This window comes from Canis lupus, chromosome 1, assembly GCF_048164855.1.
Source record: "Canis lupus baileyi chromosome 1, mCanLup2.hap1, whole genome shotgun sequence".
Lineage (NCBI taxonomy): Eukaryota > Metazoa > Chordata > Mammalia > Carnivora > Canidae > Canis > Canis lupus.
The window spans coordinates 40,997,683-41,131,786 of NC_132838.1; the positions used below are offsets into that span (position 1 = coordinate 40,997,683).

Below are 134,104 nucleotides of genomic sequence, written 5' to 3' on the forward strand. Positions count from 1 at the left end.
ACCACCCTGAATGCACTCAATCTTATCTAGTCTCTGAAGTTAAGCAATGATGGATCTTGTTAGTACTTGGATGGGAAACCTTATGATTTTTAATAACTTTGTGTATTAGAGATAGTAACATTACCCTATAGAGACTGTAAACTCTGTGAGGGTCAAGACTATCTTCTTCAGTACCATACAGCCAGCCTTTAGTGTGATGCCTGACACAGAGCAGACACTGCCCATCATATACATTGAAAGTAAATTCTCCCAGTTTATGTTTCTTTTCATACTCTCTTAAAAATTTTTTTCTATCCAAAGTCTTTAAGCTTCCAATAGTAAAAATCTATTGATATATTCCCTTATGGTAGATGAATATTTGAGTCATATAGTTCCCATATGACAATTATAAAAATAACAACAAACATTTATATACACACTGCAAGTGCCAAGAACTGCTGCAAACACTTTACATATGCTCATTCATTTAATCCTTGGAACAAGTCTTTTGTCTAGTAGAGTATGTCCCAATCTGCCCCTGCCTAATTACTTGTCTTTTTAAAACATTTTGTAGCTATTCTTCTCAATCTCCTTAATTTTAATAAGCAATGATTTCATATTTTCTAAATCAGAAGGAGGAGGAGGGATAAAAGGAGATTTCTTACTCTCTCCCCTTTACCTCGGTTGCCCTCACTGCCCTCCCCAATGCATGTGTGCAATTTTCCCTTTACACAAATTATAGAATGATATACATATTCTGCATCCTGGTTATTTGATTCGCTTAATAAAATATCCAAATGCTCTTTAAAATCACTTTATTAGGGTGCCTTATTGGCTAAGTTGGAAGAACATGCAACTCTTGATTTCGGTGTCGTGAGTTCAAGCCCCATTCAAGAATATGTTATTTCTGTGTTTTTCTGACTTTCTTTTGTGTCCTTCTGTAGTTTTTAGTTTTCTCCTTATAAATCCTGTATATTTCTTAACTTTATTTCTGAATGGTTGGTCTTTTTAATCTTTCTCTATCTGATAGGCTGGAAGAAAATATCTCCCTTTTTTTTTTTTTAACTTGCATTTACCTTATTACCAATGAGGTAATACATTTTCATACATTTTTTGGTCATTATAGTCTTTGTAAGTTGAACTTCTCATCCTTATACACTTAAAAGGTAGAGAAGGCTTGAGAGGGTCCCCAAGACAACTAAAATCATTGTTCCACACATGAAAAATTTAATTCATCATTCCCACAAAAGCAATTTGTCCACCTTACTTCTCTGTTTCTGTTAATAGGATCACAATTCCCTGTTATTCAGGCTCAGAATCATATAATCTTCTTTGATAACTTTGTTCCCCTTCACCCCTTATTTTATCTCATTGGCCTAATTTTTTAAAATCTACTATTGCAATTTCCCTTGCTTCTGTCTCTTCCCTTTCATTGCCACAGGTTTGTTCAGGTTCTCTAACTCTTTGCCCAGAAATAGTGGCTTTCTGGTCTCCTCCCCTCCCTTCTCTTCCTTCTGCACCTGAGAAAGAAGAGATGAAGTCCAGACCCAATTATATTCCATTGTTAATCAAACTTGAATGGTATACCAGTGCCTCCTAAATTTGTCTCCCACCACTATTCTACTTTTTTTCTGCCGTTCAGCAAAACCAAACTACCTAATATTCCCAAACTATTCTCTATGATTTTCTGACTATACCTTTTCTTCTGCCATCACATGCACCTGGAATGTTCTTTTTTTTTTTCTTTTGCAAATCCATCATTTCCTCAAGGCTCATCTGAAACATCATCTCCAAGAAACCTTTCCTGTGATCTCCAACTCTTCTGAACTCCCAGAGTAACTATGTTTCTCTTAAACTACTTACCCTATTATTATCACCACTATAAATTGTTTAAGCAAAGAGAGTATGACCTATATGATGGTATGATGAAAAATCCTGGCATATGTGGTCAGAGGATCTGTTGAAATCCCCACTGTTCACTTACTAATTGCTTTAGATTGGGTACGTCATTTAGCCTCTTACCTTAAGATCTTTAGTTGTGAATTGGTGGTGGTAGTAATCATGTCTGTAACAAAAGAAGTTGTAAAGAACAAAGAATATAATGATGTGAAGAAAAAAACCTGTAAATTGTAAAACACTGTAAAATAAATAATGGCTTAGAATTGACACTTTTAGTGTGCCTTGAGTGCCTATTTGCATATCATGCCAATGTATCAAGGTGCCATATTCCACATAAGACAGTAGCAATAATTTTTAATAAGATTTTGCATCACAGTCTAACCTCAAAAATGGAAAGTGTTATTATTAGTTGGTTGAGAAAGAACAGACTTTTTAAACACTGGTTTTATTAAAGGTAAAAAAAAAAGCCTTAAAAATACTGGACACCTATGCCCATGTTAAAAATGTGACATTGTTACAGATTGTAAACAATTGCTAATCATGCTGACAGAAATTTTTCTGAATGAAACATATTTTTATTAAAGAATCTATGATACACACACAAAAAAAGAATCTATGATACATGGTGACAGAGGGAGATAAAAATGAGATTAGCCATTCTAACTCCTGTTTTCAGGTCTAGTCCTGAGGCAAAGGGTAGCTGAGTAAACAAAGAAGACTGTTGATTTCCCGTGAACTTCATTGTTATCGTTCTCCTAAAATAAGTTTTTAAATTATTCATAGTAACAATGTCTGGTGCTTCTCCCCACAGTGGCATCACACAACACATACACACCATATTTCGTACACATAAGAGTATATGTACATATACCACCTTATCTATCCTAAAAGAGATAAGACAAAAATGGATGAGTGACTCTTTCTTCATATCACTGTCTTCTTTCCATGAATTTGCAATCTCTCATCCAACACTCTTACTCTGAGCAATAGACCTTGCTTTCTGATATCTGAAAGTTTAGAGGGCCCATAACATGTCTACCATCCTTCTCTTTCTTTTCTTTTCTTTTTTTAAAAGATTTATTTATTTATTTGAGAGAGATAGAGTGCACAAGCAATAATAGAGGGAGAAGGAGAGAGAATCTGAAGCCAACTTCACATTGAGCACACAGCCCAGTGCAGAGCCCCATCTCACAACCCTGAGAGCACAACCTGAGCAGAAACCAAGGGTTGGACATTTAACTGGTTGCGCCACCTAGGTAGCCCCTATCCCTCTCTTTCTAACCTTAAATTTTCTACATTGTCATTCATATTTCTTCATTTTTATAAAATTTTTATTGAAGTAAAAAAAATATTTAGTAAAGTGCCGAACTCACGCTTAATCTTAATGTATAGCTCAATAGGTTTTTGCAGATGTTTGAATCCAAACAACCACCACTCAGATCAAGTTGTGAAACATTTCTTGTACCCCAGTAGACTTCTTCATAACTCCCCATAATCAAACTCCTTACCCAGTACCCTCTAGAGGTAACCACTATTCTGACTTAAATCACTATCAATTAGTTTTGCCTGTTCTTCACATGTACGGAATCATACAGTGTGTATTCTTTTGTGTCTAGCTGCTTTCTCTTCCCAGAATATCTATGATATTCATCTATTTTGTTCATCAGTAATTCATTCTTTTTACATATGTAACAGCTGTATTAAATATAATTCATATGCCATTACATTCACCCTTTCAAATTACAAAATTTTGTGGGTTTTGGTATATTCAGTTATGAAACCATCACAATACAAAATTTTAGGACATTTTTATCATCCCCAAAAGAAACCTTATACCTATTAAGCTACTCCAAATTCCTCCCATTTCTCCACCACCTGGCAACCACTAATCTACTTTCTGTCTATGGATTTGCCTATTGTGGACCATTTGTATAAATGGGAACAAAGAGTATGCAGTGTTTTGAGTGTGGTTTTTGTCAATTAACATATTTAAAGTTAATCCATGTAGTAGCATGTATCAGTGCCTCATTCCTTTTTATTGCCAAATACTATTCCACTGATAGAAATACCACATTTTGTTTGTTCATTTAAGGGCTTTGGAGTTGTTTCTACTTTTTGATTCTCATGAAAAATGCTGCTATAAATATTTATGTACACATTTTTGTGTGGACACATGTTCTCATTTCTCTCGAATATATATTTTAGTTTCCAATTTTGATGAAGCCCAGTTTACCTATTTTTTAGAAGTGACAAAAGAAATAATAGTGAATGGAGGCTGTCAAGTTCAAAATCTAGCGGATGAGCTGGTAGGTTGAAGGCCTAGGAAGAGCCAATGCCACAGTTTCAGTTCAAAAGCCAGTAGGGTGGAGAACCTGAAAGAACTGATATTCTAGTTCAAGTCAGAAAGCCATCTGCTGGAGAATTTCCCCTAGGTGGGGGAAGATTGGTCATTTATTCTATCAAGTGTTTATAATGATTGGAAGAGGCCCATCCACATTATAGAGGCAATCTGCTTCACTTAGAGTCTACCAATTTAAATGATAATCTCATAGAAAAACACCCTCACAGAAACACTCAGAATAATGTTTGGCCCAGCCAAGTTGACACATAAAATAAACCAACACAGTTGGGTCATAGAGTGGGCATATGTTTAGCTTTAGTAGATACTGCCAAAGAGTTTTCCAACGTGGATGAACCAATTTATACTCCCATCTGTAGTGCATGAAAGTTCAGGTTGCTCTCTGTCTTTCTCTGTCAACGCTTGGCACTGTTGGTCTTTTAAATTTAAGCCATTCTCGTAGGTAAGTAGTGAGTGATATGTCATTGTGTTTGTAATTTGCATTTCCCCAATAAGAAAGCATTTCCCCAATAAGAAAATATGTTAAACACTTTCCTAGGAACCTACTGGCCATTTGGAAGTCATCTTTGTAGAATACTTCTTCAAGAGTTTTTCCTCATTTAAAAATTGCATTCTTTGGTTTTACTTACTGATTTATAGAAAGGTTTTTTTTTTAAAGGTTTTTTTAAATGTATTCTGAATATGAGTCCATTGTCAATGTATGTACTGAAATACATTCTCTCTTCCTTACCACTCTCTTGATAGTGTCCTTTGATTAATAGAAGCTTTTTTTGTTTTTAATTTCCCATTTAGGTCTATGATTCATCTTGAATTAATTTTTATATATGGTGTGAGGTAGGAATGAAGTATCTTCTTTTTCCGTATGAGTAGCCAATTGCTCCAGCTCCATTTGTTGAAAATATTATCCTTTCCTCACTGAATTGCTGCAGTGCCTTTGTCATAAATCACGTTCTATTTCTGGATTCTCTATTATGTTCCTTTGGTATATTCATGTATCCTTGTGCCAATACCACACTGTCTTAATTACGGAGTCTTATAATAAGAATTTAAATTTGGTAGTATAAGTCTTTTAACTTTGTTCTTCTTTTAAATTTATCTTGGATATTCTAGGCCCTTACATTTTCACATAAATATTAGAATCAACTTGCAGTTTGCATGCACATGCACGTGTGTGCTCACACACACACACACATTTGGGGACATTGTCTTCCTTTCTTACTTATTTTTGTCTCAGAAAATATCCCTTCCCCTAAAAAGTTCAGATTCTCCTTTTGTGCCCCTTAATTGTCTAGGTTTCTCTTGCACAGTCAAGCATCATCACCTCATTCCTGCACCTTCAATCTTTCACTGTCCTTTGAATTGTTCCCCTCAGCAGATAAAAGCTGCTAAATGTCTCTTATTTCCTGCCAAAGCAAAACAAACAAGCAAAAACAAATGTTTCTCTCTCTCTTTTTTAAGATTTTATTTATTTATTCACAAGAGACACAGAGAGAGAGAGGCAGAGACATAGGCAGAGGGAGAAGCAGGCTCCCTGTGGGGAGCCTGATGCAGGACTCAATCCCAGGACCCTGGGATCATGACCAGAGCCAAAGGCAGATGTTCAACCACTGAGCCACACAGGCGCCTGACAAATGTTTTTCAACCTTACATTTCCCCCAGTTTCTATGCTCTGTCTTTGTCATCTAATATTTTTAAATATATGCATATGCATTTTAATTTAAAAATTGCTGTAACATTACACAAAATGTGAAACACTCATTGCTCAACCGCTCCAAGACAGTTGTGATTATTTCATAGTATCTTTGTACACACATGCATGTATACTCTTTGGTGTTGTAATCTATGTGTGTTTTTGAGAAGTTTCCTATCTTCTTCTTTCACTTAATATTGTAAAAATTTTTCCATACTGCTCCATAATCTTAATAATTACTTTAAATGACACAATTAATTACACAATAGTATATTCATAAATTTTTGTTTCTTCCAATTTTTAGTCGTGTAAGTAAATATTCCTATAAACATGCTCATTCATGTAGCTCTCCCTTTCATGACTACCAAACCTTTTGAAAGAATAATCTGTACTTCATACTTCTACCTACCTATCTGCTCATTCTTTAACTCCTGAAATCCACCTGCTCCTACACTACTATTAAAAAAAAAAAAAAAAAAAAAAAACCTCTCTTAAAGGTCACAATGATCTTCTCTAGTCGGCAACCCAATGCTTCTAAGTCTACATCATCCTGAATCTCTTCATAGCACTAAACAACACTGTGATCTTTTTGAAACTCCATCCATTCTCCTTCATTTCTGTACTATATATAGCCCAATTTTGCCTACTTCTCTTGCTTTCTCTGCTTCTACTTCATCCTCCAGGGGTGTGTTGTAGACCCTCTCCCCTCCTCCTCTCCTTTGGCAATCTCATAGCTTCATTTATTTTCTCTTTGTTGATGACATCCCCAAGTTTGATCTTCTTTCTGAGCTCCAGTCCCATGTTTTTAGATGCTGATCATCTCCATCTAGATAGATCTTTGGCATCTCAAATTAGAAGAACTATCACAAAGATCATCATCTTTCCTTCTACAACTTCTCTTCCTACATACTACAGTCATTTAGGCTTAAACCCTGAGTTATCTTTGACTCTCATCTCTTTGTCTTTGACTCCTCAATATTTGTTTCATCATATAAACCAGGAACTGTTTCATGAATGGGCATGTGATTTAATTTTGGCCTAGGAGATGGGGTGAGGAAGTGGCTCTGAAAAATATTTTCCCTCTTAAGAAGATCTCTCTTATTCCTCTGGACATTATGACTTTGAGATATGATCATTTGAACTGCCGTTATCATCTTGCCATTAGCCAGATAATGATGTCAACACCCAACACATCAGAGCAGAGATGGAAAGAACTTGGTCTTTGATGATATTATCAAACTTCTGGATCTTTTAAACCTGAAGTCTACTCTAGTTTATAATATCCAAATTTATGAGATCCAAATTTCCTTATTGTGTAATCCATTTTAAACTGAGATTTGTTACATGCCAGTGAGAACATCCTTACTGATAGACCACTTTACATCAATTCTTCATTATCTCTCATTTGGGCTATTGCAATGCTATGTGATCTTTACACATTCAAGTCTAATCTATTTCATATACCTACTGCTAGATTATCCTTCCTACTGAAATATTTCATCATGTCTTTGGTCTCGTCCAAAGACCTTTTGTAACTTCCTATTGCCTAGAGAATAGTTCAGACTCATCAGCTCAGCATTTGTGGTTTTATGTTTTACATACATCATATTATAGACACACAGAATTAAGCGTTATTCTTCAAATATGCCTCTCCCCTTCCTGCTTTCTTCATGTTTTCTTTCCCTGGAATACTCTTGTTCCACCTACTCCTTTCCATATGTAATTTTTTTCTTGAAACTCTCCCTTCCCTACTTCCATCTCCGGCAAAGTAATCTCTCCTTCCCCTAAACTACTACGGTCTTTATTACTGTCTACCTTGAATTGGCATTATTTATATAGCATAATCTCTTCTACTACCAGTGCTGTCCCATGGAATCTTCTGTGAAGATGGTTAATGAGCATTTAAAATGCAACTGGTGGCCTGGATTTTTCATTTTGTTTCAATTAATTAATTTGAATGTAAATAGCTATAGGTAGGTAGTGGCCACTGTATTAGACAGCATAATCTTAGACTAAAAGGCTCTTGAATGTAGCACACGGATTATATCTTATCTCTGTAATAACCACAGAGAGTACCGGAAAGGCACAGTATGTTTTATTCTCTCTTATTTTCTCCACAGAGCCTTGTGGCTAATAGACACTGAATATCTACTGGCTCATTACATTTGGAAAACACATTTACCAAATGTAGTATATAAGAAGGGTTCCTAACTATTTTTATTCCAAATTCAAGTAGATTAAATAGGGGAGAAGGGTAAGCTGAACGGACAAAACTCTCACCTATTACTGGGAAACAATGGCTAGCTAGCCCAATGTAAAAGGACCTATTTCTATTGACCTGTTCACCTTTCAACTTTACTCTCTTAATCAAGCAGAGGAACTCTGCAGTTGAAAGCTCTTTGTTTTTTAAAACCTTTAATTTCGCAATATATTTCAAATTCAGTGAGAAACTGCAAGAACAGCGCAGAAATTTCCATATTCACCAGGTTTTAAAAATATTTATAAACATTTCTTAGAATTTAAAAATAATCCTGTAGTTGCCAAAATTTGGGGGAAGGGAGAGAGAATCTTTAGTGGGTATAGAGTTTCAATGTTGCAAGATGAAAAAGTTTTATAGCTCTGTTGTACAATAATGTGAATATACTTAACACTATTGAACTGCACACTTAAAAATGGTTCGGATGGTTAAGTTTTACGTTACATGGTTTATTTGTTTACCACACACACACAAAATACACACCACTTTCAAGCACAGGAACAGTTAAACCATCTTTGAAAAATAAGTTATAATTCTGGTATAGACTCCAAAAAATAAAACTTCCCTTATCCTCTGAATTGTTCTTCCAGAAGTCAAACTGTTTTTGTATTTTCAAAGCCTCACTTTTTAAAAGTCCTTCCCTATGGCTCATTTTGAACCCCTCGTTTTACAAGGGAACCCCTTTTTCATCATATTCCAACCTCAGTAGAAATAAAACTCTTTAATAAAAATAACCTAGATACAATAATTTCTAAATTTTATCAATGTATAGGTGTATGGGACACATGAGAAATGTGTATGTGTGCACGTGTGTGTTTGTGCATGTGTGATTTATTTTTTCTGAACCATTTGGGAGAATAGTCCATAATAATGTCCATTTACCTTTGATATTTCACTGTGTTTTCTTATGAATAAGGATATTCTTCGACATATACTCAGGAAATTTAACATTGATACAGTAGTTTTATCTATTCTGCAGTCCATATTCCAACTGCACCAATTATCCCCAATAATGTCCTCTTCTTTTCTTAAAAAAGATTTTATTTATTCATGAGAGACACAGAGAGAAGGCAGAGACATAGGGTGAGGGAGAAGCAGGCTCCTCACAGGGTGCGGGATGCAGGGACCCAATCCCGGAACCCCGGATCACACCCTGAGCTAAAGGCAGACGCTCAACCCCTCAGCCACCTCCCAATAATGTCCTTTATTGCAATTTTCTCCTCCGGGAAAGGATCCAGTTCAGGGTCACATTTTGCATTTAATTGTCGTGCTTCTCTAGTTTCATTTATTCTGCAGCTTTTTTTTTTTTTCATGACATTGACAGTGTTTTAAGAAAACAGGCCAGTTATTTTATAAGAATTTCTTCTTTATGGGTTTGTCTGATGCTCCCTCATAAGTAGGTCGAAGTTAAAGCACTTCAATGTATGTTTGCACCTATCATACTCCTAAGTTTATAAAGCATTGTTTCTATTAAAATATTTGTCTCATTAAATAAGTCTCTAAAATATCTTTGTATAAAATTCACAATTATACCATTTCAAAACCAATTGTTGGTTGTGCTTTTTTACTGATTTCAAAGACGAGGGGGAAATTTACTTAATAATAGATCCAATTTCTCCAAATGCATTGATTCAATTATTATAACATTGGGTATGGAAATAATTCTTCAGGCAAGGACTACTCAAAGTATCAAGGTTTGGTGATTTCTTATTACTCACCAGAGAATAAAACTATATCATATCCATTTTTTTTAACCCTATTTCTACATCTCTTAATGATATCAATGGGAGAGAAAATATTTAAATTGATATTGTAACAAGTACTTTCTTGGCTCTTACAATGAAGGTTTTTTGAAATGGTCCTTTATTCGAAGATTACAGGTATTTTTAAATGATGAATGAGGAAAAAGGAACTGAGAAAAGCTCTTTAACTGTATAGAAACCTGTACTTCTTAAAAGATATTTAAAAAAAAAAAAGTCATTATAGCTATAGCGCTCATTCTGGAAACAAAAATAAAATGGTCCTTCAGGATTTTTCTGGGGAATAAGTAAGAATCGTTTCAAGGAAGAAACTGGCAGGGATATGGACATCTTGGACAGGGACAGAAAAATGCCGTAGTGTTTTGGACACCATGAAAGCACTAGAATCTTTAAATAAATATTTTACATTGTGAGAAATGTCTGAGTGTTAAACACGTTGTCTTTTTTTTTTTTTCTCCTAGGGAAAATTAAACAAATATTTCTTTAAGAAGATAGAAACAAGTCTCCCCTTCTCCCCCCAAGTTGAAGTGTCTTTGGCTCTGCTTCTAGGACTTTCTAGGAACGTGCAATTAAAATAAAATCGAAACGACAAAACCCTTGCAGCATCTAGAGTTTTCTTCCGAGCGTTCTAACCCCAACCTCAGGAGTCCGAGGCTTCTCAGGTCTGCAAGGTGGGAGCGCCGGGGCTGCCGGGGCTGCCGGGGCTGCCGGGGCTCCCGCCGCACGCGCTGCGGGCGCTGCGGGCCGCGGCCGGGTCACGCCGTCAGCCGGCGGCCTCCGAGGGGGTGTGTCGCGGGCCCTCCGCCGCCTCCGCCGCCTCCGCCGCGGGCCCACCTGCTGCCCCCGGCTTCCCCCCCCCCCCCCCGCCCCCGCGCGGGCGCCGCCGACCCCGGGCCGGTCCCGCTGCCCGCTTCCGGACGGGCCGCGCAGGCGGAGCGGCAGTTCTCGCCTCTCGGCCGCGGCGGGGCGGAGGACTTGCACTTTCTCCGCACGCGCGGACGCACGAACACGCACACGCACACGCACACGCACACGCGCCGCTCTGCAAAGTACGGGAGGTCGGCATTTAAACATGTAGGCTCGCGGGCTCTCCCCGCCTCCCTGCGACCGCGGCCCCTCTCGCACTGCCCCGGCGGCGGCCCGCGCCCGGCCGCGTCGCCGAGCAGCCTCCCGCTCCGGCCTTCGCGAGGCGGGCGTGGAGTCTGCGAGCGTCGGGGGAGGGGTGCAGGGCGGGGAAAGAGCATCCCCGCGCCGCCGCCGCCGCCGCCGGCCGGCTGGGGGAGGCCTCGTCACAGCCGCCGCCTCAGCAGCGGCCGCAGATCTCGCGGTGTTTGCCGGCGCCGCGCCGCCATATTGTGTGGCAGTATTTTGATTTGCACTGGGCTGGCGGAGCCGCGGCGAGAGCGAGCGAGAGCTGGGGGGGTGGGGGGAGGGCAGGCGAGCGCGAGGGGGGTGGGGGCAGAGGGAGGTAGGGAGGCCGAGCGAGCCGGAGTCGAGGAGCGGGGAGCGGGGAGCGGCGACGCCACCCAGCCCGCGGTTTTGATCTGCAGCGGCCGCCGGCGGGGCGACCCAGCCCGACCCCCTCTCCTCCCCTCCCCCTCAGCCACGAGCGGCGGCGGCGGCGGCGGCGGCCGGAGGGAGTTGGCGGCGGCGGCCGATCGGAGGGGCTGAGCGGGGAGGGAGGGAGGGCTGAGGTGTCCCCCCTGCCGGGTGGAATCGGCGGCGGCGGCGGCGCTGGCGGCGGCCGTGGTGGCGGAGGCGGCGGCGGCGGCGACGGTGGAGACGGCTGCCCTAGTGGGAGAGGCGGCGGCGGCGGCGGCCGAGGAGGAGGAGGGGGAAGCGGCGGCGGCGAAGGGTAAACGGACAGCTCTGCCGGGCCTCGGCGGGGTCCCCGGTCCCGGCTCTCCCCCCAGCTCCCCGCACCCCCCTTCGTCTGGAAGGGGCTCTGCCGACTCGCAGGGCCCTAGCGGGGCGCCCGCGTCTTGCTCTCAGCCTTCCTCCCTCCGCCTCCTTCCTCCCCCAGTGGCGAGGCGGAGTGGGAGGCCCCCCAAGTCCTCCCGACCGGGTGGGGGTGGGGAGCCTCGGGCCGGGCCTGGGCTCCGGGGAGTTAGTGGGGAGGGGGAGGGGGAGGGGGCATTCATTGGAGTCGGGAGCCGGGGAGAGCCCCGGGTAGGGGAGGGTGCCGGGGGGTGGGGAGGGCCCCTGCCTGCACCGGCGCCCCCGGCCCGCCCCTCCGGCGTGTGTGAGATGGGGGTGGGGGAAGCAAAACTCCTTTTTGGGGAGCCTTGGTTCGGATAAAGATGACTTAGCGAGGGTGTTGGGGAAGAGACTGAACGAGTTGTGCGGGGATCCGGGGAGAGCTGAGCTCGGTTCTCTTTGCAGCGCTGGTTTTCTGCAGCCTTCGGGAACTGGGGGAGCAAGCCCCGCTGTGACTGTGTGGCCCCGTGGTTTCACTGGGTCATCCCCGTGTTGTGCCCGCTCGACCTCCAGCCCCGAGATTGTGGTTGCAGCAGGGAGGCTGAGAAAGGGTGCGGGTGTTGCCGAACAGGTGACAGGTGTATCTTTCTGCTGCTGATGCTGTCGGATTGCTGGGGCAGAGCTGTATACCAAAGTTTCCGAGACCGTGCGAGTTTGTATTTATGTGTTTGGCCACGTTTCATTCCATATATAGTATATTTGAGATGTTAGGTTTCCATTCTTCGAGTCCGCTTAATTGTTGTGGAGAAATTCTTCAAATGCTTCTGATAAGAGGAGTTTCCAGGAGAGCGGCAGCTTCATGGGGGGGGGGGGGGGGTTCTCAGTAGTTCATGAAATTCAGGTCCCCACTGCGAGGCTGTTTTCCAGGGCCTTTTATTCACTGGAAAGTTCTTGAACGCTAAGGTCGTTTTGGAGGCAACAGTGAGGCGGTATAATTTTGCATCCATTTTGTCTGTTTTAGGTAAGTTTGCAAAGTGTCAGATTTTAGGGGCAGGTTGATTCACTTTTTATAAAAGGAACTGGTCTGTGCTTTAGCTCACTCAAGAAAATGTTGCTCATTATGCAATATCAGATTTGGCTGGGAGTTTTTGGTGGGCATGGAACAGAATTTTTGCTTTCAGTTTTTACACTCTTAACTGGTTGCCACACTTTTCTTCGTACAGTAGCAGAGTACTGGCACCTTGTGTCTGTGTGTGTGACAGTGAAATTGTGATTGGTTTTAATAAACCCTGCAGTTTGAAACTTTAGTTTTGAAACCATTGCATTTTCTAATAAAGGAAGACATGCTTTTCATCTTATTGTATGTTTTGGCTGAGCACTTAAATTAGAAAGAATGGAAGGAATTGTCAGTTAAATGAGCTACAAATTAAAGTAGGGCCAAGTTGGTTTAAAAGGGATCCTGAAACATTTAAAAATGTGTATGGAACAAATATATTGAATGATGGTACTCTCAGTGTGTTAACAGGAAATAGAGCAAAAATTCCAGTGATTCAGAACTTCTGTTGGGTTTTTTTTTTCTTTTTTTCCTTTTAAACTAATCAGTTTCTAATATAGGGTCTTATGATTTAAATATTTAAAGGATCAACTGAAAGTTGAATGCGTTAATTAAATGAGTAAGTCACTCACTGAATATACTCCATTATTTCATTTTTTTCTCTTGGGTGCATGGAATAACTTTCTGAGTTAGAAGGTATTCTCAAAGGATACTGGTGAACTGCCACCATTCACCCCTCTTTAATGAACTGTCCAATAGTAGAGCCTGTGTTTTTGTAACTCATTAAGAAGTGAGTAAATGATAGGAGTCTCATCTGATAACTGGTTTCCTGAAAAATATATTTTGACCTAAAGCAATCCTGTTTGATTGAAGTAACATCTATATTTGGTCCTCTTTTTAGTAGAAAGGAATACTTGCCTTCAACTACGCATTGTTTTAAGATTTGCATACAATTATTACATCGATGAGGTTCTTAAACTCTGCAGATTAAGTAGACACCACCCAGATCCCCAATTATGTTAATGAGTATTTCCTCATTAGTATTAGTAACATGGATAACTATCTTAACATGATTAGTCTGTTTCTTGACAAATAAAAACTTATTCTGTCATTTTCTCTGTAAGGAAAATTCTTTTTTCAAAATACCATTCAGGATGAAATGTACACATTATGTCTCTGAACATACTGCATTTTGAAAAATAGGTGTAATACAGACCATTCACATGAAACTACAGTTTATGCTAAAAATTCCTTGAGGGATGTCTGAATTTTCTAAACATTTTTTAAGATACATAAACCAATTAAGACTAAAAGTTTATTTATTTTTAACAATCATCAACATACTTTGAGAGAATTTTGGTCTTTTATAGATCTTTTGGGAAAAAGTGTCTGATAATCTTTCCAATATGTAAAATTCATAAGTTAAACTGTAATTCAGAAAGGCTTCAATTCTATTATGTCTCTACCTGGCCAGGCTCCCATGACCCAGAGGAGAATAGTAGTAGCACTTTCCTTTGTTTTACTTATGTCATCTTTATTTGATCCATCTGAGATTGGGACTGTCTGTAATAGAAGAGTTACAAGGTAATTACAGAGGCAAATTGGAGATTGGGGCAAAATAGTAATAAGGAGAAGAAGGTAAGGGATTATTAGATGAACAATTTTAAGTAGCTGGAAATAACGTAGATGTGTATAGTGGTGGCTAGGAAAATGATCATGTTGAACTGTACCAAGGAGATTTGCTCTGAATTTTTTGATAGACTCTGACCATATGTATGTCATCTTATTTTAAACCCTCTGTATCAAAATGGTAAGGATTTGGGAGACATTGAAATTAAGTGAAATTTAAATGTATATACGTTCATATTATTTACCCCTGGCTCCTATTGAGAAAACACTTAGAGTAGTTTAACATTTCATTTCTTATGATTCTGGTCCTATAAAATCAAGGACACTAGCTTAATCAGAAAGCTAAAAAACCCAAGGAAGTACTTCAAGGGATAGGTAGCTACTATTGTACTTCCACCAACCTGTGATCTTGATAAGAGTCATAGGTTAAGAATGGCTTTCTTTTTCTTTGTTTTCTAAATATTTCCATCCCTCAAAACACAATGTTTAGTACCAAGTAATACCACTGGCCTTCTGGCATTAAAGTGAAGCATTTCATTTAGACTTTCACTCTGATTTTTTATTGACTCATTTTACCAAATATGCTTAGTTTCTAATTTCTTAATCCTCAGAAAAGGAATGAGCACATTCATACTGTTCAAAGCACAGTAAAAAAGTGTCAGCTGGTAAGTTGTTACTTCAGGAGATCCAAGTCAGAATTGCCACAAACTAAAATCATCGATACTAATATCAATAAAACATACCTATGAAAATCAATTAAAGTTTAGGCACTTAAAAGTGTATTTGTTCAAAATATAATTTATATATATATCCCCTATCTCTTGATGTTTGATAAATTGCTGAATGTCTTTTTGATTTGCTTAACATTTTTAGGTAAAACTTTAATAAATTTATTACATTTCTTATCATCTGTTCCAATTCAAAATTTGATTATCAAGGGAACAAAGAAATTTTTTTTTACTTTTAATAACAATATCTTTTTAGTGTTTCTTTCATAGTAAAGGAAAAAAAAAAAAACCCTGATATTTACTAAATGCCTACTGGATGCCAAGCTTTCATTCACCTCACAAATATTTATTGAGCACTTACTATGTGCCAGGGACCTTTGAGGTGTTGGAGATGGCAGCAGTGACTGACAGACAAAATTTCTGTCCTTATATAGTTTACATTTTAGTAGTGAAAGACAAATGAGTAAAATGTATGTCTGGGATGAAAAAGTACTGTGGAGAAAAATAGGAAAGTTGGTTGGAGAATAGACATTGTTTACTTGCTGTTTTCAGAACTGTATTATCAATATTATCCTTGATTTCAAAAACAAGTTACATTATACATAAATTTTTTCTTGAATATACTTTATAACTTGCGAACACAATTACGTTTGTACTTTCGAGTTACAGTTTCCATTGATGGCAGTTTCCTTTTGTTAGTACTTGAGAAAACTGCTCAGTAGAAAATCTGGAGACTGCTATTCTGATTTTGCCACTGACTAGCTCTGTGATTTGGAGAGGATTACAATTATAAATTACACATTTTGTGTCAATTATCTGATATGTAGAAGGAGTTCAGTAAATTGTAACATTTTTGTTTACACAGTATGTGTCAATTATCTGATATGTAGAAGGAGTTGAGTAAGTTGTAACATTTTTGTTTACTGTTTATTGGAAAGTTCTGTCAAACAGTTGAAATCAGTGACCCTTCCAAGAAGCTTTCATAACACTGTGGGGCATTGTTTAGTATATATTTCATTTGAACCAAATCTTTCTTGTCTGATAGCATAAGGTTAATTAAAATGCATCTGTAACTTATAGTACTATCTGGGAAATTGGTACAGTTGTCTAGTCAGTGTGATATTGGGTGTAAACCTACAGTGTTTTTCTGGTGACAGAACATTGTGACAGTCCTTATCACTTAGGTTGATGAGCTGGATCTGAGCATTTTGACAAATACAAATACTGTGGAAGATTTCAACTTACACAAATACCTAATGAAACAGTACAGCCTGGCATATTTTAAGTATTTGGTAAATGTTCACCTTTTTCATGATTTATGACTCCTTTATTGTGTGAAGAGGTAATCCAAAGAATTCACAAAGTATTAAGGAAAACTTTTATAAAGATAAGAGTGCAGATTTGGTGTTTTTTGTTTGTTTGTTTGTTTTTTGAGGGAAAAGTGGAATAGCCAATCAAATTGCAGGGTTTTGGGTTTTGTTTTGTTTTTTTTTTTTTCCGTTTTCTTTTTTATTCTGGAAGGTCACTAACTGAGCTTCTCAGGGACAGACTGAGCTTATTTTCATTTCAGTCTTGACTTCACCATATCATCAGTGGCTGGCCTCTGCTTAAGAGCTCAAGAAATACTGTGTGTTAAATGTTGAATGGTTCGTAGTTTTCCTGTGTATCACAACTCATTTTGGTGGTAAGCCACTTCTGAGTTTGAAAAGTGACTACTGGACTTAAGTCTTTGAATCTCTAGTTTAAGTATAGACTAAGATGTTAGGCAAAGTCTTCCAAATGCTATTTTTTTAAATCTAGCCAACAATTTGGAAAAATATAGAAACTGAAAGGAAGAAATCAATTCTTTGCAGCTAGATTGGCACTTACTAGCCTATTCCTATGAAGTTGTTGACAGTCAAGTGAAAAAGTAAATAGCAGTGTTTATAAGAAGAATAGAAAAAATAATTTATGCATAATTATAAATTCATAAAATTAAAAGACAAGTTTATCTTTCTCTTTAAGGCACTTTCAGTGAAACTGTAGATTTATACTGGCTTTAAATTAAATGGCACAGTCACGTTTTTACATTCTTATGATGTGGGGAATATTGGTGTTTTCACAGAAGAAACATCCCACTCCACCCTACTTTAACAGTAATCATTTTTCATATGTTTACGTCTTAATATCAACTTTTTCCTGTTTTGTGGCAAGTTATCCTCTGCCTAATGAATAGTAATTTTAGCTTTCTTAAAACCTAAGATTTCCTCAAGTTCTGAGGCATTTAGTCATTTATACAAAGTATTTCTTGGCTTTAAAAAAATGTTCTTCAAAGGTATATAGGAGCAAATTGCTTTATTCAAATATGGTATGTTACAATACTGTTTTAGAAATGAGATAGAAATATATACAATTGAGTATTTCTATATTCTTGTGGGGTTTTGTTTGCTTGTTTTGAACTGTAACCTACCACTAAAAAGGGATACTCCTACACAGTGTCAGTTTGAGTGGTTTCAGAAAGCAAGTCTCAATTTATCCACAAACATGTAGAACATAGATGAGGGCATTGTAAGAATCTGTAGTATTTTGACTGTGTTCTTAAAGAAAATGGCATTCTTGTTTCCCTTAAAAAAACAAAAACCGTCTGACCTACTATAAGTCACAGAAGCCAAATAATAGAGGTTGGGAACGTTCTACAGAGAGAGAAATAAGAGTAATGTAGAATTTAACAAAGATTTTGGTGGAAATATGTGAATACTGGTTGTTACTAATAAATTATTCAAAAGAATTAATCCATCAAAGTCTGTGATGCACTCCCCCCCCACTCAGTCTTGCCAAAACAGTAAGTCAAAGCAATGCCACATTCCTAGATACATTACAGAGATTAGTGCTACCGTCAGTAGTCTTGAACATTTCTAGAGGGTAATTCTGACTATTTAACTTGCTTTTTTGGCTGGTGCAGAAGATAGGTTCTGGGAGAATGACAGCAAATTATTGCCCTTTCCCCCAAAAAATGTGTGGAAGAGTCCTTTTGATTACCAAATTCTACCTATCCCCTGGTACTTCTAATCTGAATTATTAAATAATAGTTACTTTTTTAGCTTAAAGTTTTTCTCAACATTTATATTAAGGGGAAAAAAATTTTGGCCCTTTTTGGTGTCAGCAAAACTGAGCACATCACAGATTTGCTTCTTGTCATTTTGCCAGCTGGGCAGGCCAAAGATACTGCCTGTTTGATCAATATAGAGCCAATGGCGATTCACTGGGATGATTTTCCATTCCCTATCAATGAGAGAAAATACCTGCCAATACAAAAGAAAACTTGAAATTGGTAACTTGACCTTGCAGAACATGGTTCTCACACCAGGCAAGTTTTGCTTAGTCAGACAAATCAACAAAAACAGTAATTCTGTTATGAACTAGAGAGAGAGGAGTTGAGGGGAGTTTACCTAGTTTTAATTGTCAGCAACTGAAGAAAGTATTACTTTGATTTTGAGTTGGTCTCTCTTAACTTGTCACCTTGTCAGACAAAGTAATTTTAGTTACTTCAATAATATACTCTTCTGTAACTAAATATCTTAATTTTACCATGGTGAGGTTCAGTGAGGTCTAATAAAAGACCTGCGCTTTAAAGTCAGATGAGGGGATCCCTGGGTGGCGCAGCGGTTTGGCGCCTGCCTTTGGCCCAGGGCACGATCCTGGAGACCCGGGATCGAATCCCACATCGGGCTCCCGGTGCATGAAGCCTGCTTCTCCCTCTGCCTGTGTCTCTGCCTCTCTTTCTCTCTGTGACTATCATAAATAAATAAAAATTAAAAAAAATAAATAAATAAAGTCAGATGAGCCCCTAGTCAACCTCTGGGTTGTATGTATAAACATATATCTGTAAGTATGTGCCCTTGTATGAATGGCTCAAACTCTTTGAGCCTAGCACTTACTTTAGACAAATATGTATCTAATAGCTATCTTGAATGGTAGTTTTAACTACATTATCTGTATTTTTTGTTACTTAGTACTGTACCAACATGGAACCTGGTGTAAGCATAAATAAACGGTCAAAATGCAAAATATATTCTATGTAATCCTGTACTTTTCAAGGCAGCTTTTCTTCTCTAACTTTCTCATGTCAACTTCATATTGAATACCTTCTATTTAGTTAAGTTTAATTTTTTAAAGTATTAATCTTTCAAATAGAACAAGGCAAATTCTTGTAGTCACATTAGACATATAGCTTGAATCGTTAGAAGTAGTTTTGCATTCAGAATTTTGCTTTGTTAGATTTTTTCTTTCAGAGTACTTATTCACTTTATTTTTCCTCAACAAATAGAGTGAAAAGGAAGTAATTTACCTACTGTTTAATTTATTGTTACTCTTTAGAACAAGGATGAAATAAACAGAACATCACCGTTATTTTTTAATCACAAAATAAATGTCTAACTTCTTTGTATTTTCCTTACCCTTTCCTGTGAAGAACCTTACATTTTCAATTTGAAAGTAGTCCACACTCATTATTAAGTTCTTTCTAATGAAAAGCATTAGAAAATTGGCATGGATCATATTTGAAAACACCTTAAATATGAGGTTAGATATAATACCATTAAACTTGTGCTAATTTATATAAAATGATCTTTGTATCTTTTCTGTTTTTTTTTTTTTTTTTTTAATTTTTATTTATTTATGATAGTCACAGAGAGAGAGAGAGAGACAGAGACATAGGCAGAGGGAGAAGCAGGCTCCATGCACCGGGAGCCTGATGTGGGATTCGATCCTGGGTCTCCAGGATCGCGCCCTGGGCCAAAGGCAGGCGCCAAACCGCTGCGCCACCCAGGGATCCCTATCTTTTCTGTTTTAAATTCCTAGTTAATTTTTTTTAGTTACTTCAATAATACTCTTCTGTGTCTGTAGGGATATAGTGCTAAGTTTCTTGATGTTTATTACTGGATTAACTGTGAATTTTTGTTTTGATTTTTTTTCCTAAAAGTTTTTTTATTTTAATCTATTGAGTGAACTAATGTGATTGTTGTATTTTGCTCTGCCAATTAGTATTAAGTGCTATCTGCATAAATAATATCTTAACCATATTAATAAATACCATCTGTTTATTGATTGCCCAGTAAGTAAACTTCAGAAGTATCCTTGGTATTCTAAGTAATACAAATAACTTATTACTAAAATATAATTGTAGTTACTGTTTAAACAGAATGAATGAATGAATGAATGCATAAATAAATAAATGCCTGCACTTTAACAAGTATGTTTAGAACGTTTTGTAGTATGTATATGAAATCTCTAATCCTAGAGGTAGTAGATACACTTTCGTCTTACGCACGTGCAGTTTTTGTGCAGTCTGTAAAATAAAGCCAGAAATACAAAGAATGGAAATCTAGCCATTAATCATTAGTAACATTATTGCAGAAAGGATTGTGAAGTATATATTTTTTTCAGTATTGTTTCTATACCTAAATAATTTTTCTTTCAGCAAGTCCGAATGTAGTGTATAGGATTATTTATATACACACAAGTTCCATTTTTGTTTTCCTCAAATACCATTATTTGGAAAACTTAACATGTTTTTAGAACTTTTCAGATGGGTCACTTGATGCCAGTAATTAGGTCAGCAGATTAATTTTGCTTTTTTGCCCTTTGCAAGAGAGCTAATCTTCTATGTAGCAAATCAGTAATCAGTTGCATAAGAATTTAAATTGAAGAATCTTCCCTTTAAACATTCATTACATTCACATTTGTGGTATAAAGATAGATACGTGGGCTGTCCTGTCCTGTCTTTTATGCTAGCATTTCCTGATCATAGGTTTTTATTGGTGCTAAGTCATCCCTAGAAAATAGTTATAGAGAAGATAGCAGTTAGGCCAAAAAAAACACTTGCTTTTTGAAGGGAATTCAGAGCACAGTGCATGTTCCATTTTAATCCATTGAGCATATTGTACAGCTACTTGGCTAACTTTTAAAAGGCAATTAGTGACCTGATAAACATGGATGTTTTACTCTTTGGAACTGAAGCAGATGTATGTAGGCATCACAGTTAAGTAGTTGGTAGAATTGAAGAGAAAAGGTACCCAAGGAGATAATCTAAGATACCATTGTCAAACAAAAGTTGGTGGAAATACGAGTACTGTGTATTTGCATTGAGAGTAACTTGCTCTTTTCCTTGGAACTAGCATTTATCTGAATGGTACTTGACTAAGGTACTGTTTGCCACTTTATGATGATTTTCTAAGGAAATGGAAAAATAAGCTTCCATTTCCACATGGAGGATTCTGCTTTTTTACATAGGAAAATGTATTGACATGAAGGGTTGAGCTTGCTGACTTGTCTTTCTTTCATTTTTGAGGTTGTTTTGTTTTTCAGGGTTTTTGTAGGTGAAGTGATTGGTTGGCCCAAGTAAGACACCCTCATTCTCTTCAGGAGATTTTCCCCTCATGACCAATGGCATGAAATTATAGGATCAGTGTTCAAAGCCATTCCTGTATGTCTGCAAGCAGAACAAGAAGTACTCTTTTGGGGAAGGTAGTTGGTTCATGGGAAAATTGAATGGATGATCTTAGCCAAACCAAGCTATAGGATTAGTACCTCAACTTTTATAGTCAGGCAATCAAAAGAATAGAAAGAAACTCCACAGAGTTTGTTTCAGATGCCTTCTATGATATACTTGTGGAAAACACTGGCTAACCCAAGGACTCATTCTTCCACAGTATCTCATCACTGCATTATTTATTAGTCAACCTAATTCATTTATCCAGTAGTTTTGAGTTAGTTTTGAGTTTCTGCCATGTGTTAGGTACTTTGCTAGGTGAAATGGAAAGATTAATAAGATACAGTTCTTGCCTTCAACAGACGTGTATACAAACTAGTATGCTATTCTGTAACAAATGCAGCAATAGTGTTAAACGTAAAACCCTTAAGGAATCTATAGGAGGGAGTGTCTGACTCAGTGAGGGATAAAGGGATACAGAGGGAAATCTTCATGTGAAAGGTGATATTTAATCTGAGGGTATGTCAGATTAGGAGTACAAGCTGGGAGAAGAGAGGCTCTTTCTGCCAGAGAAAACAACATGTGTGAAGGATGGAGGGAGGGAAGTGCACACACCTTCAGCAACTAAGTAGTTTCACCATGCATGAGCACTAATGAGTTAGTAAGAAATGAGGTGGAAAATTAGAAGACAAAATGAAAACACCTGTGTGTTCTGTAAGGTAGATTTGCCTTCAATCTACAAATGATGGAAGGCTGGTGCTTAAATTAACATTCTAAAAAGATATTTCTGGATGCAGTTTACAGAATATTTAGAAAAGAGCCAGGCTTAGAAGGGAGGGACAGGCCTTATAACCATATATTTGGATAAGGAACTGGATTAGTGAATTAAGGCAATGATTAAAGAAAAGAGTAGGTAATGAATTTGAGAAGAGAATACGGAGTGTGAAATAAAACAAGGTAATGATCACACATGCCCTGGCTTGAGTACCTGAGTGCATGGTGTAGTGCCTGCCATTTACAAATGTAAGAACATACCAAAGCAACAGCAGGTGAGGAATTTGAGTTCTTTTTGTTGGTTTCAAGGTTCCTAATAGAAAAGAGCAGTGAGATACCACTTTATTGGGGAGAGACAGGGAAGTCTTCTCTGATTAGACATTTGAGTAGATACCTGATGAAATGACAAGGGAAAGAACTTCCAAATAGAGGCAGTAGCAAGCACAGAGGCCTTTAAGTGGGGGCATGCTTGCCATATTCCAAGAGCAGGAAAGCCACCACACTTGGAGCTGAGAGAAAATGGTAGATGAGATCCAAGTATTCATTTCAAGTAGTGTCTTTAGATAGTAGTAAAGAACTTAGATTTTTTTGAGGATGTGATAAGAAACAGTGAAGGGTTTTAAGACATGATCTGTTTGCCTTTTCTCCTCATTTTATAGAACATATGTTTGCATTGTGTATATATGGCTTTTGTTAAGTCTGGGAACTCATTGCTTAACCTGCAATCCCAAATTTTCTTCTGTTTTCTTCTAAAAGTTTTCTAAAAACTTTACATTTTGGATGCACTTAGCACTCTGTGACCCACTTTGACTTAATTTTTATTGAAGATGTGAAATTTTGATTCAGGTTCATTTTTGTCTATGGATGTCCAGATTGTTCCAACACTGTTTTTTGAAAAATTATATCCTCCTTCCATTGAATTTCTTTTGTACATTGAATTTTTTGTCAAAAATCAGATGATAGTGCTTCTAAGGGTCTATTTCTGGATTCTCTGTTCCACTGATCTTTGTGTCTGTCCCTCCACTAGTAACTATCAGTTGTAGCTATAAATAATAAGAATTAAAATCAGATGGTGAAATTCCTCCAGTTTAATTCTCCTTTTTTCAGATTTTTTCTTAGCTACTTCAGTTCCTTTCCATGTAAAAGTTATAAAATTTTGCAGAAGTCCTGGGATTTTGATAGGAACTCCATTAAATCTATAGATCAATCTGAAGAAAATTTGCATTTTTATTTTGTTGAGTGTCTCAGTCCATGAACATGGTATATCTTTCCTTCCAACTAGGTGGTCTTTGATTTCTTTCATCAGCATTGTGTTTTTGCCAACACACAAACCTTGTACATGTTTTGTTAGACTGCTACCTATGTACATTTTTTGGAGCAATTATAAATGATACTGTGTTTTTAATTTTGGTTTCTAGTTGTTGCTAGTTTATAGCAGTATGATTAATTTCTGTTAGTTGACCTTCTATCCTTAGACCTTGGTAAACTAAACAATTTTAGAAGTTCTTTTGTGGATTCCATGGATTTTCTAATGTGTCTGTTTTATTTCTTCTTTGCAATCTGTATGCCTTTTATTTGCTTTTCTTGCCTTACTGCTCTGGCTAGTACTTCCACTGTTGTGTGGAATAGGAATGATGAGATCAGAAAGGCTTATATTGTGCCTGATCTTAGGGGTAATGCATTCAGTTTTTCACTATTAAGAATATGTTCTGGGATCCCTGGGTGGCGCAGCGGTTTGGTGCCTGCCTTTGGCCCAGGGCGCGATCCTGGAGACCCGGGATCGAATCCCACGTCGGGCTCCCGGTGCATGGGGCCTGCTTCTCCTTCTGCCTGTGTCTCTGCCCCTCTCTCTCTCTCTCTCTCTCTCTCTGTGACTATCATAAATAAATAAAAAATTAAAAAAATATATGTTCTGTAGGTTTTTTGCAGATGCTGTTTATCAGATTGAGAAAGTTCTCTTTCAAGTTTAAGAATTTTTATCATGACTGGGTATTGAATTTTATCAAGTGCTCGTCCTACATTAATTAATAGAATCAAATTTTTCTTCGTTAAACTCTTAAGTGCTGGTAACTTTTTAAAGATTCACTGAGGCTGCTGTGTAGAATAAACTATGCGGGTGGGGCAAAGATATAAGCAGGGAAACCATATTGGAGATTATTGCAGTAGTCCAAGTGAAAGACGATAATGGCTACTTGTGTGGGCAGGAATTGCTGATGAATTGTATCTGAGGTATAAAAGAGAAGTCAAGGATGACTCCTAAGATTTTTGGCCCAAGCAATTGGAACTATAGAGTAGCTGTTTACTGAGTTGAAGAAGACAGTGTGGTAGCAAGTAGATGATTGCCTGGGCTGGGCAACCAGGAGTTTTGTTTTTGAGTATGTTAACTTTGAAAGGCCTATTAGACTTATAAATATCAAGTAGGTGATATGATATACAAACTAGAATTCCAGCAAGAGATTTACATTAGAAATAGAAATTTGGGAGTTATCAATTGAGTTGATATGTGAGAAATTATAGTGATATTTATTAAAAACGGTATTATAATATTTTTCTTTTTATTATATTTATTATATTTGTATATATTTATTATATTTATATATACCATATTTTATTCTAGCATTTTTCTTTATGGCTTATTAGCAAAAATGCTGTATTTTCTGCCACATGAAGAACTTTGTTTCAATTTGGATTGGTTCTGTTTATCAGCAGACTGTGTATCTGACATTAAGTGCACCAGAAATTATGAGATTAGGGGATATATATTTCCTGTAATAATGTATTTAACTGCTTATTTGGTGAGAAGATGACTATAATAGTAGTATAGGCACATGTGTCTTACTTATTTTCAGAAATTGGTCCTAAACCTTTATAAAAGAAAGTATTTCCATGTGTATTGTGAAAAAGCTTTGACACTATTATTTAAATGCCTTATAGGCTTTCTGTGGCAATATTTCTCTTGGGGGTAAAAACAGGACAGCCAGAGAGACAGATCAAAAACAAATACTAAAAACAGGGATGCAAAATATCTAGCAAGGAAGAGACTGTGTCTATTTAGACCCAAATATAAATCAGTAAAGGGAGAGGCTGAGCCTCAATTTAGATAATTGGTAAAAAGACAGATCTTCTGAATTCCATTCAGGTATATTTACTTCATATAAACGTATTTCAGAAAGTATTTTTTAAATGCCACAGTCTTTTCTGTTGTAAATGATTAATATTTTCTTATTGATAATTTTTCTATCTCTAGCACTTTTAGTTCCTCTATAGTAGGATTTACCACATTGTGTTATAATATTCTGTTTACTTTCCAGTGTCTCCCACCAAATGTAAGTTTTTACAGCAGTAGTACAATGCCTTAGCACTTAAGCTCTCTGTATTTGTGAATAAATGAGTGAACTCACACACTCAGCTAAAATTTAGAGCTAGTAACCTTGCTTGGTTTTGAAAGTTAATGAGTTTTTGAGATTCCAGAGTATGAGTTAAGGTCATATGTCACTTCCGAGTACCTCATTTTGAGCTGATGCTTTCAAATGAACATTTTATTCTACAGAATGCACATAGCAACAGTACTAAACCAAAGTTAGTGAGGTACATATTTGCTTTTTGTTATCTGTTCTTTTTTTTCCTTGTGGTAATGGATTTATACAAAATCATCTCAACTTTGGCCCAGACATCTTGTGCTAAGTGGGCACACATTGCAAATAGTAGGCTGGGCTTAGAGTTTAGCCCGTAGTAGTATGTCTCATAGAAAATTCCCTGTGCACATTTTAAAAATCTTTTACCTAGTCCTCCCCATTTCCAGGTAGATGGTAGAGTTACAGGCCAAGCTTCTCGTCAGTAATAATTATACTTTATAATTTATTCCTTTCAGCTTTACAAGACAAACATACCCTGAGCCTTTATTGTTCCAATGCAGATTTAAGTACCCTGAGAACATTTATTTTTGCAGCCATGGTATTTTATTTCTAGATCCATAGTGTGTACATGTATGTGAATATATATGTGTGTGTGTGTGTATGTATCTATATATATGTATATGTCACATTAGTCCATAACAGATTAATAAAGTTTATAGAAGAAGCTGTCTCTGATATTGTTGATGCAATAATAAATGCTTATAAATGTTAGCTGTTTATAGAAAATATTTTATATTATAAATTAGCTATAAAATTATTACCAAAATAATGAACTTAAAGCTCTAATCATTATTGTTATGCTTATTTTCACTTGGCTTTCTTGACCCCACTCTTTCCTGAATTTTATCTAACTCTTCTGATTCTTCTGTTGTTAAGTTCTTGGTCTTCAAGTCTCTTTTCCTGCTTATACCGTTTCTGTAATTCCCTAGGTCATTGCCCCCACCTTCTACTGAAACTCATTACTGTATGATTCTACAAATCCTGTTAACCTCTCTCAGGGAGAAATGTGAGTGATTTAGCTGTTTTAAGAGCTGGAGAATTTGTTATCACTATGAAATAACAGCTTAGGAAGGTCTAAGAGTAGAATAAGCCACCAGATAAGAGACTGTTGTGTTACTGTGATTGTCCAGGTATCAGATACCTGAACAAGGGCACTCTGGGTATAGAGAAGAGGATGAACACAAGAAATATTTGTGGGAGTAATCAGTGGAACTTGGCTATTGATTGTATATAGCAAGGAAAACAATTGAAAACCCTGAAATTGCCAGCTTCAGAATCATACTTTATTATTAATAATTGACATCGAGGTCCATTATTGGTTGGGAGGCAGTGAGATAAGTTTTGGACAGGATAACTTTGGGTTCCTAGCTTGGCATTGTCAGGCTGTTAGTTTTACTTGTTCCAGTCTGTCTACACCCAGCCCTTGCTAGCCTTCCCCCTCACTCACTCTGAATGTTATTGCTATTGATCTAAGAACTTCCCTATAGGAAAAGTAGCTTCTTTTTGGTTACAATCAATAGTAGAAATTGTAATGTGTGGAACATAATTCCTTGTTTCCTACCCACATTGCCATTCTCTTCTTTTAACCCTTCCCTCTAGAGAAAAAGATTATTTAGAATAGTATTTACCACCATCACTACTACAACCTCACCTGACACCCATCCAACCTCTGGGATATTGGTACATAAGTCTGTATATTTTTTAAAATAAATGAATCAACTTAGTAGAGATCTTTGAAGAAAAACTTTGTGAAGTATTCATGATTAAAACAATCAATGAGTAGAGTAACACTCATTCATCTGGTTTCATTAGGTAATAAATATGGTATATAAGATAACTGAAACTTATCCCAAAATGTTTTTTAGTAGATTTTGTGAACAGAGATTTTTATATTATATATACACTATGTAGGTTTTACACACATATATATACATGTATGTGTGTGTATACATTAAATAGCTCCAAATATGTTTCTTTATAATGTTTTACATGAGATTTACTACATTCTGAAATAGGGACATTCGCCTTGCTCCACACTTAACCTGTTGTGAAAGATAGAAATAGCTTTTTGTTTCAGAGCTTCAGAATGAAAGTCAGGAGCCCTAAGTTCTAGTCCAAAGTCTAACAGTAAATTCCTGTGTGAGATATTTTGGTTTTTTTTACCATTGAATTGGTGGAAAGTGGAATAGTGCCTGGCATGTAGTAGGTGCTTAGCAAATATTTTTGAAACAAATCATTGTCTTATGTCTACTTCACTCCTTTTCTGATTTATCACTTGGGACTTCTTTACTACCTAGTAAATAAGCTTCTGAGTTTTTAATATAATAGGAGTATCTAGGTTTTGATTGAAGTGAACTATTAAACTTAATTTATATCGTCTTTTAGCTGTTTAGTGGAATTTTTGGCCTTTTTGATGTGTTTTCTTGTATACTTAAAAGTTGTCAAACAAATGATTTCTAATACTTGATTTATTGAGAATACTTTCCTTAATATAATCTGCATGCCTTTATAATATGTAAGCAGTGTCTTATTTACAAGGATATAACCCATGTCCCCAGGGGTCTTTTAATACAGATGAAGAGACATACAAGTGGAACTGTATGAGAATAATTAAATATTAGATGATGAAGAATTAATCCACAGGTATAGATGGGAGTTCTAGGAATAGAGAGAGCCACGTGGGCTGAAGCAGTAACAAAAGAATTCAAGAAGTAGATGAGACTTGAATTGGTTTTGGAGAGTAGTTAAGACTTTGATAAGCATCAAGATGGAGAAATGACGTTCTAAGCCAGGGCAGTAGCTTAATCAGGAAAGAAAACTGGATTAAACATGTTCAGACAAGCCTGACTGGATTCCTATGGGTGTGAGGACTAGTTGGAAATAAAAGTTAAGTGGACTTAGTATGAGTTTTACTCTAGACTTCATGAAACTGCAGGGGTCAGAGGATAGAATTTAGAGAAATCCTGCGTTTAGATGAGAAAAAAAAAAATACCTCACATCTTTATGTTTTCACTAACAGGAACCTGTAACTGAAATTTAACATTTCCTTGTATTGACAGTCCCCTATTTACAGTGGTTTGGCTTACAATTTTTCGACTTTCTGATGGTGCAAATGAGATACGCATTCAATAAAGATCATACTTTACATGTTGAATTTAGATCTTTTCCTTGGCTACTAATAGGCAGTGCCAGACTCTTTTGTATGTTGGGCCATGGCAGCAAGCCACAGCAAGCCTTCCCCCTATCCCTCTCCCACCCCCCCCCACCTCCTTTAGCCACAAAATCATGACTGTAAACAACCAATGCACTTATAACCATTCTGCACCCAAACAGCCATTCTGTTTTTCACTTTCAGTGCATATTCAATAAATTAAATGAGATATTCAACAATTTATTATAAAATAGACTTTTTGTTAGGTGATTTTGCCCTCATGTAAATGTTCTGAGCACATTCAAGGTAGGCTAAGCTAACCTGTGATGGTATGTTAGGTGTATTCAATGTATTTTTGACTTACAATGCTTTCAGTTTACAATGCGTTGGGAAGTAACCTCATGGTAACTCAAGGAAGATCTGTATTATGATTTTAAGCAGTAAAGCACAGTAGAATTAGCAGTGCCTGTGACTTTATTACTAATAGTAAAGCACAGATATTTTCATATTACTTTATAATTGTTGATATTTCTGAATATAATTTATGTAGATTACTACTTCAAAATTATGATTATTAGACTTTTAGATTTTATTTTGTTGAGTGTTAATAAAGAAGTATATATATTAACATTGCAAATACAGATTTTAAAAGAAACTTGGTAACTTTCAGTATAATTGGTTTTGTTTGTAATCATTTATGCATTTAATACCATATTTTTAAAAGATAATTAGATTTTTAGTAAAAGTGACTTTCTTTGTAATCCTGTGTACTGCATTTAATGCATTTAGAACTATTCTGAGAGAATATCTGTAGCCAAAGAGGTCAGTGATACCAGATCTAGTAAAACCAGATGGGAAAAGGCTTTAAAAACCATACCAAAGAATTTTAGTTGGAATGATAAGTAGAGGAGGAGGCTAATAAGTTTTTTAATTTGTTTAATTACAGAATGAATACGAGTTAACTTAGAAAATTAAAAAAAAATTTTTTGTTTTAATTTCATTAAGCTTAAAAAAGGATTTATTTCACAGATATAGATAAAGTTTACAAGGTAACAAAAACATGTCAGTAATCTCACACTCATTATTCTTATCTTCTTTTCATGTGTCTGTTCCAGTTTATTAAGTTCTTATGCAGAGGAGTGAAGTATTAAAGTGATTATATAGGAGTATTTTTAATCTTCTGTACTATACTTGATAGGTCAAGTGGAATGACGGTGGTGGTGGGGAGTTAAGCTTTGGGTCTGGTCATTTAGATGTGGGATGATTTGGGTAGTGTGGTGGTGGTAGGGGTAGAATAGAATTGGTGATTCTAAGAGGTATTAAGAAAGAAAGGGCTTGGTGGTAAATATGGGGACTGAAATGCATGGAGTGGTTTAAGGGAAAGTAACAAAGTTAAGGACAGAATGCCTAATTTAGGATAGAAATAATAATAACTGTACAGGTTCACAATACTTTATCTGTAACCCAAGGCCAGCTGTGTTTTGGAATTCAGAATTTTTTAAATTTTAGAAAGGCAAGATGGTATTTATATTGTGTATTACGTAACACCTCCAGCAAGGCCTGAGACATCACCCAATAATTAAACACTAATATTTCTGCAGTGAAACATAGAAATAGTCACAGTAAGCAGGTTAACTAACGCCTATAAATAGCCTCAAGTCAGTTCAAAACAGCTTTTGCCACTACCAGATGAAGTGTTTTATTTATTTATGTATTTATTTATTTTATAGATTTTAAGTAATCTCTAGACCCAATGTAGGGCTGCAACTTACAACCTTGAAATCAAGAGCCACATGTTCCACCGATGCCAGGCACCCTGTCCAGATGAGTTTTGACATGAAGCTTCGTGAAAAAAATCTCTTATGAACTTTTTAGATTTCAGAACTATGGAAGTTCTTGTAGACTAGTGACTATGACATCCAACGAGGAGAGTCTTAAGAGTTGTGTTTTGAGGAATGTTGATGATGAAATGGATTAGATTTGAAAGAAAGAGGGGGAAAGAAAGGCAAGAGAAGAGTTTAGGTTACTTCAGTTTTCAGGCTAAAAAGAAAATTACTATTGATATAAATGGGAAGTTGAGGAGGAAAGCTATTTTGGTAAGGAATTTAAACTTCTCTTTTATTTTTCCAAGTATTCCATATTGGTAGAATGAGCTTAAAAGTTTACAAATGGAGTGTAAAACTTCTTTTAAAATGAACTCTTAATTTTCAGAACCCATGATTCTGACTTTGAGACATGGAAGTATTTCACGGTTGAGACATGGAAGTATTTCAAGGTTGAGAGTCATTGAAGAGGTGTTCCTAGATAATTACGGATTGTGGTCCTACTCACCAAAACAAAACCTGGAAATAGACCGAAGGAAGTAGAGTGAGATACTTGTACCCTAATAGGATTCTTTTCCACGTGGTTGAATCTGATACGGCCATAATAATTTATAATGATGTGAACACACACAGAAGTAGTAACTGTTGCAGCGGCAGTGGTAGCTGACATGTTCTGTTTGCTTTCTACATGCCAGGCAGTGTTCTGAATGTTTACAGCAAACCTAGTGGGGTCATGAAGGCAACTAGGCAGGAAGCATTAACATAGGTAGTATTATTTTGATTCCCAGTTCACTTTAAAAATCTGGAATATAGATAATTCATGAATATATAGAATTGAGTAGGTTTTTTTTTTTTTTTTTTTGATGGAGTAGGTTTTAACTCAATTGCCATTCTGTGATTTCTTTAAAAATCTACTTCAATAAGTGGACTCCTACATTAATACTGTCATATAAATAAAATCTCTTAGAAATAGGAACAGACAAGTCTTTAACAAAAATGAAATCAAGTTCAGTAGTTACTCTTAAAATTAGTTTAATTACTTTATATCTACTGTATATAAATGTATTCATTTACTTTATGATTCATAGTTTAAAAAGGCAAATTTTGTCTTAAGCCTTTATTCAGATTCTGCTACTGACTTGTATAATTCAAACTTCATATTTTTATTAAATAAGGACGTTGGTCTAGATAATACATAAGGTTCCTTTCAACATCAGTCTCTACGATTCTGAATGTTTAGGTTTCATCAAGTAGAAGAGAAAGATTGAACTACAACTTAAAGGAGATTCTCCTTTGATTTTGCTGTAAGTGCAGATGAGATGCCTGAGGAAGACAAGCGAGGATGTGTCCTACTGCACCTGCATCCTTTTGACAAATGTTAAGAAGCATAGAAATAACGAGAAGAATGTGTACGCTCTTGACCAGAACAATTTTCAAGGAAAGAATGATCAGTAATCATTCAAGTTAGTAGTCAATCAATCAAGTTAATACAACATAGAGGAAGGCACTGTGGACCTGTAGTTAGAAAGACACAAACACATTTCTGGCCCTCACTCTCTCACTGATTGAAGTTTGGTAATTAGTAGATTACTTAATTTTCTGAAGCTTGCAAAATGGAGAGTAATAACTACCTAGCCTGCTCAGTGGTTTTTCATGAGGATCAAATGATATGATGAATTAGAAAGTACCCAATAAAATTTAAAATATTCTATGGAGTTATGTTATTGCAAAATGGTGGATGAGAATCCTGAAAGGGTTATTTATTGTATTTGATCCGAATAAAACGATTATCAAGGAGGAAACTTAGAGGCAGATTAAAATTGAAGCCATAGTAATGACTAAGTAGAGAAATTTGGCAAGAGGTGAATGGTAAAGACAGATGGCCTAGCATAGCATGTTCAGTCCTTACATTGCTATTGCAGTTTTTTGTATGTGTATGTTTGTGTTTCTCACTTGAGGAGGAAGAGGGTAGGAAGTACACTCATTCTCTTTCCTCAGTGCATTGAATAAAGTAGCAATTTTAAGAAATAGTTTTGTGAATACTTTCTGGACAAGACTTAACTGGTAAGGAAATACTTTGTGGTATGAGTATATACATCGATGTATGTTTTAAATGGTTAAGACTTAAATATGTTCATAGATTGAAGGGCGAGATCGAAAAGGTGGTTGGTTTCCTCAAGGAGATGTGGCCAAAGGAGATAGCATTGGGAGCTATAGATGAAAATGCTGGTCTTACTAGTAAGAGACTATTCCCTGTAAAAAGCACCAGACCCAGTAGATTTTACCATTGAATTCTTAAAACTTCAAGCCCTAGATAACTATTTCAGAGTGTAGAGGAAGAAGGGAAGCTTCCCAGTTCTTTTTACAAAGCCAACATAACATGATAAAATATGAGTGTAAAAGATTATACACCAGTCTCAAAAAAGTCGGTGCAAAAAATGTTTAATAAAACTGTCAAATGGAAATTGTCGTTATGTTAACAGAATAATACTGTAATGAAGTAGTATTCACTCTAGAAGGTGTAATGATAAATTTATTCATATGTTAGTAGGTGAGAGGGGGTTATAAATATCTTAAGGGATACCAAAAACAGGGAGATCAACATTTATTTCTAATAATCCTTCATGAAACAGTTATAAATGAATAGATCTAAGATTCTACATATCTCAGACCAGAAGTCTGCATTTTGTTATTAGAAATATTAGTATTTAGTGAAATATTAAACTTTTTAAAAGTCATTAATCAAGAAAAGTCTGGCCAGTATTAACTATTCTATAGTATTGTCTTTGGAATACTGTCCAAAGTAATTAGACCAAAAAACAAAATAATTATTGAAAGGGAAGAGGCAGATTTATTAGTTGTAGATGACATTGTATATATGGAAAGATAAATCTATTTACACATTACTGTGAGTAATGAGATTTCATTATAGCTAGTTAAAAATTGTTTAAGATTTTTCTTGATGGTCTGTAAACTAAAAGCCCATTGATATGGATTAATGAATGGGAATCCTCATTCTTAAATACTTTTTTTTTTTTCTTTGCCTTCTAGGGAATACAGACTGAATTTAATCCTGTCATCTCCAAGTAAATTGCAGTGTGTTTTGAATGAGACACTTTCCATGTTAACTTTTAAAAACTATTTTGAAATAACATTGTAGCAGTGAATACAGTGACTTTAAGGAAATCTTTTTTTTTTTTTTTTTTTAATTCCTTGTTACTTTTGATACTTGCTGTATTGCTTGGTAATGCTAGGGAAGGTGTAATCTGATCTTTGAGCCATATTTGGTAAATAATAATTTTGTATGGAACCCACAGTTCTATCAGTAAGAGGAAAATTATTGCCCAAATGTAAGGCTTTTCTTTGCCCTTACAGCATTTCCTGACTTAAAGACCAAGTTATATCATGCATGGAATTGTTTTTGTTTTGTTTTGTTTTTAATGTATGGCATATACCAGGGCAAGGTATTTTTTAACAGGAGTGTGTGGACAAAGGTATTTTCTACTTGTAGGGAGAAGAATTACTTGTCTCCTTGTTTACCACTGATTCTGTTTTTATTCTGAAAGTTAATTGTTACATTTTTATTCATTGTCAGCTCTTGACTTGAGCTCTTACACATTTCCTTTGTAGAAACGACTGCAGAGTTTTAGTTCAAGGCCATCCTGAAACCAGATTTGAACCTAGATCTGTCTCTCCCAGAATATTTTCATCAACAACATGCCATCACACAAGATGGGACATTTACATTTTTCTTAAGAACTACTTAAATTCTGTTTCACTGTGTTGTGTTCCTAGTCACTAGAAATGCAGGGAGTTAAGTTCTTTGAATCCTCGTCTTCACTATTTTTTTTCCTGTTAGAGTTCTCAGTCTGCCATCATTTTGACAGTAGCAGAGCATTCAATTTATTTTGACTGCTCTGACATTTGTTTCTTAGAGAAATTCCTATGGGTGCCAGTTCAGCTCACCAAGCATAAAGACATTGTTTCCCGGCCCTCATACAACAGTCTGCCAATTTTAATACCCCTCCATTTCTGTAACCTTTGTAGTTACTGGGTTTTTTTTTTTTTTTTTTTTTCTAATATGGACCTAACAAATTTACACACACACAAAAATTTGAATCTATTTTGGTAATGGAAAAAAAGAATTTCCAGTGTGGTTATGAACCACATCTTATGAGCTGTTCTTTGCCTCCCACTTTTAGAATTACCAAGTATTTTTAAAAATTGGAACCTGAAATTCAGTTCATTGCTTGGACTCATTTCTTAAGAAATGTCTGAGAATTGATTGTAGGAAATTAGGGGAGCAGTTAGAAGATGATTGGAAATAAGATAGCAAAAGGAGCAAAATGACCTGAAAATGAGGACTTTACACTTTTACCCGTGAAAATGGATTTGTTGTATTTCTTCTATATACTCTGTAGTCCCATATTGGACATTCTGTTGCCAAAAAGTACCGCAGATAACAAACACATAAGCCACTGTTTCAGTATCTGGAACTGGGAGTCTAGAGTAGAATTGGGTAAAGTAAGACAATGACTTTAACTCACGTAAATAGCATTTTCTGGTAGCTTGTAACTTAAGAGATCCTTTTTCTACCTCAGAATATTTTATGTGAGACACACTGGGAACTACCTCTCTGCTATTAGATCTCATAATGTTATCTGGTCACGTTTCTTATTCTGCCTACCTCTAGTTTACTCTAGTTTCTCTTCTGCTTTCAAGGCTCCAGACCCAGTTCCTGGACCTGCCCTGGAAAAGAAGTATCCAGTAGAGATGAGCTCACTGCAGTTACTTAATTAAAAATTTGTAAGCTGCAAAAATGGCAATGGGCCAACCAAGAACAGCTACAATTTGAATTTTTCTATTTCCAGGTATGCTAAAGTCCATGGCACCAGTCAAGCTTAGCCTGCGTAACTGCCTTACTATGACATCTATAATAACCAAAACTTTACTTTCAAAATCTGTGGTCCTCTTGCTTTCAAGTACAGTAACATTCCTAACATCTAGGTAACATGCAGCTACTCTTGACTTTAACATACCTTTTGCCTGAATATTTCTAATTTAACTTGTTTGCTAGTAGTAGCAAACTAATGCAAAAACAATTTAAGAAAAATAGATTTGAAATGCTATTGAGTTAGGCCCTATATATGTACAAAAAATACTCCAGTCTTCATTGAAAAGTAGATCTTAATGACAACAAAACTGTCTTCCTTTAAGAGGTTCACATACAGTACAAGTATTACTGGGAGTTAAATAAATGACCCTAGTTCTCTCAACTGTTCTACACTACTAGTAGCCTTTACATAGAGTTAATGTATTCTTCAGTAATTGGAAATCATAAGATTTCTAATGGAACCAGATACTGTATTATGTAGTACTTTTTACCTGAAGAATTTTAAATGTAAGTATATAACTATTATTTGCTGTATTTTTACTTGGTTCAAAATAAATCAGGTGAGAAAGTCATAGTACTTGGAATTGTCCTGGAAAATAACAAAACCAAAAACTGAGGTTTCCTGTTGCCTTAGATTTTAACGGAATCAAAACTGTTTATGGATAGCTAGAGGGCAGAGGGCAGTTAGCTTTTAGGGACTTTTATTGCTTTTACCCACTTTTATAGATTTAGAAACAAGATTAATTCATAAAAGGTGACTTTTATTTACTAAACTGACAGCCATACAAATCTTTGTTTTTATTTTTTCTAAAGATTTATTTGAGAAAGAGTGGGAGGGGGTCTAGCAGAAGTAGAGAATCCCCAAGCAAACTCCTTGCCAAGTGTGGAGTCCAGCATAGGGCTCAGTCCCACGGCCTGTGAGATCATGCATGACCTAGCCGAAGCCAAGAGTTGGATGCTTAATTGACTGAGCCACTCCCCATATCTTTTGTTTTTCAAGTTCAATTCAGAGGAATTGAACAGAGGAATTTTATATCCTAAGTGTGAATTTAAAAGATGATTCTAATATCCTAGCTTGTACTTTAAAAACTCTCTCCTTTATGTTAACATATATTGAATTTAATGTCAGTCAGTGTAGTAAGCATTGGGTCACTGATTATGTCCCACATGATTTGTTTGGTACTGAAAGGATTGTATCTTATGAAGTGTTGAATTAGGACTGGAAAGGGTTACTATAGGATCATTAGGGAATTAGAGGGGAAATTCAAGAGACAACTGCATTTGAATTTCAAGTCTTAACTAGTTATCACTGTGACTAGTAATGGTGAAACTTTTCTACATTACTGAATGTGAATTTTGTATAAAATACCATACTAGACACAGAAGGGATGTGGAAATGAATAAACCTTGCTTTCAGTGATCTTACAGACAAGTAATACTAAAAAAGTACCAGAATAGGAGTGTGAACAGTGTACTGGAGAATACCGGAGAGAAGCAACTTTGTGGGGAAGGTAACACTTCTACCAAGCCTTGAAAGATAGAAAAAATTCTTTTGAGAGAATGGCAAGAATATTTCCAAGTTATGGTATTGAAAAGTGTGTAACATGTTTTAGAAATTGTAAGCAATCCATTGTGCATAGAGAATAAGTATACAGGATATGTTAGAAGATCTATATCATGCATGCTCTCAAATAGGTGAATAAGTTGGGACTTAAGTAGTAGGTAATGAGAATCTGTTGAAGATTTCTTAGCATCGATGCACTTAAGTAAGTGAGTCTTTTTGAAAAGCTGACTGTGGTAGAGTAAGGGTTGACTTGATGAAGTCAGAAATTAGACAGTTATAATACCTAATTAAGGATATCATTTATTGGTCTATGTGCCAGAGTTCTCTGTGTGTGAAGAGTTTTACCTACAAATTTCTCATTTAATCCTTATTACAGGAATGTGAGAAGCAACTGAAAATTACTTATTGCTAGGCATTTAGCACAGGACCTGGGCAACAGTAATAGTAAACTTAGTAATGCTACATTGTGATTATACTATAAACTCAGAAAAGTATTGTCCACTTTTATGTGTGATAACTTTCTATAAGATACTGTGTTTATTGAGGGACTCATAGTAACAATAAACCTCCTTTTTCTACTACCACCTGCCTTTTTCTTTTAAACAGTTAAACCATCCCATTGGTGGATGAGTACTTTCTCAGTTTGAAAGCTGCACATTAGTTACATTGAGTTAGCCTTGGTTGAAAAAAAAGGGGGGGAGGAGGACCGGGCTTTTTTGTTTCAACAGGACTGAACCTAAACTTACAGCCCATACATAACATTTAAATCAAAATGTAACTATAGATCTCATCTGTCAGATATCTGGAAAAGACAGAATTGTTGCAGCTGTTAACTGAAACAGTAACAGTTTCAGCATTGATAACCATAGGTTCTATTTGGAAGTATATATAGTTGGCTAAGTACAGGTACTTTGAAATTATTCTACTCTTATTCTCCTGCCTATATATCAGAATACAAAGAATGATGGATCGTCTACCATCCACGTGTCCCTTTACCTTGCCCTCTCCAAAATAGTGTGTTCTTTCAGAACTTTTCCTGTGTATTCATATAACAGCTTTTTAAAATCTATTTTTTGTATCCCCCCTCTTTTTTTTCCCTAACCACAAAGGATATCCTTACACATGAATTCTGCATCTTTTTTCTTTCATTAAAGTCGTAAAAGGTCTTTCCATTTAATTGTTTGGATATCTTAGTCCACTTTAAAAAAAAAAAAAAAACAGCTGCATGGTATTCCTTCATATTGCTATACAATAATGTACTTATTCATGCCTCGATAGAGGTTGTTTTTAGTAATACACATTGAAATTAAACGTGTTTGTCTCAAGATTAGATTCTTTTATCGATAAAGGAGACCTCCAGTACTTTAGTATTTGTAACAGATTTCATTCAGCCCACCTCACAGCTGATTGCAGTAGCAGTGGGTTAGGGACACCACAGTTATGAACTGATGGTTTAGAATTCTGATCCACAACTCACTTAGTGGGAGCTGTGTATATATCTCCTAATGTGTCTACATATGATTCTCTTCCGTTAAAAGGAATGGTGTAACAGTTGTCTCTGCTTCACATGTGGGGAAGATAAAGTGAGATAATAGATACATATGTTTATAGGAAGTCCAGTATAAATCTGAATTCTAAATTATAATCTTTTCAAAAGCAAGGATTCTATTTTATTCATCTTTGCTGATTTAGAGCACACTGCATGGGATAGAGTGGGCAGTGTTTATAGAATGGTCCCCAGAAATAAAGGTGGCCAAAAAGTAGTTCAGGCCAGTGGAATTTTTTTTAGATGTATTTTCTGCATTATCAGGAATCTGTACAGTTTTCACTGAAGATTACACACCTTTTCAACCTTATTTCTCTGCTCCACTCAGCCATAATTCTTCAAATTTATCATGTTCTTTCATGGCCTTTGCCCCAATAACCAACAGTTGTCAGAGATAACCTGTAAGACCTTTATTATTCCTGACTAAACTCAAGCACAGCATTCTTTGTGATGTTTCCCCTGCCTTTCCTTAGTAAGTTTTAGGCACTTCTTCCTCTTAAGCTTCATTGTAGCTCATATACCTGCAAATGGCATAGAGTACCTGTTGCTGGCTGAAGACATGCCCGCCACTGGGGCATGGTGGTGGGTTTTGGTGGCAGGGCCTGGAACTTCAGAGATAAATCACATGAATCGAGAAAGTGAGAGGCATATTGTTTGTGCTGACTTGTGGGAGGCAGCATGTATGATGCAGAGAAGGGCCATTAAAATCTTGTGTGATATGCCCATCCTTACCTCACTTCTACAGCCTCCTCTTGCATCACACTGTCTCCCTGTGAATCTCACTCCCTGCACTTCAACATTAGCCAACTACTTAGGGCTTCCTGAACTTCCATGCCATTTCACTCCTTTAAATCTTCCCTCAGCAACTGCCTGTGCCTGAAATATTCTTTCCCTCTCACCTGTCTACCTAGTGAACACATTTTATCTTCCAAGACCCTGCTTAGGTGTGCCCTGGTATAATGAATCCTTTCCTTAAGTCCTCCCCTTCCCTCAAAATAGACTGGCCCTTCGTTTCCCCTTTTCTGCACATTTTATCTGTAACAACTTCTTATTACATTTATTTATTGAATGTTTTGTCTTCCCCTACTAAAATGTAAATTTCTTGAACATATGCAACTGTGCCTTTATTTTATTCTCTCAGCACCCACTGTAGTGTAGAATAAGTAGCAGGCACTCAACAAAGCTTGAGTAAGCAGTGCATATAGTACATATTGAAAAATATAAAAATGATAAATAAGAAAATAGGTTCATAAATAAAAATGTTAAGTAGATTGTCACCTTTATGTATATTTTACAGTTCAAATTTCCTATTAGGAAACTCCAGATTTATGGGTGTTTGTAGGATGGGATTTCTGGTTCTTTATTCAGTTATATTATACAATTAAAAATATTAAATCAAAATTCTTTAAGGGTATCTAAATTGAATTATGAAATAGATTTAAATATATGTATATTATATATATATATAATAAATTTGCTAATAAAAGTTTCTGTATAGATCTGAGATTACTCTTGACCATCTAATAAAAAATTCATTCACCGGAACTATAACAAGACTAATAGCCAACTACATAGAACAGTTTCACAGTGTAAGATTTCAAAGATAGACACATGCAAAACAAAATGAGATTGCATTGTGTTGTGTTTTATTTTATTTTATTTTTTATTTATTTATTTTTTGCATTGTGTTGTGTTTTAGAGATTTGGTTCAATTTAATAATTTTACCAATTTTACCTTTGTTCATTTGAATTCTCTGTAATTTCTTTTTAAAGTTCTGAATACTGTTATAGTAATGAAGTATTTTATTTAATTGTTCTTTACAGATAAATTTTTATATATTTTCTCCATTAGCAGGCTTGGTAGTCTCCATTCACCACAGTCATATTACCAAGCAGGTTTATACGTATAATTTCAAAATTGCCAATTTAAAATACCTATCTATTTACACTATGTCTAATTCATGAACATAATTGACACATGCCCAATGCGGTAGCACAACACATATCTAGTACCTGACCAGAAGTCCACTCTGGGGAGAAGTCTGTTGAGGGCCATGACATTAGAAGGAAGATGGATAAAGTTATAGGAGATGTACCAAAAAAAACATGGGGCCCAGTAAATTTTTTTTTTAAAGATTTTTATTTATTTATTCATGAGAGACATAGAGAGAGAGAGGCAGAGACACAGGCAGAGGGAGAAGCAGGCTCCATGCAGGGAACCCGACATGGGACTCCCATCCCGGGTCTCCAGGATCCCTGGGCTGAAGGCGGTGCTAAACCGCTGAGCCACCCAGGCTGCCCCCCAGTAAGTATTTAGAACTGCATGGGGATCAGTTGATGAAACTTCTCGTAGGTTTCTCTCACTCTTCATATTAAGATGCCATTTTAGATTATATTTTAACTAGCTTATTAGAATCTTCACATGCCATTGAGTTCGTTGATTCATTACAGATGTTTATGGTTGATATAAGATGCAAACCAGTCCTTCCAAGTACTTTTATCTTCCTTTATCCTCTCTTTTTCCCTCTTATCCATAATAGGAACTTATTGTCATCATTTATTTATATTATATTTTCTTTTAAAGATATTATGCACAGGATGGATTATCCAAAAATTACAGTAGAAAGGAGACACTGAAAAATAATTTTGTCTCCCATCTTAAAGCCCTAATGTATTGGAAAAAAGTAATGAGATATGAATTGGAAAATACACACAAGGTAGTTAGTTATATAATATGTTTTGATGAATTATAACCATTCTGTCTTAGATTTATTGCACTTTTCTTGATCTTTAGAAAATGGTAGCACTCACCACAAAACCACAATACATAAATTGCCAAGTGTGGCTGACTTGCACATTCTTTTAGAAGAACTTATAACTAGTAGACCTTTTAACCATAAGAAATTCATGGACTTGAGGCAATGTATTAAAAGAAATTGGAACATTTTCTTTTTAAGAGGAGATAGTGTATAGATCATTATGTACTTCAACCTTTGATGTTTGTTTTTTCCTTTACAAAGTAAATTATTGCAGGATTTTAAAGTTGAGAAATCAATTTTCTGCTAACATAATCCTTTGCTCCTTTCAGGCTTTTAAATAACACAAAAGCCGAACATGATAGCTAAATTTAAAGTAAGTAGCATTTAGATGACTGAGATGGTATGTTTCTGTTACTTTATTTTTATGCAAATAACTGCCTATGTAAAGTGGTTCAATATTACAACTGTTTCATGCTAAAGTTTATGTTAAATGTGGGTTATAATTATCTTGCTCTTAGGCTTAAATAGTGATAGTATTTGAATTTTAGATTTTAATTGCATAGCTATAGTTGCATTTTAACTCTTGAAAATAACAATATTGTAGATTTGGTGGAGGTGGGGTTTGCTTTGCCTTAGTAAAGTGGTAACATAATGCTCCAAGAAATATAATTCTAATAATTTGCTCTTAAAACTTTGTTGAAATTTTTCACGTTCAATTAATGACATTTGTAAATTCTTTTGAGATTAATCGGATGTGAAGTGCATCAACTATTACCTAACTAGAGCATTTGATGACATGCTTAGATAAGGTATCAGTAGAGTAAAAAGTAATTAAAATAGTGTATGTAATTAGAAAATATATATTTTTAAGGTTTAATTCTGAAATCATATTAAGCCTAGAAGGTTTCAAAATTTGCTTTAACCTTAATTTTTTAAATGATAGCATCATTCAACTATTCTTACTGCATTACCAATGCTTCTTTCTCTGATGAAGATACTCTTTAAGAATAGCTCATCCACAGTCTGATAATGTCAGCCAATCCACAGAAGACACACAAACTGTCATAGTTATGAAAAACTATTAACATCATTTTGACAATAAATAGAGAAGTTGAAACATTCTGCCTCGCAGTAGGCATCTTGGAGAAGTTCACAGTCGTTGAGGTCAGAAGGGCTTTGCAGTACATAGTTCTGTTAAAATTTAACATACGTGTTTCTAAAAATCACTGTGCTATGTAAATCATGAAGAAAAAAGCCACAGGGCTTATGGAAAAAGTGGAATTCAGGATACAACACTCAATGACTATCAGAGAACATTAAAAAAAGATAGGAACCTTAGAAAATGACAGTATAGTTTTAAACATGTTAAATGATTAAGAAATATGTACTCATACACAATATACAAAAGATATTGTACTTTGATAAAGTCTTGAAGTTTGCTTGTGGAAGTGAGCATAGATGTGGCAGCTTGTTATTGGAAGTGGTTGAAGAAGTGTTTCCTAAAATCAGGAGGAAAGTTGTAACACAAGATGTGGATAGGTGGGACCATATGAAGACATGGTGAACTGAGATGGCAGGTATTTGAGGTGTGTTCATAGTTACATTTTGTGTATTTACAAGCAGCTTGTTTCAGCTAAGTGTGGTTTTTCTGTATTCACCTAGTGTTTCTTGCTGGTGAAATCATAGCAAAATTCACTTAATGCTGAAATTGTTCCCTACTATATCAATTGCATAAGAACAAATTTGCAGTTCCAAAACAAGTAACTATAGCAGCATTGACTTACAGCTGAGGGTAATGGATAGATACATGCCACTTTTTATAGTCGTCTTCAAAATCTAGACATTATCTGATGCATGGAGATTTATTGCAGCAAGTATTTACTGAGCATCTATTATTTGGTGTATACTTTCTAAGTATTTAGGATACAGCAGTGGACAATGTAGTCTTTCCATTTTGGGACTAACAGTACTTGTATAAAGAATTTTGTTTGTTGTCAAGGATTGGTTTTAAGAAATAAAATTAGATGGAAGAGGAAGTCTAACAAAGTCTACTGGGCAACAGGCTTTTCTCTAAAGTTTTATATAAAATATTAAAACTTTAATGTTCTTGTATCTCAATGAAGGTCTTCTATAATAAAGGCCTTTCTCATCTTCTGTAACCACTTTCCACCCCTTCTGTCCCTCCTTTCTTCTAGCCAAGCAGATGACTGGTTCACTATCTCCAGAATCTGCCTCCTATTTAGTTGTCTTCATACTTTAACCTTTAAAAAAAAAAAAAGTTAGTTTCCAGGGCACCTGGGTGGCTCAGTCAGTTAAGCATCTGCTTCCCAGGGTCCTGGGATTGAGCCCCACGTTCGGGGCTCCCTGCTCAATGGGGAGCCTGCTTCTCCCTCTCCCTCTGTCTGCTGCTCCCCCTACTTGTGCTTTCACTCTGTCAAATAAATAAAATCCTTTTCTAATGTTAATTTCAATTTAGTTAGCATATAGTTCTATTAGTTTCAAGTGTACAGTATATGAACTCACCAGTTCTGTACATAATAAGTATACTCTTAATCCCCTTCACCTGTTTCATTCATCCCCCTACCCACTGCCCCTCTGGTAACTACCACTTTGTTCTGTATAGTTAAGAATCTGTTTTTGGTTTCTCTCTTTTTTTTGTTTTATTTCTTAATGCACACATAGAGTGAAATCATGTGGTGTTTGTTTGGTCTTTCTTTGACTTATTTCACTCAGTATTATACACCTTTAGATCCATCCGTGTTGTTGCAAATGGCCAGATTTCATTCTTTTTTATATTCTTAAACTTCCTAAGTACCCATGATTATAGATCCCTACCCCCCCACCCCCACCTTCCTTCAGCCCAGAGAGTCCTTTAAACACATATAACACAATTTATACCACTTCTCTGGCACTTGTGTACAGCCTAGTACTGTTTGGTTTTTCAGGGAGCTTTGCCTGAGTTTCCTAGTTACATGAGTTATTTGTCCATATACTTGGAAGAGGAAGGCTTCAAAGGTTCAGTCAACTTTTTCAGTATTCTACAGCCAGGTTAGCATGCAGTCCTGTTTGCTAAGGTTTTGTTCCTTTGTACTTTGTAGGAATTCATGGTATTTAGCATAAATAATTATTACTACCAATGTGTATTTTTTTTGCTACAGGCCAGGCAAGTGCATTGCAATTTACTTTTACTGTGTTACCACTAATCCTTGAAATTCCTTGAGCTCTTTTCTCCTTTTACAAAGAAGAAATGATAGTATTAGTGACTAGTACTTGCATAAGCTATTTTATTTACTTGTTTGCTTACTCTCGCTATTTAAAAATTATTTTATATGTATTATTTAATTTCATAATATGAGGTAGCTACTCTATCATCGCCACTTTATAGATGAGGAGACTGAGGCACAGAGAAGTTAAATGATTTGCCCAAGAAGATACTGCAAGTGGCAGATTCAGTTTCCTAAGTAAGTAACCACAAATTACAGAATCCTAAATTTATATTTAAGCAGCCACCACTATGTGTCCAATACTGTGCATTTTATATACATTATCTCATTTGTCTCATTAAATGAAACAGTGCCCACTAATACAGAATTGAGGTTGAAATATGTAGCAATGTTTCTCTGCTTTTAACCATTAGCATAGCATGTTCTTTCACCAGAGAATTTTAGAAAAGGATGGCTAAAATAGAATACTGTTTCTTGAAATTCTATTCTTTGGGAAAATTTTAAGTCTATCTCAGAGTAACATTTAATTTATTCACTGATTTCTTTTTTTGATAAGATCTTACACTAGCAAAAGTCAGTACTTTGTCAGGTTTAAATTTTGTAGATCTAAGTAGTTTATACAAGGTACATTATCAATTACTCCTTTTATTTTTAAAGTTGGATCTCATCATTTGTTCTTTTCATTTTAATAAAACTTTACTTTGTATGTATGGCACCTCCTGAACAGGAGCAGTCAACTTTAATCTTTGATACACTTTTACTATGTCCATAGTCACTGTCAAGGCAGTTTGCTAGAAAGCAGTGTATCTCATCTGAATCTGTAACTTCAGTAGAATAGTAGTGATTCCTCTTAACCTCACCTCACCCTATCTTACCCCCTTTTTCTCATTTCCCATGGGATGAGAACTGTAAAAGCTTTGTTGTTTATTGTACTTGATGGAAAACTAATTTTTGGCCACATGTGATTAATATTCTATATTTTTTCATTAAGAACACTCACACTTTTCTTCCCAAATGCCAGTATGAGAAAGTACCTTGGAGATGGAGCTCATCCCCTATAGTAGACCAACTGGCTAGGCTAACAGTATTTACCCAAGAAAAAGTAATATAAACTCTGAATATGGATTTAAGCAAAAATTGTGAAATAAGTAATTGGGCAGATAGGCATAGGAGTCGAGAAGCATGGTGGTGTGTATATATGGGAACTGAGTTGCAAAGCTAAATCTTCATTATCTACAGTAGGAAATCCATAGATAATGTGTAAAATCCATAGATAATGTGTAAAAACCAAGAAATAACCTTATGATCGTCTTATGTAGGAATATGGAGAAACAGCCCAGTGTTGATAGGGTTTACTCTATAGAACAGAATAAGAGTAGGAAGGCATGAGGTCTTAGAAGTTGATGGTTTCCTGATAAATTTTATAGTACTATTTGACTTGTAAACTGTGTACATGTTTTTGTCTTTACAGTTTTATTTAAATTTTTCATTATAGAATATGTCCTGTTAAAATATTTTCTAGATAAATAAGGTCTTTTAATTTTTTTTTTTTTTTTTTTTTTTTTTGGTATATACTGTTTAGTTGTTTAGACTGAAAGGAATGTTGACCTTTAGGGAAGAATTAATAATGACTGTATAATGTTTTATATATAATATAACCAAGAATATTTTTCTTTAGGTGTTCTTAAATTATATAGTAGGATTATTTACAGCACTCAGGTTTTAATTAATGCCAGCACCAGAGATGCTTCTCAGATGTTTATCTGCAGCCCAGACCTACTCTCTGAGCCCTGGACCCATCAATCTCTATTCCTTCTGTGATAACATCTTTTTGGGTGTTTTAAAGGTGCCTGAGACTCAGTGTGTTCAAAACCACACCAAGTAATCTGCTCTTTTGTTTCCTTGGTCCTATTCTATCAGTCATTATCCGAAACCAACCTTGTCACCTACTTCTTCACCCCAATATTTAATCCAACAAATTGCATTAATTTTTACTTCCTAAATATCCCTTCAGGTTTTCCTTCTGCTCAGCCTCCACTGCTGTTTCTGCAGACACAAGCTATTAGCATTTCCCAGCTAGCCTCCAGCAGTGGTTTTCTAACAGGGCTTCTCATATATTTTGCCCTTTTCTGCATACGGTAGCCATTTGTCATGCATACATGATTTCTTGATAGGGTCCCCTTCCCTGACTCTGAGCTTAAATCTTCAGTGGTCGTCCATTACTCTGAAGACAAAACTTCCAAATTGTAATAGCCTCGAAGGTACCTCATGACTTGGGCCCTTTTTCTTGCTCTCTGCTCTCCACAGTTTTTCCTCATGTACCATACTCTCTGTCTCTGAATATGAACAAATATGATAGCCACAAGCTAGACTAAGCTGGCAGCAGGAAGCAGACAGAAGATAAAATAGTGTGCAAGTTCCAATAAGCTATCTGAATTAGAAACTTGTGTCGATGTGCCTCTGATACAGGAGTTTCTGTGACTGGAGAGCAAGGACATGGAGTATACTTTATCTTTGGCACAGTATCTGCTGCATTTTAGGCACTCTTTGAATGTATGGGTTGTGGATAATTAGAGGAGGATTATTCCAGTTTTTGTATCTAGTTGCCTCATAAATGAATCAGACCTAGAAGTCCTGTTGCTTTTCTCTTTGTTGTTTTTTTCATCGAGGACCATGGTCTCTCTTCTTGTGGGTACAGTTTAAAAAATTAGCTGTGTTACATACTTACAGTCCTGGAAAAAATCACTATGACAAATGATGGTGAACATGAAGACTTGCTAACTATCATAGCTTAAGGTGTCGGTGAGCTGTTTTACTGTACTTAGTACTCTGCACCGACACGATAATTGTTGAGAGGTCAAAAACAAATTGTTTACATAATCTTTAAGAAAGGAAAAAATAAGGCACATTTTTATAAGGCTTTCCAGTATATTTACTGTTAGATTCTGTAGTATTGTATCTATTCTACTATTTAGAAACCTTAAGAAATTAATTCTCTCAGATCACTTGAGGTGGTGACAGTTCATGTGCCAACACTTTGTACCAAATGCTAGAAACATTTCTAGAAAGTATGATTATTTTCTCCAAAGATCAGTCATGCTGCATCTCAGTTATAGAAAATATGTTTCCATTTATTATTAGAAATAATTTTCCAGATTAAGTTATATTGCATGGTTTTCCTTTTGAAATTAAATCCCACCTATTGTTTGTTTCAATAATGAATTTAGTTGTAAAATTTATTTACTCACCACAAAGGCTACATTAAAAACACTTATCTTGCCTTGTCCTTAGAGACTACTCTCACTTCTTGGGATGCCTGGGTGGCTTAGCGGTTAAGCATTTGCCTTCTGCCCAGGAAGTGATCCTGGAGTCCCCAGATCGAGTCCCATATCGGGCTTTCTGCATGGAGCCTGTTTCTCTCTCTGCCTGTCTCTCATGAATAAATAAATAAAAATAAAGAAAGCATTAAAAAAAAAAAGTTTACTCTTGCTGGATATAGAATGTGAGTTGATGTTTTTTCTTTCAGCACATACATAATGTCATTTGACTGTCTTTTGACCTCCATAATTTCTGATGACAAGTCGACATCATTGGAATTGTTTCCCTCTGTCATTTCTTTTGCTGCTTTCAACATTTTCTTTGCTTTTCAGCAGTTGGACAGTTAGGCCTATGTGTGGTTTTTCTGGGCTTTTCCTCTTGAGGGCTTGAGCCTAACCTGTTTAGGCTTTGATATTCTTGAGTAAGATCTTTTTATTTGTTTTTGTGTTGTTGTTGTTGAAAACAAGCTCTGGCTGGTTTTATTAAGCATTTTGCTTTTTACCAGTGTGTTCTAATGTACTTCTAGTGATATTAGAATCCCCTGGATCAGTGATAGTCAGTATATATATACTCTGCAGAGTTTTCCACATGCCGAGCCCCAATTCAGTAGTATCGCCACCATAGTGACGGACACCATTTTTGGCCCTTGGGGTGTAATACTGTTTCAGATTTCCTCAAGGCTGGGCAGTTGTTAGTGAGGGTGACTGGTTCTGATCATCTTTAGCATTGGCTCCTGCCCTAGCAAGGACTTTCACTTTTCATGAGGAGTTTGAGCCTTGAGTTGATCTGGAGAGCCTAGAGTTGATTGATTCTAGCAACTGTTTTGTCATCTTTGCAGCCACCATCTTCTGCCTTATGTGTGGGATGACCCCCAACCAGTGGCAGCCACCAGAGTGTCCGGGGAGGTAATCAAGATCTTCATGATCTGTAAATTTATCTTTTACTAACTTGAAGAAATTTTTAGCCACTGTTTCTTCAAATAGTTATTTTCTATCTCACTGTCCCCTATCCTTCTGGCTCTCCAGTTTTAAGTACCTTAGACTTTGTGATATTTTCCCACAGGTCCCTGACATTCTCTTCCTCCCCACCCTCAGTCATTAATTTTTCCTCCATGGAAAAATTTCTGATTGGAATAATTTCTATGGCTTTATCTTCAAGTTCACTAACTATTCTGGTATTTCCAACATATGGTTAAATCTACCTAGTAAATTTTTTATCTCAGGCATTTTATTTTTCATTTTTTGAACTTGTATTTGGTTCTCCTCTCTTTTTTAACAAGTTTTTTGTTTTTTGTTTTTTTCTTTTTCTTTTTAACTGAGATTCAAGCATATTTGCCCTCACATCTTTCAGCATAAAGTAGCTGCTTTAGAATCCTTATGTGCTAGTAATTCTAGCCTCTGGGTCATCTTGGTCTCTCTTGGTTGCCTTCTCTCTTGAGTATGGGTCAGTTTTTCCTATTTTTTACATGTTTCTTTTGAATGACATGTAGAGACTCTGGATTCTATTTTGTTCCTCCAGTAGTGAGTATTAATGTTTGGTTGGTTTCCTTGCTTGCTTGCTTGTTTGCTTGCTTGCCTGCTTACATTAGTAGGCAGTTAACTTGGCTGAACTTCTAGCTACAAACTCTGAAATCTGTTATTTTAGCTTTGGCCAGGTTGCTTGGAATCTCACATATGTGTAATTTGGGATCAGAGATGTGTGCAGAATTTATACATAGGATTTGGTGCTCCTTTCTTTCTTTCTGTGATTTACTTACTAGGCTTTCAGCTGTTGCGATTATGCCAAAGTCTAACCTTTGGCTAATTAAGTGAGTAAGGCTGTAGGTTCTCTGTCTAGGTTTCAGCTACCCAAACCATCTGGGGCCTACTCTTTGGCTAAACGCCATTTAAAAAAAAAAAAGGAAAATCACTCCATGCTGTTTGTTACCTTCTAAGTACTGACTCCCCCCGACTTCTCCTGCCTATCATCCTTCTATTGCTGTTTATGCCTTCTGCCTTCAAGTAGTTGCTTTTATGCTTTGTCTGGTGTTTAAAGTTGTTTATGAGTTGATCTAGTAGGAGCTACTCAGCCATTATGGGAAATATAATCCCTAAAATACAGTTGTATGTTTGAACAATCTTCTTGTTTGTGTACTTGATGATCTTTGTAAGGAAAGCAAGTGTGATAAGAGTTTTTCAAAAAATCTTGGAAATTTGTGTTTTAATAATGGAAATAAGTCTGAATTTATATTCATGATTCATTATCCTCTAATAAATGTCCTCAATTATACCGAAAATGTATTTGCCTGTCTCTCAAAGGGTGTAAAAATTTCCAGATCTAGATCATTTGAAATGTGTTTTAGAAGCAAAGTAACATGAAGAAACCATGCAATAAAACCTTCATTTCATCCAACAAATGTTACATCTTTGACCTAGGTCCTGGGGTATGGCAGTGAACTTCAAAGTTCTTGATCCTGTGGAGTTAATGTTTTGGGAATAGATAGATAAGTAATAAATAAATACATATCAGGTACTGACTTGCTATGAAGAAAAGCAAGGTATGAGGATGTGATGGGCATTATTTTAGAGAGATTGGTCGAAGAAACTTTCTGAGAAAGTGACATTTGATCAGAGATCTTAATGAAGTAAGAGCGGAGGCCACGCATGTATCTGAGGGTATAAAATGTTTTAGGCAGAAGGAGCAGCAAATGCAAAAACCCTACAGGAGGAAGAGTGGCTTTTTTAGAACCAACTAGAGCTTAGACAACCTGGAGAGTGGTAGAAGTGAAGTCCAAAGGGGTGGCATTTAGCCAGGGGCCTTGTATTGTAAGATCTTTAGCAGGGGATTTTGCCCAAATTTACTTTACACAAAGATCACTAAACTCAGTAGAGTAAGGGGCAGGTGTGGAACAGAAAGTGAAGGCAAGGAGGAAAGCAGTTGAGAGACCTTTGCAGCGGCACTCTAGGTAAATTACAGCGATAGCTCAGATGAGAACAATAACAGAGGTGGGAGAAAGTGATCAGATTCTAAATATTGTTTATAGATACAGCCAATGAGACTTGATGCTGGATTCGAAATGGGATATGAAAGAAAGATCAACTGGATAAATGATGGCACCATTTACTGGGATGAAAAAAGACTACGGAAGCATTGGTTTGGATGGCGGAGGGAATTAAGAGTTTAATTTTGGACATACTAAGTTTGAAGTGAGTTTTAGTTGTCCAAAAGGAGCTGTCAGGCAGGTAACTGGCTATATTAGTGTGCAACTCAAGGAAGAATGCTCCCTTGGCCTTGCAGATAGAAATTTGTAAAGCCTGTGTGTAAGGCAGTATATTGGGATGGAATTACCTGCAGAGGAATGTAGGTGTAGTTGAAAAGAAACTAGTTCTGAACTCCATTGTCTACCAACATTTAGATGTCCAGAAAAGGAAGAAGGTCTAACAAAACTGAGAGGGAGCTGCCAGCGGTAGGAGAAACACCAGAAGAGTATAAATCTCAGAAGCCAAGTGAAGCACTTGTTTAAAAAGGGATTGGCTGACTGGGTCCTAAGCTGTGGTTGGACAGGCACTGAGGACTGCTCTCTTTAGGTCTGACAACCTGAAGTTTTCTGACAGCTTTAATAAGTATAGTTTTAGTGGAGAAAAACTGTGAAAGCCTGATTGGGTTTAAGAGAGATTAGTAGGGAGGAAAGGAAGACACTTAAGTATAAACATCCCTGTCAAGTAGTTTTAGCCCAGAGGAGGGAAGGGGCAGAGAAATGAGCCCATCACTGAAATGAAGTCAAGGGTAGCTTTCTCAAGTTGAGCAGTGCTGTAGCTCGTTCACATCTTTAGTAATTTTTAAGTATCCTTTACTAATTTTCAGTACTTCTTTTTTCTTCTATACCCCATTGTCACTTTTACCTCTGAGATGTAACTAAGCCAAAGTCACAAAGACAAAAGAATTAAGGAGTTTAATTAAATAATGATAAACTAAAAGGCTTTATTTACTGTGAATGGTATCTAAATGAACTTCTATTCTGTTGAGGACTCAGGATTCTACCATAACTGAATTTAATAAAAAATATTTTAATATCCACTGCTCCACTGAACACTGCCTACACAGTGCTAGTTACACAAAAAGGGACAAAGAGATCTAATTCCTATATTCATGGTGTTTACAAATTTGGTCTTTTTTAAGCTTATGTTAGCAAAATTAAAAGAAATACTACAGATAAGTCTGTCTTAAAAAGATTGTCTCATTGTTAAATTTATCATAAACTGAAATGATTAAGCAAGTAGCATGATATTTAAATATTATAATATGTTATTTAGGTTTAATATACTTACATACTATTTATATCCCAAAGAGGCTTTCGATACTAAACATGGTTTACATTAAGAACAAAAACTAGGTAGATAGTTCTCCACTTTGGCCACACATGAGAATTACTTGGGGAAGTTTTAAAAATCTGTGTACCCAGGCTGCTCTCCCGCCAACTAAATCAGGACCTTTGAGGTTGAGGCTCTAACATTAGTATTTTTTAAATGCTGATTTTATAACAACAATAACATCAGGAAGTAAATTGCTACTAATTCCCTGAGGATGAATTCATTGCACATTTAAGAATTGATATATCTGAAAATTAAGATATCAAGTGCATTGGGTTATAGGTCATTTTTAGACAAAGCATGCAAAGTCATTTGTAGAGCCAGACTTTATCAGGATCCAAACTTTAAAAAATTTTAAGTAGAGTAAATAAGATTACTCATCTAGGGCTGTCCTATGATTATTAAGAAAAATGTCAATAAAGTTATTCATTTTCCCCTTTTAGAAGAATGAGGGAAGACATCCTTGACGATAATTTCTTAAATGCCTTTTGGAACAGCCATCCTAAATCATACAAATAGGAATTCGACAGTCTAAAAGTTTGCCAGTAAGAGTTATAATTGAAAATTATTGTATGGAGAGCATTATAGGACTAAATAATATTTTGATAACTTATATGAAATGTTAGGTACTAGGGACTCCTGGGTGGCTCAGTGGTTGAGCGTCTGCCTTTGGCTCAGGTTGTGATCCCGGAGTCCCGGGATCGAGTCCCACATTGGGCTCTCTGCATGGAGCCTGCTTCTCCCTCTTCTTATGTCTCTGCCTCTCTCTCTGTGTCTTTCATGAATAAATAAATAAATTCTTAAAAAAAAATAAATGTTAGGTACTAAAGCAAGTACCCTATGTATTGAAATTTTTAAACCCACAACAATATTCATTCTCTAATCAGTTGTCATTAAAATTTTTTTTCTTTCTTTCACAGAAAATGCTTGGACAGAAGAGATGAGTACTATTTCCACTAAGGCCTAGAATTGCCTACTGTACAAATAGTCCTGATCAGGCAATATACGAATGGCCCAAGGAAGCCACCAAATTGATTTTCAGGTTTTACATGACCTGCGACAAAAATTCCCTGAAGTACCTGAAGTTGTTGTATCCAGGTGCATGTTACAGGTCAGTGTGCAATGATTTCTGAACTCATTCATACAAACCTGGGTTGCTGTTTTTTTTTTTTTGTTTTTTTTGTTTTTTTTTTTTAACATCGGAAGAAAACTTTTATCTTCTTGTTGGCATTAGTGTGCTATGATGAAAAGAAATGAACTCTGGTATCTGATAGTCTGGTGGCCTTTCACAAGGTATTTCAGCTCTCTGGCATACAGACCATACCTACCTTGTAAAGGAGGGTTGAGGACTACATGGGTGCCCAATAGAAAGCTTTGGTACGTGGTCCATGCTTACTATGAGCTTGCTTCACTTTTCCCCCACCTGTTTGCCAGAACATTTTTCAATTCCATCTTCATATGAAAGTGAGAAAACCATTAAATAAAGAGTCAGGAAACATGGATTCTAATCCCAAATGAGCACTCCAAGCAGATTTGACAAGTAATATGTCTCCTTTATACTCTAGTTTGCTTTGTCTGTAAAACAAAGGAATTTGACTTAAATGATGCCTCAGGTCCCAATTCAAAAGAAAAAAGTGTTTTTTTTTTTATTTTTCAATTTAATCTTGTAGGTTTTCCAATTAATATTGCTAACCATCTAATAAATTTTTACATCTTTCTTGTATGTACAATTTTAGAAATCCATAATTCCAAATATTTAGTGAGAGTTGTACCCTCTCATTTGATTAAATTAGAAGTCTTTCTATCACAAACTATCTTTCAGCTTGTAAAAAAATAGAGATATAAAAAAGTAATTTGGGCTCATATATTTACTCGACAAATTATTTTTAAAGTTTGAAATTGTATGAAATTTTTAAAGGCTCAAGTACATCTGTACTTGACACCAAGTGACTACATTTTGTTCATGCCCTTATCACCTTTTATATGTACATTTTAGTGCTCCGCCTGCCCTTAGTCTTGTCCAGTTTTGTTCTCCAATCTATCATCACTTCTGCCAAAGTGTCTTTCTAAATGCAGATATTGTCATGTATTTGCCTGCATAAAAACCTCATGATTGTTTTCCATACCCTTGAGTAAAGTTCATGTATTGTGACTAGGGCATACTAGGTCTGTGATCTGGAATCCTGCCTCCTTCTGCAGCTTCGTCTCTTGCCTCATCCTTCCTCCTCACATTCTGTGCTGCAGACATCGTCAACTAATTGGAATTCTCTGAACATCCCTGGCTTTTTCTAGAGTATAGTGTTTAAGAGCATATGTTTTGAGTTAATGGTACCATACTGTGTACTTGAAATTTGCAAAGAGTGGATCTTAAATGTTCTCACCACCACTAAAAACATACAGAGATGAGGGATGGGTACTGTGAAGTGGTAGATGACTGATTAACCTGGTTGTGATAATCATTTCACAATGTATAAATATATTAAATCATAACATTGTATATACCTTTTAAAAATCACATTGTACAGCCTAATATTATACAATTTTTGTTAATCATACCTTAGTCAAATTGGAGGGAAATAGGGCAGCCCAGGTGGCTCAGTGGTTTAGCACCGCCTTCAGCCCAGGGCATGATCCTGGAGACCCGGGATTGTGTCCCACATCAGGCTCCCTGCATGGAGCCTGCTTCTCCTTCTGCCTGTGTCTCTGCCTCTCTCTGTGTGTCTCATGAATAAATAAATAATATCTTTTAAAAAAATGGGGGGGGAATAAGTAACAAGTAGCATAGGTTTTATTGATAAACAGACTTGAGTTCAAGCTTTAACAGTTACTAGCAGTAATTTAATTAACCTCTCTGACCCTCATTTTCCTCATCTCTATAGTGGGAATAAAAAACTTCACAGTGAATTAAATATAGGTAAATGCAGGTAAAATAACTGGCAGGATACTTGATTCATGATGAGTGCTCAATAAATGTTAGCAGTCATTACTAATAACAGTAATAATAGTAGTAGACCTATAATAAATATTTGGTGAATTAATCAGTCCACATTAGTTGATACAGTATGTAAAATAAAAAATGAAAAGTAAAAAAAAAAAAGAGTGGGGTCAGAAGTTAAAGTATGGGGAGGAACAGAGATAGTGAGAGGGAAGGTGTTTCCCCCTAGAACACAGGTACTTCTTTCTAACTTTTCAAGTAGACTTTTATAATAAATTAATACTATATTGAGAGAGTTTAGTGAGTAACTGAAAAATAGAAAAATAATATAGGTCCTTCAATAAAATGTTATAAGGCTTAATATGAAGGAACTATCCAGAATACTCTCCCATAGCACAGCTGTAGAGATTTTAAAGAACCTTAACTGAGAGTAATAGAGCATTTTGTAGAATTTAAAATATTTTCAGAAAAAAATAGTGCTGCAGTATGGTTTTTCCGTGTATTTAAAACAAAACGCAGGATAGTATGTATAAGTGAGGATGAGGGGCATCTGGATGGCTCGGTCGGTTATGTGTCTGCCTTCAGCTCAGGTCCTGGGATCAAGCCCCGCAGCAACAGGGGCTCCCTGCTCAGCAGGGAGTCTGCTTCTCCCTTTCCCTCTGCCCCTCCCTCACTCTCTTGAGCACACTCTCTGTCAAATAAATAAAATCTTTTAAAAATAAATGAGGATGGGAGAATAAATATAAGTGTGTATATCTGCCTCTATTTGCATAAAGAAATACCAGAAAGATTAAAGACAAAATTAATAAAAATAGCCACCCATAGTGAGCAAGAGGGAACAGGCCAGATAGGGATGGAGGCAGAAGTGAGACACCTCAACATTAATCTTTCCCTATTGTTTTGATCTATATAAATTATCTATTTTTTTAAATTAATAAGCATGTGTTCAATTTTACTAAAAAAAAAACAAATGATTTTGAATTTCTTTTGGGCTCCTGGTAATAACACCTTCATAGTGTTTATCTGGTTTTACAAAGATAAACCGCCCTGAGGCATGCCTCCCAACATCTAATGATAACTAAAATGAAATCCATTTTGCTTGCAAATTACCTGTGAGACCACATTATTTTAAATTGAATTGATAATCATTCTGGGCATTCAAGTAATGTGGGTTTTAGCTGCTATAACAAGAAATGTTCAAAGAAAGGAATGGGAATGCTCCTCTGGGAACACATCTTCCAAAACCTGGGGAAATATTTTTAAACTGTAAAGGTAAATTTAGCTACCTCTGAATGTACTTGTAAACATCTTTTATTTGGTGACAGCCTTTTCTTTTGGGAGCTGCTCTCCCTTTCTCGGTTGGGTAGGCTTCTCTTCTTTCTCTGGAGAGAGCTTCCCTATAAAATACTCCTTCAGAACTTTTCTAGGTGAAAAAAGCATGGCATAGGAAATAGAAGAAATTAGTCGTCAAAGAATGCTATGCTGCCCTTTGTGTATATGCTCTTAAACATCTTGCTTCTTAAAAGAAGAATGGAGGTATCTATCCTCTGCTTGCTGCTTTATTTACTGCTCAGATTCCTCTTTTTGGAACTACTCCTATCCATTCTATTTGATAATTAAATCTTAGAATACTGTAAAAATATTGCATAGTTGACACTGATTTTTTTCCTTTTTTAACTGAATTTTTCAATTCTCTTAAAATGACAATTGAATCTACAAGTTAAAAATTTGCTATTTCTTTTCAAAGTAATGCATTAATAGTGTTTACTCAGTATTTCTAAGACTTAGTATTTAAGTCCTGTAACCTTAGTTGAAGGCTTTTCAGATGACCTCCACCAATAGTCCATATCCATATTCTTATTAAAACAACTGTCATGGGGATCCCTGGGTGGCTCAGTAGTTTGGCGCCTGCCTTCGGCCCAGGGCGTGATCCCACGCCAGACTCCTTGCATGAAGTCTGCTTCTCCCTCTGCCTGTCTCTCTCTCTCTGTCTCTCTCTCTCTCTCTCTTTCTCTCTCTGTCTCTCATGAATAAATGAATAAAATCTTTTAAAAATAAAATAAAAAACACCTGTCATTCTGTATTATATTATTTGTGAATATATTAATGTCCTCTACTAGACTAGGAGATCCTTTGCAGCAGTTGTATTCCTTTCTGCTTGCCTAATGGAAGCTCAGTAAATTGAAGAAGCAAATGAATCAGAGTTAGAAAAATGATCGTAGGGGATATTTTGATCCTATCTGTAATCTCCATGTCTGTGCAAGAAGCTTGGGGAAAAATTAAAGAACTGGAAATAATGAGTCAGACCTTTTGTAACTTTGAAGAGAATGCAGATTTGCATATATACAAAAAAAGCAATGATTTTCAACCTTTTAGAAACTCATCCCACACCTTTTGTTACACTTAAAGGAAGTCTCACTAAAAATAACCAGAGTGTCTTTGAGAAATAGGTGATTCCAGGTCTAGGATAGGAAGTGTTCAAAGATGATTTTGGACTTGTTATATCAGAAAACAAGCTGTGAAAGACTCCTAGGTTCATGTCATGTATACATGAGCCAACTTGAAGTCATTCCCACTAGCCTAAAGATAGGATATAATGATCATAATCAATTGATACACATCAAAATGTTAAAGATACTGAAAAAAATTTTAGGTTGGTAGGGACACCAATTCATTGTTCTAAAAACCAGTAGAGAGGGAATTTATTTATTTATCTTGTTTCTTCTGTGCAAAGAGTACTAAGTAGTTGAAGAGAGCAAGTTCTTTGAAGATGGATTGCAGCTAGTACATGAAGAAGGAATCTTATAATTGAGATATCACCAATATCATCATTTTGCAACCCCTAATGAAATAAAGATTCTAAACGTGATTATCAGTAACTGCTAGAAATCAAGCTGGATCAGGCTGATAACATCAGAATCTGCCAGTCAGCTTTAAGATCACAAAAGGCCAGGCAGACATTATTGTGTCTCCTTGTGTGACTCAGTAAGAAACAGACCCTATTAAAGAGACTTGCCAAAAATTCACACGTGAACCTGCTTACACATAGAGTTACAACTACTAGTTCCCAATGAAATACAGCGTATGTTGACCCCACGGAGTGCATCCATCCGGTCTAGATGGGAAATTCAACTGCACAAGTTATCAAGTTTTCAACAAACAAATGGCTCAAAAATTTTTAGGAGGAGGAGGATTGATATTAGAAATAATAATAAAAGGCATATCAGCCAAATTAAATATGTGGACCTTCCTTAGATCCTCATTCAGACTAACTAAAAAGACATTTATGACACAAATGGAATTTCGACACTGTTTAGATATTAGATGTACTAAATATTGAATATTTTAAGTGTGACTTAAGTCCCTTTTTTAAGAGAAACATACTAAAGTATTTACAGATGAAAACGAAATGTCAGAGACTTGATCTAGCTTGGTGAGGGGAGTAGTTGGGGCACATACATTAGATGAGAAAAGATTTGCCATATATTAATATTGTTAAAGATCGGTGATGAATAGAGGTGAGTTTGTCATATTTACTCTTTATTTTTGAATATGTTTAAATTTTTTTTTAATAAAAAGTACATTTTCTTTTATCCTATTGTGGCTTTATAAAAATCCCTGTAAGTACTTATCAGTGTTTTGCTGATAAAGTGATATCTGTAGAGGGTGAATAACCTAAGGACATGTGAGTTACTGGCATAGCTGGGACTAGAATATATTAAATCATCAGATTTTATAAAGAATTGAAGGGATTTTTGAGAGCTCGAGAGAATTAAGGAGGAAAACTTTATAAAAAGGAGTATCCACTTTTAAAAAGGAAGCGTGAGATTGGGTTTAGCAGACAATACACATTTTAATTTGAGGATGTTGGCAGAGGAGATGAGAAGAACGGGATCTTTGTGAGCTTTGGTTTAGTAGATGGAATTTACTAAGAATATCAATAAAGTTTGTTTGAAGCAAAAAGCAAAAAGGTTTGGCAAAAGATAAGATCTAACTAATAAGAAGTAACTGATAAAGATTGTGGTGAATTTTTAAATTTTATTTGAAAAACTAATAATCAATTCAGAATTACGAATAGGGTAAAATTTTTATAGCATGAGAAATTTGAACTGTTAGTTTGGGAGGGAAAAAAGTCAAACCTTGCTCACTAACTTTGTTTTGCATTACCCGTTCAAACTGTGAAATAGTTTGAACAATACTTCAAGATGCATTTGGAAGTTCAGTTTCCTTTAATAAGATTTTATCTCCTATCAAACCACCTGTAGACATTTTAACTTGATTATTCATTTTTTATGTCCAAACCTGACCTTTTTCTGTCAAGCTCCTAATCTTCCAACCCTCTTTGAAGTCTCTTTCTCTCTTTTCTTTTTTTTAAAGATTTTATTTATTTATTCATGAGAGAGACAGAGAGAGAGAGAGAGAGAGAGGCAGAGACATAGGCAGAGGGAGAAGTAGGCTCCCGGCAAGGAGCCCAATGCGAGACTTGATCCATGGGATCAAGGACCTGAGGCAAAGACAGACGTTCAACTGCTGAGCCATCCAGGCATCCCAAAATCTCTCTTATAGCCAAATTGTATTGATATTTCTTTGTAGTCTTTCATAATTTGTGTCCACTATCAACAGTCATTATTTTCGTGTCTTCCAATGATAGTCTTGTCAAGAGGTTTTCCTTTTCCTATTCATCTTGAGTATCAACAGACTACTTTCCCAAAATAACCCTTTGTCTTTACTTCTCAGTTCATTCATGTTCGTTCAGTGGTTCTCCCTGTTGCCTATCTCAGAGTCCAGACTTTAGTGTGACTCATTTTTCAAAATCCTCAATTATAGGCATACCTTGGAAATATTGTGGGTTTGGTTCCAAACCACCACAATAAAGTGAATATCATAACAAAGCAAGTCAAGTGAATTTTTTGTTTTCCCAGTGCATATAAAAATGTATACTATTTTGTCTGTTGATAGTGCAATAGCATTATATCTAAAAAGACAATGAACATACCTTAATTTAAAAATGCTTTAGTGGGGTTCCTTCATGATTCAGTTGGTTAAGTGGCTGCCTTTGGCTCAGGTCATAATCTCATGATCCTGGGATCTAGCCCCTCGTAGAGATCCTGCTCAGCGGGGGGTCTGTGCCCCTCTCCCCACTGGTGCTTTATCTTTCTCCCTTTCAAATGAGTAAATAAAAACCTTAAAAAATACTTCATTGCTAAAAAATGCACCATTATCTGAGCTTTCATTGAGCTATAATTTTTTACTGCAAGGGTCTTGCCTCCATGTTGTTGATGGCTGGTGACTGATAGGGTGGTGGTTGCTGAAGGTTGGGGTGGGTGTGGCAGTTTCTTAAATTAAGACAACAGTGAAGTTTGCCACATCAGCTGACTCTTGCACAAATGATTTCTCTGTAGCATCCAAGGCTATTTGATGGCATTTTACCCACAGGAGAACTTCTTTCTAAATGGAAATCAGTCAGATCCTGCCGCTGCTTTCTCAACTAAGTTTATGTAATATTCTAAATCCTTTATTGTCATTTCAACAATCTTCCCAGCATGATCACCAGCAGTAGATTATATCTCAAAAAGACCACTTTTTCTCTTCCATTCATGAGAAGGAACTCCTAGTTTGTTAAAGTTTTATCATGAGATTACACAAATCAGTCATATCTTCAGGCTCTGCTTCTAGTTCTCTTGCTGTTTCCACCATATCTGCAGTTACTTCCTCCTCTGAAGTCTTGAACCCTTCAAAGTCATTCATGAGTGTTAGAATCAGCTTCTTCCTCACTTCTCTTAATGTTGCTATTTTGACCTCTTCCTGTGAATCAAATGTTCTCATGGTTTTCAATTTACTTTGCCTGGATCTATCAGAGGAATCACTGACTATGGCAGCTATACCCTTACAAAATATATTTCTTAAATAAAAAGACTTGAAAGTCTAAATCACTCCTTGATCCATGGGCTGTAGAATGGATATTATGTTAGCAGACATGAAAACAAGATAACTCTCTATACATCTCCATCGAGCTCTTGGGTGACCAGGTGAATTGTCAGTAAGCAGTAACATTTTCAAAGGAATCTTTTCTGTTCAGTAGGTCTCAACAATGGACTTAAAATATTCAGCAATCATGTTGTAAACAGATGTGCTGTTATCCAACCTTTGTTGTTCCCTTTATAGAGCAAAAACAGATTTACCATAATTGTTAAAGGCCCTATGGTTTTCAGACTCATAAACGAGCATTGGCTTCAACTTAAAGTCTTCAGCTGCATTAGCCTCTAACAACAGAGTCAGCCTGTCCTTTGAAGCTCTGAAGCCAGGCATTGGCTTTTCCTCTATAGTTATGAAAGTCCTAGATGGAATCTTCTTCCAATATAAGGCTGTTTCATCTACACTGAAAATTTGTTGTTTAGTGTAGCCACTTTTATTAATTATCTTAGCTAGATAACTTGCTGCAGCTTCTACATCAGCACTCATTGCTTCACCTTGTACTCGATATTATAGAGATGGCTTCTTTCCTTAAACCTCATACACCAACCTCTGCTAGCTTTAGACTTTTCTTCAGCTTCCTCACCTCTCTCAGCCTTCACAGAATTGAAGAGAGATTAGAGCCTTGCTCTGGATTACACTTTGCCTCAAGGGAATGGTGAAACTGGTTTGATCTCCTATCCGGACCACTAAAACTTTCTTATATCAGCAATAAGACAGTTTTGCTTTCTTATCATTACTGTGTTCACTGGAGTAGCACTTTTAATTTCCTTCAAGAACTTTTCCTTTGCATTTACAACCTGGCTCTTTGGCACAAGAGACCTAGCTTCTGACCTCCCTGGCTTTTGACATGCCTCACTAATCAGTTGTAGCTTTTGAAAGTTGAGATACGTGCAGCTCTTCCTTTCACTTGAACACTTAGAAGCCATTGTAGGGTTATTATTATTCATTAGCATAATTTCAGTATTGTTGTCAAAGAGAATAGGGAAGTCTAAGGAGAGGGAAGGAGATGGGGAAACAGCCAGCAGTCAGAATAGTCAGAACACACGCATTTATCAGTGAAGTTCACTGTCTTATATGGGTGTGGATCATAGCACCCCAAAACAATTAGAGTAATAACATCAAAGATCCCTGGATTGGATGCCTAGTAGCTCAGTCAGTTGAGCATCTGACTCTCGGTCTCAGCTCAGCTTGTGATACGGGGTTCATGGGATCAAGCCTCAGGTCAGGCTCTGGGCTCAGCACAGAGACTGCTTGAGATTGTCTCTCTCTCTCTCCCTCTGCGGCCCCACCCTCACCACCCCCACCCCCACCCCCGCGCTCATGCACATGTTCTCTCTTTCTCTGTGATATAAATAAGTAAATCTTAAAAAAAAAAATCACTGGATCATGGATTGCCATAAGAAATATAATAGTAATGAAAAGGTTTGAAATATTCTAATGTGACACAGACTTGAAGTGAGCAAATGCTATTAGAAATACGGTGCCAATAAATTCACTTAATGCCAGGTTGCCACAAACTTTCAATTTGTGAAAAAACACAGTATCTGCAAAGTGCAATAAAATGAGGTATGCCTGTATTTAATCCCAATCTACTTTTCTTAAAATTTGTTCCACAAAATCTCCTATACAAACCTTTAACTCCAACTAAGTCTATTCCAGTTAGCTTGTTTAGAATATGCTTTTACTTATTATCACATTTATGTCTGTCTTTACTCATCCCATTCCCTTTACCAGGAATTCTTTTTTTCCTAGCCAAGTCCTGCATATACTACTATATATGAATATGAAGCCCATCAGACTATGCCTTTGTATAGTAGTCTACAGTACTAACTCTGTTGAACTTAAAAACCATTTATTATTTGGCACATCATGTTTTAATAATGTTACCTTTTCATAAATCCATGGTTTGTCTCTAAATTGAGTTGCAGAATTCTTCTAGGGAAAATTTTGGTTTTATATGTCATTGAGTCTTCCACAATCTCAGAGTACAGTGCATATTTTAGGTGTCCAGTAAATATTTTTATGGATGATTTATGAGTAGTGATCAGTCTCTTGAGGATTATTTAGAAATAATCTGTTGCTGTTTTTTGTTTTCATTTCTGTGGAATAGATTTATATGGTGCTGTTTAAGGAAGAGAGATGAGCTCAGTTGTTCTAGGTGCTACCTTGAGTCTATATTTCATATATATATATATATATATGTGGGAGGTTTTTTTTACACAAATTAAGAGGAAGCATATACAGAATTGAAATGACTTTGTTGTGTATTTTAGGGCTTTTTATATTTAAATACTATATATATAATTTTTTAAGATTTTATTTATTTACAGAGTGCGAGCATGAGCAAGGATGGGAGAGAGAATCCTTAGCAGATGCCATGCTGAGCATGGAGCCCAACACAGGGCCTAGTCTCACAATCCTGAGATTATGATCTAAGTGGAAATCAAGAGTCAGATGCTTAACCGACTGAGCCACCCAGGCACCACCTAACATATATAATTTTTTAAAAGGTCATAAGTTTAAAACAATTCATATAGCACTTGAATGTGCAGAATATTTAATTATATGGTATTATATGCTAAGGAATATATTACTTGAATGGTTATGTTTTGTTCATTATTCAAATCATGTTTTTAATTAGGTTATCATTTTACTATATTTGCATGAATCCATTTTACTGTAAAATAGCTCCTAAAACAGAACAGTGATTTGGTTTGCTGTCAGCTATTGCTTTTTATTTTATTTTATTTTATTTTTTAATTTTTATTTATTTATGATAGTCACAGAGAGAGAGAGAGAGAGGCGCAGAGACACAGGCAGAGGGAGAAGCAGGCTCCATGCACCGGGAGCCCGATGTGGGATTCGATCCCGGGTCTCCAGGATCGCGCCCTGGGCCAAAGGCAGGCGCCAAACCACTGCGCCACCCAGGGATCCCCAGCTATTGCTTTTTAGAAAGCTTTTCCATTACATTTGTAGTGAGGATTTGTAATTCAAGTATTTGCACAAGAAATACCTTCTTCTTCTCAAAAAGATTCAAATATGTCTGTTAGAATTGTATTAACTAATCACTTGTTAATCATGTAATATTTTAGTAGTGATGAGAATATAAGCGTTACCTTCTGGTGATTAACATCAAGCTATTTTTATTTTGTTTTATAGAATAATAATAACCTGGATGCCTGCTGTGCTGTTCTCTCTCAGGAGAGTACAAGGTATCTTTATGGTGAAGGAGACTTGAATTTCTCGGATGACTCTGGAATTTCTGGCTTACGAAATCACATGACTTCTCTCAACTTGGACTTGCAGTCACAGAATGTTTACCACCATGGAAGAGAAGGAAATAGAATGAATGGAAGCAGGACTCTAACGCACAGCATTAGTGATGGACAACTTCAAGGTGGTCAGTCCAATAATGAACTCTTTCAGCAAGAGCCACAGACAGCACCAGCTCAAGTTCCTCAAGGCTTTAATGTTTTTGGAATGTCTAGTACATCTGGTGCTTCAAATTCAGCACCACATCTTGGATTTTACTTAGGCAGCAAAGGAACATCTAACCTTTCTCAACAAACTCCCAGATTTAATCCCATTATGGTAACTTTAGCCCCAAATATCCAGACTGGTCGTAATACTCCTACTTCTTTGCACATACATGGTGTACCTCCACCTGTACTTAACAGTCCACAGGGAAATTCTATCTATATTAGGCCTTACATTACAACTCCTAGTGGTACAACTCGACAGGCACAGCAGCATTCTGGCTGGGTATCTCAGTTTAATCCTCTGAACCCTCAACAAGTTTATCAACCTTCACAACCTGGTCCCTGGACTCCTTATCCTGCATCTAGTCCTATGTCACATACCTCAGCCCAGCAGCCAAATCAGCAAGGCCACCAGACCTCTCATGTCTACATGCCCATCAGTTCACCTACTACTCCACAACCACCAACAATTCATTCATCTGGTAGCTCACAATCTTCTGCCCATAGCCAATATAACATTCAAAATATTTCAACAGGACCTCGAAAAAACCAGATTGAAATCAAACTTGAACCCCCACAAAGAAACAGCTCTTCAAAATTGCGTTCTTCTGGACCTCGAACCTCCAGCAGTTCCTCTTCAGTCAACAGCCAGACCTTAAATAGAAATCAACCCACTGTTTACATAGCTGCCAGCCCCCCAAATACTGACGAGGTGATGTCCCGTAGTCAACCCAAGGTCTATATTTCAGCTAATACTGCCCCAGGAGATGAACAGATCATGCGGAATCAGCCCACCCTCTTCATATCCACAAACTCTGGAGCATCTTCTGCCTCCAGGAATATGTCTGGGCAAGTGAGCATGGGCCCTGCCTTTATTCATCACCACCCTCCCAAAAGTCGAGCAATAGGCAATAACTCTGCAACTTCTCCTCGAGTGGTCGTCACTCAACCCAATACAAAATATACTTTCAAAATTACAGTTTCTCCTAATAAACCCCCTGCAGTTTCTCCAGGGGTGGTATCCCCTACCTTTGAACTTACAAATCTTCTAAACCATCCTGATCATTATGTAGAAACAGAGAACATTCAGCACCTCACGGACCCTACTTTAGCACATGTGGATAGAATAAGTGAAGCACGGAAGTTGAGTATGGGATCTGATGATGCTGCCTACACTCAAGGTAATAATACTGAAGGTGGGGTCACGTTCCATGCCGGGCTTTTTGGTGTACGTTTGGTTTCACTGTAGAAATGGCTATCCCCATTATTATTTCATCTTTTAAGTGTTGCCCCAAATCATACTATTTTTAAAACCTCTTGAGAATATGCAGATAAATTTTGAATTTTAATTTTACTATCCTATAACTTAAAGTTTGGAGTATAGGTTTATTACATCTTCAGAATAATCCACTCTGGTTTGTCTACTTTCTTAATGTTTTAACACTTTCTTTTCAGTTAACTCTCTTCTTGGTGGTGATATTGACTTGCCCTTTCAAATTTCTGCAAATAAAAATTCATAAAAACACATCTTAGTAAGAGATTAGTGGCCTTGTTTAACCAGGCAAATTCTCTATTTAGCTATTTTCATTTTTCTGATATGACATTGTTAGTCTTATTTAATATCAAAATCTAACTTCCTACAAATCCTAGAATAATTACATCTAAGAGAGTTTTTAATTCCGTTCTTGATAATTAGTTCTTTCATCCTCCCTCAAACATCAGTTAATTCAGCCTTTCTTTTTATTTGGAATTGTGGATAAAAACATGAATCTATCTGACTTGATTATCCCTTTCTGAAATAGACTAGTTGATATTGGCATAATACTAAGTTATATCTGCACTAATTCAGGTAGTGATCATTTCTGTCATATATTTTACTTGGTCACTAAGTTACTTAATCTTCAGGAGGAAATCATTAAACTCATTCAGATAAGAAAGTAGAGGTTAAGTGTTTGTTTTCTTGAGTTTTGATGCAGGCTTGTAGATTAGCTGGGAGTCCTTTAGAGCAACAACATATTGTAGTCATCTTTGCATATCCAGTGAGTTGTTGCAAGTATGTAGGTGGAAAATACTAAATTATCACCCCCTTGCAACATGCACCCTAATACTACCTCTAGTATCACTTGTCCTTTTAAAAATTTCTAAAAAGAATGATTTTACCTGCTGAGTTTCTCAGAGGAGCCTGATTGCTTGGGCTTATTTTATGTTTTAAACTATTATATTCTTGTGATTCTCAACTTAAGCTGGGCTTTGGTTCTTTCAGATTTTATAAACATCTATAGGGCTTTCAAAGAAGGATGCCCAAGGCTCATCCCAAACTTGCTCAGTTAGAAGGTGAAGCTTAGGTCTGCATGTGTGTTTTAAAGGTCCATGGGTAATTCTGATTGCTCTAGAAATTGTGCTAAAACTTTTGTTTGTTTTCCATATATCTCTGATGAAATTGGAAACCTTTTTGTTTCACTTTAGGTAGTACATAAATTTTAATATACCATTATTCATTTCACTGATACTTAATTCCTATTCTTCTCCCAAAGTCTTCTCCTATTCTCCTTCCATCAAAATAACAGATTTCCTGTATTTAGATAGTTGCTGTTTCTTAAATAGAGGGTAAATTATTATATGAAGATAACTTGATGTGGGGAATTTTCTATTGAAAGAGACATAGTCACATTTAACTGGAATATGAATAAACAGTATTGCTTAAATTTGCTAGCTCCAGTTTCTCTCATTCTCTTCTGAATCTGCTCCAGTCAGGATTTTACCACTGTAGTCACCCAGAATTGCATTTGTCAAGGTCATGAGTGACAGGATTGTTACAAAATCCACAGTCTCGGGATCCCTGGGTGGCGCAGCGGTTTAGAGCCTGCCTTTGGCCCAGGGCGCAATCCTGGAGATCCAGGATCGAATCCCACGTCGGGCTCCCGGTGCATGGAGCCTGCTTCTCCCTCTGCCTGTGTCTCTGCCTCTCTCTCTCTCACTGTGTGCCTATCATAAGTAAATAAAAATTTAAAAAAAAAATCCAGTCTCCTTTCAGCCCTCATCTTCCTTGATATATGTATCAGCAGCATTTACCAGTCAAGCACCCTTTTTACTGTGAAATATTTTGTTCTTTTGACTTTTAGGATACTACTCTAGAATTTCCATCTCTCTTTTTATTCTTAGCTGGTTCTCTGTCCCTCATCTCTTATCTCTTTATCCTTCCACTTCTCAAAGAAATGAGATCAAAGCCTCAAAGCTTAATCTCAGCCTTTTTTCTGTCTGTATCATTCCCTAGGTGATCTCATTCAGCCTCATGACTCTAAATATTATGTGCTAGTGCTGGAATGCCTGGGTGGCTCGGTTAAGCATCCAGCTCTTGATTTCTGCTCAGGTCATGATCTCAGTGTTGTGGGATCAAACCCCACCTCAGGCTCTGCACTCCGCACAATCTGCATAGAGATTCTCTCTCCCTCTGCCCCTCCCACCCCCATTCTCCCACGTGTGTGCTCTCCCTCTAAATAAATAAATAAAACCTTTTTTAAAAATAAATATTATGTGCTTATGATTCCCGAATTTTAACTCTAATCTGGACTTAGTCCCCAAATTTCAAGGCAGTTTATTTAACTGGTTATTTAACATCTCTATTTGAATGTTTACTAGGCATCTCAAATTTTCTATATCTGAAATACTTTCTGACATTCCTCCCAGCTTACTTTTCTATAATCAGTCCTCCCACCTCAGTTAATGGCAACTTAACTCAGAAACTTCACAAACACCCTTGACTCCTTCTTTCTTTCAGATTTCACATCTAATTTGAGAATAAAATCTATCAGTTCTAACCTTCAAGGCATATCAAGAGTTCTGCCTCTTCATACCACCCTATTGTCACCATTCTGGTCTGAGCTAATGTCATCTCTCAAGTGGATATTGCAGTAGCTTACATGCTTTCACTCTTTCTTCCTTATGGTCTTCTTTCAACTCAACAGCCAGAGAGACACTGTTAAAAACATAAGTCAGATTATATCACTCTTTTGCATATGATGGCTGTTTCATTCACAGTAAAAGCTGTGAAGCCTTACATGATCTATTGCACATCCCTCATCTCTTTGCCTTCTATTTACCACTTCAGTCACTCTGTTCCAGCCCTACTGGCCTTCTTGCTATTCCTTAAACATGGAAGACATGCCTTAGGACCTTAGTACTTGCTATTCTTTCTGTCTGAAATTCTCTTCTCCCAGAAACCACAGTTAACTCCCTTCAGATCCTTACTCAAATGATGCTTTTTTCTGTGAGATTATCTCAGGGCTTCCTATGTTACTCTCCACCCCAGTGCTTCCTGTCTTTCCATCCTTGCTTATATTTGCTGAGAGGGGGAAAAATCTAATATTAAGATACATAATAAGTAATACTTACCGGAAGCTTACTGAGTGCTAGGCAATTTTCTGAATGCCCATTTATTTCTCACAACCAACTATTATTGGTATTATTCCTATTATTTTATTTTCAGATTAAAATATTTAGGAACAGGGACCACCTCAGTTAAGCGTCCAACTCTTAATTTCAACTCAGGTCATAATTTCAGGGTCGTGAAATGGAGCCCCATGCGGGGCTCTGCACTGAGCATGGAACCTGTTGGGATTGTCTTCTCCCTTTGCCCCTCTTCCTGCTCGCTTGCCCTTTCTCTGTCTCTGTCTCTCTCTCTTTCTCTCTCTTACGTAAGTAAAATAATAAAATACAGTACATACTTAGGAAGAGACTGGGTAAGTACCTTGTCAAAGGACAAGTAGCAGAGTCAAAGATTCTAACCTAGGGAGTTGACAGTGGAGCCCACAGTCTTAATCACAGCACTTTAACATCTTTGCACATTTTCAAAATAAACCCTCTGGAAAGATGCTTCAACTTTGTATTGTAGCTTCACATAACCCCTGGTACATCATTGTGTGGTTCACATGTGCCCCTATTTAAGAAATGTGAAGCTAAAAGATCATTTAGTAAAAATAAGTAAAACAAAAGCAGCCAAAAGGAAAGAAATCACAACATACAGATATAATTAGAAAAAGAACTTGAAAAATAAAGTAATACCCTGAGAAGATACAGGGAGCACCTTCTAAAGGTACCTAAACATTGAAAAAAGTTGCTGAAGGGCACCTGGATGGCCCAGTCCGTTGAGAATCTGCTTCTGAGTCAGGTCATAATCCCAGAAGCCTGGAATTGAGCACCATGTCGGGCTCCCTGCCCTGCTAGGAGCCTGCTTCTCCCTCTGCCTCTGCTCTTCCCCCCTGCTTGTATGCTCTCTCTCTCTCTCTTGAATAGATAAATAAAATCTTTAAAAATTAAAAATTAGGATGCCTGGGTGGCTCAATGTTGAGTGCCTACCTTTGGCTCAGGGCATGATCCTGGGATCCTGAGATCGAGTTCTGCATTGAGCTCCTCACAGGGAGCCTGCTTCTCCCTCTGCCTACATCTCTGCCTCTCTTTGTGTGTCTCTCATGAATAAATAAATAAAATCTTTAAAAAATTTTAAATTTAAATTAAAAAAAATTTGTTTTAAGTTTCTGATGAGTGAAGCCTCTGGTTTGAGAGTTTGAAGCCTACCCAAATAGCAAATAGCAGAGTTCCTTAGAATCTGCCACTCAAATTAGTTCTCTTCACTAATAGCCTTCAGACAGCTTAAACAACCATACTCACTTTCTTTAGGCATATCTACATACCTGTGGAATTTCTTAACATCCGTGTGGCTGTGTATCCTTGTATTATCTGTCTCCGCACACACTGTTTTGGGGTAGGTACTGTACTGCAACCTTTCATCTTGTTTCCTTCTGTTTAGTATGGAACTGCTGTTGACCCAGATTTACGTATCATCCAGTGACAAAGTCTTGATCTAGTGTTTCTTTGACTTGGTTCTATTAAAATCAAAGGATTTTTCTTTTCTAAAATTCTGTCTTATATGATGTTAACTTACACGTTTGTGATGCCTTGTAGTTTATACATATGGTGACCCAAATAATACTGATTTTTTTAAAAAGATTTTTAAAATTTATTCATGAGACACAAGAGAGGCAGTGACATAGGCAGAAGGAGAAACAGATTTCCTGCAGGGAGCCCAATGTGGGACTTGATCCCAGGACTCCAAGATCACAACCTGAGCCAAAGGCAGACGCTCAACCACTGAGCCACCCAGGTGCCCCAATACTGATTTTTAAGCAAGGATCTTTTGTGAACTATTGATTTATGTAGTGTGGGTAATAAAGAGAAAAGAAATCTGCCTGCTTCCTGCAGTGAAATTGATCTTTCTAAAGCTCCTGGAACATACTACTTCAGAATAGGAAAAGAAGTTGAGCCAGGTACTAGAGTCATAGGAAAATATTTTTCTCAGATTGAGGAGGGAACATACGTAAGTAAACAAACTGCATATTTTTCATTTGTATTCCATCTAACATTTTAGATCTACAACAAAACATTTCAAAAATGAGAATGTATGTTTATAAAAGATACATTGTTTGATATGCCCTCTGCTATAGAATGAGCAGAAGAAAAAGATAAATTGAAACTTCTACCCCGATCCTGCTCATTTCATCACCAAGGCTCCAACCACCACTACAAAAGGAAATAAATTACACTTGAGCCTTTAAACTACCACAGGAATCAGAGACACAAATGAGTGCCCAGTAGAAGAGAAAAATTCAGGTTAGAGAGAAATTCCATTTCAAAGTATATGGATATGAAGAAGACTCACTCTTCTTTACCTGCTAAGAACAAACATTGAACTCAAAATTCTCATTAGTAAGGTTATTGTGTGGCCAAATAGCCTCATTTTCCCCTTGAGTCATAGTACCTGACTCTATCTAACTTCTGAAAGTGCCAGTAAATACCTGATCATTCACTGTATTCTGAGACTTTCTGGTGTCCTCTCCCATTCGTAGAAGTATGCTTTTAGTAACATTGGCAACTCCTATGAATATGGAGAACAAATGTTTCACTCATTCAAACCAGTTTTCATGGCAAGGCAGGGAAAGGGCCTGCTTTCTATGCCAGAGGCTTTTACCAGACTACCACTGCTGTCAAAATGATTTCTTCTTCTTTGTTATTTCTACAAAAATCCATCGTGGTATTGGCCTAAATGGTACTCTACAGTGTTAAAAATTACATATGTAAGGTCATAAACATTTTTAATGGTACCTCAACACTTGTTTTCCAGTTATATTTGTGATACTATCATATTGTTAAAGCAGTACTCTTGACTTAGAACCTAAAATAGAAAAATAAGAAAAATAACAAGATGAAAATTAGCTTCTTGAACTTTGTATTTCTCATTCCTAGTTTTTTTTTTTTCTAATATGTCTCAATCACAACATCTTTCTATTTAACAAGATTTAATAAAAATGTTTAATCATGGGACACTGGGACACCTGGGTGGCTCAGTTAAGCATCTGCCTTTTGCTCAGGTCATGATCCCAGAGTCCTGGGATCAAGCCCCATGTTGGGCTCCTGCTCAACAGTCTCAGAAGAGACTGCTTCTCTCTCTCCCTGCTCGTGCTCACTTTGCTTGCGCTCTCTCTCTCTCTCTCTGATAAATAGATAGATAGATAGATAGATAGATAGATAGATAGATAGATAGATAGATTTTTGAAAATGCTTAATCATGACAAAAATTGAGAGGGCTAAATGTTCTTTTCAAGAGAAAATATAACTTCAGTTCAAATTTTTAAATTTGCGTTTTGCCTTTATGCATCTGCTGATTGGAAATGCCTTTCTTTACAATGTTGACTTACTATGTTGACTTTGAAATTATGTTTTTTTTTTAATAAAGATTTTATTTGTTTATTCATGAGAGACAGAGAGAGAGAAGCAGGCTCCCTGTAAGGAGCCCGACGTGGGACTCGATCCCAGATTCCTGGATCACGCCCTGGGCCAAAGGCAGACGTTCAACCACTGAGCCACTCAGGCGTCCCTGAAATTATGTTAAATAATTACATCAAAATTAAGCTTAACTAACATCAAACCTGTACTTCAGAATTTTCATAGGTTCTTCCCTGTCTCCAGACTACCTTTTTTAATTTGAAATAAATCTCAGGGTTGGAAGAGACTTTAAAAGTCATCTCAAATTCTACAACCAAGCTTACCCAGTCCACTTGCCTATCTAACACTTAGTCCTTACAAGATTCCTAGTAAGTATAAATCCATTCTGTACATGCTTACATATCTTGAGAGAAACAAGCTGCCTCCCGAAGTAGCACACTCCACTTGTGTACAGCTCTGCCTCCCAGCAAGTTATTTCCTATATTAAACTGATGTCTTTAAAAAGTATTAGGCAAGTAACATACGCATATGATAAAAGAAATTTCAACTTCTTCCCAACAAGGAAGATAGAATGAAAATGTGTCTCCTTTCAACTCCTGCCTATAACATCCCACCAGCCCTCCCACCACTTAACTCTCAGAAGTAACCTCTGTTAGCTGTTTTTATCCTCCTTGTCTTCATAATCACATGCACACAGTATCCATATATGGGTATACATAAATACACCTATGCAGAATTTTATAATCTACACATACCCTACAGTATATATAAAAAACATTTTAGAGTGCGACTACACAGTTTTTGCTTAACCTCTTAAGATCATTGCATTTCAGCATGCACAAATCTATTTCATTCTTCTAACTTTTTAAAACAGGTTATTTTTTTTTTATTTATTTATTCATGAGAGACACAGAGGCAGAGACATAGGCAGAGGGAGAAGCAGGCTCCTCGCAGGGAGCCCGTGTGAGACTCAGTCCCAGACTCTGGGATCATACCATGAGCCAAAGGCTCATGCTCAACCGCTGAGCCACCCAGGCATCCCAGGTTAGTTAATTTTAATAGCTTTATTAAAATAGAGTTAATCCATGAAGTTCACTTATTTACAGTGATTTTTGGTATAGCCACATACAAGTCACCATAACCACAACCAACATAAGCATTTTTATCACCTCAGCAGAAACTCCATACTCTTTAGCCATTACCTGCCTATCCCATTACATCCCCACCCTTAGCCCTAAGCAGCCAAGCACTCATCTACTTTTCTGTCTCTAGGTTTTCATATTCTGGACACTTCGTATAAATGGAATTACATAATAGTCTTTTGTGACTGGCTTTTTTCACCTAGCATGATGTTTTAGAAGTTCATCCGTGTTGTAGCATGTGTTAGTACTTAATTCTTTTTTATAGCCAAATAATGTGCTATTCCATAGGTATATACTACATTTTTGTTCACTCATCAGTTGGTGGACATTTGGTTGTTTCCATCTTTTGGCTATTATGAATAATAATATGAATACATATACATATTATGAATAATGCTGTAAACATTCATGTACACTTTTTTTGTGGACTTTTTTTTTTTTTATTTCTCTTGAATATATACTGGGAGTGAAATTCCTGATTCATATGGTAATTCTGTTTAACCATTGAGGAACTGCCAGACTGTTTTCCAAAGTGGCTGCACCATTTTGCATTTCCACCAGCTGTATATGAGGATTTTTATTTCTCCACATCATAAACAGTATATGCCATCATTTGACTTTGAATCTTGCCATTCTAGTAACTATAAAGTGGTATTTCATTGTGGTTTTGATTTACATTTCTCTGATGGCTAATGACCTTGAGGATTACTGCATGTATTTATTAACCATTTTTGTATTTTCTTTGGAGAAATGCCTATTTATATCCTGTGCCCCCTTTTAAATTGGGTAATTTGGCTTTATTACTGAGTTGTATGAATTTTTTGAATATTCTAAGTGTAAGTCTCTTATGTGATTTGTAATTATTTTTTCCCGTTCTGTGAGAGTTTTTTGTTTTGTTTTGTTTTGTTTTTTGTTTTTTGTTTTCATTTTAAAAACTCTATGCCCGATGTGGGGCTTAAGCTCACAACCCCTGTGATCAGGAGTTGCAGGCTCTACTGACTGAGCCAGTCAGACTCCCCTATCTTTTCATTTCCTTGATAATGTCCTTTGAGGCACAGAAGTTAATTTAGTGAAGTCCCAACTTATTTAGTTTGCCATTTCTCCTTTCATTGCTCATATTTTTGGTGTTATATCTAAGAATCAGTTGCCATATCAGAGGTCATGAGAATTTACTCCTATGTTTTCCCCTAAGAGATTTATAGTTTTAATGCTTGTATGTTGGTCTTTGATGTATTTTGAGTTAGTTTCTATATAATAGTATGAGGTAAAAGTCTAACTTCATTCTTTCACATGTGGCTTATCCAGATATTCCAGCACCATTTGTTGAAAAGACTTTTCTTTCCTCATTGAATGGTCTTGGCACCCTCATAGAAAATCAGTTGACCATAAACCCATGTGTTTATTTCTGGACTCTTAATTACTTTTCACTGATCTACATGTCTATCTTTATGCCAGTACTACACTGTCTAGATTATTGTTGCTTTGTAGTAAGTTTCGAAATCGAGACATGTAAATTCTACATTGTTTTTTTTCCAAGATTATTTTGGCTATTTGTAGTACCATGATGTTCCATATAAATTTTAGAATCACTTTGTCAATTTCTACAAAGTCAGTTGGGATTCTGATAGGAATTGCACTAAAATATTTTTCTACGTGTACTTGATTAAAAAAAAAAAAAAAAAGCAACCAGAACAAAAGGATGCGTAGAGAAAAGTTCCCCTCACCAGACAACAAATATTTCATTTTGTATTCTTTTAGAAATTGAAGTTTTTATACAAATGAAATATAGCGTTTTGCCTTTTGTCTTACCAGTATTTTTGTCTGTATCTCTGAGAGTATTCTATGTCAACAGGTACAGATCTCTTTTCTTAAAAAATGGCTGCATAGTATTTTGTACCATAATCCATAACCAGGATTTTCTTGATAGACCTATGGTCTTGTTTTTAGAAACTGCTTCAGTAAAAATCATGTACATACATATTTATACCCATGTACAAGTATGTTGGCAGAAGACATTACCAGGAGTGAAGCTTCTGTGTCAAAGGATATGTGTATTTTTAATTTTGATAGATATATCATTTAGGCTTCCTTATGCTTCAGTAACAAACTGTGTTTAACAACCAAGGTTTATTTCTAGCTCACTTGCCACTATAGATTAGGTGATGGGCTCTGTTCTATATCATCCTCACTTAAGGACCCAGGTTGAGGGAAGCTCTATGATTGTTCAGGCAAGACAGAGGAAATATAACAAATCAGTACTGACTCCTTAAGCTTCTACGTTGACCTGTTACTCTTTAGTAAAACAAGTTACAGAGCCACACCTAACTATATCTGATTCCTAGAGAATGGGGAGGCATAATTCTCCCGTATACACCTGGAAGGCAGAAAGCCAGAAATATTTGGTGCAGGACACGGATGACTACCACAGAACATGTTGCCAATTTTGAGATTCTATCTACCAGTTTATACTCTCTCATATTTGTAAATAGGAAACACTTTGAGCAACACTTATAAGAATGTTCAATTCCTCCTTCCCGCCCCTGCCCATCACTATAAATGATTGAAAAAAAAAAATCTTTGTCACTCTGGTAAGTGAAAATGTATCGTTTTGGTTTTTAAAAATTTGTATCTTTAAATATGAGTGAGGTTGAGCATCTTTTCCTGTATTTTTAAGCTGTATTTTGTGAACTTGCCTGTTTATGTAGGATACATAGTCTTTTTTTCCTAATACATAATTACTTTTAACATGGTCAATAAATTTTTTTGTTTTATTTATTTATTTTTTACTTTTACATATTCAAACTTACCAATCTTTTTTCTTTCTGGCTTTTCAGTTTTATGTCTTATTTAGAAACTAGCCCTTCACAACATTCCAAGATTGCAAAAGACCAGAGAAATCTTACACATATCCTCTCTTAAATTGTAGTGATAATCTTTGAAACCATATTGAACTGGCCTCATTTTTCTGTGGTGACCTTTCAAAAACTTGAAAGTAACTACCATATCCCCCTTTAAAGGATAAGCCTTTCTAAGCTATAATATAAAAGTCCCCATTTCCTTTAATGGTTCATCCATTTGTGGAAACTCTTTTGGTATCTCTAGGTCTGGTTTTCTTTTGCTCTAAAACAAAAATAGTAGCCAGTGTCTGTATGTCTTAATGCTATAAGATTGCATTTAGAATCTTACATACAAATAAAGGACAACAAAGTATTTATCTACCAGAAGCCTCTTACTCATCTATATCTATTTGATATGAGTGTATAAATAATTTGTTTCTTAAAAATAATTACAGGACTTTAGCATCATTCCTCATAGTTTTATTATATCTATTGCCCAGATACAGACCTAGTTGCAGCACTGTTGAAAGATCTGATTTCAGACTGTCCTTAAAAATGGCAAAGTAGGTATGCCTGAGTGGCTCAGTGATTGAGCATCTGCCTTCAGCTCAGGGAGTGATCCTGGAGTCCCAGGATCCAGCCTCTATGCAGGCTCCCTGCATGGACTCTGCTTCTCTCTCTGCCTGTGTCTCTGCCTCTCTCTCTCTCTCTCTATCTCTCATGAATAAATAAATAAAATCTTTAACAAAAAAATGGCAAAGTAGATGAAAACATCAAGATACTTTATTTTAATGAGTAATTGCCATCTTTGAATCTTTTGTGATTCCATCACTGAGTGACAATAATTATACATTGGTGCATAGAACAGATACCCCTACTCTCAACAGTTACAGTCTAGAATAGCCTTGATTTATTTTAGAAGCAGACATTTTACCTCATTAGGTATAGTGACGTAAGCATGTACTTGACTTAGGCATATAAAATTGTTATGACAAAAGTATAAAAGACTTTAGAAATAAGTACCTATTATATTTCCAGTGGCAAATTTCTCTCTTTTTAATAAGCCATAGATCTTTGTATCCATAAATACTTGATACATTTTCCAGTATCAAAGGTATTCTTTTAATATGTACATTGCATCATTGTACTATTTTTTTTTAACTTTTGGAGAAATTAGATGTTATTTAGGCTGTTGAATACCTAAAATTAGTAAAATTAACACCATCTAAAACTTGGAAGCGTGTTTTTCTGATTACAAATAAAGTTGAGAAAGAAACTGTTTACATCATTCACTGGAAGTTGACAAAAACTGGGTAAAAACTAAGCTTTTCAAAACTACTACTTAAAAAAATGCCTAGAAATAAATAAATAAATAAATAAATAAATAAATAAATAAATAATATAAATAATAAATATAAAAAAATAAATATAAAGAAAAAATAAAAAGGGCTCAAATATTTGAATTAACTAATAGTTATTTTAACAACCACAAAAGGGAGTTGCGTGCTTAAATTATTTAAAATTTATTAAATGCAATTTGCTAAAATGCAATTTTGGTGGGTTTTTTTTTCTTTTTTCTTTTTTTAAAATTTAAATTCAGTTAATTAACATATAATGTGTTATTGGTTTCAAAAGTAGAGGTCAGTAATTCCTCAGTCTTCTATAACACCCAGTGCTCATCACATCACGTGCCCTCCTTTAAAGTCCATCCGGTTACCCCAGCGCCATACCCTCCAGCAACCCTTATTCCTCTGCTAAAGAGTCTCTTACTGTTTGTCTCCCCCTCTGATTTCATCTTGTTTTATTTTTTTCCTCTCTTCCCCTATGAATCCTCTGTTTTGTTTCTTTATTTCTAAAATGTAATTTTAGAAAAGAGGATTTAAAAGGTACTGACTGTTGTCAGTCCTCCTTGCATGTGTATTTCAAAGTAAAGTAGATAGGTTTAGAAAACAAAGTCAGTGTGTGATTAAGATGTTAAACACATCAGTTATTTTCTTGGTAGAACTCGCATATTTTTAAAAAGCCACCTTTCTGCATTGTGAGCAATCTAAAAGTCTTACCATATTTCAAACTGTATTCTGTTGTGCTAAGTGATAAATAAATACTAAAACTGAACATTCAAGGAGACTCTAAAATAAATGTCACGTTTTTGTTTTATCAATATTTCTATTTCTTGGACCTAAAATTAGTATTTTACTCTATCATTCATTAAAAGTCAAATTGTTGTCATTATTTTTCATTTAATAGGTATTTATCAAGTGCCTACAATTATCAGGGTTTAATAATAGATACCCAGTGGGTACAAACTTGAATTCAGTGTTTACTGTCAAGAAGCTTGAGGTTTAGTTGAGAGATGTACTTGATAATGGAAAATAGAAAATGCAGAATTTTTCCAGTGTAAAATGAAATGAACTCATATAATAAAGTTTCTCCTTTAGTGAAATACTGATCTATAAATACAAAGTAATAATACATAAGTTATTGAAATAGTTTAACTTTGCTTCCTTCACACTTTACTCATGATGTTAATTTATTTAATGCCCTTTGAACAGGTAGTACAGAAATTAACTTAAGCTCCTTTACTATTAAAATTATCTTGGGGTCACCTGTGTGGTTCAGTTGGTGAAGCATCTGACTCTTCAGCCCAGGTCTTCATCTCACGGTTGTGAGTCCCAGCCCCACTTTGGGTTCCACGCTGGACAAGGAGCCTTTGTTTTTTTAAAACAAACCAATAAACTTAGATTCCAGAATAATGAAAATTTAATTAATGTGGTTTTGGCTGAACGAAATATTGTTATAATGCAAATATTACAAAAGTATAGCACAGTCTTTATCAATGCCTTATTATAGTTTACTCATATATGACTGGATATTTTAATTTTATCAAGGTATACATACTTGTATATATATACTTTTATATGTATTTTATAATATATGTTATGTTTTCTGTCTTCTGTGTAGAAACACAATGTGTCTAGGTTTAGGTTTTTCTTTAAATCATCTTTGTTCCACATTCAGTGAATTCCTTCAGTTTAAAGACTGGTGTCTCGCTTTAGTTCTGCAAATCCCCTCCTGATTCCTAGCTTGTCCATTGTCTCTTTCTAGAACTTGTTCAGCTATTTGGCAGCCAAGACCAATTTTCTACTTCTCATCATTATATCCTCAAATATTCTACCTCCTTATCTTTCTGGTCTATTCTATAATTCAGTAGATTTCCTTAATTTGTGTTCTAACCTATGTATGAAATTTTCATTTCAGCAATGATGTTTTTAATTTCTAAGAGCTAGTTCTCTAATTCCTTTCTCATAGCAGATTGTTTTATGGATGTATGTATGAATATCTCAGATCTCTTAATGATGCTAATTAAGTTTTTGTCTATCTCCTGAGTTATCTCTGCTTAATCTGGGTTTAGTCTTTATCTAGATCTTTCACATGTCAGAAGTTATTGCAGTACATGGTGAGCCATGGCTATTGGTTTAAGGACTGTGAAAGCTAACTGGAAACCTTGTGTAATAACAAGAGACTTGTCACTTGAGAGACTTTGCTTTGCGAGGAATAAGTGAGGAGCCCCAGCTAGTAGGAGAGAACACTCTGCGATCATGACCTGGCATTTGTATATGGGGACTAGCTTGAGAAATGTGTGTTGTGGGGCCTTACAAATAAACATGCAGCTACTTATCCTGCAAGATAGGGTAAGGTTGACTGTTCCATAAACAGATACCAATTAAGGCCCTGTTTTCTGGCCCATTCTTTACTTACTTCCACCTCCTGTCCTCAGGTGCATTCTCCAGTCTGAAACTTCTTTGGGTTTCTGCAGTGCAAATTAGCTGCTGCTTTGTCAGCAGTGCCCTCCTTGTCTTTGAGATTATGGCTTTCCCTACCCTCCTTCATTAGGCTGCTATTCCATCTGCTTTCAGTCTTCCAAAAATGTCTTGAAATCTCTTATCCATTAATTGCCTTCTTTTTCTTGTTTATAATTGGATTGTACTGTCTTATTCCTCCTTGCCATTTTCTTGGGGTTTCAGGAGGTAGAAGATTATGTATTGTTTAGTCATCTTTAAATGAAAGTCCTGGCTAGTATAAATGATTCTTCAAAACTTGGCTTTTTTTTTTTTTTTTTTTTAAGATTTTATTTATTTATCATGAGAGACACAGAGAAAGAGAGGCAGAGGGAGAAGCAGACTCCATGCAGGGAGCCTGATGTGGGACTCCATTCGGGACTCTAGGATCACGCCCTGGGCTGAAGGCAGGCGCTAAACTGCTGAGCCCCCCAGGGATCCCCCATAGTTTGGCTTATTAAGTCCATATTAGTCTATATATAAATAAATGACAAGAAAGGAGAGAGAATTTTTCCTTTAGCTTACCCACTGAAGTCTGTGTTACAAATCACCCCTCCTCCCATATAAGTACATATTACTAGATAGCATATGAGCCCAAATCATCTGTATGTGTGGTTGATGTGATCTTGTTTGTAACATTTTCTTCACATGTCAAAACAAAGAAACAAAACCCAAAAGCCAGTCTCAGGTTTCTCAAATCCTTTTCAAAGTAATTTCTTATAACAGAGGTAGAATTTTCTAACCTCACCCTGTGGCTACAGCCCAGTTTGTAAGGCTGCCTGACTCTCTTTCTAAGCTTCCTAAGCTTTGTTTGGACCCCGGAAGTATAATCGTCATGTTTCTTTCTCTGGAAGCTAGCACCCAACCCTTCTCATTTAGTAGAGCCTGATTCAGAGCAAAAGTGATTTTATAAATGAACACTTCAATTACTTTTCTTCATTATGAGTCTAATAATGGTTCTTAGTGGATATGTCCTTTATGATAGTTTATACAGTGAAGGTTAAAATTGGAGACAGACCACAACTAGAGAAAGAGTTCATTGGCTTTAGCTGAGTTTTCAGTGATTCACCTTGAAACCTTCTTTTCTTTGTCATTCATCTTTCTCAGATTCCTATCTAAAAATCCCAAGCCACATATGAAAAATTAACTAGACACATAAAAATCCAGGCACTTAGAAGAAAGAATTGCTAAGAAATAGAGGGTCATATCTCTTTCCTACTATCTTCAGAGCACTTTTTATTCTGTTTATAATCAACAGACATACTTAAGAGATCCTGAATAGTCCATAAACTACATTTGTCATTTCTAAGTAATACAGTCATTGTAACTCTTCTCTAAGATTTTGTTTTCACTGGAAAGAAACCTCTCATAAATTCTGAGAACATGGATTCACAGTATTTTACTTTAGGGCTTCAGTCTAATCATAGGCTATATCTTGCCATTTTTTGCAAAGGCAAGCCATGTTTTTAGCCATTGCAAAAACTCCTTTCTTTGTGAATCCCAGGGATGTATATTTTTTCGGTTTCAGAAATGTTCTGAAGAATTTACTCTTTAACTTCAAAATATCTCCACAATCTCAGCAACTCTGGCTCCTTCATTTCACCTAAGTCTTTTTTTAATCAAATTTCTGCCTGTTGTTAAAGGGTATCTCCTACTAGTGTTGGTCTTCTGTATAGCTCTCAACTCTGTGGTATACTTCCCTATTTTGATAGAAACATTAAAAATACCATATTAGGGATTACTAATGAAGCTATTATGACAGAGAGAGTGTGCAGCCCCTGTCCCAGAATGTCTGAGTGTTCTGAGATACATTGGTTGGAAAATTTGAACTATTTCTATGGTTTTCCAAACAGAATTAAAGTTCGATGCTTAGTCTCCCCCCCCCCCCCCCCCGCCATCATTAAGTAAAGAACCCTCTTTATTTCATAACATATTTTGCCCTATCTGAAATGAATATTACTATACTTGCTTTATTTTGATTCTATATTTGCTTGGTATTATCACTTTCAAAACTTCTCTTGTAGGGATACCTGGTAGCTCAGTCCATTGTGTGGCTGGCTTTTGATTTCAGCTCAGGTCATGATCTCTGGGTCCTGGGATTCAGCTCCCTGTTGGGCTCTGCACTCAGCAGAGAGTCTGCTTGAGGATTCTGTCTCCCCTCTCCCTCCGCCCCTACCCTCACTCACACACTCCCTTCAGCTCTCTCCAGTAAATAAATAAATTTTTAAAAAAGGAAAAAGGAAAAAAAAACACTTCTCTGGTGGCCTTGAAGATTTTCTCAGTATTTTTGGTTTTCAGTAGTTTGACCATAGTTGGTCTGGTTTGTTTTGTTTTAATACTACTTGGAGATCTCTGGGCTTCTCTATCTATAATTTATTGTCTTTAATTAATTTTGGAAAATATTTGCCCATTTTTTCTTCAAATATTTCTTCTGACTGACTTTTCACTGATTACAAGTATATTTAAACTGTTTGATATTTCCTGCATCTCTTGGACGCTTTGTTCTTTTTTCTACTTTTTTCTTTGTGTTTGAGTAATTTCTGTCTTTCAAGTTCACTGATTCTTCTGTATCCAGTGTGCTGGTAACCTGTTGAAGGAATTCTTTATCTCTGATGCCATAGTTAATTTCTAGCATTTGACTTTTTTTTTTTTTTTATAATTTCCATATCTCAGATTATCTTTTTGTTCCTGACTCTTGTGCCCCTTTTTAACTAGATCCTTTAAAATTAATCTTAGTTATTTATAAAATCCCTGTCAGGTAATTCTAGCATCTTGGTCATCTTCTATTGATTGCCTTATCTCTTGGTGATCAGTTGGATTTTTCTCTTGCTTTTCTGTGTATCTCGTAATTTTTTGTTGAATGCCAAATATTGTGTGGGGGAAAAAAAACAGAAGAGACTGGGATAAGTAGTGTTTGAACCCAGAAACAAAAACACCTTTCTTTTCTGCAGGTTATTAGTGTAAACGGTTGAGTCAGTTTAGTCAAGAGTGGAGCTGGCTTCAGGTTTTGATGTTGCCTTTCACATAGCACAGTCTTCGAATATCCCCAGCAATTGGTTGCTCTTACTTTGTGTCTCTTAGAGTGGTACCCAAAATACAAAATATTTATTTTACTTTAATCCTTTTACTCCTGACCTTTCTGTGCTGTGATGGGTCCCCTTTTATTCAAATGTCCTAGTATGATCAAGTCTCCACATGATTTGATAAAGGACCAAATGGTAAACTATATGATTTTACAAGCTCTGCAGTTTCTGTCACAACTGTTCAGTTCTGCTGCTGTAATACAAAGCAACCACAGACAATAAGTAAACATGCGAGCTTGGCTGTACTCCAGTAAAACTTTTTTCACAGAACAGTCAATGGGCCATATTGTCCAGTGGTCCATAGTTTGTTGACCACTTGTTTAGAGCCTTGTTCTGGCACACCACCACCACCACCCTACCTCTATAATACAAGCTCCACAAGGGCAGGGATTTGTGCCTATTCATTGATTTCACAAGTAAGCTCTCAATATATTAAAAGAATGTGTGAGTAAATGGTTTTAAATGTGCTTCATAAGAACAGCATATAGCTAAATTTTAGAAATCTAGTGTGCTGATCTCTTGTATCTAAACGACATTTAATTGTAGTTGTGATTACTGATATATTTGGAATTATTCTTGTCATAATTTTTTATTTTCTATTTCTTTCCCCTTTTTCCCCCTTTCCTGCCATCTAAGTTTAATCAGATCTCCATTATTTCTCCTTTTGTTTGGTCTTTTAATTTAGAAACTACATTCTATTTAGCTTCTTACAGTAGTGATCCCTAAATATTTAACATGTCTGTATGTATGTGTGTGTGTATATATATATACAGTTATGTTTTGTTTTTTATAGTTATGTTTTAAGTAGGCTCCATGCCCAACATGGGGGTGTGAACTCATGACCCCAAAAGATCAAGAGTCACAGTTTCTATTCACTGACTGTGCGGGTCAGGCACTCCTAATATGCATATTTGGTTTAGCAACATTTGCGAGTGTTCTTCCTAAATACATCTAAGACCTTAGAAAGCTTCTCTAGTCTTCCTATTTCCAATTTCTCATTATTTGGCAATGTTTTACTTTTTTCTAAGCAATTTATGCCACCCCACCCACTGCCATGGTCTTTCTCCTTAGTTATAGAATTAGAACTTTATTTGGGTTTATTCATCTCTTCTTTCCTTTTATAATAATTTCCTTTTTATCAAAAAACATCATTAGTAGTTCAGCAGCAGTCTGTAGTCAATAAATTCCCCTAAACTTTATCTAAAAATGTATTTATTTATCCATGCTCTGATAACCTAGTTAGATGATCAGATTTTGCCATTATCTTCTGGAATCTGTTATTTCTTTTCTTTAGTTTTGGAAAATTTTCAGCAAGCATCTCTTCAAATTTTGCCACTCCTCCATTCTTGCTGTTGTCTCCTTCTGGAACTCCTTTGTAGATTTATATGAGATTTTTTTAATCCCTTTCATGTCTATTGTCACTTTATCTCTGTGTGTTCTGGGGAAAGATCTTAGATTTATCTTCTAGGTCTTTAACCATGTCTGATCTGCGGTTTAATCTATTTGACTTTTTCTTTTCAATGACCATTTTTCATTTCTAGGGTTGTTTATGATACTTTTCCTTCTCCCCCCCCCCAATTTTTTTTTTAAGATTTTATTTATTTATGAGAGATAGAGAGAGAGGCAGAGACACAGGCAGAGAGAAGCAGGCTCCATGTGGGGAACCCAACGTGGGGCTCAATCCCGGGTCTCCAGGATCACACCTGGGCTGAAGGCGGTGCTAAACCACTGAACCACCCGGGCTGCCCCCCACCCCAAATTTTTATTTAAATTCTAGTTTAGCATATAGTGTAATATTGGTTTCAGGTGTAGAATTTATGGATTCATCACTTACAACACCCAGTGTTCATCAACAACAAGTGCCCTCTTTAATGCCCATCACCCATCTAGCCCATCCTTACCTAACTCCCTCCATCAACCCTCAGTTTGTTCTTTGTTAAGAGTCTCTTATGGTTTGCTACCCTCTTTCTCTTTTTTTTCCCTTCCCATATGTTCATCTGTTTTGTTTCCTAAATTCCACATGTAAGTGAAATATGGTATTTGTCTTTCTCTGAGTGACTTATTTTGCTTTAGTATATCCACTATGGCTACATCCACATCGTTGCAAATAGCAAGATTTCATTCTTTTTGATGGCTGAGTAGTATTCCATTATACACACACACACACACACATATGCCACAGCTTCTTTATTCATTCATCAGTTGATGGACACTTGAGCTCTTTTCATAGTTGGCTATTGTTGATACTGCTGCCATAAACATCAGCATACCCCTTCAAATCTGTATTTTTTTTTATCCTTTGGGTAAATACCTAGTGGTGTAACTTGCTGGATTGGAGGGTAGTTCTATTTTTACCTTTCTGAGGAACCTCCATTCTGTCTTTTAGAGTAGCTCCACCATTTTGCATTCCCACCAGCAGTTTGAGAGGGTTCCCCATTCTTTGCATCCTCTCCAATATCTGTTGTTTTCTTTGTTGTTAATTTTAGCCATTCTGACGGGTGTGAGGTGGTATTTCATTGTGATTTTGATTTGTATTTCCCTGATGCCAAGTGATGTTGATCATCTTTCATGTGTCTATTAGCCATCTGGATGTCTTCTTTGAAAGAATGTCTATTCATGTCTCCTGCCCATTTCTTAACTAGATGGATTATTTGTTTTTTGGGTGTTGAGTTTTATAACTTTTTCATAGATTTTGGATACTAATCCTTTACCAGATATGTCATTTACAAATTTCCGTAGACTACCTTTTAGTTTTGTTGATTGTTTCTTTCACTGTGTAGAAGCTTATCTTGATGAAGCCCTAGTAGTTCATTTTTGCTTTAGTTTCTGTTGCCTCCAGTGATGTGTCTAGTGAGAAGTTGCTATGGCCAAGGTCAAAGAGATTGCTGTTTTTATGGTACTTTTCCAAATCTATCTATTCTTTTATTCATGGTATCTTTTGTTACATTATTACTTACTCTGTTATCACTGTAGTCATCTTAGACTTTTCCACAGCTTCTTTCAGGCTATCTTATAATCTTTAAGTTTAGAGAGCTCTTTCTGGGCATTGATTCTCATGGTAGATCATTTTCTTGTTTGGTCATAACTTTTCTATTGAGAGCTTCTCTTCGTTGAGGATTTTTCCTTACGGATTTCCATAGTAATAGCTCCTTGGTAGTGGAAGTGAGTTGCCAGAGCACTTTGCATTTGCTTCTGCCAAACATTCCAGGAAAATCACTATCCTGGAGATAATTGTCATAATACACTGTGAGGTTCTCTTTCTGCCCTTATAATATAAATTTTGATCCCCCAAATGTGATATAAGCTGGGTTTCAGTTTTTCAGGAAATCTGATCTCATCCCTGCTTCATATATAATATTGAATAATACCACAAATGTATGTCTTGTTTTATAATCTCATGCATATAAACCACCATTATTTAGTCATTAGAGACTATTGAAGGATTTAGTCATTAGGGAGAAAATCTTCATTAATTTTAAGGAATGCTACTTTTAAATAAAATAATCACTAATTTGAACAAACTTCTAACTAATGCCACTTGAGAGACATTGTTGGTAGATGGTTGGAGTTTAGAAGTGAAGATAAGTATATTATTTCTTTTTCTTTTGCCTTGTCCTTTATTCTTACTGCAGTCCTGCCTCCATCTTTTCTTCTTTTTGTCCCATCAAAAAATAACAACCCACATCCTCATCTTCTTTTAGAATAATGAACAACCCCTAATGTAGAATTCTTATATTTTACAGGATAAAACTGCAGTTTAAATAAATAAGCCAAATTGATATAACTTTGACAAAACAAGTTTGATAGGGAAGTAACAAACGTACAGCAATTTTCAACCAGGAACATGTATATCTCCAAAAACATCTCCCTGCAGGCACAGAATATATCTTAAAATGGAGAAAGCTTTTATCGTTTATCAAAAAGAATCAGCCATGGTTTTTAAAACTTGAAATGTAACTCCCTAGTATTTATTTCTTCTAGTAAAAAAGAATTACAGAGAGAAGCATCTGTAGATTATAACAGTGTTAGATTCTGTTGGGAAAAAATTATCTACTACTTAAGGTTAATTTTGAAGTACTTGAGCCTAACAGCCTCTCCTCCTCCACATCCTAATTCTGATCTAGAACGTACTACCAAATTGAATGGCCCGAATATACTTTAATATGCCAGAGTTTTTTTCTTATTTTTGAGATTCATGGAAATTTGAGATTAGTTGAAGACAGTTGTTCAGCATTAACCTAATCTGGTCACTCTACTTGATTTCTTCGTTTTAGTAACTAGTTTTCATTTTTAAAGGTTGTTAATTGTACTTTTCTAAATCTGCCTGTTTTCTCATGGTAGAATCATTGCAAGCTGACTTTTTATAGAAATAGATACAGGTATCTGAACTTCTAGTCCAGTATCCTAAAAAAATGAGGCCTACATTGTCCAAGGACTAATCACAAGAACATACACTGATTTTTATGGCTTAATAAGATTTCCCAAGCACTTTATCATTCATGCTACAAGAATGATTGCATAATTTCTTTCTTTTTTTTAATATTTTATTTATTTATTCATGAGAGACACAGAATGAGAGAGAGAGGCAGAGACACAGGCAGAGGGAGAAGCAGGTTCCATGCAGGGAGCCCGATGTGGGACTCGATCTCAGGTCTCCAGGATCAGGCCCTGGGCTGAAGGCGGCACTAAACCCCTGAGCCACCTAGGCTACCTGCATAATTTCTTTGTTTAACAATCTTTGGACAGGGCAGCCCAGGTGGCTCAACGGTTTAGCGCCGCCTTCAGCCCAGCGCCTGATCCTGGAGACCCAGGATCAAGTCCCATGTCAGGCTCCCTGCATGGAGCCTGCTTCTCCCTCTGCCTGTGCCTCTGCCTATCTCTCTGTCTGTGTCTCTCATGAATAAATAAAATCTTTAAAAAAAAAAAAAATTTTTTTTTGAACAATAGGGGCACCTGGGTAGCTCAGTAGGTTAAGCACATGACTGTTGATTTTAGCTCAGATCATGATCCTCAGGGTCATGAGATTGAGCCCCATGTTGTGCTCCCTCTCCCTTGCCTCTGCCCTTCCCTACCCTGTGCTTGCTCACACTCTCTTTCTCTTTCTCTCTTAAAAAAAAAAAAAAAAAAAATTTACAAAATATAAGTGATTTCTCTAAGTAGTATCATTTTTGTTTTGTAATTTGAACAATTAAATTACTAACCTTTAACAATTTGGAGCACCGTATGGCTCAGTTGGTTAAGCATCCAACTCTTAATTTTGGTTAGGATCATGATCTTGGGGTCTTGGGATTGAGACCTACATCGGGCTCTGTACTGAGGGCTCTCTCTCTCCCTTTGCCCCTCTCCCCACCCCACCCCTGTTCATATGCACAGCTCTCTCTCTTAAAAAAATTTTGAGAGTGTTAACATTCATCTGGATTGAAATCTGTTTTATTTGTTGCTTACATCAAAATGGACTTAGCTTAACCCACATACCCTTTTAAAATGTCCATAAGGTGTTCATACTAGAATACCTTATGCAGAGTCCAAACATGTCAGGCTTCTTGGAGTGAGAAGGTTTTATCCTTTCAAAGGGTCAAAGTATGAATTAAATGGTAGTTAGTGGAGCCTTTAGAGAAGTAACAGGCTAAAAATACTGTCGTTAGCCATAAAGTGGATTTATCCAAACACTTTATCACTCGTATGTGGACTATAAGAAATAGTGAAGGTGAGGGAAGGACTGAGTGGGGAAAATTTAGAAAGGAAGACAAACCATGAGAGACTCCTAATTCTGGGAAACAAACAAAGGGTTGCAAAAAGGAAGTGGGTGGAGGGATAGGGTAACTGGGTGATGGGCAGTAAGGAGGGCACATGATGAGATGAGCACTGGGTGTTAAACTCTATGTTGACAAATTAAATTTAAATTTAAAAATTTAAACAACTAGCAACATTTGCTTAAATAATTGAAATAATTTTCAAGTTAAAAATTTTGAGATTTCAAGCATTTAAACTCAGAATATCTTAAGGTATCTTGGCATACTCTTATTTGTCACAGAAATATTCACTTGTTTTGTTTTCCCAAGGCTGCTTCAAGGTTAGTTGACTAAAAGTGGGTGGGTCCTCATGTTCACTAATATGTATTGCAGCTCTGTTGGTACACCAGAAGGCCAGAATGGAACGGCTTCAAAGAGAACTCGAGATTCAAAAGAAAAAGCTGGATAAACTAAAATCTGAGGTCAACGAGATGGAAAATAATCTAACTAGAAGGCGCCTGAAAAGATCAAATTCCATATCCCAAATACCTTCAGTAAGTCTTTCTGCAACTCTTGTGACCTCTCTGCTTGAACATGAGAATAGGCATTCTGGCATAAGTTTTCTAGAAATGCTTTTAATTCATAGTTGTTTCTTTGCCCTTATCTTTTCCTGCCAAACTCCACTCTTTCTTAGCTGATGATAAGAGAATTCAATGTAGATCCTTCTCACATGGAATTATTTTTCAGCTCGAAGAAATGCAGCAGTTGAGAAGTTGTAATAGACAACTCCAGATTGACATTGACTGCTTAACCAAAGAAATTGATCTTTTTCAAGCCCGAGGTAAAGTTCAGTATATATTCAACTGAAATTCATTGTATTAATTTATCAACTCTTTTCCTGAGCTGAAAACAAATTTAGCAATTACAATCATATTGTCTCAGATTTGACTTTGGAGCCAGGTAGTACTAAAAAACTATTGGGTTTTTCTCCCTGTCCCCCTTCCAAAAGAAATTATGTATTTGATTTAGGAGTAATTTGATAAAATTTATATTCAAATTCACTTCAGTCTTGTGTTAAGGGAAGACAATGATTAGTATGTCTGGCTGTATTGTCAAAAGTATTGCTGTTATATATTAATAGAATCTATAATATTATTGTATTTATTAAGATTAAAAAATAGGTACTCCTGTCTTTTTCCTATTTCCCTTTTTCATTTTACCTTTTAAGAATCATAAGTAAAAAGGCATCCCTTCCCTAATGTCACTATCTTAATTGATAAAATAGAGAAGAGAATAAAAATATGGCTTATACATTTTTAGAACAGCTTATTATGAAAACTTGAGCTATTAGTGATAAGCGATACTTGGTTCTTATAGCAAAAAATCTTGACAATTTAATTCAGTTCCATAGACAACTAAAAAGAAATTTTATAACTTAAATCTGGTTTTGAAGTTAGGGAAATAATAGAAATATATGAAGTGGAAAAGACAAGAGAAAGAAGCCAACAAAAAAAAGTCCTTAATTACTCTTTTGAGTGTGTACTAAAAATCCATCACACTGAAAGTTGACAATGTTGTATTTTCTCTTAAAACTTGTTAGTCCTGTATCTTGAAACATGCATAGAAAATACCACAGTTTAACTTTAAGGAGAGAAAAAGGAATTTAGTGCTGTGCTAGCTAGCAACTGTAGTTCTTGAACTTTTTCCTTTTATCATCTGAACTATTATTTTAAGTTAGTGCAAGATTTTTAATACTTATTTGGGGCCAAGCTATGTAGTTGCCTAAGACCATGTCTGATCATTTGAAATTATATTTTAAATTGTTACATTTTAAGTTATTTTACCTTGTCACATAGAACAGTGGTCTAGTTCTAATTCTTTTATTGTCTTACTAACAGTTTGATTTGACCTCTTACCCCAATTACCATTTAGACCTCTGTTATGAGTACTGTATTATACCTACCTCAGCTGTTTTGACATCCTTATATGTAATTTGAGATTAGATGTGCAAAATAAGTGAAAAGCATTTCTTCTATTTATACTGTGATCTTTTTTAAGAAAGAAAATATTTGCTTTTTAAAAAATTAAATATTTTTGAGCTATAAACATTGATGTATTTACTTTTTATATATTTCAGGACCACATTTTAATCCCAGCGCTATTCATAACTTTTATGACAATATTGGATTTGTAGGTCCTGTGCCACCAAAACCCAAAGGTTAGTGTATCCATTAAGTGTGAAAACCGTTACATTTGAAAAGCAAGATTTTAGAAAATTTTGTTTGTAGCAACCTTCCACTCTAGAAGTGCCTCAAGCTTTGGCATTTTTGGATTAATTCATTAGGAAGATAGTTGTTTATTTTCACTTAAATGCTGGGGATGGGGGGGATGCAAAAGTAAAAGGATTACTCTTTAAAAGTAATATTGCATGTCCTTAGGAGTCATTATATACTCCTAAAATAGCAAGTCTTGGAAATAAAATAATCAGGTGCAAAAATTTGTACTCTTTAAAATTTTAGATAACTAATGAAGAAAACACCTTAGGGAAGTTTATTTTTCATGAGTATTCTGCTTATGCATGATTCTGTATAATCAAAATACTCTGAATTTCAAATGAATTATTTTTGAAAAATCGCTACCTATCATTTTACACCATTGGTACTTTTGTATGCATACAAAACTCTAAGGTGTGGATTTTTTTACTCAAGGAATTAAAGTATAGAGAGAAATGAGAACAAAGAAGAATAAGGATGTTACTAGCTCTTTGGCTTGTTACAAGGCTTTTCACATTCTCACCAGGTATCCTATTCTCTCTATTCCCTCTTTTTATAAAAAAAAAAAAAAAAAACTTAATTTGATTAGGACTCGTATCTTCATGAGTTTTTTGGTTTTTGTTTTTTTTAATATTTCTAAATGTAGTTAGCTGGAATGCAATGAATGATTACTACAGAAGAGCAAAAGTGATAATAGGGCATTTGTCACAGTAAGTAGTGGTTAAAAAAAAAAAAAAAAAAAAAAAAAGTAGTGGTTAAAATACTGGATGCTGTTTGGATATTAATTGAATAAAGGAATAAAGAAAATAGTGGCATACCCTAGTTCCTTAAAGTAAGCAAAGTATTTCTAGATTTTGAATGAGTTGCTTTAATATAATTTTTTCATTCTCAAAAACTAGTTTTTCTTATAAAAGGATTCCTGTTTTGCTTCAACATAATCTAGTACTGATGTGTTGAGTATAGGAGAGAATATAGATGGAGGGTAGGTGGAAAATAATGAAATAAGATTAGTCTTGACAGTTTGAACCAGGATAAGAACATGAGGATTTATTTTACTATTCTATTTCTATATATGTTTAAATTTTTTCATGATAAAAAGTAAGGAAAGGTAGAACAGTAAAAAGCACAGATGGAAGCTTTTCCTTAAATTTATAATATGTCAGGGGGAGGGGTCCAAGATAGTGTCATAGAAAGATCCTGAACCCACCTCTTCTCAAAGACATACTATATATACACCTATGTATAGAGCAGTTCCTTTGATGAAGAACTGTGGTCTGATTTAACAGCTTCTTCAGAACAAAGGATAGAAGGACCATATAGAGATTAGGAGAAATAGAGAAACAGAACCATGGGAACCCCACCCCCTGTGTGAACTCAGTGGAGAGAGAGAGCACTTGAGGGACCCATGCACCAATTTGCCCACCTTGGCCCCCTAAAAAACTATAAAGGGTAGCTAGAGGAGTTCCTGGGTGGCTCAGTTGGTTAAGCGTCTGCCTTCAGCTCAGTCGTGGCCCTGGGGTCCTGGTATTGAGCCCTGGATCAGGCTCCCTGCTTGGTGCAGAATCTGCTTCTTCCTCTGCCCCTACCCCCGCCCTGCTTGTGGTCTCTCAATCTCTATAAAATAAATAAAAAGCTGCTTTAAAGAAATAAAATTAAGGGCAACTAGAATATAAGTGAATACAACCCATTTACCAAGTATCTGTCAAATGGGAGAACTGTTGGAACTCTCTCTAGGGTCTGAAGTGCAGGCAAGCACCATGTTTACCTTCTCCCACCACCTTGACAGCATACATGGCAGCAGAGTCTAGCCACTCTAGTCACCCTGCCCTCTCAGCAAAACTTGGACCTCTTTCCACACAAGCTCCAGCCATTTTTCCAGAATAGCCCCCCTGTCCTTGTGCCCACCTGAGCTCTAGCTATCCCACTAAGGTGGCCAACAGTTCAGTGCACACTAGTACTCCCTCAGCCTGCACCCACTACAGCTCCAGCCATCCTACCAGGGCATTCCTGCATGGAGTACTCTAAGACTTCATTCATACTTGGTATAGCTCCAACAAGCCAGCCAAAGCTGCCAGGCACATGTGGTCTATACAGGGACATTCCTACACAGAGCTTCTCCTTCATGACTGGGAAAGGTAGCTATGTTGCCTAATTCATAGAAACAAACACAGAAAGTCAAACAAAATGAGACAGGAATGTGTTCCAAACCAAAAAAATATTACAGAAAAGGAACTAAATGAAACAGAAATAATAAACAATCTACTTGATAAAGAATTAAAAGTAATGGTCATAAAGATGCTCATCAAATTTGAGAGAAGAGTGGGTGAGTTCAGTGAGAACTTTAACAAAGAGATACAAAATATTAAGAGTTGAAGAATACAATTAGTGAAATGAAAAATACACTAGAGGAAATCAGATTAGAGGATGCAGAACAGATAAACCATCTGGAGCCAGGGTAATGGAAAGGACCCAAGCAAAAGAAAAAAGAATATTAAGAAATGAGCAAAAAGAAAAAAGAACATTAAGAAATGAGGATAGATTAAGGGACCTCTGGGACATCAAGAATAGAGACATTCATATTATAGAGGTCCCAGATGGAGGAGAGCAAGAGAAAGGCAGAAAACTTATTTAAAGAGTTGAAAGTGTTCCTAACCTAGGGAAGAAAATAGATATCCAGGTTCAGGAAGCACAGAGAGTCCCAAATAAGATGAGCCCAAAGAGGTCCACACCAAGACACATAATTAAGATGTTAAAGATTAAAGATAGAGAATCTTAAAGCAGTAAAAGAACAGGAACTAGTTATATATAAGGAAAAATCCCATGAGACTGTCAGCTGATTTTGCTACAGAAACTCTGAAGCCAGAAGGAAGTAGCATGATATAGTCAAAGTGCTGAAAGGAAAAAACCTGCAACCAAGACTACTACTCCACAAGATTATCATTTAGAATTGAAGAGCTAGAGTTTTCCAAACGAAGGTTAGAGCTCATCACCACTAATCCAGCATAATAAGAAATGTTAAAGGGATAAGAAAAAGCCATAACTAGAAATAAGAAAATAATGAAATGAAAAAATTTCCCAGGTGAAAGCAAACATTAGAGCACATGGACTTAACAAATAGAGAATATTTCATCCAAAACCAGCAGAATACATATGGTCAAGTATGCATGGAACATTCTCCAGGATAGATTACATTAGGCCACAAAACAAGTCTCAGTGAATTTAAGAACACCAAAATCATGTCAAGCATCTTTCCAACCACAATGCTATGAAACTAGAAGCCCAAAGTTAGTAGAAGGAAGGAAGGAAATAATAAAGATCAGAGTAGAAATAAATAAAATGGAGTCTAAGAAAAATGGAAAAGATCAATGAAACCAAGATCTAGTTCTTTGAAAACATAAGCAAACTGATAAACCTTTAATCAGACACATCAGGAAAAAAGGAGAGTGGATAAAACAGAAATGAAAGAGAAGTAAAAACCAACATCACAGAAATACAAAGGATTATAAGGGATTACTATGAAAAATTTCAAGCCAAGATTTCAGCAACCTAGAAGAAATGGATAAATTCCTAGAAATAAATTTGCACTATTCCAGGACTGAAGAAACAGAAAATCTGAACCGACCTATTACTAATAACGAAATCAGATCTGGAATCAAAAAACTCTCAACAAACAAAAGTCCAGGAGCAGATGGCTTCACAGGTGAATTCTGCCAAACATTTAAAGAAGAGTTAGTATCTTTCTTAAACTATTCCAAAAAATAAAAGAGGAAGGAAAACTTCCAAATTTATTCTACAAGGCTAGCATTATGCTGATAAAACCAAAGACACTACAAAAAAAGAAAATGACAGGCTAGTATCCCAGATGAACTTAGATCAAAGAATCCTCAACAAAATATTAGCAAATGCAATTCAGCAATACACTAAAAGGATCATTGACCATAGTCAGGTGGGACTTATGCCAGGGATCCAAGGATGGTTTAAAATCAATCAACATGATACACCATATTAACAAAGTGATGCAAAAAACGCATTTGCCTAATTCAATCTCTTCATGATAAAAACTCAGTATTTGAAAAGAACATACTTCAACAAAATAAAAGCAATATATGACAGACCCATAGCTAACATTGTAACCATTGGTGGAGAACTGGAAGCATTTCCTCTAAGATCAGGAACAAGACAGGGATGTCCATTTTTGACATTTTTATTCAACATTTATTCAATTGGAAATTCATACCTGCAGCAATCACACAAGAAAAAGAAAAGGTATCTAAACTGATACGGAAGGATTAAAACTGTCACTATTTGCAAATGACATGATTCTTTATGTAGAAAATCCTGAAGAGGCACACCTGAGTGGCTCAGTGATTGAGCGTCTGCCTTCGGCTCAGGCCATGATCTTGGCATCCTAATTAAGTCCCACATCAGGTTTCCTGCAGGGAGACTGCTTCTCCTTCTGCCTAGGTCTCTGCCTCTCTGTCTGTCTCTCTGTGTCTCTCGTGAATAAATAAATAAAATCTTAAAAAAAAAAAATCCTGAAGACTCCAAAAATACTATTAGAACTAATAAATGAATTCAAAGTTGCAGGATATGGGGATCCCTGGGTGGTGCAGCGGTTTGGCGCCTGCCTTTGGCCCAGGGCGCGATCCTGGAGACCTGGGATCGAGTCCCACGTCGGGCTCCCGGTGCATGGAGCCTGCTTCTCCCTCTGCCTGTGTCTCTGCCTCTCTCTCTCTCTCTGTGACTATCATAAATAAATAAAAATTTAAAAAAAAAAAAAAAAAAGTTGCAGGATACAAAGTTAATATGCAGAAATCCGTTGCATTTCTGTACACTAACAACAATGTAGCAGAAATTAAGACAACAATCCCATTCATAATTGCATGAAAGAAAACTAAAATACCTATGAATAAATTTAACCAAGAAGGAAAAAATACTTGTTCTCTGAAAACTGTAAGACATTGATGAAAGAAATTGAAAACAACACAAACAAATGGAAAGGTATACCATGCTCATGAATTGGAAGAATTGTTACTGTTAAATGTCTGTACTACCAAAGGAATCTACATTGAGATTCAGTGTAGTCCATACCAGAACACCAATGGGATTTTTCACAGAACTAGAACAAATAAGGTATGGAACCCAAAAGACCCCAAATAGCCAAAGCAGTCTTGAGAAAGAACAAAGCTGGAAGTATCACAGTCCCAGATTTCAGATACGGTACTGGGACAAAAATAGACACATAGATCAATGAAACAGAGTAGAGTGCCCAGAAATAAACCCACACTTATATCATCCATTAATCTACAAAAAGGAGGAAAGAATGTACAATGGAGAAAAAAATAGTTTCTTCAGTAAATTGAGACTATTAGACTGCTATAAGCTCAAAATGGATTAAAGACCTAAATGTAAGACCTGAAATGAAAAAATTCTTAAAACAGGCAGTTACCTCTTAGACATTGGCCTTAGTGACATTTTTCTAGATATGTCTCCTCAGACAAAGGAAACAAAAGCAATTATCAAACTGAAAAGCTTTTGCACAGCAAGGAAATCATCAATAAAAGGAACAGGGGGCAGCCCCGGTGGCGCAGCGGTTTAGCGCCGCCTGCAGCCCAGGGCATGATCCTGGAGTCCCGGGATCAAGTCCCACGTCAGGCTCTCTGCACGGAGCCTGCTTCTCCCTCTGCCTGTGTCTCTGCCTCTCTCTCTCTCTCTCTCTCTCTCTCTCTCTCTGCATCTCTATGAATAAATAAATAAAATCTTAAAAAAATAAAAGGAACAGGCAACTACTGAATGGGAGAAAAAATTCACAAACCATATATCTGATAAGAGATTAATATCCAAAATATATAAAGAACTCCTATAACTCAACACCAAAAAAACCCAAATAACCCAATTTTAAAATGGACAGAGGACCTGAATAGACATTTTTCCAACAAAGACCTGCAGATGGCCAACAGACATGAAAAGATGCTCAGTACCACTCATCATGAGGGAAAGGCAAATCAAAACTACAGTGAGATAACACCTCACACCAGTCAGGAGTGGCTAGTATTAAAAACACAAGAAATAACAAGTATTGATGAGGATGTGGAGAACAGGGGAAGCCTTTGTGTACTATTGGTGGGAATCTAAATAGGTGTAGCTTCTGTGGAAAATAGGATGGAATTCCCTCAAAAATTAGAAATCCCACACAGTTCAGTAATTCCACTGCCGGGTATTTACCCAAAGAAAATGAAAACACTAGCTTGAAAAGATACATGCACACCTATGTTTATTGCAGCATTATTTAAAATAACCAAAATACGGAAGGAACCTAAGAGCCTGTTGATAGATAAATGAATAAAGGTGTGGGGGGGAGGGGGGTGTGCAATGGAATATTATTCAGCCATAAGAATGAAATCTTGCCATTCATAACAGCATGGTGGACCTAGATAGTATTATGCTAAGTGAAATAAGTCAGACAAAGATAATACACCATATGATTTCACTTATATTTGGAATCAAAAAAAAAAAACTGCCAAAACAAAGCAGATGCAGACTAATAAACAGAGAACAAACTAATGGTCACTGGGGTGGGAAGAAATGAACAAACTAGGTGAAGGAGATTAAGTGGTACAAACTTCCAGTTATAAAATAAGTCACAGGGATGAAAAGTACAGCATAGGGAATATAGTCAATAATATTGTAATAACTTTGTATGGTGATAGATGGTAACTACATTGTGGTGAGCATTGTATAACATATAGAATTGTTGAATCACTGCGCTGTATGCCTGAAACTAATACAACAGTGTACATCAACTATACTTCAATTTGAAAAGTTTATAACATGTCAAATACGATGAAATATGGCAATTATTACCCCAAAAAGGAAAAAAAAATCCATTAAAAGCTTTTTCAGAAACAATAGAAGCTTGTATGCTATTTTGGAGAAATATGAATCAAATATTTTTGCCTTCAGGCTAAAATAGAGAATTTACTAGTTTCATTTGTAGAGGTTTATTTAGTTAGAACTGATTTTGCAGTTCTGCTTTACACTGCAGTGTTTTATTTTTTTAAATAGCTAAAATTAGTGTGGAAATCACATGCCATTCTTTACAATCTAACTTCCTCTAAATTCTGGTTTCCAAATATCTGTAATAAAAAGATTTGTAAGTTTAAATACCAAATGAGATTGTGCAGACATAGGAAAATCATTGGAGATTTTTCATTTAAAAAAACTCTGTAGGGGGATCCCTGGGTGGCGCAGTGGTTTAGCGCCTGCCTTTGGCCCAGGGCGCGATCCTGGAGACCCGGGATCGAATCCCACGTCAGGCTCCCGGTGCATGGAGCCTGCTTCTCCCTCTGCCTGTGTCTCTGCCTCTCTCTCTCTCTCTCTGTGACTATCATAAATAAATAAAAAATTAAAAAAAAAAAAAAAAACTCTGTAGGTCTCCTGTTGATTACCTTAGATATTAATAATAGTGTTAATACAAGTAGTCTACCTTCCTAAAAGTCTTTGTAGTTAAAAAGGTTAGACAGTTTTTTAAATGTGCCAGGTGGGAATGTTTTCTAACACCTAAGTGAGACCAAAATTCTAGTAAGTAGGATGGAGGCCCGGATTAAAACAATCATCCTATAAAATGTTTCCCAAGTATGAAGTATAAAATTATTTTATGTGGTAAAAAGTCCAAACAAAATTTTAACTATTTATTTTAACTAGTATTATCAGACCCTCAATTTTTCAAGTATTTTTATTTAAATGAGCCTTAACTAGATATTTTTAAATTACTCAATTTAAAGAAAATTATTGTATAAATAGTACTCTCAGGTTGCTCTTGCCTGTGTCAAAAATGGTCATGATGCCTGAAAATTGTGACTATTTCCTCAGGTTGACAATTTTGCAATAAAGTGTTCCTTTGGACTAATCAGTAAATAATAGTGCTGCTAAATAGGTCAGAATGCCAAACATCACTTAATTATTTTAGATTTGTTGTAAAAGCTTGATTTTCTCTATTTTACCTGTTTATCTTTTAAATTAACAGAAAAGTTATATAGTTACCAACTCAGTAGAGTAGTGGAGTAGGTGGAATTTGCAAATTAATACACAGTGTTTTAACATAGTTTGAATCTTTACATGGTTAACCTTGACAGGAGAGCTCTAGCAATGCATGCTGCATTTTTTTTATACCTCCCTAAACTAATTTGTAGGAATATTACCCTAAATTTCTAATGGGATCTGCCCCCTTCCAAAAAAAGTAGTTTCATAAATGTAATTTTCATCTTAGGCACAACCTTGGAAGAGGAATGTAATTATCCCTTACATTTAAGCTATGTTAATCCTTCCAAACACTGTAGAACATCAGCCTCAAGGCTGCAGTGGCTTCACTTTCTAGGAAGGAGTAGACCTGAAGACCTGGTTTATCTAAGATCAGAGAACAAAGAAGAGTGAGAAGCAGAGCCAGGAGCAGAACTCCACTCTTGCAGCCCTCAACCTCTATTGTTCTGTAATAAATAATGATTTCAAACTAAACTAAGAAATAAAGTAAGGTAGAATTTTTACACAGATTTACTTCCCGAAGTCTACTATTGAGATACAGTTAAGACTTTAGAAATTAGCTCATGTTTCTCTTTTATTTGTGTTGTTCAAGGCTTATATTTTTAGCAGATAGAGAACATTTAACAAAAACATCCATTCCTGATAGAAAACAAATATAAATACTTCTTCAGTGGGGAACAAAAATCTAAGTTCAGTTCAGTAGGCTCACTGTCTACTACTGTATGGTAGTAGGACATTTTTCACAGTCTCAAGGTGACATGGGAATCGTTGCTGTTGGTTCCCATATGGATTGATTTCCCTTTTCTCCTGCTATCAACTCAAGAAAAGAATGCTCTTTTCCCCCTGAAGGAGATAGTGAGGGGACCCCATCACGTCCATGTTGGTATTCCCCAGCAGAGAAGCGCCAGAGGTTGGTGAGAATGGAGCACGTGTGTCAGCTTCAGCTAGCTGCATTATTTGGTTGAACAGGCTGCTTCATGCTTTGCAATCCAAATGGTGCTTAAAGTTGCCAGTAATTTATGACTTTGTGATTTTTTGCTTCTAAAATAATTCGTTTGCTTCCTTACAGATCAAAGGTCCACCATCAAAACACCAAAGACTCAAGACACAGAAGACGATGAGGGGGCTCAGTGGAATTGTACTGCCTGTACTTTTTTGAACCATCCAGCCTTAATCCGCTGTGAACAGTGTGAGATGCCAAGGCATTTCTGAGCCAAAAGGCACTATAGCTCTAAAACCACATTGGAAGTTCAAGAAACCTAGTCTGTCATCAGGGGAAAAGTTTCACTGCTACATAGGATTTTGTCAAATTGAAGGTGTGACGAGATGGTGTGTGCTAATGTTAAATGTCAGCCCACAGAGCTAATAATACCTCAGTCTAATGTCATGGGCAGTTGAAATTCATCACATGAGGGAATCTGCTGAGAGACTTGGTTGCCCGCTGCCTAACTACGTACAGTGTTACCAGTAGCCCATTGTGGATAATTGTCGATATATTAATGCCTAGGTGTGCCCAGTACCTTGTCCCCTCATGTCACTACTGAATTTTGACAGGAGGAAGGAATAGAACGATGGCCTTTTTTTTTTTTTTTTTTGAAAGCTTTCGGTGAAACACTACAAACATGAAGAAAAGGAACAAGGTATAACTATTGAAAAACTGTTTGCTGCCGCAAGGTGCCAATGGGTAGGGGAAGAACTCCATGAATCTGTGGTACTCTTGGCCTTGTCTTTGTCTTCCCTGAAAACGTCTCCACTCTGTGAAGCCAGCATCTGGGGTCTAAAGATGAAAAGGAAAGCAGCATGCATTGTCTGTACAAACATGCAGTGAAATATCCCGAAGCTTTTCCTACTGTACAGATCTCTCGAGTCTGCTTTAAGTGATTTCTTTTCTTTATTATTTTCTTATATTTCTATATGTATAGTGTAATAGTCTTTTGTTAACTAATTTTCTTTTTTCCTTTTAGTGATTAAGCACGATCATGTCCCTTTTTAAGCCTTACCTGAGAGAAGCAGTGCCTTAAAATAAAAAAGCATTAATGAAATGAAACTGTGCACAAAATAACTTTCCTCTACTTATTCTGTACTTTGCCCTCATGAGTACCGCTGTTCTGTGAAGACATGCAGATGCTGCACACTGCATTGCAGGAGATACTACAAGGCTTCTGTCTGTAAGTCACACTATATCTGCCGACTTCAGCAGTGGGTGGCACGACACACTGATCTTCCACAGGGAAGCTTAAAACAAAAGATATTTTTAACCCACTGACAGAGCAACAGGTTAAGCTTGCTTCATCTGCCTGGTGTCCCACAGAACTTTCACAAGAGATTACTATTGGGAAAGTACAGTTTTCAAAACCAGCAACAGCAGCAGTTACCTACAGCCCTGGTTTGGGGAGAAGTTTAAATGCTTTACTGTCGGGGCAATCCATTTCTAAACCTGACTTGGTGGCAGTATCATGTGTATTTATAAAACGAGGCTAGTCATATTTAGGACAACTGAAGGAAAGCTGGAAAAAAAGAAAAACGAGCAAACTTGAACACTGAAGCAACCTCAAGCATCTCTTTATTTTGATGATATATTTTTATAAGGAAAATAAATATTCAGATGATCGGGAATGTATATAACTAAATGAAATCAAGAAAAGGAAATAACAGTATGCATTTAAAAAACAGAATTATGAAATTATATATCAGTGCTTAGAATGGGGCTAAGGGAAGTGCTGAAATGTAGCAAAAGGTAGGAGATGATGTTGACTGTCACCCATTGTAAATGTCTGCAAATGGATATTTGTTATACAAGCAGGATTATTACAAGTGATCTATATGAATGTCAAAGCCGTGACTTCCAGGCTTTGCATCTTGTATATGGGAAGAAATATGACAATCCTAGTTAATTAGACCATAGACCCAAAGCCCTTACATTTGATGCATTTTGTTTTAAAAGTAGGCCTTGTTTTTCAGCTTCATCTGCAGTTCTATGTGAAGATTGATAAATCAGTTTTTACTTGTTGTATTAATAAAACGTAATTTGGATATCTTGAGTTGATGGTTTTGTGATTTAGCTGGGTAAACTATCTTTGTAACAGATAAGTTATTTATAAAAATTAAAAAACTTATATTCTAATTTGGATTTTGTGACTTGTTTTTAAAGTTTGTGGGATAGAAGACAATTTATACCTCAGCAGAACATTTGATAGTTAATTGAAATCAGAGAAAACTCATTCTCTAGAGTCTTCTCGTGACATCATGGCATTCAGCTGCCTTTCTTGGATTATTTTTCTCCATTCCCCCAGGCTTTTTAACTAATGGAAGAGAGTGACCATTGTTTCAGCTGAACCTCCTCCCCAAAAGGATATTGCTTTTTCATACTTATTATTTCTCCTTTCATTTCTTTTGGGTTTTTAAAGCTTACCTCACTGAAAACAGGATATCTTGGGGTCACTTGGCCTGAGGAGTCATTCAGTTAACAATGTTTGATTCCATAATGTGTAGGTGCTGAGGATCCCAGTGGTGCTTCTCTTGAAGAGAACCTCTATATTAAGAGTTTTCAAGAGACATAACTTGGTTTTTCTGAGCTTGAAAAAGGCGGAGTAGCATTCGCTGGTCTCTTTGCCATGACTGTAGAAAGCCCTACCTTGCCTCCATTGGTCTTTTAAACTTAGTGGGACAGAAATACTCTTTGCCAAGGAATATGAAGCTGGTGGTCTGGAAACCACCTTCAGGAATTACTGCACTAAAATAGAATTATAGGTACTAAGAACCTCAGATGGAAAGATAAACTTCTGTTTCTCATCACTAATTATCCTTGGGTGCGGATATTCTCTATATTTAAGGGGGAGGTGGGCAATTGGCAGTTCATGTAACTTGACTTCTCAGGAAAACCTCTGTATTAACAGAATAGTGGCCAGTATGTGCTATTATAACTAATACATTATGCAAAGATGCATGTTGTATTGCAGATTTTTCTGGGAAATAGGTAAATTAATTTTTTCTTGTAAAATTTCCATTTACTTCTTTAAATGACTGATCTAGATCAATCTGCAGCCTAATATTAATTGACTTTATGTTGGAGAATTTAAATTATGCAGACAGTCCTATCCATAGACAGTCAAAACTATGTTAGCCATTAACTTCAAACATATTTTGATCCAAGCACAATAAATTGCAGACTTTACTGACATTTCAATTACCTCTATCCTGGTTGAATATTGTTGGGACAGCTTAGTGAGCAGTGATGGGTTTAAGAAGTGAATGGCATAAGGTCTAATATCCCCTCCATGAGTAATTGAAGTTGGCTCTACTGCCTTAGAAAATGCATAGTTTCCCTTATAATATTACAAAATACTTACATTTCTCTATGATAAATGAACATATTTTTGGCACCAGTTTTTAGATGCTACAATTATTATATCCATATTACTTGAAGATGAAATGGTTCAGGGCTGCATTTTAATTTTTATTGCTTCCATCTGAAAATAAGGCAACTTGAGAGAAAAGACTTTTAAAGAAAACAGTTTTGTAGCTTTATATTTGTTAAAAGTGGGGAAAAAAACAGTATGTTTTGGTTGGTTTTTTTAAGGGAGTGTCATACAAAAATGATCAGTAATGCATTGTCTTTGCAACTACAGATTCCTATATTATAGGTTCAAAAATAGAACTGCTGTGTTACATTATAATAGTTTGACTTGCCTAGTTATTTAGAAAGATTATGAAAGCGCTTGCATTTTTTTATTTTTTAAACTCCAGTAGAGTTAACATACAATGTTATATTAGTTCCAGATGTAGAATATAGTGATTCATCAATTCTATATTCAGTGCCTTTGCATTTTTAACACCACGGCACCTTGTTTCCTAGGTGGACCACTCAGGCCCTACTAATCAGCGCAGTTGAAGTCCAATTCAGGTATCTCCCTACATTGACCCTGTAACCCTAGGAGAGTTCTTTGCTTTTATTTCCCTTCGTTGTTAAATGAAGATAATTATATTAATTATGTTAAACCGGCCTCATAGGAGCACTGAGGACATTAATGTGAAACTAACTGAGCCAACCCCTTCTCACTAGGAATTTCATTGTCCTAAAACAGTGGGCCATGTTTTTGAATGAATGGTTTTGATGCATTTTTCTCAACAGTATCAGTGAATAAAACGGTAAGTTTGCTGTTATTTGTCTAAATTGGTCTAGGGACATCTCAGTGGACCAGAATTTGGTATTTCAGTGACTGCCTTTTAATGTCAAAAGGTTAGTTGCTTTGCAAAAATTACAAAATTATCAAAGGTTGACCTAAAGATCAGGTGTGTTTATATTTCTGTTGTATGTCCAGCTATCTAAAGAATGTACAGGCATGCCCGGGTGGCTCAGCGGTTGGGCGCCTGCCTTCGGCCCAGGGCGTGATCCTGGAGACCCGGGATTGAGTCCCACATCAGGCTCCCTGCGTGGAGCCTGCTTCTCCCTCTGCCTGTGTCTCTGCCTCTCTCTGTGTCTCTCATGAATAAATGAATAAAATATTTTAAAAAAATAAATGTACATTTTATGATGGAGTATAACAAATTCTTCAAAGGACTTACTCCAATGTTTGCACATTAGCATTTGTTTTAAGACTAAAATTGACCAAGGTACACTTTGTTCTAGCCTCTCTCTCTTTACCAGTCCCCTTCTTTTAGCCTCCTTTTTCACCCCTTAGGGCAGGAATACATCCGTCCCCTGATCCCAACTACATTCCAAAAATGTATGGATCCTCGTAGCACAGAGAACAAATACTATAGTATTTTCACCATGGAAGTGCTTTCCAGAGATTTTTGAGGGAAACACTCCCACCCGTGAGCCCACCCATCACTTCCTGGCAGCTCAGTGCCTTTTCCACACTGCTCTAAGTGGTTCTCCTGCCTCCAGTTTAACTCTCACCTGGCCCAGTGCAGCTAGGATTGGGATTAGAAGACCACACCCATACGCTCCTGTTTGGAGATCTTTATCGTCTCCCCATTGCTGACTGGGCTTACTTACAATATTCTGTAGCCTCTCACCCACATCTTCAAGATGGTTTCTTACTTTGTGACAATACTCTTCAACTAAATTGGCCTGTTCACTTCCTTTAATCTTGCACGTCCCCACTAGTGTACTTTCATCCGTCCCATTTCCTCTACTTAAGTTTAAACCTTGAAGGATCAGGTCAGGGGTCAAGGTTATGAGGCCTTCCCAAACTGTACCTTCTTGTAGCACTTGCTATATTTTGTGCCCACGTGGCATTTATTGCTGCCTTGACCTGTCCATTTACTGACAGGGTTGGTATTAGGAGCCCTTTGTGTCTCCACAGTAAATGATTCTTGAGGACCAGTTCTCTTAATTCCAAGTTAATCAATGGGTACAGCCATTTTGAATTTGGTATATGTTTTCCCATTGGATCAATAGTTGAAGATTCCCAGGCCAGGCCAGGAATGCTTTGCATTTTAAATACTGGGAGATAGCACAATACTATTGGGATATGTAAATGTAACTAATTAATGGGATGTTTCCGTTATCGTCTGTGTGGTTCTGCAAGAGTATAGAGAAGTAGAGACCTTATGGAAACCGTGGGAATATAGAAATTGGCATTTGAAACGGAGGCTTCTGATTTATATCCAATTTTACTTGAAAGCTTAAATTTTGCCTTTTCTTGGATTCGGATATTTGAGTGGCTGCTTGTTCTTAGACATCATGAGGATCAAATGTTTTAAATATTTTATTTGAGAAAGAGCATGGGTGGGGTTGGGGGTAGGCAGAGGAAGCAGCAAACTCCCCACTGAGCAGGGAGCCCAACGTGGGGCTCAACCCTGATCCTAGGACCCTGAGTTCATAACCTGAGCTGAAGATGCTTAACTGATTGAGCCACCCAAACACCCCTCAATTCTTTTTAATCTCACAAAGCAGAAGGACGTGGAAGAATTTTTTTCCTGAGAAGACTAATCAAGAGAAGAAGGAAACCAGAAAATTGAATGCTAAGGATGTAATAACCCTCTCCTCCCCTTTTCCAAGAAAGGTGAAAAGGACCCAGACTGCCTATATGATGCATGCTGTAAAACAAGTGTACGTTTTATACAAATTGGCTTGGAGTCTATTATTACCTTTTGGTTTTTAACAGAATTATTTCACAAACCCATATGCTGAAGAACCAGATACTTTTCATAGACAGTCTACACATCTTAGAACACTGCTAACCCAGGCAGCCACCCTCTACTAAGTGACTGAGAAGCAAGTCGTGCAATCTCATTGCAATGAATGATAGGTGTTCTTTGTTAAGACTGAAGTATCCTAATAAAAAAATGCATAATTATATTTAATATCAAGTGGCAAAAACATGACAGCAAAGTTTTTGAAACTTGCCACTTGCATTTCTCTCAACCACAAACTCTTACCGTTCACAACCATTAATAACCTACAGCTAAATGCAGTGGGTTCACATTACACGAAACAAATGGCCCCCACATTCTAAGACAAGTGAAATAAAGAATAAGCAGGACTCGCTGAAAACCTTAGGCCAACTGTCATTTTTTTTTCTCTGAGCATCTGTGCTGTGGAATCTACATTTGCTGCAGTGCAGAGATCTTGAGACTCCCTTGGATTTGTACAAGGCTTTCATTTTCATAGCATTTTGACAGACTCATCCATCCACAAGTAAAAGGATTTTATAATTGTAAGGAACTTCATTGATTCTACTTTCTCAGTTTTCTACAAGCATGATACTCAGAAATTCCCTTTCATTCTCAAAAAGTACAACTTAGTAACATTTTGGCTTTTTCTTCTCTAGACAAAATAAGTACCTTCGGTTGTTCCTCATACACTTTCACTTAGGGACTAGCTTCCTCTAACCATTTTTTGGAATTATGCTGGGATGTGGGGACTTGGGCATCCTGGTTGACTTAGAGAATGGGCTTAATGCTTGTCTTCTGGCACTTGCATGTCATATGCTTTTGCATTGGAGATTTCTTACTGTGGGGTGACCAGCAGAGCACACTGCCTATGCTTTTCAGAGCGGTTCCATGGAACCTAGCTGACCTTAGAAGGATGCTATCCAGTCACTCCCCCTGCTCTTTGCTTTTGTTGTCTGTTTTCATTCCGTCAGTGCTTTTATCTCGTGGCTGTTGACAGTTTTATAGAAACACTTTTTCTAGTGTTTTAGATTAAACTTTAATTTCTCTCTCAGTGTTTACTGTAAAGAGAATCCTAAATTAATCCTTCTCTACACATCTGGGCATTTTTTCAGTAGGTTTGTATGTCACTCACCAAGGGACTGAGCAGTATGGCTGTGCCGATTCTTAGCCTCAGGACCAACCATGGTTCAGTCCTGTGGGGTCAGAACATCTCACGATCTTGGGTGGCCAAGACTGCATTTTCCATGTAGATGTAACTACCTCATGTTCCATTTACCTGTTTCTCTCACAAACATAATTAAATTGATCTGACAAGATCTACTTCTTCAGCAAATTGGATGCTATGCATCTTTTTAGATAATGACCAACATGCGCTTTGTGCCTCACTCTGTGAAGCACTATTCTAAGTGCTCTACAAATAGGAACTCATGTAATCCCCAGAAGAGCCCAAAGAGGTAGATGTTATAGTATCCCCATTTCATAGTTGAGGAACTGAGGCAGAGAGAGATTGAGTGACTTGCCCAGGGTCACACAGCTGGTAAGACTCAGGGCCAGAATTTCAAATCAGGCAGTCTAACTCCAGTCCCACTTTTAACCAAATTGATGTTTATTCCTACTTATTCCAAGATGGCTACAGTGAGTTATCAGCTCTCGATCTCTGGAATCATCTTTATTATTTTAGTAGACAGTTTACATTTCAACTCGTGCTTCTCCCTCCTTTGCCAGTCTTCCTAATCCTATTCTAACTTGCGAGGCCAAGGCCTCTTCCTGTGCTCGCCACTGCACATCCTGTTCCCAACGTGGACCTGGCACTCAGCAGATGCACAACAAATTTTAAGTTCACCTTATAAACTCAGTGACCTAGCATGGCTTTATTTTTCAGCTACTTCCCTCAAATGCTTCCCAGCAGCACATTCCTACCATCAGCCAGGCAGTGTTACTTGACAAGGGAGGGAAAGTCGCTGCCTTAGAGCTTCAAAGGGGAAATAAGTGTGCACGCACAGCCAATCCTCACAATCTCAGATCCCGTAGCCTGTGAATTTGCCTGCTCACTATATAGCCATTCATGGACGTGTGCAGCCCGGTGAAAAATCCAAGTCTCCTGACTCTCACATTCCCAGCTGAGGTCAAAGGGCCAGTGCTCTGCCTTCTTGCTCCAGCCTTCCTACCATAAACAAGTGTCTGTTTTTACGGTTCAGTTAGTGCCACGTTTTGTGCACTTGTGTGCTTTCTTGTCAGTGATTTTGCTGTTTAAAATGATCCAAGCATAGTAGTGCTGTGTAGTGCTCCTGAGCGCAAGCAGACTGTGATGTGTCTCACCGAGAAAATGCACTTTGTTCAGGCATAAGTCATGGTGTCCTGGCCTGTGAGTTCAGTGTTAATGAGTCAATAATACACATTAAACAGGAACACAGAAAACAAGGGCACGTATCAATTGGTTGATGAAATCGCGACCAGAGGCTGTGGGAACTTCACCATGTATTTGCCCTAGGCGCAGTGGTTTAGTACTTACTAATTCAGTGTTTGTGATGACTTTATAGGACTTACAGAACATAAGGCAAGTGCTGAACACAGAGATCCAAAGCCCTGGCAGATCCCAGAAACCACAGGGGCTTCACGGAGATCTGCAGGTAACCTCACATGGCTGAAAGGTGAGTACAGGAAAGAAAAGTCATTTGAATCATGCTGTGAAGCAAGATTAAGAGTGTACTTGATTTGATAAGTAAAAAGAGCAATGAGAATGTAAGTCCATAAACATGGACAGTGGCTGTATTCGTAGTAGCCAAAAAGTAGAGACCAACCCACATTGAATAGGTGAAGGGATAAACAGATTGCAGCCTCTCTGTTGGGGATGCTCAGCATTCAAAAGCAATAAATACTGTGCAATGATATCCATGAATCTCAATGCTATGCTGAGTGAAAGGAGCCAGACACAGGAGTACATCTTCATGACTTCATTTATATAACATTATAGAAAGGGCAAAACTATACTGTGTGCAGAAGCCGTGGAATAGGATTCGCTGAAAGGAGGCACAAGGGAACTTTCTTGGGGTGATGTGTATGTTCTACATCTTGATTATGGCAAGCCTCCATGGGTATTTGCATTCGTCAAAACTCATTTAAAAATGGATGCATTTGAGGGTGCCTGTGTGGCTCAGTCAGGTAAGCATCTATCTGACTCTTGATGTTAGCTCAGATCATAATCTCAGGTTCGTGAGATCAAGCCACAAGTCAGGCTCTGTGCTGAGTGTGGAGCCTGCTTAGGATTCTCCTCCCTCTCCCTCTGCCCCTTCCCCCAGCTCTCATGCACTCTTGCTCTCTCTAGAGAGAAAGAAAGAGAAAGAGAGAGGAAGGAAGGGAAGGAAGGGAAGGAAGGGAAGGAAGGGAGGAAGGGAGGAAGGAAGGAAGGAAGGAAGGAAGGAAGGAAGGAAGGAAAAGGGAAGGGGAAAGGGAAGGGGAAAGGGAAGGGAAGGGAAGAGAAGGGAAGGGAAGGGAAGGGAAGGGAAGGGAAGGGAAGGGAAGGGAAGGGAAGGGAAGGGAAGGGAAGGGAAGGAAGAAAGAAAGAGAGAGAAAGAAAAGAAAGAAAGAAAGAAAGAAAGAAAGAAAGAAAGAAAGAAAGAAAGAAAGAAAAGAAAGAAAGAAAGAAAGAAAGAAAGAAAGAAAGAAAGAAAGAAAAGAAGAAAGAAAGAAAAGAAAGAAGAGAGAGAGAGAGAGAGAAAGAAAGAAAGAAAGAAAGAAAGAAAGAAAGAAAGAAAGAAAGGAAAGAAAAAGAAAGAGAGAAAGGAGAAAAGGAAGAAAGAAAAAGAAAGTTTTTAGAAGTGTATGCATTTTGCCACTCTGGAGAACAGTTTGGAGGTTCTTCAAAAGGTCAAAAATAGAACTACCCTATGATCCAGCAATTGCACTGCTAGGTATTTACTCAAAGGATATAAAAATACAGATTTGAAACAGTGCATGAACTCCACTGTTTATAGCAGTATTATCAACAATAGCCAAACTATGGAGAGAGCCCAAATGTCCATCAACTGATGAATGGATAAAGTAGATGTGGTATATGGATGCAACGGAATATTACTCAGCCATCAAAAAGAATGAGATCTTTCCATTTGCAATGACATAGATAGAACTAGGGTGTATGATGCTAAGTAAAATAAGAGAAAAAAAATACTATATGATCTCATTCATATGTGGAATTTAAGAAGGAAAATAGATGGGATTCCTGGGTGGCTCAGTCAGTTAAGCATCCAACTCCGGGTTTGGCTCCACTCATGATCTTGGCTTCTCAGATTGAGCAGTGCATGGGGCTCTGCACTCAGCAGGGAATCTGCCTCCCTTCTCCCTCTCCCTCTGCTTCTCTCGTGCTTTCTCTCTGAACTGAATGGATAAATCTTTTTTTTTTTTAATGGGAAAAAAAGAAAGATAACAGATGTACATATAGGAAGGGGAGAAGGAAAAAAGGAGAGAGGGAAATGAGACATAAGTGACTCTTAGCAATAGAAAGAAAATTGAGGGTTGCTGGAGGGAGATGGGGAGGTGGGCTAGATAGGGAACGGGGATTAAGAAGGGCAGGTGTTATGATGAGCACTGGGTGCTGTATGTAACTGATGAATCTCTTAATTCTACTGCAGAAACCAATATTGCACTATATGTTAACTAACAAAATTTAAATTAAAAAAATAAATGGATGCTTTTGTTACATAAAATTGTGTAATTTATATGAGTGTATTTTTATTATATATAAATTAAAATGGTAAATTTGTTTTAAAAGAAGCCTTGGGAGGGAAAACATCTGATATATATTTCAATACCTTTCCCCCATCCCGATGAACAAACACCCATGAGAAAGGCAAGTAAGTGGAAAAGCAAAAATACAAAACAAGTGACCAACAGATGCTCCCTTAGTAATTATTAGGCATAAAGTAAAACCTTGACATATCTAACGCTCAAGACTCCAGACATCATCCAAACGGGGAATTTCTATTATTCACACTGTTGCTGACTTGTATTTGATTTACAACTTTCTACTAATAGTATATATACCAATTCTTCTCTATCACCACTATATCTATCTGGTGACCAATATATCTGGTTGATCTAATTCTCAAACTGTAAAACTATTGAATTAAGATAACTGCATGAAGTCATCCTGTGTTTAGGAGCATTGTGTTGTCATCTTGTTCTAAGGGAGCTCAGTGTGAAATCGGTACATACTTGTGCACTGTGAAGAGGCCAAGTGAACTGTGCCATACGTATACCAAAATCAGTGCCACCCTAGTACTTTGGCTCTTCTGGTTCTTCCAAAGGATCGTTCGGTATTGGGGAGGGAAGAGCCACCTTGTTCTGGTGGTGCTCACACACCCATACAGCCACCATCTGATGTTCCATAGTCACCAGCATCAGGAATGGACACAACGGAGGCACAGCCTCTGGCCTTCTGGTAGCTTCAACTCTGCAGTACAAATAGAATTCTGCAGGGAGCTACCCACCTTTAGTTTTCCCAGCTTTAAATATGTTTTCATTAAGATATATGTTTAATTTTAGTAATTCTCTTATATGTAAAATTAATGTCTCTGGTTATACTCACTATGCAGTATCTTATGCTGACAAATCCCAAACAACTTTCTCCAGTTAAACCTTGATTTAGAAATTTTATTTCTTTTTTATCCATTCAAAAAATGCTATGTGCTAAACATACTGGGTCTCGGTGATGTGACAGTAAGTGAGACCCAGTGATACTCTTGGGCTCTCCCATAGCTCTGGACTGTCATGCCATCTGCTTCATTATGTCCCTTCTCTAGATGTTGCCCAATTGCTTTGAGAGTGGTCTTGTCATATATATTTTGTTCTCAGATTCCCTCTTAAATAGCATATGCTCAAACTCAGAATAAACTTCTGTGAGCAAACATTGCCTTTATTGAAAACTATACACTTTAGTGCTCTCTGCCTTCTGCTTTTGTGATATAGTGGAGAACCTCGTTAGTCACGGGATGTTACTAAATGCTCAGAACATTAGCTTTTAATCACTTCAGAACTGGTTTTCGTGGCGATACTGGTGAGGTGGGGTGGAAAGGGAAATAATCAGGTAAGCCGCACTGACATTGCAGCTCCCAAACGCTGGTACATTTTGCTCTAAATACTGCACTCTTTGGATCTTGCATTTGTGGTATGCTGAGCAGCATCTGATTTTCTTTAAGTTGGATGGATTCCCAAATCCAACATCGTTTTTTGTTGTTGTTGCTTTCTTGCTGTCTTTGAGTCCATATTGTGTTTAACAAGGACAGGGGTATGGAGGGTACCTCAAAAAGTTGACTCTTGCCCGCCTAATGCCGCACTGGGAAACCGCACGTGTGGTTTCTTTCCTGGGGCTCGGCGTTCCTGCTTTCTAAGCACATCCCGAGGGCGTCTTTCATCAGCTGAGCCCTATGTGGCACCGTTCCTAACTGCTGAATGAACAGAATGGAAGTCAAGCAAAAGAAAAGCACGAATACACACACAGGCATAATTACAAGGGAACATTTTTAAGTTAAAAACATTGCTCACCCGGAAAAAACTTGACAGAGAGAAATTTAAGCTGTTTTCAGTTTTCCCTTCAGAACTATTCTCTTACAGGGCTGATATTTTCCACAGCTCAAAAGAAACTATGAGCAGAGAGCAGAGGATTAAAGTTTCGATTAATTCCAAAAGACAGCACAAACATGGTCTGGTGGGCCCCAAGGCACCTGATGTTGATCAAGGCCTCGAATGTCAAGCGGAGGAAGCCGCGGGGGGATGGGTGGCGGGGGGGGGGGGTCCTGGGCCCCAGGGGAGCCGTCGGCATCCCCACACCCGCCCCTCTCGACTCCATCCCAGGTGGCACTGCCTGCAAATGCACGTGAAGCTGTCACCGCGCAGCCTGCGAGTACAGGCCTTGTCGGCCGCGGGCGTTCACCCACCGCCTATGCGGGCCCGCGGGGGCCTCAACCCGCGCCCGACCCATCCCCGTCCTCGCGGACAGCGGCAGCTGTGCCGGGGCCCCGGACGGACGGACGGACGGACCCACGGACACGGACGGCGACCTTGGCCGCCGCTCCCAGGTGCCGAGCTCCGGCCTCCCGCCTCCAGCCCCGCTTCCCTGGCCGTCCGCGACCCCACAACCCCGGGCGCGATGTGCTGAATTTGCATAAAGCAGGATCCCTTTGGGTCCGCAGGCTGCGGTTTCGGTTCTAACACTCCGCGTTCCAAGCCCCTCGGCCCCTGAGAAGCGGCCGGACGCGAGCTTTCCCGCCCCCGGACCCCGGGGGGGCCCAGCCTCCTGGGGGGGGAGGGGGGGGGAGGGGGGGGGAGGGGAGCCCGCGCCCCCGCCCGAGGACCAGGTCGGCAGCGCGGTCCGCGGAGGGGGCGGGGCCACACGGGCGGCCTCCGGGTCCTCCGCCGCCGACCGAGCGATCATCATGATCAAGGGACGATCTTGTTTCGTTTGCTGCGTGGGATTCTGCGTGGGTGGGTGAGGCCCTCGGGAAGCGCCTGCAAGGACGCTGCTGGAGCTCTCTGGGCAGCACAGCCAGCCCCAGCAAGAGCAGGTTTCTATGAAGAACAACCGCTGGCCCCTCCAGGACAGGGTGGGTCAAATGTCGACGACTACCCGCAGGCTGGTGCTCGTCCTTCAAGAAAAGGACTAGACCGCACCAGGGGCTCGACTTTGGCCCCCAGGGCTGAGAGCCTAGAGAGGCAGAGGCAGAGGCAGTAAGTAACTCGGTTGGCCTTGGCAACTGACACTTCTGTGCTGGGCATGCACTAACCTCCATCGTTGCCACCACAGCCCCTCCACTCGTGTGCCCATCATGCCAGTTCCAGGGGGTCAATAACAAAATCTGACCAATGGCAACTGGCTGAGTCATTTTGTCTGCTTGATTGTTCATCGCCTCTTCTGTAGTGATGCTTTCCAGTGCACATAATGTGTGATGCAAAAACCTTATTTCACGCCCACTCCCATATAGCCATCACATGCCTCCACCCCAGACCTCCTTTTCTCCCGTTGTCCAGTCCTTTTCTTTGCAAGCACCTCATCAGACAGTCAGACCATTGGCTACTGCCCAGGGATCAGTATTAGTCTCTTAGGGCACTTCTCCTTCCGCTCAAAGGGAATGGCCATGTGCACCGCTCACAGCTCCCCACACCAGAAGATTTTCCCTCTCCGTTGTCTTTCGGGATCACCCTGAGGGCCACCATAATGTAGCCATCCAGCATTTTCAGCTCACACCCACATACCACAGTGACCCCATTCTTTTTTTTTTTTAAGATTTTATTTATTTATTTATTTATTCATGACAGACACAGAGAGGCAGAGACACAGGCAGAGGGAGAAGCAGGCTCCCTGCAGGGAGCCTGATGTGGGACTCGATCCCGGGGCTCCAGGATCACACCCTGGGCTGAAGGCAGCGCTAAACCACTGGGCCACCCCTAAACTGACCCCATTCATAAACCAAGCTTGGGCTTTTTCTTCCTCCTTTGCTGGTCATACAGGACCCACCCACCCCCATTTAAGGCCATAAGTGTGAGCTGGGTCCCACTGGTGTCGTGGGGCCTGGCTACCTGCTCATGTAGCCTACATGTGCCCTCTGGTCCTGCTTGGGCTTGATCCTGGGTGGATTGCTTCCACCTAAAAATGAACGGAGGTGGGTCCATTCAGTTTTATGATTTGATGAGTCTGACGGAACCCAGCTTGTATTAGACAGTTCTAGATGCATGGTCAGTTGGTGCCCCACAATCAACACCCGATGCTATTTCTCAAAAGAAGTATAATTCTCTGCTGTGGCCAGCACCGCCTTGCGCGCGGGGGTCTGTGCTGTGATTCTCCCACTGGGACTTGCCGTAAGTCCTATCTTGCTTCTTGTTCCACCGCTGACACCTTCAACAACACCTTATGGTCCAGGCAGCAGGTTGCTTACACTGCCTCCTAGGCCTGCTACAAAGCCCTTTCCCATCCCTACCCCACCCGAGCTGGCAGTCTTTCATACCACCTGGTATATGGGCTGGCGGAGTATTTGTATGGGATGTGTGGCCTCCAAACCCCAAGGAAGGGGCACTTGTGTGGCTCAGTCGGTGAAGCCTCTGCCTTCAGCTCGGGTCGCAATCTCAGGGTTCTGGGATCGAGTCCCACGTCTAGCTCTCTGCTCAGTGGGGAGGCTGCTTCTCCTTCTCCCTCTCCCTCTGTGCTCTCCCTCTCTCTCTAATAAAATACATTTTAAAAATCTTTTAAAACAGCAAAACAAAACCCAAAGAAGCCCATCAGGCTCTGTGCTTTCTTTGTGATAGATGATGTAACATAACAGCAGTGTGTCCTCTATTTTGAAAGAGACATCTGAGCATGCCCCTGCCCATGACTAAAAACTTCACTGAAGTAAGCCCCTGAAACTTCACAGGGTTTATCTCCTACCTCTGGTGAGCCTCTTACCAAGCCTTCTGCTTACTGGTCACCTGCTGCTCTTCCCCTCTGATCAGCGTGAGATCATCAATGTAATGGATCAGCGTGCTGCTCCGTGGACATTGCAGACAGCTCGGATTCCTTAGACTGCATCCTGACAGAAGGCAGGAGAGCTAACACAGCCCTTAGGCAAAATTGTAAATGAATATTTTCCATCCAACATGAATACAAATTGTTTCTGATCCTCTTTCCTAATTGGAAAAGAGTGCATTTGCCCACTCAATGACTGCACACCGTGTACGTGAGGCCTTATTAACCTGTATTACTCTGGCGTAGTATCGTATGCGACCCAACAGTTGAAATCAGGGCTCCGGCTCCATAGAGCCTACCGTAGTCTCTGGTCAGTCTCCAAGGTGCAACCAGTTTCTGCAAGAGCCAGACTGCTAAGTTAAATGCAGCTATGATGGGGACCATCATCTCTGCACTCCAAGTCTTCAGTGGGTTTACTAATCTCCACACTTTCCCCTAGGATGCAATATTGTGTTTTATTTACTTTCTTGGCAGGGAGTGGAGGTGGCAAGGATGAGAGGGGGAAAATCCCATAGGCCTAGGACCCAATGTGGTGGTGACTTCAACTGCCAAGTATATCAACTCCAATTATATACTCAGGGACTGGGGAAATGATCACTGGATAGGTCCATGGACCAGACTTTAGCCAGGACTTCATTGATCATCTGACCTCAATGAGTCACATCTCTAACAGAGCATCATAATGACACTTCAGATCATGCATATTAAAGTCAACTCAGACCCTGTGTCCATAGTCCTCCAAATGTCTAGGTTTTGTCCTTTCCCAGTATCTAGTTACCTGAGTAAATGCTACAGGTCCCTTTATGGAAGGACTAGGGGAATATTACTATATATATTTGTCATGGTTTTAGAGGATCCTTCTTCCCAGGGACATGGCACCTCTTCAGTTAATGGGTTGAAAATTTGAAAATAAACTCTGTTCCAGGAACGAAGAAGGGGCCATGACTTTATTTAGGCAACTTCCCTTAGCTTTCTCACTTCCATTCTTGACTTTCTATTATAGATGTAAAGCAGCAACCATATGATTCCTTGCTGGCCAGGTCCCCGTGGCCACCCCTTCCCTCTTGCTGGTCATTATAGTCTTTGCAACCTCCCAGCTTCTGGTGGCAAGTGCTGCCACTGGCATCTATTACTTCATGGGGGTGGGAAGCCAAGTATTAATGAGCCCAGCTCTGTGGCCATCCCTTTTACCATCAACCCTGGGCTGCAGAGGAAAGCCACCACTGAACTTCCTAGCAATGCTGGGTCCATCACCAGTGCATTCCCAATGGCCTTGGGGAACCCCAGAGCCCTCCCTGGAACATTTTCTCTGGCAAGCCTTCCACCCTTATATAAGATATGCTTTCCAGCATGACCACTCTCCTCTGTCTCTTCATTCCTTCCTTTACCATCTGGGGCAACTCAAGCATTTTCATTTCACTCTGTGTTGGCCACCACACTTCCAGGCTTCTATCAGCCATTCAGCAGGACTTTGCCCCCTCCTCTGGAAGCCTTGCTAGGGTATTAAATCCTGTGTCCAACAAAGTGCCCCCAATCAATAAATTCTGCTTATCCAATCTCAAATTCTAACTCCTTTAATCAAGCTCCTCAAAATCCAATGCTGGGGATACTCCCTAGCTCCTGGCAGTGCACTAATTCTTGCAACTCCTTTAGCATATAATCATTTTCCTCCCTAGTGAAGTGCTGTCTATATACAACCAAATTATACCGGGATTGAACCCTAGTTATCCGTCTGTAGGCAGGAGAAGGTTTGAGGGTGGCTCTGTAGGACAGAAGCCTCTGCAGCGTCTTCAGCTCAGGGAAGTGTCACTTCCCACTAGGGAAGGGCTGGTCACCTCTGCAAGCCCAGAGGGTTTGAGGGAGTCTGCAGAGCCAACATCCTCAGAAGCATCCCCCCCACCCCCAGTTATCCCCACCCCATGCTTGTGAGCCAGGTTCTCCAGCCAGGGCAATGATCTTGGCAACATGACAGATCTGCCTTGACCAAGTATTTAAACGTCTTTGGAGCTGTGACTTTGTGACTGTTGGGTCCTCCATTCCCTGTTTGCCTGTGTCAGTTCTTCCTCTACAAGGAGACAAAGGCCTCTTTGTAAGGAGGCCCTCTGGCTCTCACCCCCAGCCTCTATCTGCTCATAAGAGCCTTACCGTCTCCCTGCAAAGCATCAATATGGTGTGGGGGTTGCCAGCTGACCCTGCTCCCCCTGTAGACGTTGTCCTCCCTTCTTTCCATCTGAAGGATGGGTCCCTCCACCAGGACCTTCTCCTCAGGTCACCACTGGTGGGATCTTTAGCAGCGGGGCTGCCACCACGTACCAGGCACTCTGTGTCTCACAGGCCACTCAGAAGGGTAGCCTTGTCGCCCTCCAGAGAGTGAGTGGGTCATCCAGTCCTTAACTGCCTCTTGTTTCCTTGGGCCTCTCCCAGCAACACTTGTGTTGGTTCAGGTCCCATGAGAAGGAGATACTAAGATGGGTGAGATGTGGGAGAGATGCAGTGGGGGCAGAGCTGTGAAGGATAAAGAAGGAAGAAGCCAGAGAAGGCAGGAGAACCTCCAGAGGCCAATACACACCTCACCCCCTGAAGGTGAGAGGGCAGGAAGGAGGGCTGAGCTAACCTCAGTCCTTGCTCAGAGTCCTGGAAAGAAAGTTGTGGAACAGAGGAGAGCTGTATCCCAGGAAAGGGTCTGAATGAGTGCTCCTGTCATGCTGTTGTCCTTGGCTGGGAGCAGCTCGTCAGAAAAGGGCCTTAGCACAAGGACGGTGTGAACCCGGAGAGGAGTGGCTGGGGCTGTCATCTGTGCTACCTGTAGTGAGGGGTCTGAGGGGTGCATTTCTGTGGCCGCCACAGCCAAATCCCCCGCCCACCTCCACCATTAGCTCCAAGGATGGCTGACTCTCAAAGAGCAGCGGATTTTGACAGCTCCCACGGGAGGTGCTCCATGACCGATAGACAGGTGCTCTTCCTGGCCAGTGGGGAGCAGGGTGATTCAACACAGATCTGGTCTAAGTGAGATAATTCAGAGAAAAACAAATTCCATATGACCTCACTTATATGTAGAATCTTAAAAAGCCAAACTGGGAAACTGAGCCAGGAATAGGAGGAGGGGGGTAAGTACTGGGAGATGCTGGTCAAAGGGCATGAACTTCCAGCTATGAGGTGAAATAGGTTCTGGGGATCTAATGCACTGCATAGCGATTGTAGTTTACAAGACCAAATGACACACTTGACAGTTGCTCAAAGAGTAAATCTTCAATGTTTTCATCACACACACAACAAAAAAGGGTAAATACGTGAGGAATAGAGGTGTTAACTAGCCCTACTATAGTTATCATTTCACAGTGTGTACGAGAAGGAAGTCATCACATTGTGTAGTTTTAAACTCATATCGTGTTCTAATATCACAGTAAAGCTTGGGTGGGGGACGTCAAGCTGGTAGACAAAGCTGCATTTTTTCAGGCTCTCTTGGTCTAGTATCAATAACGCAGCACCATGATTTGGTTTTTTCTATTGTGAAGCACAGTGTGTATGAGATTTAATGACATTCTGAGAAAGTCATCTTCATTAGCCATGAAAGAGAATGGCAAGTATGGTACCTCAGACAGTTTTGGTGCAAATATTTGTCATTATATGTATTTTTAAATCTTGTGACAGCTTACAGCCTTCACATATTTAGAAACAATATCTCTTCTTCCCAACTCTGACCTGCCTTATCCAGCAAGGGCTTGAGGAGAAGGAGTAGATGCGGCACCAGCTTAATGAGGAGAACTGGAAGGGGAGAGATCTAGCACCTGTATGCCTGGTGCCTTGGCCTGCCATAAACAAGACAAGCAGACTCTCAGAATTCAGATTCACCGGGTGGGGTGTGAGAATCCAGGAGGAGGGAGGCTGCCAGGAGGGCAGTGACTAGTGAAGGTACCCTGAGTCTCCATACTGTTCTGGGCTTGGAGAATTTCAGGAGTTTGGTTGGGAGGTGGGGAATGAGAGCAGAGACCCTGTGGCAGGAGAAATCTGGTCTCTCTGAGGAGCTGACGGACTGGCAGGCAGCCTGGGGTCCAGAGAGAGGAAGGGAGTGTGGCCTGCACGAAGGTCACAGTGGGAGATGCTGACTGGATATGCAAGTCTGTGGCCACATTATGAGTTTGGAGTTTCAAGAGGCCTAGGGGGCACTAAACAGAGTGGGTGTCTGGTCAGAACTGCCTTTCCTAGAAGCTTGCTATGGCAGCAAGTGTGAATGGAGTAGAGGGGCAACAGGCTCTTATATGGGCAAAGGTCACAAACAGGCAATTCTCAGACATGGAAAACATGACAGCCAAGGCTCAAGGGAGAAGAGCTAAACCTCACTGTAAACAGGAAAGTGCAAATCAGAACCACAGTGACATCAACATGAGAAAGGATAAAAACCATATGATCATTTCAATAGATGCAGAAAAAGCATTTGACCAAGTACAGCATCCATTCATGATAAAAACCCTCAACAAAGTTGGGTTAGGGGGAAACATACCTCAACGTAATAAAGGTCTGAGATAAAGAAAACCCACAGCTAACTCATATCCATTGGGGAAAAATTGATAGCTTTTCCCCTAAAGTCAATAACAAGATAAAGATGTCTACTCTCCCTGTTTTTTTCAACATGGTACTGGAAGTCCTAGCCTCACCAATCAGACAACAAAAATAAATAAAAGGCATATAAATAAAAAGGAAGAAGTAGAACTTTCACTATTTGCAAATGACTTGATAATGTATGTAGAAAACCATAGATACTCCACCAAACAATTGCTAAACCTGATAAATGAATTCAGTAAAGTTGCAGGATACAAAATCAGTGTGCAGAAATCTGTTGTATTTCTGTACACTAATAATTAAGCAGCAGAAAGAGAAATTAAGAAAATAACCCCATTTATAATTGTAGCACATATAATAAAATATCTAGGAATAAACTTAACCAAAGAGGTGAAAGACCTGTACTCTGAAACTATAAAACATTGATGAAAGGCATTAAAGATGAAACAAAGAAATGGAAAAATATTCCACACTCATGAACTGGAAGAACAAATGTCGTTAAAACTCTATAGTACTTAAAGCAATCTACAGATTTCATGTAATCTCTATCAAAATGCCAGTAACATTTTTCACAAAACTGGAACAATCCTAAAATTTATATAGAACCACAGAAGACCCCAAATAGCCAAAGCAATCTTGAAAAAGAAGAACAAAGCTGGAGACATCACAATTCTAGACTTTAAGTTCTATTACAAAGTTGTAGTCACCAAGACAATATGGTACGGGCACAAAAATAGACACTTAGATTAATAGAACAGAATAGAAAGCCCAGAAATAAACCCACAATTATATAGTCAATTAATCTTTGACAAAGGAGGAAAGAATATGCAATGGGAAAAAGTCTTTTCAACGAGGGGTGTTGGGAAAAGTGGACAGCAATATGCAAAAGAATGAAACTGGATCACTTTCTTACACCACACGCAAAAATAAACTCAGAATGGATTAAAGACCTAAGTGTGAGATCTGAAACCATAAAAATCCTAGAAGAGAGCTTAGGCAGTAATTTCTCTGACATCAGCCATAGTAACATGGCTTCTAGATATGTTTCCTAAGGCAAGGGAAACAAAAGCAAAAATAAACTATTAGGACTACACCAAAATAAAAACTTCTGCACAGCAGAAGAAATTATCAACAAAACTAAAAGGCAACCAACCTATGGAGTGGGAGAAGATATTTGCAAATGACATATATGATAAAAGGTTAGTGTTATGAAACTCACCCAAAAAACAAATATTTCAATTTTAAACACGAGCAGAAGACATGAACAAACATTTCTCCAAAGAAGACATGCAGATGGGGTGCTGGGTGGCTCGGTTGGCTAAGCATCTGCCTTCGACTCAGGTTGTGATCTTGGGGTCCTGGGATCAAGCCCCATTATTTACAATAGCCAAATTATGGAAGCAGCCCAAGTGTCCATCAATAGATGAATAGATAAAGAAGTGATATATCATCTATCTATCTATCTATCTATCTATGGAATGGAATATTACTCATTAAGAAGCTGATTTTTTTCTTGTCATTTTCCTGTAGTTCCTGTGTTTTCTATAACGAGTATGTATTTCTTTAATAATGCAATGTACATGCACATTATTTTCCAAAGAGAAATCAATCTTAGGAGTCTTCAGTGGATGCGTACATTGCGTGGTTATAGGAGGTAGGGCACAACTCCCCTGCTTAGGAGAAGGAAGGCAGAGCAGTAAATTCTGGGGTGGCAGCTACACCGGCCATCAGGTGACATTTTTCACTGCATTGTTATTTGGGTTCAGCTTCAGTTGCTTGTTTATGTTTCCCCAGGGAATATGATAGTCTTGCATCGTTTATCACATTTCTTGAAGAGCCCATTTTAGCGAGGAGAACAGGGAATACAAAGACAAAGCTACACCCCAGGCCAGCACCACACACACAGCTGGATTTTGTACAGTACAGCAACCGTGAGCCATGTGTGGCTATTTAAATTTGTAAGTAAATTAAATAAAATTCAGAGTTCAATTCCTCAGTCACAGGAGCCACATTTCAAATGCTCAATAGCCACATATGTGTAATGACTACTCTCTTGGACAGAGCAGAACATTTCTGTCATCATGGAAACTTCTATTGGTCGGTTCCAATGGAGAAAAGTAACTGGCTTTTCCCATATACAAAGATGGCTCAACAGTAAAAAAAAAATTATAAATGCACACTAACAGATTAAAGGGGGAGATGTGATCATCTTAATAGATGAAGACAAAACAGGGAATTAAACATTTGTTCGTGCAAAAATAAATAACACCAATAATAAACCATGGGAGTGTGTAAAGAAAAAAAAAACAGAACTAATTCATAATAACAATAAAACTCTAAGGTACCCAGGAATTATTTCAATAAGATATGCACGCATACCTTTGTAGAGAAAAAGATAAATCACTACTACAGAAAATAAAGGCAACCTAAATAAATCTACAGATATGCCATATTCTTAGCAAGATTCAGTATCACCGAGACGTCAATCCTCCACAAATTAGTACATAAACTCAAAAAAAGTATAATAAAATTTCTAGTAAGATGTTTTGTAGAACTTGACCAACTGACCCTGACATCACCCAGAACAATTGAGGACCAAATATAGCCAAGACTTTCCTTAAAAAAAAAAAAAAAAATAGAGAAGAGACCTGCCCTATCATTCATCCGTTCATATACTCATTCAACAAATACTGAGCACCCACTGTGTACTCTAGCTTAAAGAGCCGGGAACATAGCAGTGAACAAAACAGTAATTCCTACCCTCATAGGGCTTGGTCGCATTCCGAATATGAAGACCTGCTCTAAAGCTATAATAATGAAGATGCTGTGATGTTAGCACAGGCACAGATGAACAGAATAGGGAGACCAGGGGGAAAAAAAAAAAACTTGACATAGGATGGGGTTTGAGAGAGGAACACATTGCCCACATGGAGAAAAGGATTTCTCACCACCCACAAAACCCAACTATAGGTGAAGACCTAAGGGGAGATGAAAAACTTTAAAACTTTGAGAAGAAAATACAGAAAAATATCTTTGTAACCTTAGGATAGGGAAATACTTCTTATAAGACATGAAAAGCACAATCTACTAAGAAATTGTTGATTATCTGGCTACATAAAAAACTACAACTTCTGTTCAACAGAAGTCCCTAGAGTTTAAATAAACCACAAACTGGGAGAAGATATTTCCAAAGCATATAACTGGGGGGAAAAAAATCATTACCTGGTATATATAAGAGATTGCTCCATATCAATAGGAAAAAGGTAATACATTAGAAGATGAGCAAACGGTATGAATAGGCAATTCACAGAATAGGAAACTCAAAAAGCCAACAAACAGCAAAAGATAGAAATTAGGAAAATGCAAATCGAAACAACAATATGGTTAAAATCAGATTGGCAAGGAAAAGAACAAAACTAACGAAAGGGACAAAAGAAATATGTTACGAATGTGGCCAAAAATAAGTCCACACACCACTGGTTAAAAGTGGAAGTTAGTTCAACCACACAACACACAATGAGGCAGAATTTGAGAATCGAAGTGCATGTTCCCTTGGCCTTTGCACATGAGCACAGAGACTTGTGTAAGAACAGCCATTGCACAGAAAGTGGATTAGTGGTTGCCTAGGCTAGGCTGGGAATTAACTATAAATGGGCCTTAGAGAAGTGATAGAAAGGATAGGGAGTGATAGAACTGTTTGAAACTTGACTGTGGTGATGGTTGAACAACTTTGTTAATTTACTAAGAAAAAAAATCACTGAATTGTATACACTTTAAAGGGGACACACCATATAGTATGTAACTTATACCTAAATAAAATTGTTTTTAAATTGTCATTTCAGGGTGTCTGGGTGGCTCAGTCGATTAAACATCTGCCTTTGGCTCAGGTCATGATCTGAGGGTCTTAGGATCGAGTCCTGCATAGGGCTCCCTGCTCTGTGAGGAGTCTGCTTCTCTCTCTCCCTTTGCCCCTCCTCCCTGCTTGCTCGCTCTCTATCTCTCTCACTCTCTCAAAGAAATAAATACAATCTTTAAAAAAATAGTCATTTCAGCCTTATCTGCAATGATAACAAAATTGAAAACGGCCAATAATTTTATAAATTGACTGTCGTAGAGACCCAATCGAATACAATGCAGTGGTTCAAAAATAAATAAATCAGAGCTACTTACAGTGACAGGAATAAACCTCCAAAATGAAAAGTAATGGCCAAGGTGGTAAAAGCCACTTGCCAAATGATATAACGGAAATGGAAATATTTACATAAAATTTGAAAACATACAGAACGATGCTATATAATGTTTATGAATACATATAAATATAGTGATGGCATTCAAATATGCACAAGAATGGTAAACACCAAATTCAAGATAATGACGGTCTCTGGAGAGCAAGGAATGAGAATACAACTGCATCTGCAACGTTTCATTTCTTTAGAATAAAGCAAAACACTGAAGCAAACATGGCAATTCAGGAGTTTGTTATAACGTTCTCTGTAATTTTCCTGTACATTCGACATGGTTTATTACGAATTTAAAAATACAACATAAAAGTACATTTTATTTGTCCTTCCAGCTGCTCCAAATTCTGGCTGCTTTTACATCTCCCATCACAAAGAGCTGTAACTGCCAGGGTGCAGAGTATTGGTAAGTGTTCCCTATATTTTATAATCATCGTCAACTGTTGACTGGTTACTGGCCTCAGGATGGGCACTGCTAGACTTTTGGGAACCCATGATGATGCAGAAAGCCAAAGGCGGATCAAGTTGGAGCGCGGTCAACGGTCTGGAGCCCAGGTCAATTCAAGTTGGTACAACAGTGACACCTAATGGTCAGTGTCGGTACTTGCGTGCGCTCTTGGGCGAACACTAAGTTGGGTTCTTTGGCTTTTCTTCTAGAGGCTCTTACAACAAAGGATTCAGACTGGAGAATTTTTGTATTTGATCAGCTCCCTTCTTAGTTGGCCAAAGTCAGTGAACACCTCCCAGAACACCTAAACTAGTTCAGAGATTGTGACTTGTCCTCCTCTTGCCGGAGTGAAGGGGCCAAGCTCTGTGTCCTGAAGTTTGCTCTCAGCATCCTGGGCTGCACCAAGGCAGTGTCTGAAGCCCTTTAAAAATGATGCCTCACACCCACATTTGAAGTGAGATTTCAGGCCAAGACATATTTCTGCAATTGGTGTAGGAAAGACGACATGGGGTCAGAACTCGGTGCCCTTTCCCATTTCAAAGCAAGTTGGTGAGTGAAGCTACATAGATGTGTGGGGTTAGTATCTAAAACGCACAGTATCTCAGGACCACACAAGACTTTACAGTTTATGTTCCCAGTTCTCCACAGGCATTTGGATGTCTTGAAATGTCCGCGAATGTACATGTGATGGAGAACAAAACTGACTCAGTAATGCCTGTATTTCTGACGTTCCACAATGATGAGTGCAATGAATACCCGTTTCCCAGGAAGGCAACACAGGAGAGGAGCAGACCTTTCTCCCCACAGCCATTCATAAATTCACTAAATCAGCACAACAACAAGCCACTAACAAAACTGACCACTTCCTTGCTTTAACATTGAAATCATCACCGGCCCAGGTCTTTCAAAACTACCCCAAATCAACATCTTCAGTTGAAAGCTGTTAGCTGAGTAGTGCAGGGAGGGAGCTACACTCATCAGTATATTAGGGTTCTTCAAACAAAGAACCGACAAGAGAGAGATTATACAGAATTGGCTTGCGTGGGTATGGTGACGAGCAGGCCCCAGGATCTGCAGCTGAGTTGACAAGCCCAGGAGAGCTGATGGTTTAGTGCCAGTCTGAAGGCTGTCAGCAGCAAGAACTCTCTGTAAGTCAGGGGAGGGTCAGCCCTTTGGGGCTATTTAGGCCTTCGCCTGATTAAGTGAGGCCCACCCACATTGGAGAGGGCGATCCACTTTACTCAGTCTACCAATTCTCACCCAGAAACATCCTCACAGACACACCCAGAATAATATTTAACCAAATATCTGAGGACCCTATGGCCCAGTCAAGTTGACGTATTAAACTAAGCATCACAATAAGTTACAGTTTACCACATTAAGGGTGAGGATGAGATGAGGGATGCAAGTGCCTGCTGGGTTCCACAGGAGGCCCTATGCCAGAGATCCTCTTCCCTCCCTTCTCCAGGAGTTGTTTCAGTCATTGTGGATATTGGAGCAGGAGAGTGAAAGCTAATTCTTGGAGACTTTCAGCCTGGCCATTTGCTTTCAGGGATCTGTGACCAGTTGTCCGGTTTGTCCCAGCTCAAAAGGTTTCCTATGTTAATATTGGGATAGCCCTGGGCAGCCTAGATGAGAGTCACCCAAGGACCCCTGCCCCAGCTGAAGGGCTTCAAGTGACTCCAGTTTCTTTGCCTGCCTCAATTTTGATACCAAGTCAGCCCTGGACCCACAAAAGTGCCCAGGGGTCTCGTGGCTAAATGGCTCTGTGGCCAGTCAGCTGCAACTTTGAATCCCAGATGTTTTCTCAGTGGTGGCACACTGATGGATGTTTGGCAGCTTCTTTGGGTCACTGCTTTTGCAGCCCTTGGCATGGTGGTGGCAACCTTGTCGTGGGGCACACCCCTCTTGAGTTCCTAGATGGCTGCCTACTGCTTGCTCGGCCCAGAAAGCCAAGAGGCAGTCGAATCCCAACCAGTCTCCCAGTCCCACTCATTGGCTCCCCCTACGCACCCCCCACTCCTGCTGTGGCTTCAGCAAAAGCCCCGAGATGTCACACCTGGAAACCACGGAGTTTTCATTGCCAAGTATTCTGATGTGGCCCTCGCCCCACTGAGAGATGCAGGAGATCCCAACTTTACTAAGATCAGCTTTGGGTTTTTTCCCTTTTTCCCTTTTCTTTTTGCTTTTGTAACAATTTTATTGAGGTATGATTCACACACCATAGAGTTCACACGTTTAAAGTGTACAATTCAGTGCTTTTTTAGTACAGAGTTGTACCCCAATGCCACAATCAAACTTAGAACATTTCCACCATCCATACCTTTAGCTGTCATACCCTACTTCTCCCAACAAGCCCCGGCCTCAGGACACCATGAATTTTTCTGTCTCTGTAGAAATGGCTTCTGTTACCTGTCTATTTTAATGTCTGGGGAAACTGTGGCTAATGTGTCACCCCAGGACTTCACAGATACTACTGCTTGGAAGATACTAGGTAAAAACCAGTAGGTATAAAATCGGTGGTGGCCTGCTAGAGGGCCAGAACCAGGAAGGTGGCACTTAGAGGGCTGTCTGTCTGTGTTCCCTCCTCCTTATCTCAGCTACCCACCCTCGGGGGCCCTTTGGTGACTGGAACTGAAAACGAAGGGGCTGCCACCCTCTGGGATCCCTCCCGGGAGTGTCCATGATGGGCCAGGGAAGAGGTGCTGAATGCCAGAGCAGAGCCTGAATGGGGCTCCGGGCCAGCCTAGCTCTGAAGCAAGCAGCCCCACCATCAGAGGACCCACCTTGAGGATGGAGAGCCTGGGAACAGCTGGGACAGGCCACCACACTCCACAGAGGGCCCAGCGACCCTGTGGTCTCTCTACCGACCTCCACCCAACTTGAGATGCACACATTAGGGCAGCACATTCGATGCACACAGATGAGGCATGGACACCTTCTGCTGGGCTCAGTACAAGACAGGAGGGTGACAAGGAGAAGCTGGGACCAGCTCTATGGTCATCATCAAACCATCCAGAATTAGTTCTTCGAGGAACACATTTTCTGCGCAGGTTTCTTTTTCTTTTAAAGAACTTTACTGGGTCGCCTGGGTGGCTCAGTTGCTTGAGCGTCCAACTCTTGATTTTGGCTCAGGTCATCTCAGTGTCATGAAATCCAGCCCCATGCCAGGTTCTGTGCTGGGCATGAGGTCTGCTTAAGATTCTCTCTCTCCCTCTCCCTCTGCCCCTCCCCACCCCCAAAGCACATGCTCTCACTCAAAAAAATAATAAGTAAAGAGCTTTACTAAGGTATAATTGACATACTATAAACTTCAAATATTTAAAGTGTACAACTGGGGCACCTGGGTGGCTCTGCCTTCAGCTCAGGTCATGATCCTGGGGCCTTGGGATCAAGCCTGGCATCGAGCTCCCTGCTCAGTGGGGAATCTGCTTCTCCCTCTGACTGTCCCCCTGCTCCTGCTGTCATGCTCTCTCTCTCATTCTCTCTCTCTTCCAAATAAATAAATATAATCTTAAAAAAAATAAAGTGCACAATTGAGGAGTTTTGACATCTGCACACACTTATGAAATCATCAAGAGGATGACATAGTCATCACTCCCTTGGCAATCCCTCCCTCGGCAATCCCTCCCCCCCCCCACTCCCCCACTCCTCTATCTCCAGGTAACCTTTCCTCTACTTTCTGGCACGGAAGCTTAGTTGACATTTTCTAGAGTTTTGTATAAATGGAATCATACAGTACGTACTCTTGTCTGACCGGCTTCTTTCAGCATGATTATTCTGAGACTTATTCGTGTTGCATATACCAGTGGTTCACATCAGGGGTTGCAGGCCCGGGCTGTGCTCACAGACTCTGTAAGGAGGCTACCCTGTCAGCATCAATAATAATAATTCATTTGACTCCCCAGCAGCCCCTCCACAATGGAGGAGCAGGAGCCCAAAGAAGATGGGGGAGAAGCTGGCCTGCCAGTGGCAGAGTGCAGTGTGAGAAGCTGCTTTGGGGAGTTTCTCTGGGGCCTTCTTCAAAGGGATTAAAAGCCAGAGACTGAGTGACGTGGTCCAGGGCATCCAAAAGATAACTGTCACTCTGTACAAAATCTGAGGCTGCGCCCCACCAGGGTGTGAGCTCTGGGGGCAGGGGTCACGCGGTCAGGTCCTAGGGTGGAAGAAATAGGAAAACCTTCTTGGCACTGCAGCTCCTAAATCACCCTGGGTAAACAAGCAAAGGAACAGCTCCCCAGGGCCCCAGGCAGTGCTTTGCCAATGAATCAAAGGTCAGCAACACCATAAATCAACTGCATTTGCACTGAACAGATCATGAAGAGTTATTTTGAACTTGGCCAAAAAAATTCCCTGGAGCTGAATCAACTCAAAGAACACAAACAGAGAATGAGGAAATGTCCATCTTCCTCCTCTCCCAAGCCATAAGGCCCTGACGCTCCAGGGCCAGATTCTCCACAACGAGGGCTGCCTCCTTTCCTATGGCATCATGATCCCCAAAGTATGTGTCTGTGACCTCGGGTGCCACCAGGTGATGGGTCTCCCACAAAGCAGACACAGCAGCGGGCAGACATAGAGCTTTGGGGTGTTGGGGGGATACCTCCCAGGGTCCTTCAACCCTCCCAGGAACCAGGGCCTGCACAGGATTTTCTGGCCATGGGACCAGCATTATGCTCACCTGGACTGTCATGTCACTGGCATCAGCCCAGTGCTATCCAGACTCCGGCCTGTGAGGATTCTCTTTCTTCTTCCTTCCTTTCTTTCTTTCTTTCTTTCTTTCTTTCTTTCTTTCTTTCTTTCTTTCTTTTTTTTTTTTTTTAGATTTTATTTATTCATGAGAGACACAAAGAGAGAGGCAGAGACACAGGCAGAGGGAGCAACAGGCTCCCCACTAAGCAGGGAGCCTAATGCGGGACTCGATCCCAGGATCATGACCTGAGCCAAAGGCAGACGCTCAACCATTGAGCCACCCGGGTGCCCTGAGGATTCTCTTTCAATTAAATATGCATGCGTGTATGGAAAGAGGTCCAGAAGGACCTTCGGTGTTATCACATGTCAATTCAAGGTGCCTGAATCTTCTGAATTTTTTATAATGAGTGTATAGTTTAGCATTTTTTAAAAGGCAGTGGTGTGTAGCAAGGAATTTTTTTCTTGTTATGAAAGCTATTGACTATAGAAGATTTAGAAAAATATATAAAGACCGAAAGGAGGAGAGAGTCACCTGTAATCATAATCCCACCACCCAGATAGACTCTGTTGATCTTTAGAGAATTTATTTTCTATAAATAGAATATGTATTTTTGGGATCCCTGGGTGGCGCAGCGGTTTAGCGCCTGCTTTTGGCCCAGGGCGCGATCCTGGAGACCCAGGATCGAATCCCACGTCGGGCTCCCGGTGCATGGAGCCTGCTTCTCCCTCTGCCTGTGTCTCTGCCTCTCTCTCTCTCTCTCTCTCTCTGTGTGACTATCATAAATAATAAACAAAAAAAAGAATATGTATTTTTAACAAAAGAGAAGTATGATGAATTCTGTTTTACAATCTACTTTTATTCTTCATAATCTATGCTCAGCATTTTCTTTTTTTTTTTTTTTTGAACTTCAGTTAATCTTACTGAGATAAATGGTATTCTTAGAAGTCTACCTTTGTCATAGAACATAAAGGTAAACATCTCTGATTTATTTATTCATTTTAAGTTTTTATTTAAATTCTAATTAGTTAACATGTATGATAAAACTGGTTTTAGATGTAGAATTTGTGATTCATCTCTTACATATAACACCCAGTACTCATCATAACAAGTGCCCTCCTTAATGCCCATCACTCATCTAGCCCATCCCCCACCCACCTCCCTCTGGCAACCCTCCCTTTGTTCTCTGTTAAGAGTCTCTAAAAAAAAAAAAAAAAGAGTCTCTTATGGTTTGTTTCCTCCCCTTCTCTTTTTTCCCCCTTCCCATATGTTCATCTATTTTTTTTCTTAAATTCCACATATGAGTGAAATCATTTGGTTTATTGTCTTTCTCTGACTGACTTTTCTCACATAACAATACATTCTAGCTCCAACCATGTCATTATAAATAGCAAGATTTCATTCTTTTTGATGGCTGAGTGATATATACATATTATTTACATATATATATACATATATATATATATATATATATATTAGGCATCAGCCCCATGCTATCCAGACTCCAGCCTGTGAGGATTATATATATATATATGAAATATATATATGAAATCCCCACATTCCAGGTGCTGGAATGGCCTGGGCAACTTTTTGAGATATATAATCTCACATCTTCTTTATCCATTTATCAGTTGATGGGCATTTGGGCTCTTCCCATTCCATTGTTTGGCTATTGTTGATAATGCTGCTATAAACATCAGGGTGCTTCAAATCTGTATTTTTGTATCCTTTGGATATATACCTAGTAGTGCAATTTGCTGGATCATAGAGTAGTTCTATGTTTAACTTTTTGAGGATCCTCCATACTGTCTTCCAGAATGGCTGCACCAGTGTGCATTCCCACCAACAGTGTGAGATGGTTCCCCTTGCTCTGCATCCTGGCCAACACCTGTTGTTTCCTGTGTTGTTAATTTTAACCACTCTGATAGATGTAAGGTGGTATCTCATCATGATTTTGATTTGCATTCCTGATGATGAATTGATATATGCTCAACATTTTCTATGTCATTAGCATCCTCTGACAATATCATTTTATGGCTTGTAGTATTCCATTAAATGGATGTACCATGCTTCATTTAACTCATTTTTTCCCCTCAAGGCTTTCAATCAATAAATATTTCTCTGTTGCCCACCACAGGCAAATGATCATGGTACTATTTTCCAAAGATGCCTACCACGTAGACGCACAGGAGGATTGCATTTTCCTATCCTGTGCAGTTAGGTGTTGCCATGCCATATCTGCTTGGAAGCTTTAAGAATCAGCGCACAGTTGAAAATGTTCTCTTCTTCAGCCCATTTGGAAGCCGGAGACAGATCCTCCTTCAGCCTGGGTCTCTGTGCACAGCCCCAGCTAACCTACGGTGGACATGGAGTACAATACAGCACAACTCTGGGCTCCTAGCTATTGGGATTCGGCACTGTTTGGTTTCAGTAACATAACCTCACTGGTCCTGACTGACTGGACTTCAAGGCTGATGGAAAGACAAGGTTAAAAACATAGTCCCAACCCTCCGAATGTGCATGGTCTTAAGTGCAAGCCTAAAAACAAGGAAAGAGTTAAAAAAAAAAAAAAAAAGAGCAACAAATAACCATTCAGAGCAAAAACATTGCAAGGGTGCTTTGGAGCAATTGGAAATGTTCAGCCCCAGAAAGTATAGCAGTGACGAATCTGCGAAGGATGGTTCACAGGTGCTGGAATGGCCTGGGCAAACTTTGTGGAAGAAGGGGGAAGAGAAGGGCTTTGAAGCCTGGGGAGATCTGAGGGCACTGATGGGGGCAGGACATCACAGAGGAAGGGAGAGGAAAGGAGTTACATACAATCAGGTGAAACATGGAACCCAAAGGACCACTAAGTAGGTGATTCTGTATGAAGAAGGGGCTTTGAGAAAATGAGAGCTAAAGACAGTCTCAGAGAAAGGAAAAGGGGCCAGATTGGGAAAAAATCACTGGTGCAAAGAGAAGGACCTCATCTCTATCCTGTGCTTCTGATCCTTCCTTTGGGGGAAAGATGCCTCTGTAAACTACCTCATCAAGAATGGCATTGGTGAGACTGATCTTTGGAGGCTTAACATGGCTTGTTCTAGTCACGTAAACACTATTTTCAGGAGTAAGTTTGACTTCAGATAAAGTCAAAACTATGATGATTTGCTAACCCTATTTGAGTAATCGCTCCCCAAAGCTACAGGTGTGAACCACATTTTTAACCTTGTCAACCAAGCAGTGTCAGCCAGTCAGTGTCTGTCAGTAATTCAGTGTCAGTGTGTCAATCACTCAATGTCTGTCAATCAGTGTCAGTCAGTGTCACCCAGTGTTAGTCAGCCAGTGTCTGTCAGTGTCAGTGAGTCAGCCAGTCACTGTCAGTCAGCTAGTCAGTATGAATGGCATCCACCTGGTTTCTGAGCACTGTACCCATTTGCCTTTCTGCTTATTTATCCAGCATATTTCCTGTTCCTGGGCATTGGGATAGGTGCGTCATTCCTCCATAAGGACAGAAAGGAGACACTGTTTCCCCAGGAACTCAGAGCAAAGTAATTACAAGCTGGGTCAGGCCATCAGCCCCTCATTTTCAGCTCGGCTGCCAGCAGCTGAGGTGAGGTGCTCTGATTCTGAGAGCTTCCTGAGTTCGAGAGGGCATCAGTTCAGAAGTGAGTCAAAGAGAACAAGATCACCTTTTGACTCTGAAGAGCCACTTCCTCCTCTGCAGGGGTTTTGGCAGTTTCCCACCTAAGTGCTCATCTGGCCGCAATCCAGGCCTGGCAAGATGAACCCAATGATAGCTCAGACTCTGTAGCAGCAGGCCCTCCAACTTCCAACCACAGAGAGCTGTGTTGTGAATGGGCAGATGCATAGTTTCTCCTGACTGAAAAAGAGAATAAACAC

At 38.0% G+C, this 134,104-nt stretch overlaps 1 protein-coding gene across 9 annotated transcripts; it reads left to right on the forward strand.

Annotated features, from left to right (window-relative positions):
* Positions 1-11,664: 11,664 nt before the first annotated feature.
* TAB2 (TGF-beta activated kinase 1 (MAP3K7) binding protein 2) lies at positions 11,665-102,798 on the forward strand. 9 transcript variants are annotated; one of them, XM_072827703.1, is made up of 9 exons: positions 11,665-11,799; positions 35,628-35,776; positions 41,998-42,041; positions 53,480-53,670; positions 64,630-66,145; positions 89,755-89,915; positions 90,109-90,202; positions 91,499-91,579; positions 100,744-102,798. In XM_072827703.1, exons 4-9 carry the CDS (start codon positions 53,569-53,571, stop codon positions 100,884-100,886), a joined length of 2,097 nt encoding a protein of 698 aa, XP_072683804.1. In that variant the 5' UTR covers positions 11,665-11,799; positions 35,628-35,776; positions 41,998-42,041; positions 53,480-53,568; the 3' UTR covers positions 100,887-102,798. The 9 variants fall into 9 exon arrangements, with proteins under 9 accessions (XP_072683804.1, XP_072683797.1, XP_072683780.1 ...); XM_072827696.1 differs by lacking the exon at positions 41,998-42,041 and adding an exon at positions 45,029-45,129; XM_072827679.1 differs by lacking the exon at positions 41,998-42,041.
* The last annotated feature ends 31,306 nt before the right edge of the window (positions 102,799-134,104 follow it).

Coding starts and splice junctions, on each gene's coding strand:
- TAB2 (XM_072827703.1), top strand. CDS start 53,569: ATGGCCCAAGGAAGCCACCAAATTGATTTTCAGGTTTTACATGACCTG. Junction 53,671..64,629: donor TATCCAGGTGCATGTTACAG/GTCAGTGTGCAA, acceptor TTTGTTTTATAG/AATAATAATAACCTGGATGC. Junction 89,916..90,108: donor CCATATCCCAAATACCTTCA/GTAAGTCTTTCT, acceptor ATTATTTTTCAG/CTCGAAGAAATGCAGCAGTT.